The 117,951-nt window shown below is 44.4% G+C and overlaps 4 protein-coding genes and 2 long non-coding RNA genes across 8 annotated transcripts; 4 read left to right on the top strand and 2 right to left on the bottom strand.

The window, feature by feature from the left end:
• The first annotated feature begins 15,900 nt into the window (after positions 1-15,900).
• Positions 15,901-25,848, top strand: LOC144994494 (uncharacterized). Its single transcript, XR_013658051.1, has 3 exons — positions 15,901-16,097; positions 24,397-24,624; positions 25,642-25,848. It is a non-coding gene; the product is annotated as an uncharacterized LOC144994494 (long non-coding RNA).
• A 2,653-nt stretch (positions 25,849-28,501) lies between these two features.
• Positions 28,502-38,612, top strand: si:dkey-3h3.3 (uncharacterized). Its single transcript, XM_011479700.4, has 5 exons — positions 28,502-28,641; positions 31,169-32,239; positions 32,800-33,017; positions 33,167-33,247; positions 38,314-38,612. Exons 1-4 carry the CDS (start codon positions 28,585-28,587, stop codon positions 33,234-33,236), a joined length of 1,416 nt encoding a protein of 471 aa, XP_011478002.1. The 5' UTR covers positions 28,502-28,584; the 3' UTR covers positions 33,237-33,247; positions 38,314-38,612.
• Positions 34,653-40,586, bottom strand: golph3a (golgi phosphoprotein 3a). Its single transcript, XM_023958823.2, has 4 exons — positions 40,166-40,586; positions 39,136-39,267; positions 38,764-38,878; positions 34,653-36,222 (listed from the first exon to the last, which is right to left on the bottom strand). The coding sequence occupies exons 1-4, from the start codon at positions 40,370-40,372 to the stop codon at positions 35,798-35,800; spliced, it is 879 nt and encodes a 292-aa protein (XP_023814591.1). The 5' UTR covers positions 40,373-40,586; the 3' UTR covers positions 34,653-35,797.
• Positions 40,587-40,616: 30 nt separating this feature from the next.
• On the top strand, positions 40,617-85,771 carry pdzd2 (PDZ domain containing 2). Of its 2 annotated transcripts, none has more exons than XR_002290919.3 (26): positions 40,617-41,637; positions 58,311-58,538; positions 58,779-59,212; positions 61,127-61,955; positions 63,356-63,501; positions 65,585-65,717; positions 67,975-68,127; positions 68,335-68,431; positions 68,801-68,943; positions 70,141-70,260; positions 72,136-72,250; positions 73,414-73,487; positions 73,603-73,849; positions 73,922-74,039; positions 74,114-74,246; positions 74,346-74,427; positions 74,554-74,657; positions 76,758-76,905; positions 76,975-77,393; positions 77,472-77,613; positions 78,545-79,672; positions 80,595-80,706; positions 81,086-81,187; positions 82,360-82,573; positions 82,904-83,026; positions 85,417-85,771. XR_002290919.3 is itself a non-coding variant. In XM_011479699.4 (26 exons), the coding sequence occupies exons 2-26, from the start codon at positions 58,419-58,421 to the stop codon at positions 85,677-85,679; spliced, it is 6,363 nt and encodes a 2,120-aa protein (XP_011478001.1). In that variant the 5' UTR covers positions 40,617-41,637; positions 58,311-58,418; the 3' UTR covers positions 85,680-85,771. The 2 variants fall into 2 exon arrangements, 1 of the variants encoding a protein (XP_011478001.1); XM_011479699.4 differs by having other exon boundaries at positions 78,545-80,336.
• Positions 85,772-90,070: 4,299 nt separating this feature from the next.
• npr3 (natriuretic peptide receptor 3) lies at positions 90,071-117,693 on the top strand. The gene is given in 8 exon segments (NM_001104713.1): positions 90,071-90,818; positions 108,827-108,949; positions 111,111-111,286; positions 111,437-111,572; positions 114,525-114,619; positions 114,689-114,806; positions 114,901-114,985; positions 117,040-117,693. Coding segments are annotated over 8 exon segments (1,443 nt in total). The 5' UTR covers positions 90,071-90,160; the 3' UTR covers positions 117,092-117,693.
• On the bottom strand, positions 91,697-94,772 carry LOC110015667 (uncharacterized). Of its 2 annotated transcripts, XR_002290920.3 has the most exons (3): positions 94,414-94,772; positions 92,113-92,396; positions 91,697-92,040 (listed from the first exon to the last, which is right to left on the bottom strand). It is a non-coding gene; the product is annotated as an uncharacterized LOC110015667 (long non-coding RNA). The 2 variants fall into 2 exon arrangements; XR_013658050.1 differs by having other exon boundaries at positions 91,697-92,396.
• Positions 117,694-117,951: the final 258 nt, after the last annotated feature.

The raw sequence follows: 117,951 nt of genomic DNA, 5'->3' as shown, positions 1-117,951 counted from the left end.
CGGGGAGGAGCAGAAAAGGTGCAGACTGCAGACTTTCAGGACGGAAACATCTTGAAGCAGCAGCAGCAGAAAAAGAAGAAGTAGCTTCACTAGATGAAGATAAAGTTTCCATTGCAAAGGAGTAGTTTGGGGGTGTGTGGGGGTTCTCTTTGGGCGGTTCTCTGTTCAGGTTCACTGCAAAAGCAGGCCCTTCAGGAATAAGTCAAACATTTTTAGCCCTTTGGCAGATTCTAATTAAATATTTATAGAAATCTGCCTATTCAGACAAAATAAAATGGTCTCACCAAGAACTCTTATTTTTAAGGTCCCATATCACGGTATTCTTAAGCAGAGTAAACTATATCCATATATATGGTAATATATTACCGTTGGGACACTAAAGAACAATTTTTTAATGACATATGAGTTATTTTCGCCGTTCATTTTCCCACCCAGAAATAAAAAACTTGATTTTTGAGGCTCCGCCTTTGTTCCGTGTGGGTGCCGCCCATGTCATGCAAAATTGCTTTCCTTAGAGCCGGCATCGGCAGCGTGTCTGCATTTCTCCCACAACAAACAACATTAACTATCTATGAACGTATTTTTCATGAAAAATGAAAGCATTTAGCTGATCACCGCTGGCTCCACGGAGAAAGTGGGTGTGTGTCTCAGCCAGGGGGCGGGGCTGGCAGCTCAGACTCTTCCTGGAAGGGGCGGTTCATCACTTTGTGACATCAAAATGTGTGGACTCACACGTTTTTGTGGATTGGGAGGGGCTGGTGCTCAGAGAGCAGGTTTTTGGAGGAATACTCAGAAATGCACAATTGGGTTAAAAATACCACTTTGGGGGTGTTCATGGAGAGGAATTCTAAAACACTTAAAAGCTCAAAAGTTGATTTTACATGCCCTTTTAGCTACGTTCATCCCGCTTTTGGCAGCGTGTGTTCAAGTGACCAAAACTCTCACTTTCACACACATTTCTACGACAGTTTCTGGGTTCCATGTCTGTTCTTCCAGCAGGCACACTAGCGGCAGCTGCTTCACTTTAGTATCTTCCAGCATGGGGAGTGCTACCCGACCCGTCTGAGTCCTCCTGCGAGTCTTCACCACGCTCCATCGCTCCCCGCATCCAGGAGCTCCTTCTGCTCTGCCTCCCTCTGACGCTGGAGGAGGAGGGTTTGTTAAACTGTCACTGACCTTCAGTCTGCAGGGTCTGGAGCAGGTCTTCATGACAAAGTCAGGTTGAGATGACAAAACAACCTGTTGTGACCCGTCAGGCAGAAGCAGCGGCTAGTTTCCTCGGGACCTGCAGGCAGCCGGCTGTGAAAGCAGCACGATTATTGATTTTTTATCAGCTCAGACGAGTTCACCAGGTCAGCAGCTCCAAGGGAAAGTGTCACTTATCTGCTGTGACTAAATACAAGACCAAAGAGTCCTGCTGCTCCTCTTCACAAACAGCTGACCTCAGAGTTTTCACGGTCTGTTGATCGAGCCGCCATCCTCTCCACATTGACAGAACTCACACGTCTCCTCCTGCAGTTCATTCTGACGATGCTTTAACTGAAAGAGCTGACCACATGGCAGCAGCTCCTATGTGAGAGGATGACATAACGGAGAATGTGGATGTTCGGTGTCTCCATGGTCAGGTCCAGCCTGGTGAGACATGATGAGACCAGAATGACTCGCATGCTCAGACATGTGTGACTCTGTCCACATGATGCTCAGATCGACCTTCAGCTTTACCTGAACAGGTGGATCTCACAGGGGGAGGGCCTCAAGTCAAACCTCAGGTCACTGTAAAAACACAAATCTCACCAAGGAGTTTTGTCAAGTTTTAACATCTGATTACACTTAGAAGGCAAAACTACCCTCTAAGTGAGACATAACGCCTTTTTTTAGGACGATAAGTGCTGAACATCTATTTTAGTCCTTTGATGTTAAAAACATCTTATTTGAAGCAATATCTGTAATGAAATAAGCTTTTTTTAATTTCAATTTAAGCAGAAGTTTTATTTGTGAATATAAAGTATTTTTGTTTCAGAAAGCAGACTCGATTGCTTAAAACTGGAAAAAAAAATTACTAATAACTTACATCAAATTTTTAAGAAAAATGTATCTGTAAATGTGTAAAGTTAGTTTATTTAAAGAGTGGTAGGCGGTGTAGTGCTTTAAATTTGATATATTGGGGGGTAAAACACGGATGTTGTACAGACTTATAACACTCTTTTTGAGCAATACATGTCTATTTTCACACATAGTATAGAAGATTTTTAAATTTATTAAATATTTTTAAGGATGTTTTTTCCAGAGCATCCTCCGTTCTAGAAGCAAAAAGCTCCAACCCGCCAAAAGTAAAAAAACATTTAAAAAGACAATCTTCATGTTAAGGAACTAATCAGAAGTTAGGAGCCGGTTCATTAACCTTTACTCTTTACATGGACTGAGATGTTTTCCCTCACAGGCGTTCTGCAGAACCCCCAAAAGCCTTTTCTGCTGCAGATCATTAAGCTCATTGATCTGAGGGAAGAAGAGGACAGCGCTCTGTCTTGTGGGTCCAGATGACCCCACTCCCAACGTTAACGTGCCTTGGAGGCACATTAACAGAAATGTTTTTTCATTTTCACAACGTAACTGCATCAAATGACTCAAAAATAGAAATTAAATATCAATCTTTTAAAATGCTTTTTCATTTTCTACTTAAAAATCACTTATTCTGTGTCGTACTTAAAACGAAAATCCAAAGAGGGGATTGCATTTCTCTTTTAATTTTCTAATGAGATAAAGAAGAACTTTTTGAAAATGAAATGTCAAATACCATTTTCTTTATCATTGTAATTAAGTGACAGAATGAGCGGTGTTGAAGTAGAAAAAGAAAAAGCATTTCGGAGGATTACTTTTTCTTTTTAATTTTGAGTCAACAAATGCAGCTTCCTTTTGAAAATGAAAAAGCATTTCTGGTATTGACTTTTATTTTAAAAAATGTTACACAAATGCTTCCATAGACTTATACTGAGCAGAAAATGAAAGTACAAAAGTGTTTGGATTTGTCATCAAGATGGGTCAGGAGAGATATACTCCGGGTGGTAAAGAGGAAGAATATCTTTAAAGTAACAGCGAGGATTAGAGCTAAACACTGATGCTAGTTATTAAACGTATATGGATTTCTGAGGATGTAGATAAATTAGTAATATTTGTGTTAATAAGAATAAAACTGTCTGAGTTGATCACATTTCTAACCCCACTGACCGGCTGTTGACATCATGCCTTGATCACAACTGTCCATACGGGTGGACACGGGCATGCAGGAACTTTTAAAATCCGTTTAGTGAACCTGTAGGCTAAAAATATTCACATACATTTTTCCTTGTGGCCGTGGTGCCAGGGCGTGTCACCTGCACACCCCGTGCGTGCAGCATTTGTACGCGGTCAGTAAGGAACCAGTACACGCTCCTCACTAATGACTAGAGTGTGGCGTGAGATCCCCCACATGTCATAAAGGCATCCATCCATTTTGTTAACCCCTTATTTCCCTTTCGAGGTCACAGGGTTGCTGGAGCCTGTCCCACCTACTGTTGGGCGAAGGCGGGAAACACCCTGGACAGGTTGCCAGCCTGTCGCTGGGCACACAATCACTCCCACACACGTACACCAACGGACACTTACCAATGAACCAATGAAGCATGTTTTTGAGCCGTGGGAGAAAACAGGGAGAACATGCATTCTAGTTGATCTAGTTGGTATTCAAAAGATGCAGCGTCATCAGTGCATAACTTACATTATCCTACAAATACTTCACACGTTCCATTTTCATGATGTCCCTTGAGGTGACCGCATGAGAAGTCATGTCTGGGGGCTGCTTTGAGTTGCACTGGTGCCTTCAGATGACATCACTTGGTAAATGGTGCATCACAAATGAATCAGACTGAACACGTCTCTGCAGACCCCCCCCCCCCCCCCCCCCCCATGTTACTGCATCTCTTCACCGATGAGTGAAACCTGTTTGCAGTGATCTTCCCTCTCAGTCCTAAAACACCCGGGTGAGTGAAATTATGCATGCCTTCCGCGATAAAATCTACAATTACAGCTGCTGCTCATGTTGGGGGGGGGGGCGGGTTTGCTGCGTTCGCTTGTCATAATTAATGTTACCTAAAACACGGGAGGGACAAACCACTGCCAAGGGAAATGGAAAGAAAAATAACGTGAGGGCACAGAAAATTTCTGCAGGGTAACATTTGTCTGTCACAAGTTAGGTCACCATGGACTGTCCCATTGCCGGTGCGGGGGGGTACAGAGGCAGACTCAACCTGAGCGTTTGCTAACTACACTTGTACAATACCATAGCTATCATCCACACTTGTGTTTGTTGCTTTTGGGATTCTGCTTGATAAAACTGCATCGACTTGTCAGAGGAGTCAATGAGTCCGAATAATTACAGAAGACTGCTGCTTCAGAGCAGTTTATCACACAAAGACACATAGAGGATCATCAGACATGAGCACCTTACACTGTTCAAAGTAAAACTCGATCTTCCCCCATCGAAAAAAGGAAATAGACTGTCTACTGGCTCAAATTCTCTCCAGTGTTTAAACATTTGGTGGCAGTTCAGACATCACAACCAGTTTTCAAAGTGGAAAAAAAAGCGTATTTTCTTAATATCTACTTTGACACTTATGTCTCTTTGAGCTCAGTTAACAGACGCAGTCAATCAAAAGAGACCCCTACTAGAAAACTATGTAGTGCCTTGGATTTCATGGACACCATCCTCACTACTGTTTTTCTTTTTTTTTTTACGGTGAATATGACGTCATAGATTTCACAAAGTTAAGATCTAATTGATAGGAGCATTTTGTGAAGACCTACTGGATGGATGGATGGATGGATGATGGATGGATGGATGGACTGATGGATGGATGGATGATGGATGGATGGATGGATGCATGGATGGATGGATGGATGGATGGATGATGGTTGGATGGATGGATGCATGGATGGATGGATGGATGGATGGATGGATGGATGGATGCATGGATGGATGGATGGATGGATGGATGGATGGATGGATGGATGGATGGATGGATGCATGGATGGATGGATGGATGGATGCATGGATGGATGGATGGATGGATGGATGGATGCATGGATGGATGGATGGATGGATGGATGGATGGATGGATGGATGGATGGATGGATGGATGGATGGATGGATGGATGGATGGATGGATGCATGGATGGATGGATGGATGGATGGATGGATGGATGGATGGATGGATGGATGGATGGATGGATGGATGGATGCATGGATGAATGGATGGATGGATGGATGGATGGATGGATGGATGGATGGATGGATGGATGGATGGATGCATGGATGGATGGATGGATGGATGGATGGATGGATGGATGGATGGAGTCACATTAATCTGTAGTTGACTGTATGTTGTCATTATTCTCTAAATATGATGCCCATCCATCATGTTTTCATTCTCTGCTAATTCTGTTTATCAAACTAACAAACTGTGATGAATCCAGAATTTCTCAGAGCTCCAACTCAAAGTTCTTCTGGTTTCAACAATCACACACAGAAGCTCATCTTGAAAATAATCCTAACTGATACTTTTCCACTGAACGTTGTCCCAGTCGGTTGTGCTTCTGCTTTTAAAACCCAAACTAAAAGCTAAAACTGTTCCTGTTTAGTGGAGAGCTGATAACTGTTCCTTTTATAACTGACACTTACACATTTTCATGGGGGGTGGGGGGCAAAATCCTGATTCCACGCTGACCAGAGGCCACTTTAACCTATGATGCCACAAGAGGAGTGGGGGGGGGGGGCAGACAGTGTGCAGCCCAGCCTGGATCCTGAACCATGGATGGAGTTAGACTCTGAAACTGAGGGGGGCTGGGGGTGCAGCATTCAGTGACCTGTATTGATTGTGCTGGCGGGGGCTCAGCCTACCCCTCCCCTCCCGCCAAAGGATCCTAATTTCTGCCAAGTATCGACTGTGAGGGGGCCGAGTCGCCTTTGTGCTCGCTTCAGTGTTGGGTGTGGGGGGGTGGAAAACAGGATTACTAGAGGTCAGGCAGACCCTGAAAGGAGTTACAAGGGGGCGGAGCCTGGGAGACATGATTAAGTTGTAGTGGAACAAGGGGGGGGCAGCAGCACCTACGTAGATCTGAAGGTGCTTCATCTGCACGTCTGACTGATTTTCACAACTATAGAAAACATGAATGTTGATGTTTTGCTTAAATAAAAACTGTAGATGAACTTGTTTTAGACCTACTCTGATGAAATAAGTTTTTTAAGTTGTTTTTTTACTTTGTAGCATTTTTTTCATGATGGAGGACAAAACTAAATAAGGGTTAAGGGCTGACACCTCAGCGTGCATTACAGTAATTTCTGATAATCCATACTTTGAAGGCTATTAACCCGCATGGTCATTTACAAAAGAAATAAATATTTAGCCAGTTTTTAGTCCTTAATTCTTCTTATTTTTCACCTTTTACTGCTTGTTTTTATCCAGATGATGAAGCTAAAGTTTGTTTCAAAGAAGTTGGCGCAGTAATACAAAACATTTAAGGTATGTGACCGGAACTTATTTTTTAGGTGTACATTATCACTTTTTAATGCACACCCAGCAGCCAATCAGGATCAAGTATTTACCCGTTACATGGAATAACAGAATTTACAGTTTTTCTCACATCTGAGAAAAACTGTAAATTCTGTTCTGATCTGAGAATTAGTACAATTCTCAGATCAGAATTGAAGTTTGCAAATACGTGTTTGCATTTCTCAAAACAATTTCTACAAACAGCAAAACACTATGGATTTCTTGCAAAAGCCTGTAACTTGCTCAAAATCATTAGGTTATCTCTCAAAACTAAGTCTTTATGTCATTGAACATGTCAGTGCCATCAGAATCTCAAGTCTTTGTGTCATTGTCTACGAACAGTGAAATGACTTAGTCATGTTGTCAATATAACTGTGTACTTTAGAGGGAGGTTTTGATGTAAACTATGGCTAAAGTTTTGATGACAATTATTGTAAAATGTAAGTTACACCTTTTTTGTTTGATTGCAAGAGACTGGACAAGATTCACATTTACACTTTTATTGTTCATATTGTAATTTGTTGACAGACCATGTCATACCAACATAGAAAAAACCCACTGCAAACAGTAACACAAAGGGGAAAAAAAATAGGACAATATTCTGTCCAACAGTACAGGCAGTGCAGTAGGAATTGGTGTGGTCTTCCTACACCTCTTGTCGTTCCTGTATGTTAGGCCACAAATTCTCATCCACATCATCGAATATCCTTTCTTGCAATCCAGCGAAATATGTTTGTCACATTATGACAACTTGGTCAAACATTTTGCAGTTAATGACTTATACGATGAACTAATGACTAGGTGTTTTGAGGAGTAAGACTATTGCACAGTGAACTATATAATGCATTTTGATCAACATGACATAAACAATTGATAATGTAGCAAAGAGCAGAGAATTGTACATAATCATTTGCATGGATGTACCAAAGCAATTGCAACTTGTTCAAAGAAGTGAGAAACTGCTTATATGATGTGCACAAGGGACATCATGATGTGAAGATTGAACAAATAGTTTTGGGAATTTCATTCTGATCTGAGTATTGTACTAAAGCGACTGAGAAAAACTTTAATCATTGTGAATTAGGAGCAGTGTCACAGTGTGGTGTGACTGGAGGGACTTGGTCAACGCAGGAGGCAGACGACCTTGAAGTTCAGGAACAGTTTTTTATTCACTGCTCACACCCGCTCAATCTCCCTTCACACGGCGCTCCTTCCCTTTTATGGGCTCCAGTTAATTGGCTAGATAGATATATAAATAGATAGATAGATAGATAGATAGATAGATAGATAGATAGATAGATAGATAGATAGATAGATAGATAGATAGATAGATAGATAGATAGATAGATAGATAGATAGATAGATAGATAGATAGATAGATAGATAGATAGATAGATAGATAGATAGATAGATAGATAGATAGATAGATAGATAGATAGATAGATAGATAGATAGATAGATAGATAGATAGATAGATAGATAGATAGATAGATAGATAGATAGATAGATAGATAGATAGATAGATAGATAGATTGGGTCTTTGATAATCCCTGAGGAAATTTTAAAATGGCCATCTGCTGATATCATACAAACACACACACATTACAACAATAAAGGTCAATGGTTTAAAAATCAATGGATAAAAAAAATCAATGGACGAGATTAAAATTAATAATAATAAATTGAATAATTAAAAAGAAAATCAGTGGGTAAAATGAATCAAAAGCTATTTCTTCTTTGATGCCCTCCCAGAGAGTTGTATTGCCTGATGGCACGAGGAACAAAAGATGTCTTCATTCTGTCTGTGGAGCAGCGCTGGGACAGCAGTCTATTGCTGACTGTACCCCTCCTGTTGGTGAAGGCCTCCTGTAGAGCATGTGGATATCCCGCCAAATAACTTTCAGTTGGAAAGGTCAACAAACGTCTCCATCCAATCCCTGACGTCCCATAGTACCTACCTCTTCCAGTTTGTCGTTGTGTTTTCATTTTTAAACATTTCCCTTTGATGCCTGGAAAATAACTTTTCATTTTTATTTCTTTTCATTTCATGTTTTGATTTAAAAAATGTAATGTTGTTTTATTATTTGTTCAGCTCTTTTAAGTGTTGTTGTGATCTATTATTATGAACTTCAAGGCCACCGTATCAAAGAGACCCAAAAGGGTTTGTGTCATTGCTTCAAATCTAAACTGCTGGAGTGAGCTGTAACATTCAGACATTACGTCGGCTGCTTCTCTGATTTGTACAAATCGCAAATGTTGTTTACTGTGTTTCTGTGGATGAAGTCAAAAAAGGCCTGATTTCAAAAGGTGGATGTTTCCAAGCAGGTTTGGTCCCTTCCTCCTGGAACAGATCATTTAACTCAGTTTTTATGGAGCTGTGAGGGAACTGAAGTGTGAAGAACAGAGGTACAAACGGTGAAAGACTTTCATTTTTACATGCATCTTGTTTTCGCAGATGTTTCACCTCTGGATCGCTTTCAAACAGATGAACACCCACAAACCCTCAGGATGCACTTCATCCCAAAGGGAACAGAGCAAAAACTAAAGCTTAACATTGATTTATTTGTAAAAATATTTGTTAAAAATTAATTTTTTCTAAATAATCATAGTGTGGTGTCAGTATAGCTTTTCTCATATTTATTACAAAACAAGAAATCTGAGATTTAACTGATTTATTTTTCTTTGTTGAAATGTGTTTTATTTTGAAATTACTTGAACTATTTCCATTGAGGTTCATTTAATGCAAAGATGAGTTTTCCTTTAAATGCAAAATTATTTAAATGTTATAAATGTTTCTATGTAATTATTTTTGAATAAACATCAACACATGTTTTGTTTTTTCATTTTGTTTTTGTGAACCAGACGATAATCAGGATTGGTAAAGATTAGGATTAATCCGAATTAAAGCTATTTCCTTTTCAGTCACATGAGTGGAGGCAACATATTAAAACAGTAACGGGTGTCAAAATAATGTTTAGGATGTGAAGAACATCAGTTATGAAAATGGTCGTTTCTTTCCAGAGGGGGGTTACAGCATTGATCACGATACAGAAAAATGAAAAGCTGTTATTGCGGAGTGGTGCTGTCCGGGTTCTGTGCGTGAGCCGGTGTCCCTGGAACCAGCAGATCCACCTGCCTGCCTCACATCTCTGCTGCTGTGGATGTTTCGGTCCTTTTGTCCTTCTGTCATAAAGACAGGCTGGAATAATAACCCTGGAGTTGGCCTTCAGCAACCCCCCCCTCCCTGTGCATGCAGCGGCCCGGGTGTAGGGGTTAGCGTGCTCCTGTCCTGCAACAGTTCCTCTGGTCCATTGTGATCCGGCTCGGAGCCCAGATTAGCTCAAACCACATGAAACCAAAGCCCGGGAGCAGACCGCAGGTTTGTTTCTTTGTGGAAACAAGCCTTTCTCTCCATTGAGCAAAGAGCCAATTAGCTATTATGGAGATTGACTGTGAGCACGTGCGTGTGGCTGCTTTTTTGTGCACGAGGCTGCAGCCTCTTACCTCTATAGGTGGGACATCTGCTGAGGGTTTGTGTCCCCGGATAAGTGCGGGCCGAGCACCAGCCCGGGCCCTTTCAGCCTGATCACATAGGTATTTAGCAGCGAGTGTGTTTGTTTTCTGCACAGAGCAGGTGTTTTATAATCATTAGCCCGTCCATTACGGCCGCTCTGAGGAGAAGACAAACAGCAGCTCTGCTTCTATTTTCAATGCAACCATCTGGTGGCAAGGAGGCAAAATGGCTGTGTTTGGCACCAGTGTTTGTCCACGCTCACATAATTGTGTATCAGAGGAGAGGAGGCCCATATCAGACACAGGCGCTCAAGTGCTCGCGTTTAGACCATCCTTCCAGAGGCTTTATCTGTGCCTCAAAATAAACGCCCTTTGTGTTTCCCAGACAGTCCGTGCGTGTCCGTTTACAGGCTGGACCGGGCAAACCGGGCTCTCCGCCCCAGCAGCCCCGGCTGCTTCATCCCTCACACTGCAGAGGATGAGGAGCACGAGGAAGATGTAGCTGCAGAGCTCCTGTAGTGTGCAGGAGGCATTTTTACAACACGTAGTTTAACAACAGCCACAGAATGCATTTGAGAGATCAGGTAATGAAGGATTTATTCTCGAAAGCAGGCTGCACCCCCCCCCCACCCCATCACCCGTGTTGTTGTTTATCAGCTGAAGTGAGCTGTTTGTGCGTCCCGCAGCAGTTTGTACACTCCAGCTCCGCTTGTTTGTGGAAAATCTGCAAATGGTGATAATTATTGCAAACAAAATGCTGCAGCCACTACACATAATTATGCCACTGATGCTAATTACCATGTTACTTATTAACAACTCATTAAGCAATTACGGTCAGCAGCAATGATATGCTAATGAATTTCACATGGAGCATGTGGAAATAAGCTTGCGGTGAGGGGATGGAGCAGCGTGCTTCATCGCTGCTCCTCCTCCTCTTCACATGAAGGCGAAGCAGCTGACGGAGGAGCCTCACCAATAAACCACCTTCTTTGACATTTAAGTCTCCGTTTAATTATTTTGGGTTTCTGTTTTTGCAGTCCACATGACTGCGCAGTGATGGAGCAGCGATGAAGACAGCGTGAAGCAAAAGTTCAGCATCTGGGAGAAGAGGTGCTGCAAGGGTGGAGCTGCGCTCACATGGCTGCTGAGACTGGGACGTCACCACGGTAACGAAGTATAACCCTCAGACGTGTTTCAACGTGGACTGGTTCTGCACTTCACCTCTCGTTTACTACTATTCAGACTTCCACAGTAACATTTTTCAGAAAAGCAACAACATTTTTGTGACATACTGCATCCACAGAACCTGCTGTTTCTCACTGCATGATCACCATCAAGCCCAAAAGGCCCGCGCTACAATATTTCCATCACCTCCATCTAAGATCTACAGTTAAGCGATCAGGTTTAAATGATAAAATGATAAATCTGTCAATAATTAAATAAAATAACAAGATTTAAAGACTCACTCAGTGTGTAAACAGATGGGTGACGTGAATTGGGGGCGGACTTACTCCACGTCAGTGGAAATTTTGATGAACCATTTGCCGCTCTGCAGAAACTATGTCCTAGAAAACAACACAGACCACTGGAAACACTTTGAAAGTAGATTAAAAGATGATCGAGTGGGACTTTAAGAACTGGGCTAAAAGAGGTGCTTGGTCATTTGATCGATATGTGTTTTAACCACCAACGGGGGGGGGGTACTACAGAGTTTCATATCCAGTTCAGGTGACTTTGAATTGGAAAAATTGGCTCCAAATGTGTCCAAAACAAGCCAGCACGTTGGTCCATTCCTCTTAAAAGCCCAAACTCGAATAATGCATTTCTACCTTTAGTAAGACTAGAGATGCAGCGATTTCCCCACGATTTGTTTCAAACCTCAATTTTTGGATGACAGTTTTGCTTTAGCTCAATACATACTTATATAATAAAACGACAACAAAAAAGTTCAGAAAAATATTTTTTTTTTTTCATTTACTAATTAGAAATTAACAATGATTAAAAAAAAAACTTGTATTATATTAAGCCTGGTGTCATGCATTTAAATAAAGTCAGTGTGCCCATTTGACACTTTGAACGTAAACATATGCAGATGAACAAATGAATGCTGAAGGGACGTAACGGTTCACTTTCACCACGATTTGGTTCAACGATGGAACAAACGGTTGGATTTTAGACCAAGAATTGGTCCTAGTCCCAGTCCCATTCACCTATGCACACTCGCATTCACGCACTGATGGGGGCGGAGCTGCCAGGGCCGTGGTTCCGCCCTGCCGCCGTTTTTCAGCTTCTTTCTGTGGCGAGGTGTTAGTGACGCCGCTCATCTCTGTGAAGTTGCTGATGTGCAATGATTCAAATGATTTTCATTTTTTTGGATTGCTTACTAATTCGTCTCTTCACTTGAAACTTGTTGTGAGGATTTTCTAAATAAAAGACCAACCTTTGTCAGGTTGGTCTTTGATGATGTGACACCCTTTATTTTGAAAGGACAGTATTTTGCCTCCATCCTCGTCTTCCATTGAGCATTTTCAGCTGCTGTGTCGTTTTCATTCGGGACCGTCAGACTCTTTGTACCTGAACTCTGTGTGATCTTCCACTCTTTTGTCCTCTTGAGCCAGTTTTTCCTGTCTGGTACCTGCTTACCTGGAGTCTCTGAGGAGGAGGAGGGGGGGGGGGGGGGGGTGTTTCCTGTTTGGGTTTCTAGTTGTTTGGACTTCCTGTCTTTTTTCTGTCAAGTTCAGATGAAGTTCCTTTTTATAGGCTCACCTGCCTGTCCTCACCTGTCGTCTTCATTTCAAAAAACCCTGAAAGGAGCCTGAAGGTCTGTTTTGATTGTGAAAATGTTCAATATGAATATAGAAAAAAAAAACTCTGTTCTAATAAATGCCGTCCTGTTTGTTTTTATCCATTTAAAGCTTCAAATGTCAGGAAAACAATTGATGGTTCAGCCGACGCTCTGTGTGTGTCTTTGGGTCCACTCAGCTCCCCAGTTCCAGCAGTGCAGGGGAGGGACGATGGTTTCTGTCCGGTCTTGGTCTTCCACTCGGAGCACCGTTCTCCTGTCCTCAGGTGGAGGGGCCGGTGATGTGGCACACCTGTGCTAGGCGGGCCAGCAGCCCGGGGATGCTGCCATCACAGCAGCTCCAAAAGCCGTACTTTGGGGCCCGGATGACCCTGAGTCAGCCCTAATCCTGACTTTTTTTGGTGGAAACTTCTGGTTCTCTGAGAAGATGATCCTGAAGAAAGTGACTAATGCAGTTTGGTTTCAACAACTCACTTTGTCTTTTTCATTTTGATGCAACGATTTGAATGAAAAAAATTTGAATTCAATTTATTTCATTAATTTCCCCTAAATCTTTTTTTTAATTCCTTTTACATTTATATTAACTGGTACATTGTCTTGTACGAGTCATTGTTTCATGTATTGCCTCTGCAGTAGCCAATCCTGTTATCGTGGTACTGAGAAATCAATTAACAACTTTGTCATTTTGCCAAATGTATTTACACAGCGTAGGGGTCGTTGTTTTTTTAATCAAATTCATTTGGAAAGTGACATTTAAAATCCGAAAATGTAGTCCTCGGTTTACTTCGATGGTCTTTCTGTTGAAGCTGAAAACTGGTACCTGTTTGGTTGAGCGTGTAAATACAAGCGAAGAAGTTCCACCTTCAATCATTTTAATAACTATTTATGAGGCTAGGGTTAATGTCCGAGGAAGTGTGCATTATTACTTTTTAACGCACGCCGTGGAAGCCTGAACCGTCCAACTCGAAGCAGAGGCTGCCTCCGCGAAGTGCGTTAAAAAGTGATAATGCACATTTCGTCGGCCATTAACCCGCTTATACCATGGTCACTTACAAAAGAAATAAAAATTAACTAGTTTTTAGTTTTTGATTGCTTTTTTTTCCCGAAAAGCGGACTATTTGTTACGTGGTGCGGCGCGTTGCCACGGTAACGTGACAAGACGCCGCACCACCGCTGCAGTCAAAATTCGGCGATATAAAGCGATATAATTATGCTGATCGTCCCGATGGGTTAAATAAAGCATCAGTTCAGAGAGAAAGTTCACCTCTTACCGCTTGTTTTTGTCCAAATGATGAAGCAAAAGGTTGTTTTAAAGAACACGGCGCAGTGGTACAGACGATCTAAGTTAGGTGACCGGAACTTCTTTTTGGGGCGTGCGGTTATCACTTTTTAACGCACACCCAGCAGCCAATCAGAATTAAGTCTTTACCCAGACCATGGTATAAGAAAAAAAATTCAATGCTTACGTGAAAAAATAGGTTTTTGGGTTAAAGAAAAAAATACTAGACAACTGGAAAGTAAAGTGTAAATTAGATTAAATCGAGATTTTTGTGATGTAAAACTTGTGTTTTTTTATTCATGAGTTTGAAATGAAAATTTTCAGACGGATTCTGATTTTACTTCACAACATCAAATCCAAAAAAACTCAACAGAAGGAACTGACTAACTGTTGTAAAGCATGCTTTTATAGAATCAGCTACAGAATCCCACAAAATAAACATTCTTAGTGTTCTACTCGAGTGTTGTGTAACCCCTTCCCTAAATCGAAGAGTACTGCAAAATAATAAATGTATTTAGTTACATTTACACAAACATTTTAAAGACGTGTAGAACCAAAAGAGTTAAATAAAAATATCAAAATTCACTTTGGCAAACAGCTTTAGAACAGCTGTAGTTCATTTGGCATTTATTCTCCCGACTTTTTGATTTTTTGTTTTTTTAACCCTTTTTTTAGGGCTGTCTTTTAATTATCTATATGTATCTGAGCTTGAACTGTAAAATAATTAAGTTTAATGAATCCGGACATTTGAGCATCCTTAAGGGAATGAATGAATGAATGAATGAATGAATGAATGAATGAATGAATGAATGAATGAATGAATGAATGAATGAATGAATGAATGAATGAATGAATGAATGAATGAATGTGAGTTTGCAGACCCTCAGAACTCCACCCTAAATGTCAGCTGTACATTGTGATCATTGCAGCAATATTTGGACAACATTTGGTTTCACCTCAGACATTTCTCACTTTAAATTTGTTGCTTTTTGTGGGAAAAAAAAGTATGATTTCCTCTAGAAATGTATTTCTCCAGCCTTTAGATTTCTGTATTATCTACTGTAAGTTTCTCGTCTAATGCGGGAGTTCAAAGTCATATCCTCTTCAAAACAAAAGGATTGCCAACCAGCGTCTTTTAGCTGAAGCTACTGTCTGCATTTACGTCTGATTGTTTTTGTTCTGGAACGTTTTCTGCAGAGCTTCAAACCTCTCAAGAAGACTCCTCTGCTCTTGGTTTTTGTGGCGAAGACCTTCGGGTAAATTGATGGATGTCTCTTTGCCCTCCCTTCTTTTTTTCCAGCAGCATTATGGGATGGTTTTAAAATATTAATATGAGAGTGCATTTAGCAGAGAGCGGCTCATGTGGGAATTCTCCTGAGACTCCACATTCAGGCCACAGGGGAGCCTCTGCCCGCTCCTCTGCCTGCCTGATTTACTCTAAATGCAACATTAATGATTGTGTTTCCGTCTGCGGGGTGTTATATTTTCCAACGCTCACATGGAGGGCTTGCCACGGAGAAAACACACGCACACACACACACACACACGTTGGGAGAGAATCCACACAAAGCCGCTCAGCAGAAAGATTGTGTTGTTCTGCAGCAGCTGCCAACACTGATTCAAACAGACTGGGTGTCATCTCCTGTTAAAGCTCGGAACAGACGACCCCTCCCTGTGAGACAAACACACACACAATTACACAAACAAGGACGCGCACACACAGAGCCACAGTAAACAGCTCCTGTCAGCATCGCCGCGGTCATGACTCCAACTGACTCCTTTAAAGAAAAGGGACCAAATTGATCCGGAGGACCTCCTTATCTTCACCGCCATGAAGATAACCATGCAGCAGCTCCAGATCAGAGTGGTTCAAGCATCTCTGCACCATTTCAGAGCTCCACACTGACACACCCACCAGGTGAGGACACCCAACAACCCCACACTAAATCAACCTGTCAATCATTCTTTTCTGATTTCTTTAGCAAGTGAAAACTAAGACGTGAGGATCTGCGCTTCCGTTTTCTCATCAAAAAGTTTTTACTTGCTTGGTTCTTTTGGGTTTTTCTCTCTGTTTCTGTGTGGAGATCAAAGTTCCTTCCTTGTTTTGCCTCAATTTGGTCCATTTCTTTTTTTAGGACGTTTTTAAGTTTCCTACTGTTGCTTCCATCAAGCTTTCTGCTTCCCGCTGCACCTGCATTCTTTTAAAATCAGAAAGACCTCAACATTTTTTTGCAGTCTTCAGAAGAAAGAAACTGACACATTTTAAGTCATTTTAAAGGATATTTTGGGTGGCATGAGTCATGCAAGAACACATCAGGAGCTGATCTGTTTGTCTCCAACTGATACGAGACAAAAACAACAGAAGACAACCCCAGTTTGTACTTTTCCCGAGGTCACAAGCTTCCCTGTGACCTGAAAACATAAAATGGAGCTTGCTGGCACAGAAAATGTCCACATTTTCTGAATAAGTGGATAAACTATTATTCAATTACAAAAGGTGTGATGCAGTAAAGGTTTTTTAGGATGCCCTATACTGCAAAAAGAAGTCATCTAAAAATATCTTAAGCTTTTCAGAGTATATATATATATATATATATATATATATATATATATATATATATATATATATGTTAATATATTACCTTCGCCACACTAAAGAAGGATTTTTTTAAATTATATATGAGTTATTTTCACTGCTCATATCTTACCCGGAAGTAAGACGACTCGATCTCTGAGGCTCCGCCTTTTTTCCCTCCTTGTGGGTGCCGCCCATTTCATGATGTCATCCCAGAGCCGGCCTTGGCAGCGTGTCTGCGTTTCACCCACAAAAAACCAACAACATCTGAACTTTTGCAAACATGGATGTGCATATTGTTCGTGTTTAGCCGATCACCACTAGATCCACGGAGAAAGTGGGCGTGTGACAAGAAGTTAACTTGAAGGTTAACTTCAAACCAGGTAAATTATCACCAATGTCGAAAAACAAGGTTGTAAATCTTTCCAAGTCTCAAACACTTTAAAAGTGTAGCTGTTACTGAGAAATAATCCAACCTTTGTGTTCCAACCTTTTAAGATTTTTCTTTGTACTTTTTTCAATTTGTTGTTATTTTTCAGGTTTTTTTATGTTCTAAGAAAAATAGATCATATTCTGACGCTGTCATCATCGATCACAATGATCGCTGAAATGCAACTTCTGCAGGACACCGATATTAAACTTCATGGTTCCTGTTGAAGATAAAAGCATTTGGATGAATTCTGCATGTTCAGATGTTCATCAACAGCATGAATTTTTCATTGGGTGTCATGATAATTATGAAGTCTTTGAGGAGCGTCCCCCCCCCTCCCATGTCTACCCACATCTGCTGGAGTCACCATGAGATCCACGGTGGTTCTGGTTCCTCTGGTCGGCGCCGCGAGGTGCAGCTCGTGGAGAGGCAGCGTGACATGTGACCTGGTGTAAACAGCGTCCGCCCCCCACCCTCACCGACAGCTCTCTTAAGCAGGCGGGCACATAGCAGCAGGCCGGGGGCCGCGCTGCTCTTCAGGTGCTCAATAATTGAGAGCGCAATGCTGAAGAGTCGCAGGAAGTCATGCAGAAACTCTCACCGAGTGTTTGTGCGTCTGCTATGGGTGTGTGTGAGATGGGGGCTCGGGAACCCCCCCTTCACATGGTGTACTTGTTGCGACATCAGAAAATTAGTCCCTTGTGTTCACCACCGAGTCTGTGATGAAGGTGGGATCCTCCTCCTCCTCACGTGCCACCAAAGGCCTGGATGCTGATGAAAAGTCCCACAGCACATCCGGATGGGAGGGGGGGTCCTCGTTGTTCTGGTGTGGACATTAAAGTTTTAGTTAGCGTGGGCCTGCTGAACGCGGCTGCAGCTGGAAAGCAGCCATGGGCGACAGCATGTCAGACATCGGGCCGCCGGCCACCAGGCGCCGCGGCGCCACAAACAAGTGTTGCAGCAGACCCACGGGGAGCCGGCGCTACATACGCTAACATCGCCCGGCGCTGTTAAAATGGCTGTCGTACACCGGGACTCAGAGGTGCTCCGGCGCGGGGGCAGAGCGTCCACATTCATTAAACTCCAGCTCAAGGACCAGACACGCTGAGGTACTGAACACAGACTCCAAACAGAACAAGAACATTAGCCGGAGAACCAGGAAAAGACCAGAACCACCCGCCTGGAGCTGCTGATCTGAGCTGCAGGCAATGGCACAATGTGGAAACACGGTCATGGAGGGGTCCAGATCTCAGGTGGTTCTGTTCTGTTCAGATCAGGATGGTACGGTCTGGTTTGGAATGGTTCGGAACAATCTGGTCTGTCTCAAATGTAGACTGTACAGTGTGAGTTAGAATGGTTCAAATCGGTTAAAAATAGCAAAATCTGGTTCTGGATAGCAGAACCAGATTTATCGTTATCGCGATATCAAGCTGTGTTGGAAACTGCAACAGATGCTTACCTTAAATGTGGTAAAACAATCTTATGGCAGTATTCAACAAATCAAATAAATCCCTTTATATCATTGACCAATCAGATGGAGCCCTTTCATGTTGATGTTTGCCTCCTATGTAGACGAGGGTCATTTGGAGTATAATTTCAGTTATGTTGAATCTTATTTAAATTAAACTGTTATTTAAATTATTTAAATTTTGGTTGTTTCGCTATTTGTTCATCTATCGCAAGTTAAATTGTCATCGCAATATTGATCACTAATGTCGAGTTTTCCTCATATTGTGCAGCCCTAATTTGGACCAATGGTTCCAGATGTTTTGGTTCGGTTCACATCAGAATGGCACAGTCTGATAGAAGTAGGGCGGGTTTAGAACCACACAAATAGCTAAGTTTATTTTAAAACAATACAGAATGGTCTGGTTTGGTTCACATCAGAATGGCACAGTCTGATATAGCTTATGTTAGTTTAGAACCGGACAGTCTGGTTCAGAACAGTTCAGTTTGGTTTAGATTAATAAAAAATGGGTCAGAATGGTCTGGTTGGATTTGCATCAGAAGGGTACGGTCTGAAATGAATTGGGTAAGTGTAGTTCAGAATTGTACAGTCTGGTTCAGAACAGTTCAGTTTGGTTTAGATCATTACAGATTGGTTTAGGATGGTCTGGTTTGGTTTGCAACAGAATGAAATGGTCGGATATGAATTTGGTTATTGTTTAGAACTATTTGTTATGAATCCCAACAGTCCAAATTGGTTTAGAACAATGGTTCAGAATGGTCTGTTTGGATTTGCATCAGAATGGTTCAGTCTGATATGAATTGGGGTTGTTCAGAACCGGACAGTCTGGTTCAGAACGGTCCAGTTTGGTTTCGTTTAAGGCAAAGATGTCCAGAATTTGGGGCAGAAATGTCATAGTCTGCTCCGCTCAGCTGTACCATGATTCTCCCGTGCATACACAGGTTCTAATGCTGGACAGATGCTCACATTGTTGCTCTGTTGATCATATTTTCTGACCACCAACCCCCCCCCCCCCCCCCCCCCCCCCACACACACACACACACACTCACCCCCCACCACCACACCCACAGTGTGTACATTAACGGATGGGTTTGAGTCTCTTCATCAAAGTTTTCTGAATGGATGATCCTGCTCATCATGAACAGATCTCCCTATGACCAGAACCAAATCAATGCAACAAAAGGGGCAGAAAAAATGAAACCAGCAAATTGCTTCTCGAGCCTCTGAGAGCTTTGAAGTGCTGTTTCCATTCCATTTTGACCAAAATAAATGTGTATTTTTATTCCAGCGAGTGTCGGGAGGTTGCAAATGGGTTCGGAATAAAAGACAACATTTTGATTCAGAGGCCACTGGTGGCACACAAACCCTGTTTTTGATTTTCCGTGTGGGCTCATTGTAAGGCCACACCACTCGTGCCCCCCTATCACTGGTTGATCAAGTCAAAGATGATGACCCGCTCAGCGTTAATGCCTCTCTGCAGGCAGAGCTGTTCACTGTGAACCAAATCAAAGCCCGTCTGCTGCTGAATAGAGTCTGGTCCTGCTGTTGGAAGACTGCAGGCGGAATGGCTGACCTGCGGGTCCAGCTTCCAAACAAAGCCTGGAGAAAGCAGAGTTCACCCTCTGTTCTGCCTGGACTCACTGCAGAAGCGCAGAACGTCGCCTCATCTCTGAAGGAGGCGCAGCTGAACCGCAGAAGGATCTCCAGCAGAGCCTCTGCAGGAGCCTCTGTGATATTATTCAGTCAATCTGAGAGGCAACCTGACATTTCTTTCTCAATTAAAAAGAGAATGCCTCTCTCTGAGATCCCATCCGCCGAGGTGCAAACTGCTGAATACAAGAGTGGGGGCTTTTAGGAAGAAACGTTTTCTTTGCTGTAATCCACGTAAAAATCAGCTCTTTAATCTAATAAAGGCATCATGCCAGCGCTGCTCAGCAGGTGTTAGCAATTCTTGCAAGAAATGACCTGCATGCATGTTGATGCTTGTGCACAAACAACCCTTCTTAAAAATTGTCTGGCTAAGCACAAAAAAAGAATCTTTGTTTACCTGTTATTGCTATTTTGGGAGGACAAATCCAGTTACTACAGGATTACTTTGGTTTTCATACAAAATGCCCAATTTAAACCATTTTATGAGCACATTTTTTGTTATACTTCATCACTGTACAAAACATTGATGTCGGGTAATGCTACGCACACACTGGGGATGTGATGCCCGTGTTCAGCCCGTTAAGCTTTTAGTAGACGTGTTCACACTGGACTTTTGCAACCCGATGCAAACGCACGTATTGCAGTTGGAAGTGGCTTAGTGTAAAATGTCAATGAATTAAAGGGGACACATTCATACGTCAACACCATCTGAGTCTCTGACTGGTCAAAGTTCAACTGGTTTAACCTTTAATGGCTACGGGTTTTGTACATAGAGTCCAAAAACGGACTAAAAAATGTGCCTAGCAACACGTGAAATTGTACGCAGAAGCCTTAAACACTGGTATACTTGTGTTTACATTGACTTTTCGTTGGAATTGGTCGCTTAAATGCGCATTTCCACGCCCTTTGTGAACCAACCATACGAACCTTCACGCTTTGAAATTAAGAAGTCTTTTCTTTGGAGTTGCCAATGAGGTAAAATATTAAAGTTATCGCCAGTTAAAGATCAATTTTGGCAAAAATATTTAAAGAAAGAAATTTTAAGACAATTCTATTTTTAGTTTTGTTTACCATCCATCAAAAATGGGAAAGAAGCAGAGCATCAGGGTGCGTGGAAAAAGCGTCAAACGATATGAAAAGGGAAGTTTATGTCTTCTTTTTAATAGTTCTTTTTAAAAATAATGTTGCTTGCATTTTGCTTGTAGGCTGAGCTTTTAAATGGGGTGTTTCATAACTCACATAACTCAGGTCATAGTATTGAAGAACAGCGCTCCAGCACTGTTAGCCATCAAACAGAGTGTGTGCACAACTTACTTCCTCTGCATAGAGCAGTGAGTCATCTGCAAACAATCTGAACATTTTGCATTAGAGGTCTGAAGCTGGCTGAGCCCTCATACCCGAGGGGACAGGCTTCAGGATATCAAGAGCCAGAGCTCAGACTCACAGCGCCGTCTGCTGGTAGCAGACCCAATACCCACCGTCTTTGTCTCCGTGGATATTCCTGACCTTTATGGTCCTTTTAGGTGAATGTTTTTGACTGACACCAGCATCTTCTTCATCACTTTGACCTGACTGGTTTACTGAGCCATAAAAAACTTTGCTGTCCTCACTCCTGTCCTCCTCTCCATGTACTTTGGAGGGGGGGGGGGTCATCCGTCGGCCGCATTGTGGTCAACACCTACACAGTCAAATGTGTCCATCCTGGAGAGCAAACATTTTTCTCAAACAGAGCTGCTCACAGTTTCATCCACAGAGTCCATCAGGGCCCTGAAGCTCTCAGGGATGAAAAATGGCTTGGAGAGTGTGTGTCGTCTTTAATGTCCCCCCCCCCTTCAAGGTCTCCACGGCTCTTGCCTCACTTCATCTTCTTGGCATCTTTGTACACCGGCCAGGTCCAAAATGTCAAACGTTGCTTTCAAAGTTGCTTCCTCTGTTAGACCCTCATAAATTGTTGCAGCTTTTATGAGGGAAACTGGTAGAGCATAAAGGACACGGGCCCCCTCCTGCTCGTTTAAGGACTTTAATTTATTCCTGTTTCCATGGCAACTATCTCCTTGGTCTTTGCTAAAGCAGTCACCTGACAGAGGTCCATTAGTGAGTGAATGTGCTGCCTGCACGAACTGCATGTGTATTAGTGCAGGGAGACTTGCAGTCTAAATCTGTCAGGCTGTCATTTGGTCACCTTTAAGTGATGCCTTTAGTCTCCGCCTTCAGAGGCTCCGCTTCATTAAGACTGGCTGTGCTCTGACTTACGGCTTGCTGACAGACGGCTGCAGGTTTGTGGCAAGTAACTGTTGCAGGGCCACATCTTTGGTGATCCTGAGTCTGCCTTTGTTAAAACTCACCTCAAGAGTCAAACTTTCACGGCGCTCAAGAAATGCTGCTTCAAGCTAAACACCTACATGGAAAATCAAGAGTTGAGATGAGGGCATGCAGACTTCCTCTTAAAGTGAAAAAGAAAAAGAAATGATGAAGTGAAACGCAACAATCAAGGAGAAAACAAAGACAAAACACTGAAAGAAACCCAAATTCTGACATAAAATAAGGGCATAGATGTGTGTGGAGGCAGAGAGTAAAATGATGTTCAAACTCTTACTTTTTTCTTCCAAAACTCACAACGTGTCTAATCCAAATTACAAACAGGTTTACGAACATATTTAGAATTCAGGAAAATGATTTTGTGGAATTTTTTTGCTTCAACTTGTGGCATCAAAATCGTTCTTCTTTCTTCAGAACTTTGTTCAGAATGTTTTATGAAAAGTTGAGGCTATATTTGTAAAATGAGAACATAACTGAAACTCAGTTACTTACTGAAGAACCTTTTTCCAAAGCTTCTGCTGGGCTCTCCTGTCAGGTCATCGTTGTAAATGAGGAACTGGTCTCAACTGATCATCCAGGTAAAATAAAGGTCTTTGTGTGCAATACTTTTCACTTTGACTTGAGTCGAAAGACGCAACAGTGAGAAGAAAGATTCTTCCTTAATCTCTTAAAGCTACCTTTGTCTCAGTACAGTTTTTGACTTTACTAATTAAAGCTTTTCTTCTCAACAGACAGACTGTATTTAATTGTTGACGTTGGATTCCTGTCAGCTGGATTTGATATAATGATAAACTAATATATATTGATTGACATTGAAATACTGTTTGTATATTAATATAATAATAAATCATACACACAAAAACACACACACACTCCCCTGATGTTCAAGGATTTGAATGTCCTCAAAAGATCAACAGACTCAGAAGTTTACATTCAACCGGAGACGTTACCATGAAAGGAGACATGCTACATCAGTTCCAGCTACAACGCGATGTTTCAGACTGTGCTTCTGTTTGGTGGTGGCATCACAAAGCCATGAACCCAGCTTCCACCGTTAAACTCTGGAATGGAGTGGATTTGAAGGCCCGGAAATTCACGTCCTTCCGATCCGACAGACGTGGAAGCATTTCTTTAATGAAAATTCCCCCCAAATCTCCTGGAATTGTGTTTGCAGGATCTAAAACTGTGATGTCACTTCAGCTGCAGTGACTCTGGAACTCAAGAAGCGCAGGGGGTGGAGGTGTTTGATCCTCAGGATCTGCAGACGGGGAAACATGAAAAACAGAAATGTTAATTTAATTTCTGAGAGACGAAGCAAAGTTTAGTTCCGTTGAGATGCAAAGAAAAAAAAGAGACGTTCCTGATGTTTTTAGAGTAAAGCGAGATCTGATCAAATGTAGATAATGAAAACCTGATCAAAAATACACCCCATGATAAGGCGGAGGTCTTCAAGGTCGCGTCTGTAAATTCCTTCTTCGACTCGAGAGATGAAAAAGCTTTTGAACTTTTTTCCTCCATGTGAAGAGGCCATCGAAGATCTCCACAGAGTCAGCAGATACTGATATCAGACACCCTCCAGCGGGTCATTGGATCTAAAGCCAGATGGGGGGGCGGGGCGGGTGGTGGTGGTGGTGGTGGTGGGGGGGGGGGGGGGGGTTGGTTGTCCGACCACACGAGGAGCCCGGCCTCAGGAGGGTCTTCAAGACAATCTGTGTCAGCCTGTGGTGTTTGTTTGTATGATGAAGATGATGCTGAACTGTGTTTGTCTGAAACAGATCTGCTGCTTCTCCCCGATGAAGAACGCGACATGACGAAGATGTGATGAGGCTCATCAGGAAGTTTGAGACCACAAATCTGAGCAGGAACTTGACGAAGATCAAAGGACGAGATGAAAAATGTCAAACATCATTTAAGGAAAAGAGGAGGATAAAGCTTATAAAAGGAAGAATGTGATCAAACCGATGATAGAAGCCTGGGGTGAAGGATTGAAGATAAACATTTTAGTAAGACTCTTTGTCTTTCTCCTTTGTCCAGTAGTTGGTCTTTACATATTTTTTTAGTTCATTCGTGGAGGTTACAGCGTTCCTTCTAGAGTTTCTGGTGACCATGTAAAGGCCGTGTCCCACAGCCACTACGTACATTTTGCACACGTTGCATGGATGAAAACGGGTCATACGTGGACATATGTGGAAAGGTCGTTAGCAAAAATCATGCACAAGATTTACGTGACAGTTGCGTAGAAACTACATAAAATACGCGTAAACTGTGTAATTCTCAACCAACCAAAGAGTTTTAACAGCTCAAAACCAAACTCATGTATGAGACCCTTCAGCTGAAACCCGGACATCTGTGCACATCAACAAACGCAAGAAACACTCGTGAATTACATATTTATGTATCATGAAAAACCGAAAGAGGCTGTGTGACGTGACCCCGTGGTGATTGTCCTTTAGGTTGATGGGAGGTCCCACTGATTCGCTTCTGTTCAGACATTTCTATCTTACGAGTTTACCATTCGTGGTTTCATAAATTTACACTATTATTTTCCATCCTGCTGTTTGCATGAACACAAATACATTTAGTCGCTTTCTCAGTTTAGTTGTGTGTGTCATTCCGTCCACTCCCACCCCAAAAAGGTGACAAAATACATGCTATAATTATCAGAATTAATTAAAAGTAACAAACATCAACCCAATGTCAGTGACCAGCCAATAAGGCTGCAGACCCCCCCCCCCTCTTCCTCTGGCTGACAGACAAAGAAGACGTAGAATAAATATGCTGTTTGATAAGACAAAAACGTTTCAAATTCTAATGAAGAGTATATGAAATTATTTTCCTTTAAGGTATCCCATTATTAAATGATAAATATTTTGGTTAAAAAAATCAATTCAGCCAAATTGATGATTCTGTAGTGTTTTTGTTCCATTACCATTCAGAGAAATTTTAATTTGATAAAATATTTACAACTTGAAAAACCACATATTTATTTGTTGGCATTTTCATTTGTTGTTATTTCACAGACTGTGAGGATTCTGGAGCAGCGGAGGAAGACTGTGCGTTCATCTTCATCCCTAATTAGGCAGCATGCAGTCGGAGTGATGACAGGAAAACACTGACATCTGCAGCTCAGAGAAACGCTGGAGGAAAGAATCCAGGAGGGAAACTGACGCGTCTGGCTCTAAATTATTATTTTTAAGGTTCGTAATGTTTCACTTGCTTTTTTCAGCGTAAAACAAGAAAGAATGAAGCAAAAACTGAAGCTGTGCGGGAGACTAAAAATAAATGCTATTAGAAATGGTCCAGTTTCATGGCGAAAAATACTTTGAATAAATGTAGGTTAACAAATAAATGTTGGAAATAAAACATTAAAATAGAATCCAATCTTTCGCACGCGGGTTAGTTTTTAGTTATAAAATTACTTTCGAAATAAAATAAACAAAATTTAGTTAAATTCGAAATTAAACAAGTCTAAAAAATAACTGAATATTTAAATAAATAGCTAAATATTTAAATAAATAAAGAAAGAAATATTTAAATAAATAAATAAATTTGATCCAAGACTTAAAAAAACACATTTTCTGATGACAGAAACACCGTTTTTTGTTTGATTTTCCCCCGCCTTGACTTGTTTTTGCTTGCAGTCTTTGGACCGGACCGGCGCGCACGTGCGGCCCCGTGCTTGCTGCGGCTCCGCTGCGGGGGGTGGGGGCGGCAGGGAGTCTGACCCAGTTGTCACGCGACGGCATGTTGAAGTGAGGGGGCGCAGAAACCGGACAGGTCACTGTGCACGCGGGGGCAGCGCCCTGAGATTTGAAGATTTTGTGCGCGTGTGGGGTTCGTGAGCTCAGATTAGGCTTTAATCCTGCGGCGGCCTTTAATATTCCTAATGTGACTTCATCTATTGGCTCAAAATGGGACAGATGTCAAAACCTGCTCAATCTGAGCCCCCCGACAGGCCCGAGCACCGGAGCCCCGTTAAAGTGGGTCACGGACCGGGCTGGCTCCCGGTGCGCGTCCACTCTGAAAATTAAAAGAAATTAAAGAAGAAGTAGAAACGCGCGTGCACAGTCTGAAAACCCCTTTGCCGGTGGTGGCACTACCGAACACGCGCGTGAATAGGCCTGAATAGCGCGTGCTTGGACAAATCAGAGAAGAGGAGGAGAAAGGAGGCCCTGCACGGTGAAGTCTGCGCGGCGCGTGCGCTTTTCCTTCCCTGATCATCACACTCACGCAGCCGCTAGCTCGTGCGTCTTTTCTGTAGCGCCTACCTTCATTGTTTTATTTTAATCTTCCCCATTATGTTTATATCATTGATTTATGTTGGTATCCGTTTATGCCTATTTCATTCTAAATGCGCGCACGTGTCGATATACACGTATATAGACTTCTTGAATATTGCCATTTTAATCAAATTCTAAAAATGTAAGTTTTTTGAGCTTTTATTCCTTTTTTCTGCGACCACTGCCGCTGCTTACGTCATTGGCCGCGCTGACACGTCAGAGCGTGGAGCTCCAGCGGCCTCTGCTGGACAAACGCCGACACTGCAGCAACCGCAGAAACGGACAGTGGATGAAGACACTACTTTGATCTCAACGTAATTTAATCTTCAGTTTGACAGAGTTATGAAACAGCTGTGTCTTTTTCAGACAAAATGCAGATGAGATCGCATCTCTTTAAAGCAGTTTGCGAGGGTTCAATAACTTTCTGTTTGGATGAGTCTGTGCAGCAGAACTTTAGACTCACTGCAAACAAGTGAGTCAGTCAAACATGTTTGACCTGAGCTGGAAGAAGTCAAGTCTACATGCAGGCGCTACATAGAGTCAAATAAACCTACCATGTTTATTTAATTTCAAAATGATTTCATAATGGTATTGGTCGATTCCATTACTAACTTGCCTCAGACAGATCGATCTGGTTGAATTGCAGGACCAATCAATGTATCAATTAATTGTTAATGGTTACACCCCGGTTATTTTCTGATTCTGAATTAAAGTTTTGTCAGTAAAACAAGATCCTGTCCACCACGACAGACCAACGCCAAATTGTTGGCCTCCATAAAGTGTCTTAAATACATCGGAAGCAGCTGCTCTGCATGGCCGCTCAAATAAAAGCCCTTTGCTCAGCTCTGATGATGACAAAAGCTGATGACAAAAGTCTCTGGAAAGTTTCTTTGAGGAGAAAGGAGCCAGTGAAGAAACCGAGGATGAGCCTTTGATTTCAAAGAGAAAGAAAGCTGCTTTTTAGCAGACATTTGCCCTCAAAATATGGATTTAATACAACAGTCGTCTCCACGTACCATCCTTACTTTGCATAATATGCAGCGACTGACTCTAACAAATACACTGCTAACAACGTTGCCTATGGTGAATTCAGGATTATTATATTTACGAAATACCAATTTTAGGACGATTGTAACATTTTATTTTGTTTTATGTATCATTACACCTTGAAACTTGGGTGAGACTGAAGTTGGCCTCTTTATTAGTCTCCACTTTGTCGGTTTTTACCAACTTCAAATATTTTACGGAGAAGGAAGATTCAAATAAAACCAAGTTTACGCAAAATATTTACACAAATCTACGATAACGATCAGATTATTGTATTCATTCTATGACACTGGACTTCTTCTTTAAATGAAGGTTTGAACTTTGAGAGTTTAAAAAGAGAGAAAAGAGTTTTACAGCATTAAATCATTTCTACGGATTTCACCTCTCACGTGTCATGTATGGAATGTATCCCAGACAATAAACGAGGGATCTTTGTACTTATTGTTTTATTTTTGTTATTTTGTTATTGGCTTTCTACATTTAGAGCAGTAAAAACCGCCGAATTTAAAACAATTCTTAATTGCCATTTCATGACATTTGTGGCCTTAGCGGCTTGCCATACATGAGGAATTGCAGGTTAGTGAAAGTGAAAGCAACCGCGGATCTCCGTCAGAGTTTCTGGAGGAACGCTGTTCGATGGCCTACAAAACCAGAACCACCGAACCAGAACCACACGAACCGAGCGGGGTGGAGGTGAGCTTCACAGCTGATACACGCGCGAACAGTCACCGTGACGCGTCGTTTTAGGTCACGTTCTGCCGGTGTTTGCGCGGGAAGCAACTTTGGGAAATCTGCGAAAGCGTGGCTCGAACATGCGGGGAAATCCACATAGCGAGCCGTATGACGTCATCTATTTACCCGCTTGTTCCTGATCAGGGTGACCGAGGGACCCAGAAATACACAAATACACACACACTTTCACACACAGGAATACACAACCACACACTCGCCTTCACACACAGTAATACACAAATACACACACTCACCTTCACACACATTAATACACAAACACACATATGCCTTCACACACAGTAATACACAAACACACACACGTTTTCACACACAGTAATAGACAAACACACACAGTAATACACAACCACACTCTCACCTTCACACACAGGAATACACAACCACACACTCGCCTTTACATACAGTGATACACAAACACACACTCGCCTTTACATACAGTAATACACAAACACACACTCGCCTTCACACCCAGTAATACACAAATACACACACTCACTTTCACACACATTAATACACAAACACACATATGCCTTCACACACAGTAATACACAAACACGCACACGTTTTCACACACAGTAATAGACAAACACACACACAGTAATACACAACCACACTCTCACCTTCACACACAGGAATACACAACCACACACTCGCCTTCACACACAGTAATACACAAATACACACACTCACCTTCACACACATTAATACACAAACACACATATGCCTTCACACACAGTAATACACAAACACACACACGTTTTCACACACAGTAATACACAAACACACACACGCCTTCACACACAGTAATACACAAACACACACGTTTTCACACACAGTAATAGACAACCACACTCTCACCTTCACACACAATAATACACAAACACACACTCGCCTTCACACACATAAATACACACACTCACCTACACACAGTAATACACAAACATGCATCTAGATCGAGTCCAGTTTCCAGTCCAAAAGTCATCTAAAAGCTACCAGACCCTCCAAAAGAACCGCCCAAAAAGTCAATCAATGATAATTAGCATTAATTAGTTGTCCATTAATTAATACCTGATTGAAAGTATTTTTTCAGACATTTCTTATGGTAATTCATCCACCATTTTTCCAGTCAGTCAGAGCAAAACATTAAAAACAGGTTCTTTATCAAACACCAAAGAAGAAACGTGAGCTCATTTGCCGCTCTTTCAATCAAACATCAAGAACAACACACAAATGTGTAAATACCGGTACTAGAGGTTCTGGTATAGCTTCTTATAATGATCGAAGGGTCAAATCCAAATCCAAAAATATGAGCAAATCTCCTTGCAAAAAGCATTAAAGTGTGGTTTAGTGTTTAAAAACCTCTTTTTACAATTGAAAATGTTTCCAAGTGTTAATAAAACTTTTAGAATTAAATTAAATAATTGCGATTACTCCAAAAAGTAGGCTATTTGTTGTTTTTGTAATTGTGTAGAAACAGGAAGTTTTGTGCAACACCAACAGAAAATAATCCCTCCAAAAATGTACTGTATGTGGATTCAGAAAGCAAATGATCTTACACGTATGCCACACACACAGTTGTCTGCCTGCTTGCCTCACGTTGTGTCTTTTCAGTGCAGCTTTATGTCAGATCTGAACACTAAATGAACGACACACTACAGCCACCCACCCAAAGACATTTCTGCCCACAAAATCAGAATTTAATCTGCCCAGTTGGGCAGGAAAATCTGACAACACTGTTAACTCCTAAGGAACTATTTTGAATCTGTAATTAACCTATGAAACATGTTTTTGGGCACGTGGAGAAGGTCCCAGCTGGGATTTGACCAACACCCTGTGACTTGTTGATTCTTCACATTAAACAACAGTTTTATATCTCATGTTTGAAGCCTGAAATGTGGCGAAAGGTTGAAAACTTCAAGAGGGCCAAATACTTTTGCAAGGCAAGCGATATAGTTTACTCTAAGAGGATTAAGAAAAACATGATAGAGACCCTTTAAGGACATTTTGCATAATGCTACTGAGATAGGGGTAAATGGCTAAAATAGGGTTAAAATAGGAAAACCTGCTAAATTTAGCAAAAGCCTTTGTTTGGGTTCGCCTTTATTTCCCATCTTTGTTTTAATTCGGATGTGCGAGCTCGTTAATAACCTCAACATACAATTTTCTCAAAACTATCCTGTTAATTCACAAAGGAAAAAAAGATATGGACAATATCATATACAAATCTGTTAAGAGAAAAATAAACAGCGGTAAAATGGAGATGTTATGGAACAGCGTCCAAGTCTGGTCCCTGGTGGACTTGATTGCTGCATCCTCAAACTTTGCTGATCCAACTTCCTCTGTTGTTCTTTGATTCACTGATGATGATGATGATGATGATGATGATGGGGATTTTGGGATCTGATTTTTCACAAAAGTGTGTCATTTGGTGGCTACAGATGAGTCAGCTTGTTCTGTCTTTGTGTTGCAGATCACAGACATCCACCTCACTGTCCCACAGTCTTTGCTGAAGGACCCCAAGCCGCCAAGGATTCGTATATTGAAGAAAGGAGATGCCTTTTGTGTGGTGACGGGAACTTTTAAAGACTTGGAAAAACTTGTTGAGAAGCATTATCTTCCAGAGAGTCCGCAAAAACTTGTTGAGAAGCATTATCCTCTAAAGAGTCCGCAAAAACTTGTTGAGAAGCATTATCTTGCAGAGAGTCCGCAAAAACTTGTTGAGAAGCATTATCCTCTAAAGAGTCCGCAAAAACTTGTTGAGAAGCATTATCCTCTAAAGAGTCCGCAAAAACTTGTTGAGAAGAATGATCTTCCAGAAACTCCACCTGTGGTTGTGCGTTTGATTGTACTGGAGTACGTGGAATCTAAGTGCAAAGAAAAACTGGAGAGAATCCTGGGTGAGAATTTTGATCTGAAAACTGGGCCGGAGCGTAACGGCACCACCCAGGTGATGTTCAAACATCTCCAAGGCTCAGCTGTGAGCAGCTGGGAACAGAACTTTGTGAGACAGAGATTTATCACCTTTTACCAGAGGACAGCTTCTGATCTTAAGCGGATGAATCTGGATCTGGGCTCAAGGGATTTATCTGAGCTGAAGCAGCGCTTTCCTCTCCTGCTCTTTAAGAAGACCAAGCCGGTGACTGTGATCGGACCTTACAGTCATGTTGCCAAACTAGATAAGTTTCTGCACCCAAGTCCACGCAGCAGGAGGGGCTCAGAACCTGTCCCAGCGAGTGGCAGATTGTCTAATTCTTCCCCCAGACAACGTTCAGAGGAGATGTGTCCCATCTGCATGGAGCCGATGGCAGCCAAAGACACAGAACAGCTGCGATGCAAGCATTCCTTCTGCAAAGACTGTCTCAAACAAGCTTTCAGCTATAAAAAAGTTTGTCCCGTCTGTGGGGAGCTCTATGGTGTCCTAAAGGGGACACAACCTGACGGAGGTTATATGGACATCAGTAAAGATCCAATACCTTTACAGGGATATGAGAAATATAAAACTATAGTCATCAAGTACTACATCCCAGATGGCATTCAGAAGGTAAGATCCCCTCATCCTCTATTGGATGAAACACTATTGAAGGGCTATTCCCCACCGGTTCCCCAAATGTTACTGCTTTCCTTTGCCTCATTCTGCATTCACAATGAACGCAATTTAAACGTCAAGGGCGTCCTGTTTCAATGCTAAGTCAATGTACAGAATCTGAGGTCCTGTGGCGCGTCGGTCCTGCAGCAGCGTGCTTTTAGGATCCCGGTGCAATTTGGATGTCAGACTCAGCGCGTCGAGAGTTCAATTAAGAAATCTGAAGTTTGGCGAGATTGACGCATCGTGTTAACCAATCTGGGACCCAGCTTTGAGGCCTTGACGTCTTCAGTGGGTAGAATCCATATCCAATATGGCTGATCAATGCAAGGGTTGTCTTCCTGAACTTCCATGCATATCTTAACTCGCTGGGTCTGCGGCAGCAGCTCTGTGTGCCGGCTAGCCAGCCGCCCAGACATTTTGAAAAGCAGGGGTTTTGCTAATGTCATATTCTATAAAAACCACAAGAATAAAGGATCTCTAAAACCAACAGTCAATTGAACCTGGTGTTTTTGCAGGAGGAACACCCAAACCCAGGTCAGCCGTATCAAGGTGTGTCACGGACAGCATACCTGCCAGACTCCCCCGAGGGCCAAGCCATCCTGAAGCTGCTGCAGCGGGCCTTTGACCAGAGGCTCATCTTCACCATTGGGCGCTCCACCACCAGCGGCAGGAGCAATGTGGTCACATGGAACGACATCCATCATAAGACGTCCAAGCACGGAGGACCTTCTCAGTGAGCTTTGCAACATTTAATCATGTTTGATCTTTTTGTCTGATCAGTTCAGACTCTGGATATCTTCTTGTCGTCTGAAAAGCTGTTCTTCAAGCTCTTTCTAGACCTTCACCAACGCTCAAAGGAAACTCTGATTTCTGTGTTTATAGCTACGGATACCCCGATCCTGCTTATCTGAGCCGAGTACGAGAAGAGCTGAAGGTCAAAGGAATCAAATGAGAAAGTCTGAGGTGCGTAATCACGTTTGTGTCAATTAAACAGAGATCTGATCAGATGGCAACCGATTAGAAAGCCGTTTACTACATCCAAGGAGTTTACTTCTTTCTCTCTCTGCTGAAAGCCACAAGGTGTCACACTGAAGCTAAATGGAGAAGGTAAAACTTTAGGAAATCTAAAATGCTGCTGAGAAAAACGGGGAAAAAAATGTTCAGATCTACAAAATTGAAATATTTTTCTAATAAATGTAGAAATATTGTCATTAAGCTGAGAAATTGTTTCACAAACACTATTTTTTAGTAATGAGGTTCCTTTTTTTAAAATTCTATGTAAAATATACAGTAATAAAAAAACTTTGCAAACTAATGTAGATAAATAATTGCTGAGTCAGACATTACATTTATTATTTTTATACATAAGAATTTACTGCTAATGACCAAGAAATGAGTATGAATTTCCAGCCCCTCCAGTGCTGCATACAGGTCACCTCCAATGAACCTATTCAGTTTCTATTAAGGGAGTCTGTCAGAGAATCTACTCCAGGATTTAGACAGGATCCAGGATGTATCCTGATCTACCCAGATTAGAAGTCTGCCTCCATCCATGATCACACGGATCCAGGTTCTTCCCTGATCTGTAATCTACCGTGATCCAAGACTAACAGTAGCTGCGGTTCCACGTGCAAAATGTCTTTGAACGGTTTAAAGATCAGACTAGAATTAAACTGTGTCAATGGGCCTAGGAAAACTTTATCCGATTATAACAAACGTCTACATACGCCACACTTTTGGTCGGCATAAATCATTCGGACATGACCAGGACCACCTAAAAGACCGGAAACGGGCCTAGAAAGAGAAGTAGCAAAGTTCTGTTGTAAGCAAACATGGCCGAGGTTAGCATCCACGAGATGATCTTCTGAGCGTGCTTTTGTTCTTATTATATCATTTTTTTAAAGTGACTCTTCGCACATAGCTTTCTAAATGCGTGCGACCAGTGCTGAATTCTTTTGTTGGCGGCACAGACCCAGATGAGGAAATGGATGCAAATAACATCAGCCCTTTTTTTCTGAACACAAATTCATGATTGTTTGCAGTTTTCATGCATTTTGCATCCAAAAACACACACGACATCCCGAAGCCGCTCCTCTGCTCGGAGACCCGGTTCTCTGTAACCGGGCAGTTTGCTCACACAGAGCTGCCGGACTGCGGTCCGATGCCCCCTCTAGAGTTCGCACTCTGGAGTTCGCACGAATGGGTTTTGCAGAAATACTTTCCCATGTATTTCTGCCGATTTCGGCAAATACACCGATCCTGCATTTAGCCTAAGTGTTGGTCAACCTGCATAGTTTTTAGAGACAGCAGAGATCTAGGCGGCACCTTTGCTTCATCAGACGTTGTTAAAAAAGTGTTCATAAAGTGATTTTGTTTTCACTTAATTCTGGTTTATTCAACAAACATTAATGGAGCATTTTGATATTCCATCAAAACATATATTTCATCATGAATTACAAAAATAATGCAGGTAGAACATGAAAGATTCCCTTCATTCCGGCTGAGGAAGTCTGGCTCGGTTCTCCCATCCGTGGACGGGTTCCTGCTCCGACAGCGCCCCCTATGGGTCCGTTCAGAGCAACGAGGAGTCGTCTATGTCTTAAGGAGCGTGCCGCTTCCCTCCCCAGCGTAAGAAAATGGGCTCCGTGGAGAGAAGTGTGAGAAAAGTCTGGACAGGGCTGGCAGGGACCCTCTGGTTGGTTTCTGGCCCTAGCAGAGCCTCCCCGGTCCAGATACTCACTGCCCCCTTCGCCCGCAGGTTACAGGCGCTCACTTCTACTTTTGGAAAGAACATTTTGGTTTAAGTTGTGCTACATTAGAGCCTGACAGGAGCATCGGTGCTCGGGAGCCTGATGGAGGGTCTTATCTCGGTGCGTGAGATGCCGCATGGCTAGCTTTAATGTCGATGGGCCCTTGTAGAAACCGTGCAAAAATGCAACGTCAAGTTTAAAGCACAAGTTCAGAAAATAGAATCAAGCAACGTCGGTTTAGGAATGGAAATCCGAAAAAAGGAATTAATATTGAATGGAATCCAATTCACTTGTGAATCGATCTAACGAAAGCGCGATTTTAGAAAATCAGAACCCGACTCTGCAAACCATTTCTAAACGGTCTGCTGCAGACTTTCATGACTAACAAACATCTCCTTAAACTGGATCTCCTGAAGATTTTTGGGTGATTTTCAAAGGGAAGTGCAGAAACATGCCCCGTCAGCAAACCTTACGCCTCAGCCGGGCCTACCTGATTGGTTAAGCTGCTGTGGGGACAGACGCAGTTGCACGTGCTCAGTGAAGACTGATCTTTTGAAACTAAAAGGCACTGGTATGGGGGCAGCCAGGACACTGATCTGTGCCCCCCCTCTGTGAGTTTAAGTTATGGCAGATCGGAAAGTTAGGCCCAGAAACAGAAGAGGAACGATGCAGAAAGAGAAAACATCCAGGTGGGTGTGAGTGTCGGTCGCATCCTAATATAAGAGGCGGCTGCAGACCGTCAGAACCGCCGTGGCGCCGAGGCTCACTTGGTGAAGGCGGCGATCACGGCCCAGAGCAGCTCGTTGGCGTTGGGCTTGGCGCTCTCGCCTTCGGGCTGCAGCTCCAGCAGCTGCCTCACCCTCTTCATGGCCAGCTCATACTGGTCGTCCAGCAGCGGGGCAAAGGCGTTTTCCAGAACATCCGACGAGTGGGCCAAGAAAATAAGCGCAAGCAGGCGCTTGTCCATGCGGTTGGGGTCATTGACCCACTTGTCTAGAACCGCCTCCTGGACCTTCTTGATGAGGCGCTGCTTGATGTTGCCGTTGGTGAGCGGGTGCGTGGTCATGTCGAAGAGCAGGAAGTTCTGCTTCTCTGTGGTGAGTACGCCTTTCTCCACCAGGTTCTTGGCCAGACGCTCACGGACGTTTCTCAGCTGGTAGTGTAGCTTCAACGGGTTCCACGTCTCTCCTGTACAAAAGAGACAATTTCAGGTCACCCTGACCGAAACCACACGGAGTACGGCTCAGTAACTGATCCATGCCGCCTAACCCAGTTAACACGCAGCGTTTTATCCTCTGTGTACTGTGTGTACAATGTATTTGATCTACTTTGAAAGACCCACTCTGATGAAAATTGTGTTCTTAGTGTTTTTAACATGTTCTCTGATGGAGGGCATGTTTAAGGAAAATTAGGATAGATATTACATTTCTGGGTATTCAAATCAGTGTGAATCAGGAGCAGATGAAAAATTCCGATGGTGCCTACACACTGGCCATTTGTTAACTCTAACGCATTCATGAACACACATTCAGCTCATGGTGTTCACACCAGACGAGCAGGGAGGGGGTACTCTTCTTCTTCAGTGGCGGCCGTGGTGCAGCGGCAGGGCGGTCGACCCATGATCGTAAGATTGCAGGTTTGATTCCCGCTTTGCACGCCCATGTGTCGAAGTGTCCTTGGGAAAGATGCCATTTCTTTGGTTTATTAACTGTTTACTAGCCCATGTTTGCCACCTACAGTGGGATGAGGCTTAATGCCAAATGTTGAAGCGTTGCAAATCTCGCAAATCTTGCTCCAGGCTTTTTCGTTCACAGCTCTGTTCTGATATACAAACTTCTCGTTTCTCCTTCGTGATCATGTCTACAGCGGTTGGACACTACACAACCGTCACTACCAAATCCGAGTCCCTGACTGGACATAATTCAGCGTCGTCAATTTTAAGCGGCCAAGACTTCAAGTTGAACTTTCAGCATACATTCAATGAACAACCGTTCCGTAGAGCCCGCCGTCAGACTAGAAAACTATCGTAGCGACGCATGAACTCCAGCCTTTACATAGACCTCTCATTGAAAGTGGACGCTTAAACGCGAGTCAACACAGCCACCGTGAATCTAGCTTGAGGCATCCACTTGTAGAGGACTCCAGATCCATGTTCATCTTTGTACGTCTCTGAACGGGTATCTGGCTAAAAACGGTACGGCTGGATAGCTCCAACCGGTAGAACCGTTAATGTTAGGCTGGGAGTATGAGGAGCCGTATAAGCTAGCAGAAGAGAGTATAAACAAATGGATGTCAAGTGGGGGCGGGCTTGCTCTGTGCCAACAGTCCCGCCCACAAATTAGCAAAGGATTTCTGAGGGATACCTGTCGCTCTGCAGAAACTATGTCCAATAAAATGAGAGGTTTTGTGATTTTGGCCAAAAACGGCAAAATCCTAATTAAAAGACCACTGGGAACAAATTTATAGATGATCTTGGTGGGACTTTAAGACTTATAAACGGTGGAGCTTTTCAGATTGATTTGAAGTCTCGTTGAATTCGTTTAGCCTCAGGAGAGGTTCAGTTCTGGACTAACCACTGCTACAATCGTGTTCTAAGCACTTACGGGGTTAGGCTTTACTGCAAGGGGCCCTTTGATCTCAACTCCGGGAGAGCGTGGGCTTGGGACCCCATTCAGATCAACTCTGATGGATTTTGTTTCTTGGTATGTAATATTTTCCCTGACATGATGAATAAAGTTTGCAAATGCAGAGCAGGAAGGTGCTGTCCGTGTTTTTTTGCTGCACGTACATGAAGTTAGTGATGTAGCCTAGATAACGCCCTTACAGGACGCTTTTTATTGACATAATTTGAGAAAGAAAGAGTTAGTTGCATGTGGATCATTTGTTTTTCTGTCAGAAAGAAACCAAAGGTCTGGTCTGAGATGAGGTTACTCTTGGTCTTATTAACGTGCACCACTATGTAAAACGTATTTGAACAAAAAATTACTAAAAACCCCGAAAAAGATTGTTGTCGTCTGAAACAGTTTGAGACAGATTTTCTAAAAGGTTTTCTAGCTGCATAACTAAAGACTATATTACACCTGAGGGCAGTTCTGATTACTGACTGAATATCTCTATTGAACACCTGTGTCAAGGTTTACAAACGCCAAGAAGCTGTGCTGGTAGTGGAGTTGTGCAGACGGTTGTGCGATCGGCTTTGCATTCTCCCCTTTGACTTTCAGAACCACCAGTTGTTCTGGTCCGGTAGCTGCTAACCTGACTGTGCTCTTGTGTTCACAGGACGTTGATACAAAAGCGAGAACGCCCGGAATGAAGGACCGTTATAGACGATGACTGCGCTCCAGCTTCATCAACAAGTGTAAAGATTTAACTGAAGTAGAAAATGGACTAATATTGGAAAAACAGAATTTGACTTTAAGTCCATGACACGCTATTCTTATAATAGAAAGCTAGCTTCTCTCACAAACACTACATTAGTTTCTCGAACGTACGCATCCATCAGAGCGCCGTAGGCCTAATTGTTCATATCGTGCTGCACTGATTGGTTTCTTTTATTTCAAATAAAGTGTCTGAAATGACTCCTGACTGTCTGATCATTGACTCGCAGCGAACAGGTGCACACTTCCAGACACAAGACGTCTCTAAGGGTCTTTGAGATTGAAAAGCTGCAGATTTGAATCATGTTCTCTCTGGTGGGGGGGGGGGGGGGGGGGGGGGGGGGGGGCTCACCACTCAGCAGCTCGATCCAGCTCTGCACCGTCTCCGCAGGCTGAGTGTCCTTGATGTGCTTCAAGGCCTCGTCCAGGAGGACGTCGCCTGTCGGAGCGTCGGACTTGCAGATCACCTGAGGAGACGAACAGACCATCACTTCCTGGTCACATCCACTCGTGCTTTGGAATGTTTCGGGATCAAAACATTCCTTCCGACGAGTTTGGATGAAAGAGCGGAAACATGAGCCGGTCGATCAGAAGGGGGGATAAGGGTGCTAAAACCTTCTTAGACTACAGCTCTGCTGCAGAACAGAGATGAGACATGAGATAAGTCATGACGCCCCGGCCCCGACTGCAACACCGGGAGACGCTCGCCAACAGACAGCCCTACCTTCCGGGCCAGGAGGCCTTTCCGTCTCATGCCACAGGCTTCCAACTGGAGGCGTCCCCTCAGAGCCAGCTCGATCAGCATGCAGCCCCGCAGGCCCGACGAGATGCAGTCGTTCCAGAAGGAGGTGTAGCCCTGCAACAAGAAGACACAAGCTGACTTCCTGCTCTGGAGGCGGGCGGGGCCAACCTGAAACTCTACAGTCTGGAGCTGGAAAAACCTCAAGTCAGCAAAAATGAGACATCTAAAGCTCAGATGACATCAGAAGAATGAATCCCAGCTCTCACTGGAGTTCCACAGGGTTCTGGTCTCTTTCCTCTACCTTTCTAAAGGCTGATTTCTGATGGTCCGGTTGTGTTGACACAAAAAATTAGAACGGTCATTAATCAACCAGAATGTTTACATCGCTTAGGGCTGGACGATTAATCGATTAACTCCAATTTTAGACTATTTTGGGGGGAAACAAGAGTTTCTTTTCACAGCTCTCTTGCGCTTCCGTTGTTCTCGGAGAGCTGCAGCTGAAAACAGCAGCGAGCAAAGAGGAGCTACTTCGACGAGGCTGAGAAAAAAAACAAGAGTGCATGAGCCGCTAGAGGCCCCGTCAAAGCATAGCCAAAAATCTGTGCTGTTTTCTCAAACATATTTTCTGCAGAGCGGCAGGAGTTCATCAGAAATGTGCCTCATCGCCTGTTCCACCTCCTGACCTGCTCGCTAAAAATGTTCCTGCGGGGAAATTCCTCATGCTGAACAACAAGTTGCTAAAATTGTGACGCTGACATTACAGTGGGCGTGGCCAAAACATGACACGCCTCTTTAACCACCGCCTGTTGTCCATGTTCCTAACGCAAGGAGTTGGATGTCGTCACATCCGGTCAAAATCACAATAACAACAGAACTTTAAAAAGAAAAAGACACGTGACCACAAGAGTTTTCCCAACTCTTTTGCCACCTCTATGTCTTCTCGTCTCCCGCCTTCGGCGGCTGGTCGCCGTTCAAGGCAGACAGGCTCGTGTGCGGTTCGTAGCCTGTTTACCTCTCGGTCCTTTAGCCCCAGCAACAGCACCTCCTCCATCAAGGTCAGCCGGGCTTCTTTGGAGTCTCCAGTGTCGTCCCGCGCGTCCGCGCACTCGGTCGCGTGTTCATCCTCCTCGGCCAACGAGCGCTCTTTGTCTGCGGCACTGCGCGAAGCTTCGGTCCGCCTCTGCACGAGGCCCGAACCTCTCTGAGTCAACGAAGTCATGGCTCCAACACAGCCGGAACCGCCCGCCGCGGTCCGCTCTGCCCTAGGAGGTCCGCCGGTAACTGCTCAACCATGTGGGGCCGGCAGTGGCGCTCTCGGGTCCCGGTTACAGGCTCCGGACCATCCGGTAATCCGCTTCACTGCTGTCTGAGCTCAGGCCAACATGGCGCCCCGCGGATTCTGCAGTACCCGACGAGACCAGCAGGTGGCGACAGACCGCAGGCGGAAGTCAGGATGGAAACCTCTTTTTTTTTTTTTTTTTTTTTTTTAAATAAAGCCTTACCGTCAATGAAATAAACACGCCTCAGTGTAATATTCAACATAGTTGTAAAGACGCTTTCCTCAAACAAATCAAAGAATGAAACAGTTCCCTGTCCTACTGTTGGGTGAAGGCAGGGCACACATGCCCAGGTCTACTACATTAGTTCAAACAGAATATTTGGTATAAGAGAAAATAATTTAAAATAGAGGTCTGCTAATTGGAAGTAATACATTAAAGAAAAACTTGAAATATTCCCATTGTTTTTAACGACCGAGAAGGCAATTAAGGCCACAAGAAAAGTCAATTTACGACTTTAAATCTCGTAGAATTACAACTTTTCCTCACAATTTAACATGTGACCCTTTTGTTGTAAATTTGGTACTTTCAAGTTTTAATTTTAAATAAATGTGTTTGGTGACCCCTGAAATAGACACTGCTTACTTTCATACAACAAAAATTTTTGGTGGTAATTTACAACAAGATTTTAAAACATTTTGAATTTTAAAAAGAACAACAACACAATTTTAAAATGTTTGTTTCTGAACTTTTTTCCATTCTTACAGTCTTCGATCTGTGTTTGTCCTGCAGATGGCGCTCCAGTGTCATCGAAGAGTTCTTGATGTTTATGAATGGCAAAAGTATTTTTACGTATTTACAGATGGTAACTTTATTAGGAGATTGTGATTTTTATTGATTTAATATTTAAGTTTCTCGTGTGATCATTGAACCCTTTAGGGGCGTGGAGTGTTTTTTTCTCTCGGTCAATCTGCTTACATCTAAATGTCTGCGATCTGCTCTCAACTGTCTGGGATCTGCCGTCTGTGCTGACAGGGGGAGGAGCCTGGCTGGCTACGATCAGGGCTCCACCCCCTCCCGTTGAGGAGAGCCGGGCCGCGCGGGGATGAGTGACCAGGAGCGCGCGGGATGACTTCTTACCTGCAGAGGAAAACGGCGGCGGCGCAGCTCCAATGACCGGCGTTGGAAGATAGTTTCTCCAGCACGTGTGAGTAGGCGGTTTTTCCGAGCCGGACGTTAATGCAGCTTCGTGCTTCTAAAGGGTCGTTAAAGTGAGAAGAGGCGCGTGAGCTGGGGGGGGGGGGCAACAACCACAGTGAGACGGAGCCTGGTTCTAGACGGGGGCGTTCAGGTACTTCTTCTTTACATTTACCGGACCTGTGGCTTTACCGTGATGCGTTCAGGGCACACGTCCGCACTTCTGTGGAGTACTTCTGCAGACTGTCGCGCACGGAAACGCGCACACACTCAGAGCTGTGCGCGCACGGAGCTTTTAGTGCACAATCCCCCCGAGTCAGCAAAAAGACTTGGTCCAGTTTGCAGGATAAGTTCTTGGTTTCCCATTTGTCAGAACCAGTACTGGTCTCAGTACCACACATCCAAAGGAACTGGAAGAACCGAACCGATCGGTCCACTCTGATCGGGTCAGAATCCTGCTGCTGCGTTTGTTGTAAGTTCTGGTCCAAACAGCTGAGGCCCAATGAAGAACCAGAGCTGTAGAGTAGAAGCCCAAACCTTTACCACAGCAGCGTTAGAACCTGACAGAACCCTACTGGAACCACAGTTCTTCAGAGGTTCTTTTATCAAGACAAGGAGGATCCAATATTTACCATTTAAACAGAAAATATAACTTAGTTTAAAACTAAATTAAAACCCAGGAGGGAAAAACAAACGACTAAGCTAAAACACATGGAGTTAGAAAAGGAAACATTTCAGTTCTGGATCAGTGACTGTATATAAGTACTGGACTGAGTGACCCCCACCCCCACTCACGCCACATTCCAAACAGGAAGTACCCGCTGGTTCCAAGAAGCCAGAATCCCATTGACCCTCATAGGGATATAAACAGCTGTTGCTCAGTCATTGTATTGGTCAGAAGAAGCATTCTGGATCTTTTTTCAACCGATTTTAGTGCAAGTCATCCAAGTTATACACTGACCAATCAGATGCCTCGATAAAAGTAGGCGGTCTCACGTCAAACAGTCAAAACATTTGATGGGCAGATTCTGCTGAGCCCGGCTGGCCTTCCGCACCTGATCGATTGAGTGGAAACTGGACGAATGGCGTGTGACGTCACCCATAGAAAATGCCTCGCCTCCGGTTCCGAACCAATTTACGTCAATTCTGTCGCCATTTTTCCGCGACATGTCCGTCGCCACGTTGGAACCAGACGTCCTCAGTAGGTCGGTCCACATTTGTTTGGCAACCACTCTCTCCAATCAGGAGTGAGCATGTCAGAAGGCCACACCCCTTCCACTTAAAGCGGAGAATCTGTCAAACTCGTCGAACGTCCGATGCCAGCCCGTCTACTTTAATTGAGGCATCTGATTGGTCTGTTTATAACTTGGATAACTTGCGCCACGGGAAAAATATGTTAGAACATAGAATGACTGAGCAACAGCTGTTTATTTCTCTATAGAAGTTTTTTTTTTGGAACCAGCGAGTACTTCCTGTTTGGAACGCCAGTAGGACAGCGTTGCTCAGTCTAGTTCTTATTTCACTGTTAATATGCAGAGCAGGAGTCTGAAACCTTTAACACTAAAATAGCCAACTGGGCCAGAGAGAGCCACAGAGTCCCACTTTACTGCTTATATAGGATTTTGAGACCATTCAATTATAAAGTGTAGATTTTAAATATGTACAATAATGAAATTATTATAGTGTCATATTTCTCCAAAACTATTTCAATCTATTTTACTTTTGACAGCAGCAAATACAAGTTCCTTTCAAAATAAAATGCATCCTGTGTGACAACAGATGCTCCAGCTGCAGCAGATTTATTTGCATTAAAAATACGTGGAAGCCAATTAAACATGTTTTTTTTTTATCAAAGTGACATTGGTTATTAAAAAAATCTGTACGTTTAAATGCAATTCTATACATTAAGAACTTGTACAGCTGAATTGAGAATATGTGTTTTAGGTTTATTTAAATAAATAAACCACTCTGATAGTATATTTAGAGTTAAAATCTAAATGACAAACCTGAACCATAAACCAAATTAAACCAAACTACAAGCCGGCGTTTGGTTTTCTGGAGTCTCAGGCTAAAGACTCCTGGTCTAGACACTTCAGTTCTGACTCTTGTACCTGCTTATGGATTCTGAACGCTGGTTCTGGCTTTCAGAACCACGGACCTGTGCACCAGCATGCAGAGTTTCCTGCATTCAGAAGCCGAATGAAAAAGTGAACCGTGGATTCAGACCAGAAATGGGAACATGCTGAATCCAGGTTCTGCTGCAGTTCTGACCTCAGCTGCCAACGATCAGGATTCCTCAGACCTGGTAGAGCTCCTCCTCCAGTGGTCCAGTTGTGAAGAACCTGTTGAAGCTGGAGCAGCACCACATCTGGGGGGAAGATGGGGGCGTCTGTGGAGCTGCTGCCCCCCCCCCAGCACAGTTCTAATAGTTTCAGAATAAAAATGGAGGCGTTCTGTCTGTGGTGTCTGAAGGTTCTGGAGAACCATGGAATGTGCTTGAATATTCTAAGCACTCCAACGTAAAATGGTATCTTCCACATTCTGGCACACCTGATTCAGTTAATAAGGTCATGAGTGGGCGGTGGGGGTTTATGGCATGTTATTGTTGCTTAAATGCCCCCAAACAACCCCAGAACCTCAGTCATGACAGAACCACTCGTTATGGTCATTGTGCTGAGCTTTGTCTTCAGATTAATGTACATGGGGGTGGGGGTGGATCTACTGAAATGGGGCTTTAGTAATCTTTGGCCATATGGCGTTGAGGACAGGGGCTGGTGAGGGGGGGTGGAGGGTGTACATGTAGGTCAGTGTGGAACAAAGACCCAACTAATCCTTCACGTTCCGCGGGAGAGGCAGGAGAAAGATGAATGTGGCGAGCACAGCCCCCCCCCCCCTCCTGACTGAAGTGGGGGCCATGATGCATGCAGACACTGGAGGAGAGATGGATGAAGTCACCCTGGTTTGACACAAGGGGGCGTTTTGCAGTATCAGGTGGTGTTGGGATGAGTGGGGGGCTTTAAAAACCATATTTGGTCAAATGACCAGAGTTGTTCACCATCTTTATGTGGTCAGTATCCAAAAAGCAAAAAAACAGTGGAATGACGGAATGAAAGGGTTAAATGTCCTGATGGAGGGCCATCTGTGATGATGATGATGATGATGATGATGATGATATGACTGTAGCTCACAGTGCAGCTTTTGATCTGCTCGTACATATTTATCCCTCCATGGAAGACACACAAGGGGACAGACGATTAGATAAGTAGAAACGTGGAACTGACATGTTTTTTTTATGGATTAAGTTCACCGCTGCACATCCTCCTGCTGGATATGCAGCAGCATGTGCTTCCTCCTGTGTAACGCCGGCCTCAGCGACACACGTTCAAGCCCCCACTTCCAATAGAAAGGCGCATGTCAGGCTTCCACGTTCACCTGTCGCCGTGCACGTTTTGAAGTGCGTTCATTGACTCTACATTCAAAACGCGGGTCCACTGAACGCTTGCTGAAGGGTGGACAAGCTGAACTTTGACCTCTTGGATCTGGTAGTGACGGTAGGATGACGTCCTTTGTAATTCACGGAAATGCCAACTATTTGAAAATGAATCAATGAATAAGTGCGGTTTGTGTCCGGCCTGGAATTCTGTGACATCACGTCTTTAGCCGTGAAGAAAAAGAAGAGCGGCTGAATGGGGAAGTTGGTTAAGTGTAGGACTGGCACACGGGAATTGCGATAAATGGTTACCTTAAATGTTAACACGCGCACTAAAACATTCTTATGGTAGCTTAAAGCATTCACCAAATTAAACAGAGCCAGTTATGCATTTGACCAACAGGATGGACTCTTGTGTTAAATGCCGCTGTAGGTGCCACAACCGTTCGGCCTGCAACAACCGTTCGGGGTCCTGGGACTAGTGCTGACGTCACATTATGTGACAAACAGAGCTCCGACATAGAGCGAGATTATTTTCTAAAGGTGGTCTTATTATTGTTATGATTATTATTAAGTGCATTTGCAGCCAAGTGGACAGCGTTCCGAACCCTTCTCCGGACCGCACTTTATAACAAAGCAGCTTCTCTGCCTGCAAACACGAAGCTACGAGACTCCAGCTGCTCTGCTCAGAGACTCGGTTCTCTGTGTGGAGCAGCAGCTTCATTCTAACAGCCACAGATGTTTTTACAAAGTGGGTTGTGGCAAAATCTCTATAAACACTACAAAGAATAATGTCAGACACAATTTATGAGGGAAAAGAACTTTAGGCTATAAAAGGAAACAAGAAATGAAAATATGTAGAGCCCGAGCAGATCTCCACGCTACGTAGTTTGTCCAAGTGGGGCCACCGTAGCGTGATGTCATCCTCAGTCGAAAGGACAGTTATTGCAGGCCGCATGTGTATGGTACTTACACCGCCTCCTATGTAGACGTGGGTCAGTTGAAGCTTAATTTACTTTTATTTACATAAAACCTTTGCTGGGAAATAGAAACAATGTTTTAGTTTTTGGGGGGTTTCTTTCTTCCCACCATCATGGCAAAATGGATCACTAGTAATTTTTCGTCCTAGCGTGGGCAGTTCTTAAATTCCCATTCAGGGATTATAGGGAAGATGGGGGGAGGGGTGCTCTGTTTGTTGGTAGTTTTAAGAGATATTGTCATGGGGGGGGTCGGGTCAGGTTGGGCTCCAACCAGAAGCTCATCTGCATTTTTCCTCTGTTCTTTCTGATAAACCGAACACCTGAGAGCAGCAGAGCGAAGCGACGGCTCTGCTCACAACTGTTCAGATGAACCTGATCTTCATGAAAAGGACACCCCCCCCACACACACTCCCCGTGGGGGTCTCACAGTCTCCTGTCCAGCCTCTAATCGGCCACAGGAGTTTTAACGTTCCCCCAAAGTTTCCGTCAGAAGTCTACGGCAAAAAGCCGGGGAGGCCAGTGTGTGTGCATGCATGGTGGGGGGGGTTCAGCGAGAGGTGCCGCTTTTATCACACCTCGTTCTAAGTCGACTGCAGAAAGTATGTTGCAGGGTCAGCTGTTCAGCATTGTTGCAGCCTGTGCTGACAGAGCCCCCCCATTGTACTGTGTTCCTCTGTCAGCTGTGTGTGGACTTCCTCTGTGGGTGACAACCATCAGTGTGCTCACCTGCAGCAGAAAAGAGACGTGTCCATTCATCTGCACAACAGGCCCCCCCACCCCCATCCCCAGACTCCGGTTTGTACGCTGCCTTAAGGTTCCTCTCAGTTTGACAGCAGAGAAAGCTTACCTCTGGTTTGGAACAAACATCTGATCCTCTGAAGAGCTTTTGTTCACTTGCAGACGAACTCTGGTGCGGTTCACTTCAGTGTGAATGCAGATGGACTTTCCCTGGACCAAAGAGAGGAATAGGCTGAGAACAGAGCCACAAAAAAAAATTCCACACCGTGAATCTGATCAAGCATTGCATTGTAAAAATGTCTGCTGGGTAAATGTATGCTAGTAAAAGACTGGTGTTCATACCATTGACTGTATATGAGAACAGGACTGAGTGGCCCCTCCCCCTGGTGTTCCAAACAGGAAGTGCTTGCTGGCTGCAAGAAGCCAAATTCCCGTAGACTATAGAGAAATAAACAGCTGTCATTCTATTGCGCAGAACAACCATTCTTGCTCTGATACTATTTAACATGTGCAGATAATCTTAATTGTTTTGTATTTTTTTTCTGTAGTTCAGGTTATTGAAGTAATAAACTGACCAATCATGCGCCTCAATGAAAGTAGGAGGTTTCATGGGATTGACAGATTCTCCCGAACGCAAGTGATATGTGTGTGGCCTTCCAACAAGCTCACTCCTGATTGGCGAGGGAGGTTGCCATAGAAACGTTAACTCAAATTGTCTCGGACCAGTCACTGCTTTCTGACGTCATCTGGCTCCAACGTGGCGGCGTCCATATGGTTGAAAAATGGTTGGCATCACATCCACTCGGTCCAGTTCTCATATACAGGCAATTGCTCATGCATAAGAGGTCAAGCTGGCTTTTTTCTATGTGCTTTAGTCTTTCTGTGGGGACCATGGGACTTTTCCAGGCACTCTTCTCCTTGGTTCTTTCCTGGATTTGCTGTGAGTGTGATGTCTGTGCGTGAAAGCAGGGGGAGTCTGAGATGACCGAAACTCGGTCCGAAACTCGGATGATTCCTTTCTTCTGAAGGTTCCCTTAAAGATCCACTACAATGAAAAATGTTTTTTTTTTTTGTGTGTGTGTGGTGTTTTTAACATGTTTTTGTAACATTTTTCTCATGATGGAGGACATGTATACAGAAAATTAAGATTAAAACTGCATTTCTGAGTATTTCTCTACTCAAATTATTGTGAATGAGGAACAGCCGAAAAACGCGGTTGGAAAAAAATTGTGGTTGTGGCCTAGCTGCTAGGCTGTAGGACATGAGCTCCCTGCTCTGCTCCCTTCTGATCATCCACCATCAGACACATAGATCCACGACTTCTTTGTTTTCCTCGTCTGAGCTGGAATCTGGATTTAAACTGTACGACTGGATAGCTCTGATATTGCTCGCCATTTTTGTTGCACCGGTAATGTCACGTTGGGATTGTGAGGGTTTGTAAACATGAGGGAGAGAGTATAGACAGATGGATGATGGGAAATAAAGGCAGACTTACTCCTCACCAGATCAAAAGAAGATTGGAGTGGGACTCTAGGGACTCCCACTCCCATCTTATTAAGCAAAATCAAAAAGCCTATGCTGTTTTCTGGGACCTAATTTCTGCAGGGCAGCAGCAGATCATTGTAAATTCACCTCCGAGTTGTGGGCGGGACTGTAAGCGTGGAGCAACTCCGCCCCCTTCCCCTCCTCATTGCTGGGAGCTTGGAGAAGGGAGCTTGTGATCCGCCCAGCGTACTTTCTATGCTCTCAATTCACGGCAATTTGAATAAAGAAATATCATATACTTTGGATTTTAAGACGCTTCTGAGTACAAGCTGCAGCAGCCAAAGACAAAGCATAATAAAGAATAAAAAAGTAATTAAGATGTCGCACTGTTGGAAGAAATTTATTTAACAAAATACAGGAATAAGACAAACCTAAAACTGCAAATCATAAAAACAGAATAGATAACAATAGGCGGAAAATATATTTACACGCTTCACTACCGAAACACATTGATGTAGGGCTGCACAATATGAGGAAAACTCGCGATTTTGGTGATTAATGTTGCGGTAACGATATATTTTGCGGTACATAAACCAATAGCAAAAAAAACAAAAACATCATTCCCATTTCATTGCAACAGTTTAAAAATTATACTCCAAATGTCGATATAGGTGACAAACATCAGACATAATAGGCCTCCAGCCGATTGGTCAACAACGCGAAGGCATCCATCCGATTGGTCAAATGCATAAAGGGATTTATTTCTTTTTGTTAAATGCCTCAAGCTTGCATAAGACTGTTTTAGCACATTTAAGGTTTACAATTTATTGCATTAATTTTTGCCGTCTTTTGAGATATGCATATTGCAGAGCTGGATATTGAGATAACGATAAATTTGCGGTATATTGTGCAGGCCTACATTAATGCTGAATGAATAAAACATCAGAGGATTATTGTTTATTACCACAACAATAAACAATTATTCTGATAACCACAGCAAGCTAGCAAGTCACCATAACTCTTGTATTAATTAAAATCACTAAATCCGTGGAATTTTTCATCCTCTGTGTCGCTTTGGAACAACTTCATCAAGTACGGCGTTTGAATGAGCGCCGCTTCTTCTTCTATGGTAACAAATACAGATGCACACATCTACAGTGCCCTCTAGTGGTTGTTGCTATTTATTTTTTCAGTAATTACATACAAGTCAAACCTGAGTATAGGTCGCACCACCAGCCAAATTGTGAAAAAATTCAAAACTTACACTCCAAAAGTACAGTTCTGAAAAATGGCATTATGTCCTCTGTCATCAGGAAAATGCAACGAGAACATGTTAAAAACTCAATTTTCATCAGAGTGAGTCTTTAAACATGTCTTCATCGTGCAGAAGCATGCGTATTTGATGACGAGGGGTGGCTGCAGCTTCGGGAACTTGGTTGAACTGCCAGATTGCAGATGAGTTTTTCTTTGGTTTTTCTTCTTGGGGCTTCCAATAAAACAGTTTCCCTGTGGATGATTGTAGAACTGAAGGAGGTCATTTTCTGATGCTCCCATAAACAATTTTGGGTTTTTGGTCCAAGCAGATGTTGATCTTAAATTGTTACCAGGGAGTAAATCTGTGTTTCATGATGGCAAATGATCTGAAATCCTGCTTTCGTGAGTTTTATGAGCTGGAACCCCCATTTATGTAAGAATGAACAAATCCATTAAACAGTGGACCCTGGATCTATATTCTACGAAAGTTATTTTTTCAATGGAATTATGGAAATGAATACAAATTCCAAGATATTATCTAGAGTATTAGTCTTTGGAAAGTGTCGGTACTTTTCAAACAAACCCATCCAGGAGAATATTAATAGTATAAAACAGGAGGGGGGGCTCTCCAGCATGCAAATGAAAGAAGAGGCAGCAGAAGTCCTCTGTTTCTTAGTGAGGATGTGTTTGCCTCTCCAGAGAACAGGATGTGTGTGTGTGGGGGGGAGGGGGGGGGCGCTCTAACCTCCCTAAAATAGTTCTAAGGATGTTGACGATGACGTTTGTATTTTTTAACTTGTCCTGTCAGACGGCTGTGCGAGCAGATCAGAGTTGAAGGCCTCTTGTGGTGGACAGATTTTACTGTGACAATAGAGGTTTAAGGGTCTTCAGACACACAGAGAGTATATTTGTATAAACCTCTTTTGTATTTGAGGCTAAGGTTTATTTATAATAATTATGTTTGTATGCTTTCCTTGTTTGACCGGACAGAAGAAAATAGGAGAAAGGGAGAGAGTGGGATGGTAGAGATGGGGGATAAGGGGTTAAAATGGGGGAGATGCTCGCCAGCTCTGCCGAGGACAAACTGTGGGGAGTGGAAGAAACCGACCACCCTACTGGGACGGTGGACGCCGGCCACCAGCAGAGGCTCCAGACAGTGCCTGGGTCTCCTCTCAAAGTTCAACAGAGCGCCATCACATGTTCCCAGAACGCAACAGCCTCAGTTCTGGGTGTCGCTGGATTGTAATGATAGAGTAAAGATCAGGCTCCTTTGACTTGTTTCCTGCCCTCCCCGTCTGTGTTTTGGGGGGGCAGATTATTCCCTCCTGGGTTTTCTAAAAATGCCCTCAGCAGCTGCTCAGAACTTGGACAGGGATGCAGCTCTGAGGAACTTCCATTGTCTTGTGGGAGAGTCTTCTTACGTCCATCAGTCCAGGTTCAGTGTCCATACAAGGAGTTCAAGCTGCTTCAGAACCATGTTCTGACTGGACGGTCAGAATGATTTGATCAAATGTGAACCTTCTCTTTGCTTCCTTTGGGGTTTGGGTTTGAAGCAGCGACCCAGACTTTTACATTCGGCTTTCCCAGAAAACCCAAGAATTTTCTCGTTAGGCTGCAGCCTTTTTCCTCGTGGTTCGGTTCTGGTCAGAACTGGGCTGAGCCCGCAGCTGAGGGTGGGCGAGCAGCAGAGCAGCTCGGAACCACGAAGTTTATTTGAAGCAGAGCTGCACGCTGATTACAGTGCGGTCTCCTGGCAGCTCCCAGGTCCGGCTCAACCAGATTCTTCTGCAGGCCTTTTCCTGGGAGGGGCTCTGAAGGCATCTGCTGCCTCAGCGTGTTTCCAGGCTGTTTTTGGAGCGGAGCTCAGAGCTGCACGTTTACAGGCTCAAAGATTAAATCTGTTTTCCTGGAGCAAAAAAGGTCGCTTTCACCTCACGAGCAGGTGTGTTTTGTTTGTCCATCGGCCTTTTTCCATAGAGCAGATGCTTTTACTTAAAGCTTCTCAGAAGAAACAAGATCACATCTGCTGTAAGGAGAGTTGTAGAGTTGGAATTACTCAGACCTTCTCTGCCAAACACAAACAGCAGTGTTTGCTGCTGATGCTGGATGTTGTCGCCCCCCACCCACCCAAGCAGAGCCCTGCTGCTGTGCACAGGTCTCTTTTGCGCCAGCATCCAGGTGTGGCCAGTCTGGGTTGTTATTTGGTGTGAGTCTTGGTACCATCAGCAAACTGAAGACCAGATTTAAAAGGGAGGGCGGGGCGGGGCGGTATATGTGGAGAGCAACTCATAAAAACACATTGTTGGAGGCAGTATAATTGTGTTGGCCAACGCTCCCTTCACTGAAAAGACGAGGCGTGTCCTCACCTGAGGCAGAGAGACATGGAGATGAGACTGTCCCATTGGTTCAAAAACACTGGATAGATGGTGGATAAATAAAGAAATATTTTGGTGTTAAAATGGTGACTTTTCCACCACCCACCCTCTTTTCACCTTATAGTTGGGTGAGGCCCCAATGAGTACCCCATTCTTGACCTGTCTTAGTCACATGCACCCATACGGGGGTCGACCCGCATGGGTGCTGTGGCTTTTTAAATTGTCCAGTGCTGTGGAGGGTCATAGAGGAGCGGCTGCCCCTTAAGGGGAACACAGGTAGAGCTGTGACGGTGTGGGATTTTTGATCACAGAGGTGATGAACCAGCAGGGGGCGCGGTGTCACGGTTAATCCCCCCCGCCAAACAAAAAATTTTGGGATTCTTTATTATTAAATAACTGTAACAACTAACTATCTAACTAATGAACCAACTATAGAGGTGTTGTAGAATGACCATGTGTGTCAGCGCACTGCATGTGTTGGACTAGGAGGAAGGAGCGCACACGTGTGTTGGGGTGCGTGTTGATTCTTCTGCAGTGGACCGCTCTCTAGCTGCATGCGAGTTTCACCTGTGCTCTCCGGTACAGACATCATCTCAGAATATTATATTGCCCAGTAATAAACAGACTGCAGACACTTTGTCACCTTTCCGGTAGCCATGAAGCCTGACACCCATGAAGAAAGCGGGGGAAAGGAGGCTCCGCCTTTGTTTATGCAGACACGAAACGTTGCGCTGCACAAAATAGTTCCCAAACAAAACATGTAGTGATATTCATCGAAATCTAACAGTGCGCGTTCATGTTTGGTGTTACAGAGTTAAGGAGAACAGTAATAACCCCCCCCACCACCACCACCATCCCACACACACACACACACACACAAAATCCTCTGGCGGGCGGCCGTGTCGTGCACTCAGGAACGCACACAGCTTGTAATGGAAATGAATACAATGGAAATTAATGATTAGAATGCAGTAAATTTGTCGTATTTCCTCGCAAGACGGAAATTTCTGTTGTAGAATGAGGATGTGTGCTGCTGAAACCGTGCGTGTGTGAGTAGAGGGAGTGTGTGTAGCGTAGAGGGAGTGAAGGAGAACAGGATTAAAAGGTTTCCCCCAGAAACCCTTGAAGTCTGAACACAGGACTAGCAGAAAAAGTAAATTATCAGCAAAGATGAATGTGTTTAATGTGTTTATTATAGTTCCATTCACACACCACATGCAGAACTTTCCAAAAGAGAAATTCAAAAAAAAAAAAAAGAAATCGTGCCGTAATGCGGTGATGACCTCATCACCGCGGTGATGACCTCATCACCGCGGTGATGCGGTTATCGTAACACCCCCTAAGCACAGGTGTGTCATATAGTTTCCTTGTGGCTCATACAAACACATCAAGGGATGTCATAAAAATGGAAAGTACCATTGTCATGTGTGTGGTAAATGTACTGTAAAGAATAATTCAAGTTATATGCACCTGTAAGGTACAGGCGATGCTTTGGTACAGGGCCCTTACGCCACAGTTTAGTTAGTAAAGTGTCACGGTGCCTCCGGCTGCTACCTCCCCCTCCCTGCTCTCTCATTGGAACCAGCTGGCCTTCATCTCCTCATCACCTGGCAGATCTTCTTAAGGAGATCCATCCCAGCATACTACGCCAGTCCGTTGTACTCACTCCGGTCATCTCCTCTCTGGTCACGCTGGTTCCTTGCTCCGTTCCTGTTACGCCGTCCTAGGCGTTTCCCCTCGCCTCAAGCTGGTTACACCGTCCTCGGTGCTCCATCTCGCCTCCAGCAGTTCCATCATCCACGACGTCCGCTCCGTCTCAAGTTGGTTTCGCCGTCCTCGGCTCAGACTACGTTGGATTGCTCACGGACCCTGACTCTGGCCCTTCGATCCTGGACCGGCTCTAACATTAAACTTCTTGATTCTACCTCGCCTCCTGAGTTTCTTCCGGGTTCCAGCATCTGGGTCTACCTAGTAGTCCGATCATGACATAAAGGGCGCGTCACACAGCCTCTGCGTTGTTTGGCGGATGAAAATTTGTCAGACGAGAATGTACGTGGAAAAAGTGACAACATTTTCAACGATGTAAGTACGAATAAACCACACAAAGAACACGTAAACCAACGTAGAACATGAACTGTGTTTGATTCTTTTTTTAATTATTATTTTTTTAAATAAATGCCATTCATTAATGATTCGTTCGTCTATCATGTAATTTTAACCTGACTTTAGTTAATAAGCACTATGTTTCATTAAGCACGTGTGGTTTAAGTTACTTTTTTTTCTTTTTAATCTATGCATTTCAACATTTCTGTAATGAGTTTGATAAATAGGTGTGAATTCTTAATTGCTTTGACTATAATGCTTGAAATAAATCAAATCAAATCTAACATGATGTGTGCACCGTGTACGCGATATAAAAGTTATCCATGGGTGGTACATGCTTTTTTTTTTTTTTTTTTTTTTTTAACTTGTCCTGTCCAACAGCTAGGCAAACAGATGAGAGCTGAGGGCCTCTTGTGTTGGACATATTTTATTTTAACAAGAGGGGTTATTCATCTTCAGACAAACCAAAGGTATGTCTGAATAAACCCCTTTTGTAATTGAGGCCAAACTTTATTAATTTCAATCATGTTTGAAAATCTTTGGTGTTGGACCGGACGGAAAAGGAAAGAGGGGAAGAAGAGAGAGGGACGTTAGAGAGAGGGGGGGGGGGGGGGGTGATAATCGGAGGGGAAAGGGGGTAAGACCATGAAGCAGCATAGAGCAGACAGGCTTCCTGGTTGTTTATCGTTACGGTACGGTTCAAATGTAGTACAAAAAGGGCGGGGCCTGTTCACACACACTCAAATATTATCAACACACCTGCTAGCCGCAAAAATGTCCACATGTCAACATGCACACAAAACAGATAGTGTTCACGAACGCATACCTATGCCTTTAAACCAACTAGTGTGAAATCTTTCATTCATTCAATCATGCAAACTATTAGTGCAAAGGTGAGCTAACACCTGTGCTCAGGTGAGTGTTTATGTTCTGTAAATGGATGGTGGAATGTGAAAAGAAGGAGGAGGAGCGCCCAGCCACCCCCACACCCATACCCCCGCCGCAGCAGCAGCCGGAATTCCCCCAACGCCACACGGGAACAGGCAGGGAACAACCGCCCCCCGGGCGACCAAGACATCCACCCAGGCCAGGGCCAGCAGGACCGCCGCGAGGCCCCCAGAGAGCAGGGAGGCGCAGAGGGAAAGAGAGCGCCGCCCCAGCCCAGCCAGGAAAGCAGCCCCCCGCCGCGCCGGAAGAGCCCAACGCAGGGCCCCACCGGAGAGGGACGCCCACAGCCCCAGACGAGCACCCCACGACCACCCAGGAGTTCCGGGCATCCCCCCGCCCCGACCCCAGGTACGAGCCAGGACCCCCCAAGGGAGACCCGCTCCGCACTCCAGGCAGCCACCCACCCGGCCCACGGTTGGTCCAGGTAGGAGCAAGGCAGGGGCCCGCCGCCTCCGCCCAGGAGGGGGGAACCCCGGGGAAAAAAGGGCGGCCCACAAGGGGTGTTATAAATATGGCCCGACCAGGCTCGGCCATGTTGGAAGTTTGGCGGGGCCCAGCGCCCAGGGGCAAGGACCAGGACCCACCCCCCAGGGACACGAACACCCCCGGCTCAGGTGTAATATGAACCCCCCCACCGCGCGGAGAGAGCACCGCCGGGCCCAGGGAGCCGGCACCCAAGGGACACGGCCGCCATCGCCAAGGGGCCCACACCCCCCACCAGGGAAGGGGTAGGGGACAGATGGACCCAGGTCCCACCTTCCTTGTAAAATGTGTGTGCGTGTATGGGTGCTTGAGAGGGTGTTTGTGTGCATGTGTGTGTGTTTATGTTTGAATGTATATATTGAAGGGGGAGGGGTGTGTGTACTAAGGGGGGTGCAGTTAAAATTGGCGAGTAGGGCACTAAGGGGACATCTCCTGATTACTCACAGTGATGCCCCCCCACCCTCCACACCAAGGGGCCCTAAATGTCTAAGGTGCGGTTAAAATTGGCGGGTAGGGTGCCAGGAGGACATCTGCTACTTGCTTGCAGTGATGTCCAAGCACCCCCCCTACCAAGGACCCTACATGTCTAAGGTGCAAATAAAACCGAAAGAGGGGGGGCCCACTCCATACGGCAACCATAGGAGGGGGGCCACTCCCAAGTAGCCCCCCCCCAAGGCGCATCGCAGGCTAGACCCCCCACCCCCTCACCCTAATATGAGGTTATATAAGGAAGGGGGTAAGTTGGGGACAGCTGGTAGACTGTCCCCCGGTGGTCAAACAGCCGTCCCCCAGCCCACCCCCAGCAAAGGGGCCAGGGCCACCCAGCCCAGGGGCCCACCCCCGGAGGCGCCGACACCCCAGGCCCGGCACCACCCACCCCACACAGAGAGAGAGGAGCCAGAAAGCGTCGCCCCCCCCCCGGAGCAAGCCCAGGCCCCCACCCCCAGACGCCGGCCCTAGAAGAGCTCTGGTCAGGCCTCGACGGGACCGAGGAGGCCAACCGGCCGAGGCAACCACTGATTGCCTCAGCGGAGACCCCGACCCGTTAGCCCCCCCGACCCGTACTAATAATGCCCCCCCCCCCCCCCCCCCCCCCAGACCCCGCAGCCGAAGCGGGTGACACCCAGAGCGACCGGGGGCCCCGAGAGGGTTGTCCCGTCCCGTCCCAGAGCCAGGGAAGGGCCGATCCCAGCCCCAGGTGCAGATGGGCAGCCCATCCGGCGCCGCTGGGCCCCCCCCAGTGGGTGGTACATGCTTGAAAATCCCAATAGAAATGCTCAGAACGGTCGTGGATAGACACAACACGTCATACGTGGAAAATGCGCAAAATGTATGTATTGGCTGTTTGACAGTGTGTCTTGCAGTTCCCTTGACGCGAACACCTCAAGGGACATCATAAAAATGAAACGTACCATTGTCATGTGTGTGTTAACCCTTGTTATATCTTGTGGATGACCAGATGACCCCACTCCCAGGAGTGGGGTCATCAACAAGGATCATGTAAGTTATACGCTCCTATGACATACAGGTGATGCTATGGCACAATGCCCTCGCACCACTCTTTTGGTGTTGGTACAGTGCAAGTACTGGTTCCTTATTGCTCCTGCACGAAAGCTAATACCTAAGTGTCCGTAGGATGCTCACACAACCTACACTCTGTTTGTCTAGTTTCCGTATTTCCATCACAAGGATCGAAGGGATCGAAAAAATAAAAAATCCATACAACATGTCTGGGTCCCACTTACTCCAACCTTACCTACCCTTGTATGGCGTATAAGTGTTCACTAAAACCTCCTGACTCGCAGCATGCTCAAAGAAAAAAATGTACAAAGAAAGAAATGAAAATATTATAAAGATAAACTCTAATTTGCATCAGTAATAAATAGGCAGTTCAACAATCAAGTGGCTCAGGGAAGACAGGATTTGATTGATTCCTTTTGTAGATAAACTCTACAATAACTATCATTCATCTTCAAAGCCTTTTGTTCACTTTTGGGGTCACGGGCCTGTCCCAGTCATTCTGGACAGGTCGCCAGTCTGTCACAGGGCCACAATCACACACACTCACAGTCATCCAGAGTAACCTATGAAGCATGTTTTTGGACGATGGGGAAGCTGGAGTCCTGGAGAATTCGTGAGAAAGCTCCCCCATTAATGTTTTCAGATCCTTGGTCTGTTTGACTTGAATTGGGGGTTCTCACTGTGAGACAAGAGCGCTAACCACTGTGCCACCGTAACTACCTTCCACTGAGATGGGGGGAAAAGTAGTTGGAATAGGTGGCTGCTTTTTGTTGAATATATTTATCGTCCCAGAAACTCAAACTAGAAAACAACCAGTAAGATTCTGGGACTCAAAGATATTGATAAACTATCAGAACAGAGAGCAGAACAGCAGAAAGTGTAATGATGAATGAGACAACTGGTGTGAAGAAAAGTCATGATGTGGGATATTAGTGATCAAGTTTGCGATGACGATATGATTTGCAATACATGAACAAATAGCAAAACAAATCATTTCCATTTCACTGCAACCTTTTTTTTTATTGTTTAAATAAAGGTCAACATAACTTACGATCCTCATCTAACATAACCCTTGTTATGTTAGGTGCAAGGTGACCTCCAGGTTAACGTGGAGAGTGGGGTCATATGGACCCCACAAGATAGCACAAGGGTTTAAAATGGTTCCATCCGATTGGTCAAATGCCTAAAGGGCTCTATTTGACACATTAAATACTTCAAACTGCCATAAGATTTTTTTAGCATTTAAAGTAACTATTTTTGGAATTTTTACGCAGTCTTTTGTGATAAGCGCATCACACATGCTGATGTATCGTGCAGAACTAATTTAATTCTTTTAAATTTAAGTGTTTTCCTCTTCTTTCTATAGGCGATGGCCCACATCTTCAAATGGACTGGTGGACGTCTACCCAGTCCAGTTCCTATGCCTGTTCCGGTGGCTCTAAGTGAGGGTTTTTGAAAGGTTCAAAATGCCAGGATGCCCATCACTCAAGACAACGCCCGCAGCATCCTCCTGCTGCTGGGGGACTGGCACCGGGCCCACATCGAGAGATCGCAGCAAACGGATGGCCTGAAGGAAAACGGTTCGGGGTCTAAGGTACGTCTCCCTGCTCCCCAACCTCCATCTGTCTCCTGAGCCTCACAACAAAGTGCTCTCCTGTTTCGTCAGGAGGGATGCTCACCATCACTGCATCATCTTTCTTCTACTCTAATCCAGTTTTTCTAGCCATACCACCTAATCTAAACTCAACTTCTTACAGCAGTTATTCTGTTATATCAACCAAAACACAACAAGAGATTCACCGACTGGAATTATTCTTCCTCTTCCTCCTCCCAGACTGGAGAAGAGGATGGGGCCTGCTGCAGTCCGGACGAGGGCCTGTCCCTGTGCCTGGCTGCCTGTCAGAAGCTGGGGGAGTACATCAACTTTAACTTCGTGGAGGGTGAAGCGAATCCACCCAGCAGCCTGTGGGGCACGGAGGCCGTGGACATGGAGCTGCATGCGGTCTTCCTCAGAAAAGGCGAGGCGGACGGCGAAGAGCTTGGCCTCAGCTTTGGGAACATCCCCATTTTCGGGGACCCTGAAGCTAGGAAGAAGGGGGTTCAACGGAGGAGGAGGGACCAGGGCCCAGTCATAGATGTGGGCTGCATTTGGGTGACGGAGGTGAGGAAGAGGAGCCCGGCGTGCTCCTGTGGCCGCATCAAACTGAGAGACGAAGTGCTGTCAGTGAACGGGCAGCTGATGGTGGGCGTGGACGTCAGTGGCGCCAGGTACGAAGAAGAACGGTTCACATCTTTCACTAAAGAAAATAAAGTTATGTCCAAATAAAAGTTCATCTTGTTTGAAGCAAGAACACGCTGGTGAAGGTCTGCTGAAGTGTCGCTGAGCAAAGCAAGTCCAGCAACAGCTTCAAACCTCTGGCTAAATGTGGTTTGGAGTTTTCACAGTCAGCTGGAGGTTTTTAATGGACGAAGAAAGAAACGCCATCAAATTACAGATGTTCTGTCCTTCTTTAAAATGAATCGAGTGCATGGATCTGATCTGATCTATGTTGATCAGATCAGATCACAGGAAATGATTGTTTCAGGAAATCTTGAAGCTGTGGATCTGTACAGCTGAAGTTTTCTTCTTCAGCTGAATGATTCAAAATTTATTTGTTTTATATTCATCAGTTTTATGATCCTTTGGGATCCAAACATAGTAAAGACAGACTAATATGTGAATTAAAACTAAACTAATCAAAGATTAAAGAATCTGCATTAAAAACCGATTTATGGAATTTATGAATTAAGTCTAACTTTAAAACTTAGGATAAATTCCAATTAATAAAACATTTTTTCCATCCTTAAGCCTGATTGTGTATTCAGACGGGACACATTTGGTCCCTTTTAAGTGAACCAGCAGACAATCCGGAAAAGTCTGAATTCACCCAAGCGGACCCTGGTCCAGGACCAGGAACCGCTCTCTGACCCATCTTTGGAGGTCGTCTTGGTTTGTTTCCAACCGGAATGAGCTTCAGTTTGCTCTGATATTCCTCAGTCTTGATAAAACCCGCCCTTGGAGAAACTGGACCAAAAAGGCCACCGTAGTGACGTAAACAGAGTAGGAATGAAGCAACCATTGATCCGTGGACAAATGTGAAGCAACGATTGTCGCGTTATCCAACAAAAAACTGTTTATTTGTTAGAACGTTTATTCGAAAACCGCTGAAAACGCTTTTGTGTCTCGATACACAGCACCTACCGGCGCTGCTGTGACGTCACTCTAAAAACTACCTTGTAGTTGCTTATGAAACTTTTTCTAAAATAATGCCATAACATCACAACAATGAGACAGCAACTCATTGAAATGTGTTTGAATGAATTTGGACTCATTTAAACAACTTTGAACATGATACACATTCCTTTTAACTGGTTTCCCCACAATCTATATGTCCTAAACACTTATCAGCGTAGCTTCATACACGTAGTCTGCTCATCTTTGCAGTTCCTAGCGTTCTCTGACGTAAAGCACACACTGCACGTCTCCTTGGTTAGTGACTCCTTGCCACTAACCGCCTTGCAGCACGCCTCCGCCGTACCAAAGTCATTGGTAAAAAGTGTTGTTCCCCACGTTCAAAACTGGCCATCGAAAAGTTAATGGTCTTGATAAAGTTTGTAAAGCAGGACGAACGTCCTTCTATTGTTGTTTTGACCCGCCCTCGTAGTTCCTGGCCAATAACTGAAGGCATCTTAAGTCATGTGGTTTTGTTGACAAGCTTTGGCTCATAATAGGATGGTCCGCCTGATGCCAGTCTGTATACAGACCAAACGGGAGGTTCGGGACTCGATCCAGACCAAAGCGATTTTTCTAGTCTCAATACACCCTTAGTTACCGCTGCCCTTAGGGGTGGATACAGGCTGTCCGCTGGCGACAAATGGTCGAAGCTGTACGAGGAACATGGGAAGTTTTAAGGTCGTTGACCACCAGGTTGTAGTGAACACTAAAAAAACACGTAAGGGTAAAGTAGGTGAGACACAGGCACGTGGCACAGATTATGCAAGGTCAACCCTTGAACGAGTGCATGAGACTAAGGCATAATGTTGGAAATGCCTTCTGTCAAAAAATGCTAAATAGTGGACATGTGTAATGTCCACTATTTGCACTATTTACTGCAATGATGTCAGCATGTTGCTTTTCTGCAGTTACCTTGCTGACCAGTGCTGGAACAGAGGCTGCATTTACCTGATCCTGCTGCGCCGGGTCAAGAAGAAAGCTCCGCCCCCTCCCTCTGATGTCAGCATTCCTTTGAACAGCATCTCATGTGAAGATCTAAATCAGGACCCCAATCAGAATCCACATCAAAACCAGCATCAGGATCTGCATCTGGACCCCAATCAGGATCTGCATCAAAACCAGCATCAGGATCTGCATCTGGACCCCAATCAGGATCTGCATGTAAACCAGCATCAGGATCTGCATCTGGACCCCAATCAGGATCTGCATCAAAACCAGCATCAGGATCCCCATCAAAACCAGCATCAGGATCTGCATCAAAACCAGCATCAGGATCTGCATCTGGACCCCAATCAGGATCTGCATCAAAACCAGCATGAGTATCTGCATCAGGACCCTTGTCAGGATATACATCAAGACCAGCATCAGGACCCCCATCCGAGCCTCATAGAGGATCTGCATTGGGACTTGCAGAGGGGCAAGCAGCAAGACCCAAATCAGAACCAGCAGGCCCTGCATCATGGCAGCGATGCCTCTGAAGTCTCCAACACGTCAGCAAACTGCAAACGCACGAGAAAGTTTGGCGTTATTTCACGCTCTTCATTTCACCGAGACCAGCAGGATGGTTCTGACCCAGAGCTCTTGGACTGTGTTGCATCCACAGAGAAATCCAACTTCCCAACTCAGTTGTCAGCAGCTCGTTCCCACAACGGCGTTGCTGCAACGCTGCCAGCAAAGTCTTGCCGACAACTGTCAGAATGCAGAATGAGTTCATTCGTCAGTGAGCCGTCAGGACAGGTAAACCTTTTTCTCTGTGGAGACAAGAACAAAACGATCTGTACTAACCTCAACTTGATGCTGCCTTCTGCCGTTCATTGGTTGTGTCGGTTGAATGTTTTGGGTCATTATCCTGTTGGAAGAACCATCCACCACCTGTTTTAAGCCTCCTGGTGGAGGAAAGGAGGTTCTCACTCATGATTTGATGGAACATGGCTCTGTCCATCCTCCCATCAACAGGGTGACGTCGCCCTGTGCAGGAAAACACCCCCAAACCATAATGTTTCCACCTCCATGCTTGACAGTGTGGATGGTGTTCTTGGGGTTTGGGCAGCATTTCTCTTCCTCAAACACAAGTTGAGTTGAGTCCAAAAATCAGTTTTGGTCTCATCTGCACCTTCAACCAATCACTCTCTAAATCATGATGGTGTCCACTGACAAACATCAGGTGGGTCTGCACATGTCTCTTCTTAATCAGGGGGACTTTGTGAGCTCTGCAGGATGTTAAACCGTTGCTGTGTAAAGTATCACCGATGGTTTTCTTGGTGACTGTGCTTCCAGCTGCTTTGAGATCATCAGCTAACTCCTGCCGTGTTGTTTTAGGCCCATTGCTCAATGTTCTCATGATCACAGAAACCCCACCAGGTCAGATCTGGTTTGGAGCCCCAGACCTGCAGGTGGACTGATGGTCATGTTGCACCAACTGTTGCCATGGTAACCCCCAGCTACTGGCTGATGGTTTTGTAGTCCATTCCAGTCTGGTCTTGTGCAGGTCTACAATCTTCTCCCTGTTGGAGAGTCTGGAGTCTGATGGACTGATTCTGTGGACAGGTGTCGTTTCTCCAGGTGATCAGTTCAAACAGGTGTCTTCAGTTCAGGTGACAGGTTGGTTAGGAGAGTCTAACTGGTCTGTGTGAGGCAGAACTCTCAGTGGTTACTTGGGGATCAAATACTTATTTCCCCTCAATGAAGTGCAAATGAATGTATATCAATTCTTTAAAGTAAATTTCTTGATTTTCTGTATCCCACTTTTCAAATGCACCTACCTTTACCATTTTTTTAAGAGGACAAACTTAAAAAATCAGCAAGGGATCAAAAACGTATTTCTTTCACTGTCTCCAATATGGTCTTTTTCAGTTCGCCGCCTCAGAAAAATGTTGCTTTCAAAAAAAAAGCCAGAATTATTTGTTCCGTTTTGTATAACAGATAAAACAATGCTTCCAGGTTATTGTTAATTTAACAGAGAGCCAGCCGTCTGACGACAGCATCTGAGTGATGAAGGAGGTCAGGGACACGTAAACTGTTGCTTTGGTTCACAGGATCAGAAATACAATTTTCATTTTCAGTATTGTCATGGACCATTGCACATGGATCTTTGCGATGTTTCCTTTCATTGTCACTGTGTTTGTTCTGTTTCTTAGCACAGAGAAGGCAGCCACATCTGGAAGATGCACATGGTGAAGGGTCAGGAAGGACTGGGCATACATATCACAGGGGGGCGTGGCTCCAAGAGGTGTCCTCACGGCATCATCATTGCTCGCATAGAGGAGGGCGGCGCCATTCACAGGTACAGAGAGCCCACTAAAAGTCCACCATCCAGAGAAACATTATTCCTAAATAAAAACCTTTAGGAAAAATGAACCTCCAGCAATGAAAGCCCTACCGAGGCTGATGAAGACCAGAGAAACTGAACTCTATCTCTGCAGGTCTGAGTGTGTTTAAGTCCATGAGGGTTTAGTTAAGGTCGTGTCACACAGCCACTACGTACATTTTCCACAGATGAATTTCAATTTCGGTCCTTTATGACAGTGGTCCCCAACCCCCGGACCGCTGACCGGTACCGGTCCGTGGGTCATTTGGTACCGGGCCGCACAGCAAAAATAAAATAACGTACATGACTTCCGTTTTATTTATTTTGGAATCTGAAAGATGTTTTATTTTTGAAAAATTGCCCATTTCTCTGTTCCATCCGTCTATGTAACTCTTGAAGCAGGCCAATTCGCTTATCTTGGTCACGTTATAGGATACCGCTAAAATAAAACCCAGGAACTAGCAAAATGAATAAAGAACAAACGTCTTTGGAAAGTTTCTTTGCCATGTGGAAAAGGCCCAGACAGGAGACAGAAGAGGAGCCTTCCACTTCCAGAAAAAGAAAGCTACATTTAATAGTCAGAATCAGGAGTCCTACTTAAAATACGGATTTATCCCAACGGGAGATTCCCACGAACCATTCAGCATTGTGGTGAGTTGGATTTTCCATGCACTTATTTTAAAGGCATGTTTAGATGTTATAATAATAGCGACCAGGAAGCGTTGCAGGCAGAGAAGACGTTGCTCATATCATAATTCGTGTTTATTGTTATGTTTAGAAAATACCACAGTTTTCATGCAAGACATTATTTTGTTGTACTGTAGTGTCTGTTACGTGCACGTTTGGTCTGCTGTCGGAGTTCCGCAGGCTGCAGCCAGGGGATACTCTCTGGGCTGGCAGCATAGGGAATTATGGTGATCAATCCCCTTTGCCTGCTTTGGTCAAAATAGGGTTGAGCACGGGTGTTTCTTTTTGCCTGCAGGTCCTTTCATCTGGCTTATGTTGTTTCACCTTTAGTTATTTCCTCCTGTTGTGTTTACTTCTTTGTAGCACCATGAGTGTGGGAAGGGGAGAGGATGATGACACCTGTGCGATGTACAATGTTTAGCGTGTCAAAATAAAAGGGCAGAGTACGCCATATCACGTGTCTTTACCTTTATTGCAGCGTTGCTGCAGCGTGTGTCCACCACATGTAACATACCGGCCCGTGAGAATTTAGTCAGACATGAAACCGGTCTGTGGCGCAATAACGCTGCTTTATGATACATGCGTGATCTACATCATTCTTAAGTGTTTCTTGCGTTCTTCGTCCGTCGATGTGCACAGGTGTCCGTCGAGGGTTTCGGCCGACGGGTCTTTACGTGAATTCGGTTGGAGCTGTTCCAAATTTTTCATCAGTTGAGATTTATGCAGTTTACGTGTATTTTACATAGTTTATGCGCAATGTTTATGTAAATCTCACACAATTGTGCGTGATTTTTGTGAGGTGTATACGGAAATATGTGGCTTTTTATGTCTAACAGATTATATCGTGCGTAGGGTGCACATAGTACGTTAAAATGACGTCATTGACGCACAAATCACTAACGAATTGCATATAAACAGCACAATAATCACACACGGTTCCTGTTTTATGTTGGTTTTTATGTTCTTTGAGTGGTTTATTCGCATGTCTTCCTTGTTTTTACTGTCGTGATACATCTATGAAAACTTTACGTACAGACCACAACTTTTCTCACTTCTAACATTTCTGGAACCAAGAAGATGATTGACCAAAGTGTAACCAACTGTAAGGCGTGGTGAAGAAACTCAAAATAGGTCTTGAATAGAACCAGCATCCAAGGACAGCAGTAGATCTACAACTACATGAAGACAAAGAGAAGTGTAATCATCCAGTCAACATCCACTCATCAACTGGATTTAGACGCAGATCTGGACCTTCAGAGGGATTGTGTGGACTTTTAGCACATGTGGATTTGAATGGCTTTTGTGTGTTTGGAGAATCTAGAGCAGGTTGTTGCCACAGAGCTTCAACTGTTTTTGCTTGAACCTGTTTCAGAGACGGGCGTCTTCATGCTGGCGATGAGCTGCTGATGGTCAATTGTCAGTCTCTGGTGGGTCTCACTCATCAGGAGGCCGTTGCAATCCTCCGCTCCACCTCAGGCTTAGTCCAGTTGGTGGTGTCCAGCAGTGTAAGTCAACCAGTGTTTTTCAACCAGTGTAGCGCGACACACTACTGTGCCGTGAGAAATTATCAATTTTCACTGATCACTGAACAGTTAACATCTCCAGGATTTCAGCTCTGTGTTCATCCAAAAAGGTCCTGATAAAACACTGAGTAGTTAGGAACATGAAAGATCATAAAATACTGTTTTCTCAGAGTTTATTTGATTCTTTTAAAGACACTTTGATAAGAATGACGGTATCGCGACTCAGCCATAGCTTCAGCTCTGTTTTCGGAAAAGTCCCGCCCCTTCAACTGTCTCTGCCAATCATTCTTGGAGGCTTAATTATGCATCATCAGTCTGACCAATCAGAAGTGGTTAAAGTCTTCACTTCCTTGTTGTGATTCTGCTCATAAATCTCTCAGTTCCAACTAAAATACCAGCTAAAGCTCGTCTTTAGCGGTGTAGCTTTCCGCGGGATCCGGGAACAAGTGAGCAAAATAATTAAGCTCAGAGAGGGAAGTCTTTCTGGCATCACTACATCTCCCATGATGCATTGGGTTAAAATGACAGTGTCTCAGCGTACAACGAGTCTTCCCTGTTAAACGTCTTGAAATCACAACGAACACGTCAAACGGTTTTTCCATCTTTTTGATGAAATCAGAGGTCAGAGGTCAACAGTTTACCGTAGTTCTTCTTCCAGGTTTGTGTTTCTTAACAGCCAAACATCCCAGAGTTTGGTCCAAGTCATCTTTCTAACTGAAACACTTTTCTAAGAACGTCTGGATTATTTTATATGTTAAACTTAAGAAGAAGTAATAACAACATTTAAGAAACAGGATGAAGGTGAAGTGGCCAACAGACAAAATTAAACTAAATTCAAACAATTTAATCATCTAAAAGGAAATAAAACGTTTTTGTTAAAGTTTTCAAAGACTTCATCTTTGATTAAGACAAAAGAAAAACTAATAAAACTTCAATATGTTCACTTTTTGTGGAGCTACAGAAAACAAACATATAATGTTAGTCTTTTTGTGTAAAATTTATCAAACATATTTTGATCATATAATTGTTCAAAAATTACAGTTGCCTTTGCACTAACATTAAAAATAATATTTAAAAAATAAATCACTGTTTAGAAAGAATATATTTATTGTTTTGTGAGGTTAAATAAAATTATATGTTAATAAACTGGAGAGAAATACAGCTACCAGGGTAAAATGTCAAATAATTTAGTTAAATATTGTTACTAAAAATAACTCAACTTTTATTACAACTTTTAGAAAAAACAGCTGCAACTTCCAGCTTTTTCTGCCACAATTATCACAAAAATGCACGTGAGATCATGGAGGGACTGAACGTCAATACAAACTATGAAGTTCTCCTTTTTTAATTTTCGGATGCTGGTGTGCCGCGGCATTTCTGTCTAGGATAAAGTGTGAAGTGGCTCAAAAAAGGTTGAAAAACACTGACGTAAATGCATATCTCAGTACAGAGTTGTGGTGGGGAATACAGTTTCTGATCAGGGTTTGATAGCTGTCAATCCGAACTAGACTCCATAAACTGAAGATAGTAAACATCTGAAATTCAGTACTATTCCGGTCGGATTTGACCCGAAAATGAAAATTTCCTGATGGGAACTTTTTACAGGCCGTATAATTTTAGGATCTATAGAAAACTTTAGTAGGATATCTCAGATAATAGGTGTGTACTTCTTCTCTATTAACATTTAGACTGTCAAAATGTGTTAACTTTTTAAAATATCACTCAATTTTTTTTTTTTACAGAAACTGATTCAAAACACATTAAGAAATATAGTTTTTTAAGTCATCAAAATCTAAAGCAGATGATTTAAAGACATTACATTTAATATTTGTAAGAAATCTGTTTTCATGTTTCTAGAATACAGTCACTGAACTTAAAGACCAGCAGGTTTCTGTCTTTGTGGAGTCTGTAATAATTGAAAGATACAGTCATTTTTTTATCGCCTTTAGGTCGTCCTTCCTGCATATTATTGCATGTAAACATATGTTTGACAGCCTCAAGATTTCTTCAAACAACAGTTACGTAGTAGGCGGATTATAAACGCTTTTGACATGAGACGTGTGCACTTTTGGAGAATCTTTGGACTCAAATGGAGTGCAGAGAACAACAACATTTGGCTTTTAGAGCAGCTTCTGAGGCCGTCTTTCATCACACTCCTCTATTTCAGACCCTAAGAGAGGGTGGGGAGTAACTCCCAGCCCCCTGGCGACACAAACATGAGCCTCTGTTGTTCCTGCAGGAGGAGTCAGACGTAGATTTCAAACACTTCCCATCCACCAGTCTTCCGGACATCTCCAGCACCTGCAGATCCTCCTCCTCCTTGTCCTTAGCGTCTCCAGCGAGCTTCTTCCAGCCCCCCAGCAGCTGCTCCGCTCTGGAGAACCAGAGAACGGTACACAGGCTTAATCTGTGCGTTGAGGTGTTGACGGTTCAGTTCAAGTTGTTGCTGTGTTTTGTTTTTTTAAATCAGCAGCATTTTTGTTGCATGTTTCCGTCATTTTTCTAAAACTGTGATTTGCGATGTGGAAACGTGACTCAATTCAGAATGGCAGCTGTCTCTGGATGGATGAGTAATAAAGATTAAAAAATGTCATTTCAGGCTGAGAGTTTGGAGAAACTTGACAAACACAGTGAGGAGGACTTAAAAACATGGAAATGTAGCCCCCCGCCCATGAAGCTGTGCAGCCAATCTCAAGGTTGGTGTAGAAGATGGTAAAAAAAAAAAGCATCCAAAGACTCAGGTTCACAGATGTTCTGCTGCAAAAGACCCAGGACCAGAACAAAACCCAGGAATCCGACCACACTTCGATGCAAACTCTATTTCAGAGGAGCTGGTAGATGTTGGTGTTAAACTCTACACGCTTCAAACTGTCAAATACTCTTTTTGGAAAAGTTTTAGATTTTATAAAAGAATGACACCATTTTTAAGTTCCAACTGTTTGAATGCTCCTGCTGAGTCTTCTTCCTGAATGCTGCTGCAGTTTAGAGTAAATCCTGTTAATAATTTGAGTTGAACGAGTCAAAGGTGAACTTCACGTCTGCAGTAACTGTGTGTTGTGGCTCAGGGGGCGGCACCCGCCTGGAGTCAGTGGGCGAGGATGACGAGCTGTTTATGGACGGCGGGGGGGTTGAAGTGGCAGCAAAGCCCCTGGCCGGTCGCCGTAAACACTCACTACCTCAACAGCTGTACGCCGCTGGAGTCAGGCAGGTCAGTGAACGTCTCACCGCCAAATATCTGTGAAGACTCTTTCTGATAAAAGTCAGGTCTTTGTGATGGAGGACAGATATAAAGAAAATCCATTCACTCATCTTCTAAACTCGTTTTATCCCTTTCGGGGTCACGAGGGTGCCGGAGCCTATCCCGGCTACGACGGGGCTGCCCAGTGGCACAGTGGTTAGCACTCTTGCCTCACAGCAAGAAGGTTCAAGTCCCGGCAGGGGGAACTGAATCAGAGCATCAATGGGGGACCTTTCTGTGTGGAGTTTGCATGTTCTCCCCCTGCATGCGTGGGTTTTCTCCAGCGTCCACCCACTGTCCAAAACCATGCTTCACAGGTGAATTGGTTACTCTAAATTGTCCCGTATGAATGTGAGTGTGCATGGGTCTGTGATTTGTAGCCCTGCGAAAAACTGGCGACCTGTCCAGGATGTGTTCTGCCTTCACTCACGATAAAGAAAATCATTCTGAGGATTTATGTATTCATATTGTTGTGAATCAGGTACAATATTGTATTTGTTAAGTAGAAAATACACTGGGGGGGGGCCATGGGCTCCCTGCTGCGCTCCATTCTGATGCATCCACGTTAGGCAAATTGATCTACGGACGTCTTTGTTTTCCTCGTCTGATGATTTTCAGCCTCCACGGTTCTCCTTCATGAGGGATTAAAAAGCCTCCCATCTTAGTCATTAATCTGGAATAGAGTTCAGATTCCGATGTCCGGAAAAGTCCAAAGATGCTCCTGGATGTCTTCATCTCCTCTGAAGAAACTGAAGTCAGAGAAGCAGCTTGAGGGTTTTTCTCATTTGTATCGGTGCTGGCAGACATTCTCTGTTTCTGTCTGAAGTGATCCAAACCATGAAGCTGTAAAACGTCTTTGATCTGCAGCAGAACATAAACCTGCTGCAGAAGGATGGACTCTCAGGTGATTCAGTTTAAACTCAGCTTGATTCTCTAGAGCTGGCCTTCATCATGGGTCTGAAAGTTGCGCAGACGCTCGCTTGAGGACGAGGCAGGTGAACGTGGGCTTCCTTAAAGCCCTCAGCTCTCCTTTATGCTCCTCTCTCCAGCGGAGGAGCACAGATGTGTTCCTGAAAGCACAAGTGTCTCTTCAGAACAAAGAAAGCTGTGTAAGCGCTGTAAATATGAATCAGAAAGTTCTGGTCTTTCTTCTTCATCCCCTCTCAGGATTATCCGCTCATTAAGAAAGCAGCACGCTCCCTGAGCACCGTTCAAGTGGAGTCTCCATGGCGACTAGCTCAGCCGTCCATTATTTCCACCATCGTGCTGATGAAAGGCCGAGGAAAGGTGGGCGCTCTCCCGACTCACGTGCACCAACAAAGCTCGGACAGGGAGGTTTGATCCTCGTACGGTTTCCGTCTCCATCCTGTACTCTGGAGGGTTCAGAGCAAAAAACAAAACGGTTATTTCTGTCAAAGATGCACTTTGTCATGATCTCAATCACTTTATCTTTGTCACAGGACCTCAATCGGCTCAAGATTTATTTATTTACTCAATACTTTAAAAAAAAAATCACTGTTTTTTGTTTTGTCAACATGATATTTAAAAATAAAAAGGTACATTATATTTGACCTCAGGTTAAAACTAAAAACACCAGCAGAACTAAATTTACATTTTTTCGTCATTTCTTAATACATGCAAGTTAGACCTGGAAAACGGCGTCAAATCCTGAAAGATTGGAATTTAAAAAGTAAAAAAACGTGTTGTTAGCAACCTCATCTAACATGGATATAACATAAACAGAGGAAATGTATACACTATATTCCCAAAAGTATTGGCTCATCTGCCTTGACTCACATATAAACTGAAGTGTCGTCCCATTCCAAACCCATAGACTTCAATATGATGGAGTTGTGCAGCTGTTACAGCTTCAACTCTTCTGGGAAGGCTGTCCACAAGGTTCAGGAGTGTTTTTAGGAATTTTGGACCATTCTTCCAAAAGTGCATCAATGATGTCTCACACTGATGTTGGTGGAGAAGGCCTGGGTCTCAGTCTGCGCTCTAATTCATCCCAAAGGTGTTCTATGGGGTTCAGGTCAGGACTCTGAGCAGGCCAGTCCAGTCCATCCACACCAGACTCTGTCATTCATGTCTTCATGGACTTTGACTTTGTGCTCTGGTGCTCAGTCACGTTGGAAGAGGAAGGGGCCGCTTGGGAGCATGGATTTTCCAAAATGTTTTGGTGCCCTGAAGCATTCAGAGTTCCTTTCACTGGAAATAAGGGGCCAAGTCCTGAAAAACAGACCCACACCATGATTCCTCCTCTACCAATTTTCACACTCTGCACAATGCCGTCCCAAATGTACTGTTCTCTTGCAACCTCCAAACATAGACTCATCCATCAGATTTCCTGATGGAAAAGTGTGATTCATCACTTCAGAGAAGGCGTCTCCACTGCTCTAGAGTCCAGTGGCGGTCCAGTGCTTTACACGGCTGCATCCGACGCTTTGCATTGCACTTGGTGATGTGTGTCTTGGATGCAGCTGCTCGGCCATGGAAAGCCATTCCATGAAGCTCTATGTTCTGTACTTGGACTAATCTGAAGGTCACATGACATTTGGAGCTCTGCAGCAATTGACTGTACAGAAAGTCGGCGACCTCTTAGAGCTGACAGTTGACTGGAATATTCAGGACTGGATTTGTTGCACAGGTGGCGTCCTGTGACTGTTCCACGCTGGAATTCACTGAGCTCCTGAAAACCCATTCTTTCCCATTCATTCCCATTCTTTCACAAATGTTTGTGGCGGAGAGCTGGATTTTATACACCTGTAGCCAGGTGAAGTGATTAGGACACCTGATTCTGATCGTTTGGATGTGTGACTGAATACTTTTGGGAACAGAGTGTATAAATATTTTCAGCTCACATTCTCAAAAAAACCAAACAAACAAACATTTTTTTCTTTTTGGATTTTAAATGAAAAGGTTTTCTTCTTTTTCTGTCTGAAAAAAGCTGAACATAATGAGCTTTCGTTCTAATTTTCTGTAAAACAAACTTTCTGTTTAAAATGGTTCTGACAGGAAAACAGTAAAAAGATCTGCAGACCGGAGAAGTTCTTAGCTAGTAGATAACAGACCTGGGGGGCTGGATGTATAGATGTGTGTGTGTGTGTGGGGGGGGGGGGTTTATGAAGTTTAAATCTATACTGACTGTGGCGTCTGCAGGGTCTCGGATTCAGCATTGTGGGGGGGCAGGACTCCGCTCGAGGACAAATGGGAATATTTGTAAAAACCATCTTCTCTAACGGTGCAGCAGCAGCGGACGGCCGGCTGCAGGAGGGTGAGTCCCCCCCCCCGTCCAAAAGAAGTCCAAAATGTTTACCACCTTGGTCGCAGATTGGTGGCAGAAGAGTAAAATTATTATTTTTAGAAAAAAATTCTAGTCACACTTATCAAGCTAAGATTATTTTGCAAATTTGGATCTGATGATACTAAATAAATAGTTTCCTGGGCTGATGAAATTAAGGCCGCCGTGTACAGTTTTTAATTCAGGAAACGATTTTTGTTATTCCTGTTTTCATGCTAATGCTGGACTTATTTTTCTATTCACTTTCAGAGTTTAAACAAGAAAGAAAAGTGTGACGATGTTCAAATCTGTCTGAGAAATGTGTAGAAATCGTGTAGTGGGGCGGAGTCTCCTCTGTCACCAGATAGGAAATCATGTCCTGGTAGCCAATCAGCTCAAAGCTCCGCCCCCACGTAAATAACAGGATCATTGCTGCAGCGAAAACGGAATTAAAACTGAGAACTGAAAACAAAGAGGGAGAAATGCGAGAAAAAGTTGAAAATACATAAACATTTTTTGTTTGATCTAAGGTTTAATTACTTTTTTAAATATTTCTATCAAGTGTAACTTTATTTCTAATCTACAATTTTATTTCCCTTCAAGTTAACTTTTGAAGTTTTCAAATGTTTCAGTTTTTCCTTCACTTTATCCTAATTTGATCCAATACTAATCTTTCTAGATAAGAATTGTGACAGAAAATAAAACACTATTTCCTAAATACCAGGGTCTTTTTACTTCCTTAACATTCAGTTTTTGCAGTTTTCATAGTCCTGAACTGCAGAAAATTGAGATCATACAAAGTCAATTTGTCCAATTTCTAGTTCAAATGACTTATTAGAAACACAAAGACCATTTATGGGAACATGTCAATAATATCAAAATACTTGTTTTAAAATAGAAATTAAGTTTGGTGAATATTTTTCTTGTAAGACGATAATAATACTTCCTAACAGAACAACTGGAAATCGTTTGTACCGAGTGTCTTTTCTAACAAGTCCTCTCATCTCAGTGAAATGATCCCAGCATGCTCAGCGTGTGTCTGAGTCAGACAGTCTTTCACCTTAGCCAGGTGTGGGGTTTCTGTGTCTCGGGGGGGGGGGGCTGGACGCCAAAGAGCCTGTAAACGGGGAGGACCAACAATGGTTTTGTCTTTGTAGGGGATGAGATCCTGGAGGTGAACGGAGAGTCTCTGCAGGGACTGACCCACCAGCAGGCCATCCACACCTTCAAGGTGGACCCCGTCCCTCAGTCAGACATTAAAGATGTCAAAACGCGTCAGTGTTGACCACATTTTCTAACAAGCCTGACTCCGTATTCGTCATTTTCATTTCTTCTTCCTCCGTCAGCAACTCAAAAAAGGGGTGGTGACCCTCACCATCAGGACTCGCTTGCGCAGTCCCAGCCTCACGCCATGTCCCACCCCCACCCTCCCGAGCCGCTCTGGCTCCCCCAACTCTAATGCCAACGCAGGCGTGCCCCCTCCCTCAAGCCCAGCAGATTGTGACGTCTTTAGGAGTCGTGGTCTGGGCCAGGTTCCTGGACCGGGTCTGGGTCCAAAGGACTGCATCATCATGGAGGTGACCCTGGATAAAGGTGAGCTGGCTCAGGGCGGCCTCCTCACCAGAGGAGAACACGCCATGCTGACTGAGGGATCTGCTGCTTCAGAGCCCGGCGTCGGCCTGGGGGTCGGGGTCTGCTGTCTGAGCCCGGAGAACGCCCCCTCTGGGATCTACATCCACAGTCTGGCTCTGGGATCAGTGGCTCGGATGGACGGCAGGCTCAGGTAAAGAACCGTATCAGCTGGATCCGTTCACAGGTGATCTTTGATCTGACCCCACCCCCACCCTGTCTGCGCAGCCGTGGTGACCAGATCCTGGAAGTGGACTCTGTCAGCCTCCGTCATGCTGCTCTCAGCGAGGCCTACGCCATCCTCAGCGAGTGCGGCCCGGGACCCGTCAGTCTCATCATCAGCAGACACCCTGACCCCAAGGTGAGAGCAGCGCCCCCCGCTGACGGGAAAGATGAAGCATTCTGTCGCAGGGCGGGTCTTTGCTCTAGTGCTCTACTCATGACTGCGTCAACATTTTAGATATCCGAACAAGAGATGGATCAGACCATCTCCAGATCCACATCCAAGGACAAACTGAATCGAGGCCGACTGTCCTCCCCAGGTCTGATGGTTTCTTTCCTTTTCTTTTTTTCGTAGAGGTCATTAATGCATTTAATTAATTACAATTACCGCCATGGAGTAGGAGTATTTGATCTTGCTTAAACGTTAACTGCCTTGCTATCTCAAGGTGCATCCCGGACAAGCCCCCACCCGACTGGAAGGGACCAGCAAGGAGAAACATCCCCGCTTCTCAGCTGGACCATGAAGAGGTTCCTGGAGCCTGCCAGCAGGGTGCGTACTTGTTCATCTGTAATGATGCTCTCATAGTCAAGATTTAGAAACAAAGATGGGATTTTTAGGCATTTTGTTTTTACTGTGCAATCGTGTGCAATTAAAAACATCTGAAGGATTTGAAATTAGCCTTAAGATAACACCATCTTTTAATTTGTTTTTTCATTTATGAAAGAATAAAATGCCAAAAAGACGTGTCTGTCTGAGGCACCTTGTTTCAGTGTGAAATACCAGAAGCTGTATCTCAGACTTCACAGACCCCGACCACTGTTCCTCCTGCATGAAGGGTCTCTCCTAAAACTCTTTTACCTATAACTTTGTTTCCGATGCTGGTTTGGAACCGGAGCGTCAATTAGCAACAGTTCTCTGGCTTTCCGCTGTCTAATGCTGTGCCCGTCCTAACCACTAACAACTGAAAAACTATGTAGTGCCCTGAATTTTAAAAGCAAATCAGACGCCATGCTCACTACTTTTCTTTTTTTTTAAATGGCGGATATAACGTCATGGATTTCACAGAGTTAAAACCTGATAATATGAGCGTTTTGCCTCTGTCTTCTGAAGATAAAATTGTTGACAATTTATGCCAAAAATACATTTAAATACAGTTTTTTGGCATAAATTGTTCAGACGCAGATGGGTGTCCCTGAGGGAAAAACGCAAACTTAGAGAAATGCTGCGTTCATGTGGTGTTGAATGAATGATATGAAAAATGACTGTCCAACTCAGAAAACATACCGTAATTTCCGGATTATAAGCTGCTACTTTTGTCACACGCCTTCAACCCTGCGGCATTTTCAATGATGCGGCTAATTCATGCATTTTTTTCTTTTTTGATTTCATTTTTTCTAACAACCGCTAGGGGCGCTCGAGCAGAAAGGGTAAGAGTGAGACAGGGGGAATACGGTAAATGTGTCGAGGAAGATGCAAGTTTAATGTAAATTCCTGCTTTGTGAATGAATAGCAGGAACAGACCCTCATCATGGGAAATGCAGGAAGAAATGCAGATGACAGCTTTCAGGTTAAAAGCAGTGTGAAAAAATCCACCATCACCAACGGGTTTGGAAAAGCCGGTCTGCTGCGTGACGGAGAGGACAGCGCAAGCTCAGGAGAGAATTTACCTCAGGGTGACTCTGACAGCGATAACGAAGGAGAAACTGAGAGAAAATGTTGAAGAATATCTGACGCTAGTCCAATCCAACACTGAGGAGGAAGACTTCCATGGTTTCAGTGCACATGAGGAAGATGAAGAAAGCTCTCATTGACCTTTACGTTCATGTTTTTTTAACCAGCCCTGTTACTACCATATTACTGCCGCGTCACATGCACTGTTTGGAATAGAGCTGTGACGGTGTGGGATTTTTGATCACCGCTGTGATGAAGCAGCACGAGTTGTGGTGTCACGGTTTAACCCCACACACACACACACACACACACACACACAAAATCCCGCAAATGAATACCGGTACAAGTAATAATTACAACGCAGTATTCTTTATTAACAAATAACAGTAATAACTAACTACTACCTATCTAACTAATGAACTAACTATAAGTGTTGTAGAATAACTATGTGTGTGTGTGTCGGCGAGCTGTGTATGTAGGAGGAAGGGGCCGGAGCAGAGCAACAGTGAGTGAGAGCCTCCCTTTGCGCTGCACCCGCTCTCCCCTCCCTCCGCTGCACCCGCTCCCTCCTCTTTCTTACACACGCAGCGCAAGGTTTCAGCACATCCTCATTCTACAACACATGTTTCAATGTGGGCACATGCGGCTTATAGACAAGTGTGGCTTTTATATGTACTAAATGTTTTATCCTTTTATCAATGGTGACACACCAGAATTTCAGGGACAATAAACCATTTGTAAGGATTATCACTACAATATATTTCAGTTTGGTGGGTCAGATTCAAAAGTTCAATTGGCTGCCTATGCCACCCGGGCCATAGATTGCCTACTCGGGTTTAAAGCACTGATTCAAACCAGGTAAAACTTGAGCCAGAACCACTGGATTGGTTCGGCAGGGTTTGGTTCTTCTTGCTGGCAGTAGTGGACTTGTCCAGAGTTCATCCGTCTGAACTGGCCCCTCACTCGTGTCGTTTGTAGGGATCGCTCAGTTCGGAGGTGGAGCTGTCCCAGTTTCTGTCCCAGGACTCCTCCTTCCACTCTGAGTTCATCCTGAGGAGCTCCAACAGTGAGGAGGTGTTGCACCGGCGGAGCGCCTCCCCCTGTGCCGATGGGGACTCCCCTCATGGTAACATTAGGACGTTGATGCAGGAAAGTGTCCGTGACCTGCTGGTGACCTCTGCGTGTCTGCCTGCAGCAATCAGCCGCTCCCTGTCAGCAGCAGAGGACCCCCCTCCCTGCCCCAACCATCACAGAGAGCCCCTGATCCGAACTCTGCCCTCCTCCAGCCCCGCCTCGGCGAGAAGCCCACTCCTGCGCCAGCTCCGGGTTCTGTGCTTGGACGAAGAGCTAAGTGAGGATGAGGAGAAGGCAGCGGGTGCTGCCTCCCCAGGGCCGTTCATGCCTGCATGTGATCAGCCGGCTGTAGGCCCCTTCCAGGTGCTCCTCAGGTCCGTACCGGGAGCTGCAGACGGGAGAGCCGAGGAGGAGCAGCCGTCGGAACGTGTGACTCTGAGGAGAAGTGAGGAAGAGTCCTTCGGCTTAGACCTGGAGATCACATCGTCCCCCCTGATCGTCACGGTGGCAGGAATAAAGCCTGGCAGTGCAGCAGCATGGGTGCGCTTTAAGACCTTTGCCCCGCGTTGTGTGGGGGGGCACATCCACATGCTGAGCCCCGCCTTTGTGTTTTTCCAGGAGTCTGCAGGGAGGCTCCGTGCCGGAGATCAGGTGCTGAGGGTGGGGGACACCTGGGTCCACTCCTGCAGCTACCAGGAGGTCTGTGAGCTCATGCACACCCTTCCTCTGACTCTGGAGCTGGAGGTCAGGCGAGCCGCAGGTGAGACCCGCGCCCCCCCATGATAGAAGATGTTTCAGTCAGAATGTCTCTGAGGTTTCTGTTCTGACCCAAGGTTCTGGTTCTGGAGAAACTTTGACTCTGAACGGTTTTGCTTCAGCAAACTTTGTGTAGTTGTGATGTCAGCTGTGTTTGATTTCATGCTTCATCGTGAGACATAAACCACCAGCTGTTTAACCCCCCCCCGTCTGCTCCCTTCATGCTGGGCTCAGATGCAGGCTCAGCCCGCCCCCGCCCGCCCCCCCACAGTAACCTGCAGGCGGCTGGCTTCCTCTCCATGGTGATTATTCGTCAGTCTCTCCTGGTAGTCGTAGCGTTCTCCCTGTCGCTCAGACTGAACACCTTCAGATTCCCCAACATGTCTGAATGTCTCCGACGACCCTGACGTCCTCAGATGACCCCTGACACAAACGAGGGGCCCGCTGGGATTGGTTGACCTCTCTCAGTGGTTTTAGTTCCCCAGAAAGGCATAGTCATGTTTAGATTGTAGAATTTCTCCTGCGTGTTTTGTTTAGGTACCTTCAGTTAAAGACCCATTCCGCTAAAAAAAAGGTGTTTTGAACAGTTTTATATTCTTTATTCAAGAAGAGAGTGTAAACAGAGATCTCTCAGTTATGGGTGACAGGAAAGAAGGGGCGGGGTTGCTCCGCCCCAACAGTTCCCGCCCACAACTCAGAGGTGAATTTCTGAAGAACTCCTGCCGCTCTGCAGAAACTATGTCCTAAAAAACGACACAGGCTTTTAGATTTGAGCTAAAAACGACATCATCATGGTCATTAAAGACCCCTGGGAATGCTTTGGAGTGGGACTTTAAAGCCCAGGCTGAGCAGCAGTATGATCTTAGGGGTAGCTTTAGTGCCGTCCTTCACTCGCCTTCATCAACCTCCTTGGCCTCTTCTCTTTTCTCCCACAGCTGTAGAGGAACAGTCCGCTCCAAAGATGGACCCTCAAGACCGGTCATCCCCGAGGACAGTCTCGGGCAGCAGGGGTGGACCAAACCTGGAGGGGGCTGTCCTGAAGTCAATCCCTGAAGGACGAAGTTCAGATTTGGAGGATCTCCATGACAACCAACCATCAAACTTTGACTGTGAAACCGTCCACCCGCAAACAGATGACGATGTTGGTTTGAATGTGGAGTCACCTTTACCGGCGTGCCCCCCTGACCCTGCGTCCTGCCGTCTGGACCCGTCAACTGTGGCTCTCTCTGAGGCTGCAGGCCAGATCCAGAGTCAGTCCACGAGTTCTGGTGCTGGACTACCTGATGAGGACTTGAGCACTGACCTCAGCCGGGCGATGGGAGAAACGAGCGTCTTTCAGAATTCTGCCTCTAGTCGGGAGGATGAGGAGTTCGGTTCCTGTGCTCTTCATCCGTCTGTGAGGGGAGGGCCGTCTTCACTTCCCCACACCCCCCAGGTTTCTTCTGCTGCTTCTCAGATGAGCACAGACAATTCTGTAACGAACTTCTGTCAGCAGCCCCCCGCAGCCCCACCCCGCCCAGCCTCCAGCATGACGGTCCCAGACCAGGAGAGTCCCAGGAACGGAACCAGAACTGAGGAGAGTCCAGAGCCCATCCATGGAAACATCTGCCGCCCCCCGACGGACAGCGTCAGTCAGGGGGTTTCTGCAGACGTGCACGCTGTTGTGCACAATGACTGTCACGCTGATGCCCATAATGACGTGCACAATGGGGGCCATGCTGACATGCATGCAGGATTCAGAAATGACGCTGGAGCCTTTTCACACTCCACGGCTCGGATGAAGCGTTGGTTTCAGCCGGTGACGCTGGAGTCCAGTTTCCTGAACTCCTGTCAGGATTCCAACATGAACGAGAACATGAACGGCTCTGAACAAGGGCCTCCGGGGCCCTCCCCACGGGCCTCACATTTTGAGAAGGAAAATGCCTCTCGGTCTGCAACACCTCCTCCATCGGCCTCCCAGAAATCGGAACCTGGACATTTGTCAGGAACCAGAACCGGAGCGGCTCCGCCTGAAGACACCAGAGTGTCCGAGCTGATCTCCCCCGGCTCCTCTGCAGCAGAAGGTAAGGCGGGGGGCGTTTCTTCTGCAGCCGAGCAAACGGGAGCAAAGAGCGGCTCCGTGATAAGTGCTGCTGTAGGGACAGGGGGGGGCTTGAAGTCCACGAGGAGCTGGGAGTGTCACGGCCCCCCCACAAATGTCCTCTCAGACTGCCGCCCCTTCTCGGTCCGCCACCGAATCAAGTCGTTTGAAAGCCTGGCTAGTCTGGACAGACCTGTGAGCAGAAGCTTCGCCCTGACGTTCCCCTCGCTTCACCACAAGGAATCTGCCTGCGGGGGTCCCAACAGCACCAGATCTCAAGAGGGGGGTGTGCTCGCTCCCCAGACCTGCTCCCCCCTCCCTAACCACGCTCACATTGCTAATAACGGCTCTCCGGATGGACCCACAGCGCACACCCAAGCATTTCTGCGGCGCAGACACGGCAGACCCCCCCCTGGCAGGCTGCGGCAGCTCCAAGCCCTGAGCATGCCTGAGCTGGACCAGCTGTGCACAGTGACCTCCAGGGGGGGTGACGCTGCTGTGATTCCCGCCAAAGCCGGAGGGACTGAGCGCCCCCCTCCATCTGTGAGTCTGACCAAGGTGATCCGGATCATCCATGCAGACCCTGGATCCCCCGTGCACGCCCCCCCAGAGACCACAAACAGCAAAGACCCTGGATGGTCCATCAGGTGGGGGCCACTGCATCCTAATCTGCAGCTTTTCAACTGTAATCAGATTAGGCTTAGATGTAAAATTAGAGAAGTTCTCTGTCATCGGGGTTCAGTCAGAACCAGAGAATGCATGAGAAGCATAACCCCCGACGGCCACTAGGAGGCGCTGTGCTGAACTCCCCCTCAATCGGAGGTTTATCCAGTGAAGCTTCAGAGCGAGGATCAAAAAGATCACGTTTCTTGACTCACCTGTGCAGGTCTGTCTGTCACCTGCAGGCTGGACGAGCTGGCAGCCTCCTCTGTGAAGCAGCAGAAGCTGCGGGCGCTGCTGTCCTCGCCCTCCAGCGGATCCTCGGTGGCGAGCCCGCTGCACCAGAGCCTAGCCCAGGTAAAGGTCTGAGGTTCTGCCCGGTTCATGATCATCTGAAGTGACATTTAAAACACAGAAATCGGGTCAAAATGGATTTTTCATCTTTGTTAGTGGCGCCACCATCGGGTGACATTTGGCAGTGATGATGGAATCAGAGACGTGTCTTTCCATTTTATTTTGTCTTTTTCTTCAAATTATTATTCAGAGTTTTTTCTGTAATAAACTTCATCTGAATTGTTCAGAAGTACAACAATCGTTTTTAAATGTGCTGAAACATTTACAGGATTATTTTTGGCTGCAAGCAGAGAATTGGATGTTACAAAGCATTTCCATGGACACATGGTCTCCGTCACGCTGCCTTGACTTTTCTTCCCACTGTGGTCGCTAAACTCTGCAGGCTGACCGCGGCTCGCTGCTTGTCGTCCTCAACAAAGGCGAAGGCTCCGGACTCGGGTTCAGTATTGCCGGTGGCGCCGACCTGGAGCAAAAGAAAGTCATTGTGAGTAAAAACTGTGGTTGATGTTCCAGAACATTCAAACCGAAAGCTGAGAAATGCACCTTAACATTTCTGGCTTTAAAAAGAGACAAGAAAAAGCTGAAAATGTGGAGATGATGCTTCTACAGAATGTAAAGGCCGTGTCACACAGGCTTTATGTACAATCTGTGCATTGTCCACGTGTGTAATTTCGGTCTTTCATCATACGTCTGTGATATACATAATTCTCAAGTGTTTCTTGCGATCATTGGTCGATGTGTGCAGATGTCCGTCGAGGGTTTCAGCCGATCACGTGACTTTAGTTTTGAGCTGTTCAAAATTTGTGGTCGGATGACAATTACGCCGATTATCCCTGTTTTACGTAGTTTATGCACAATTATTATGTAAATCTCACACAATTGTGCTTGATTTTGCGAGATGCTAATTTGTGTCTTTGCATGACCGATCCACGGAAATGTAACGGACTTTTCAGTCATGTACCATTGATGGGTAACCTTTACATCATGCATACGGTGGTGCACATATCACGGTTAAAATGCGTAATTGACATTCAAAACACTAACAAATTGCATAGAAACAGAGCAATAATCACACACGGTTCTTGCACGATTGGCATTTTGTGTGACAGGTATATAAATCGTCCGAACTTTCACCCCTCCAGCAGTCTATACCGAGTGGGGGTCTCTCATGGGGTCTCCAACGCCGCAAGGGAGGTGGCCGAGTACAGCGGGCGCCGATGCGACTGTGGACGCTTGCTTGGCCCTTCTCACTGATCTCCCCGGCTGATGCTCCTGCTGGAGGTCCCCGATCTCAGCGGCCGACTTAGAACTGGTGCGGACCAGGAGAATCTGACTGTTGACTTAAAACACAGCATGGCGAGGGCCCACGGCGGGGGCTGACCATGGTGCTGGCGAGATGTGATTTCTGTTCAATGCTCTGAATGTCAAAGTAAAGAAATTCAACAAAGCGCGGATTTATGTGTTCTCTGCATGTTTTATTCAAACTTCTTCCGTGGTTTTGACGCGGTTCATTTATGATAGATCTGTGAACGGTTCATGTAAAGACCTCAACTTTTCTCATTTTATTCCCCGTATGTTCACGTGTTCAATTTTCCTCTGGGCAAAAATGTAGGTAGCGGCAGTGTGACGCGGCCTTTAGATGTGCTGTGTGTCCAGGTTCACAGGGTCTTCTCCAAGGGGGCAGCCAGCCTGGAGGGCTCGATCCAAAGAGGCGACAGCGTATTGTCCATCAATGGAACAAGTCTGGAGGGGAAAACCCATCGGGAGGCGGTGTCGTGCCTTCATCAAGCCAAACCGTCCAGCCAAGCTGTGGTCGTTATTTGGAGGAACAACGTGGAGCCGGCTCGCCACACCGTGATCTGGCCGGACCGTAAGTGTGCTGCTGCTTAAGTCTAACCCGGGTTGTGCATAAAAATTTAGAAAATTACAACCAGTCTCATTTGGGAGATCTTCTTCCAATTGACAGTAGAATGAGACTATAATATCAGTAGAGTTACACTAGAATGACAGAATGACAATCACAGATGGGCAAATGAAGGCCTGTCGGTGTACACCTACACCAAAAAGTTATGACTTAATCATAACCACAGCTTTTTGCCATTTTTCCACTTAGATGATATCTTATTTTGTGTTTTTTATTCCTGCGTCTCGTTAGTCCTGTTCAGTCCAGCGAGCTGACATTAAGCCTTTTGTCTCACAGGAGCCGACGGTGCGTTTACCGTGGAGCTTCAGAAGAGCAGTGCCGGCCTGGGCTTCAGTCTGGAGGGGGGCAAGTCTTCCTGCCAGGGGGACAGGCCCCTCACCATCAAACGCATCTTTCCAGGTGACCGCCGGTCTGTTGAGTTCAGGCTGAACTTTAAACACTCTCAAACATTTACACATCAGAACCTCACACATACCGTCTTTTTCAGACTATAAGTCCAAATGCATAAATAAGAAAAATCACACTGTACTTTTGGGAGAAATTTCAGGGGGAAAAAAGATATTAATGAAATAAATAGCATTAATAGACTGAGTATATGCAGTAAACCATTGACGCTTGGAAACAGGAATCTAGTGTATAAGTGCAACATATGAACAGTTATTCAGATAAAACTAGATTAACTCTTTACCCACTGGGCATGGACACATCTATTAGATATCTAAACCATGACTAATTCAAAGCTTACAGCTGTAGATATGCATTATGCATCTGATAGACATTTATTCATAGAGGTCTATTGCATATTGGGGTTTAGATCTCTAGCAAACAACTTTCCTACAGTTAATTGCGTTGTTGTGCCATCAAGCCTTGCGCGTTGTAAACAAGCCATTTGGGTAGTTTCTGCCCACCGGACACTGGATGTCTATGAGTTTTCTAACAGGCATTTATTGTAGATGTCTACTGGACGTCTTAGGCAACTCTATTTTGTTACTCTATTAGATTAGAGTAACAAAATAGAGTTACAAAATATATGAAATCCCTAAATTTGACAGATTTAGGGATTTCAAGTGATATACCCACCAGGCACAGGATCTCTATTAGAGACCTGATATACATCTACTGTAGATGTCTACAGAACATCTCTATTTTGTTACTCTAGTTGTGTACCAATAGTGTTTAGTGTTCTACATGAAATCTGCATATAGAGGTCTCCTAAACATCTATCTGTAGACATCTAATCATTTGATATCTTTAGACTAGACGTCTATTAGATAACTAATAGACATCTATTGTAGAGGTCTACTGGACATCTTAGACAACTCTATTTTGTTACTCTATTAGATGTCTACCGAAAGTTTTCTGAAACTAACTGCCATCCCAAGATTAGAGGTCTTCAGATAGATGTGTAGGAGACCTCTATATGCAGAACGCCATTGGTAGACAACTAATATAGTAACAAAATAGGGATGTCAGAGAAGTCCTGTAGACATCTACAGTAGATGTATACCAGGCATCTAATTGAGATCCTGTGCCTCGTCGGTATATCACTTCTTCCTCTTTCGGCTTCTCCCATCAGGGGTCGCCACAGCGAACAAGTCGCATGGTAAATTTGGCAATGTTTTACGCCGGATGCCCTTCCTGACGCAACCTTCTCAAGCCGGGCTTGGAACTGGCACAGGGGTAGAGAAAGGAACAGGGAGCAGCCCGGAGTCAAACCCTGGTTTCACGGACGGAAGGCGCCGCAAACCAGCACGAGCTAAACCGGCTCCCTTGGTCGGTATATCACTTGAAATCCCTTAATCTCTGTGTTGCCCTCTAGTGGTTGTGGCAATTTATTTTTAAAAATCACATATAAGTCGCACCTGAGTATAAGTTGCACCCCCAGCCAAACTATGTATGACTTATACACCAAGCAATACGTTACACAATAACATTCACACTCAAACAGTGACACAGTTACACAAATGTTTACAGAGATGTTAACACGTGCACACTCAGGTCACCTTTGTTAGGCGTGTCATGTGTCATGTGGAGTTGTTGGATCCACAGCTCCTCTGGAAAATCACCGACCACCATTTCCCAACATGGCTTCATCTGTAGGCCCTCCTACGTGTGAGGAGCTCACCGCTCCACGGCCTGAATAAGACGCCGACATCTACTTTGGGCGCTAGTGCCGTGGCAGAAATGTGAATGTATCTGCTGTCAATCAAAGTGACTTATCGTGTGTGTTGGTTTGGGTTTATTTGCATAATCAGGATTTAACGGAAACAGTGTCATTGCAAAATTGTGTTTTTTGACATTTCTAGAATGTCGATAACGTTTTGGGCATACGTGTCATGGAAACACAGCTAGTGACACATTCATTCCCTCACTTCCCATACAATTCCACTCGCACACATCTACACACACAAGCATTCACATGGTCTAAATCTTGAATGCTTAAACGAGGAAACGCTGTCAAACATTCTCACAACATTCTCCCACCTTGGCTTTCCTTTCCATATGGTTTTTGGGATTATTTTGACCTCGTAAACAAGGCTGACCTCAGCGTCTCTGTCATCACACACAGACGGCATTACAAACCCAAAGCTACAGAACGCTGACGCTTCAACATGCTAAACATGACTGGTTGTTTCAGCTGTTTGGTGTGGAAAACTCTCCCACACGGCCGTGTTAGTAGGAGGAGCTTCGTCCATTCAGCTGTTGACCGGGACGTTACAACACGTGTGTGATTTACTCCCCAACAAAATTCCTTTGTGACTCTGAACCGTTGCATTCCTCCACCTCAGGGGGCGCTGCAGAGCAGTCTGGGCTCATTTCCGTGGGGGATGAGGTTCTGTCCATCAACGGCTGCTCTCTGGAGGGGCTCATGCACCACGACGCCTGGAAGATCATCAAAAACGCAGACGAAGGTCTCAGCCAGCTTCTCCTCCGCAGACCCATGAAAGACGCCCCTGCTCAGAGGATCCTCTGTAAAGCCCCCCCCACAACACGACATGAGCCAGCAGCAGAGGGGGGGGCTCTGCACCTTCTGATAAAGGACTTATGTTGAACTGTGCTGTGTGGATCCTGCCTGACAGGTCTGTGTGACAAGCATGTACACACAAAGGACTTTTTTTTTTAAATAAACGACTTCTGAGAAAACATGCAGCAGCTGACTGAAGTAATCCAGACTGTCACTGAAGAATCAGAATCACTTTATTTGCCAAGCGAGCGCATGTACAGGGAATTTGTCTTCGGTTACTTGTGCTTTCGTGCAAACTAGCAAGGTGAAAGGATAAATAATAAAAAGATAAATGATAAAAAGAAGGTAGATGTAAGGTAGCTGTATGAATAAATAAACATAACTAAATAAAGGAATGGATTAAATTAAAAAAGTCCAAAAAATGCAGCAGCAGTAGTTCCAGTTTGTGGTTGTACAGTGTCCCTGAGCAGTCCGGAGTCAGGAGTTCATCAGAGTGACAGCTCGGGGGAAGAAGCTGTCTTTGTGGTGAGTGGTTTTGGTTCGCAGTGTCCTAAAGCGCCGTCCTGATGGGAGGAGGCTGAAAAGGCAGTGTCCAGGATGAGAGGGGTCTTTTACGATCCAGAGCCCGCTTCCAGGCTCTGGATCGGTACAGGTCCTGAATGGAGGGAAGGCTGGAACCAATAATCCTCTCAGCGGATCTGATGATTCTCTGTAGTCTGTTCCTGTCGTGTCTGGAAGCTGAACCAAACCAGACCGTGATGGATGCGGTCACGACAGACTGGATTATTGCCGTGTAGAAGATGGTCAGCAGCTCCTGAGGCAGGTTGAACTTCTTGTCGCAGGAAGTACAACCTCTGCTCAAGTAATCCAGGCTTTAGCTACAATAATCAAGTTTTCAGATTAATATAAACTTTGAAACAATCCAGACTTTCACTGATATAATTCAGGCTTCAATTGCATTAGTCCAGATTTAAGAGTAATCTAGACTTTGAAATGATCAGAATCAGAATCTTTTATTGTCATCATGCAGTGCACAATGACATTTTCCCAGCAGCTCTTTTCTAATTAATATTAAACATAAATAATACAGAAGACTGTACAGTAAGAAAAAGATGAACATTGTACACATGGAATGAGTATTGCATACATGATTAAAAGTGCAACCAGAGCATAGTCAACTGTCAACTGTGTGGTGACAGGGGATCAGATGCCTATGTTAAGACTGTGTGTGGCGGGGGGGGGGGGGGGGGGGGGATCTCACAGCTCTAGGGAAGAAGCTGTTTCTCAGTTTACTCGGTTGGGTTCTGATGCTCCTGTATCTCTTTCCAGAGGGAAGCGGTACAAACAGTTGATGTCCCGGGTGGGCGGGGTCTGCAGCTATACGACCAGCCGTCCGTCGGACCCGTGTAAATCCAGATTTACACTAAAATAATCCAGACTTTTACTTTAAAAAATCTGAACTTTCACTGATATTTATAATCTAGGTTTTAGAAAACTCTTGACTGAATCAATCCAGACCTTGATTGGAGTAATTCTGAGCTTTACTAAAATAATCCAGACTTCAGATCTAGATTTTAGAATAATATAGACTGAATCAATCCAGACCTTCATTGATATAATCCAGGTTTTAGCTGCAATGGTCCAGATTTAAGAATAATATAGACTGAAACGATCCAGACCTTTATTGGAATAATCCAGACCTTTACTAAAATAATCCAGACTTTCACTGAGATTATCCAGATTTTGGGAGTAAATTGTGTAGACTTTCGCTAAAAGGATCCAGACGATACAATAATTCTGACTGTGTAGTGATTCAGAGCTTGACTGAAGTGATCTAGACAAAACGATTCGGCTTTGGTCGTTCTTATTTTTGCACAATCCCTTTTAAAGGGTTCATTCTTCCCCTTTTGCTTTTGATCCGTTTTTATGAATCATTCAGGGCGCTGAAGTGTTTTGCTGGTTTACCTAAGGAAAGGCTGAACATCTGATTGGTTGCACTGATGAAAGCCTCTGAGCTTGGGGGGGTTTGCGTCTTGCTCAGGGGCACATCAGCAGGTGTGGAGTTAAAACAGAACTCTGCAGCCATGAATGACAGATTGCCTCACACAGAAGCTCATTAGATCCACCTTCAAAACATCACTGAGATGGCGTTGTTGACGCCGGAACTGAGAGTGACCAGCAGGAGGCAGCAAAGCCAAAGGTTTCTGCTCTGAGCGCTTCTATTAGGGGTCCTTAATCCTGACTAAACCATAGAGAAGAAACAAAATGATGTTTTCTGCAGTCATTTGCTCTGATACGTGCCTTGGAATGGGGGGGGGGGGGGTCTGGGCACCCTCTCATCAAACTGTAAGCTGATTAAAAAGAAAGGGTCTGAGAATCAGCAGGGCCCAGACCCCCCCCCCACTGTGGGGGCTGCAGTCTGGCAGAGCTCATGCGTGTCCGATGAAGATAGCACAAAACCACGGTTCACTTTGAGTCTAAGGCTCTGCTGGAACGATGGAGCGATTACAGGAACAGGGGCTCCAGTGTGAGCAGGAGCCACAGAACAGATTTCCTTTACAGGAGAATCATCAGAGACGTGAAAATCCTCCATTTCTGAGCGAGGACGCTTGTTTGTGTTTTATTTCTGGATGTGGACAGGAGTCTGGATGTCTGTTTGACCTCACCTCTCTGCAGGATGAGTGACGAGGAACAGCTGTGGATCATCTCCATCACAGCAGGTCTCCGAACTCCTCGGTCAGCATGAGGGCTTGGCCTGACCATCAACAGGTGGGGAGAATGTTTTTGTGCAGCATCTGCTGGAAAAAGCTGTTCTGCTGCACAGAGGAGAGCAGCTGAGGTTTGGCCCTGAGGAACAGCAGAGGACCTCCATGCAGGTTCTGTCCTGCAGAAGCTGAGGCTGCAGCTGCTGATGTCCTGTTGTCAAAGCTCCTGTCTCCTGCTGGAGAGGCGCCGTCTGCTGTCAGCGCCGCTGCCGTAGGTTCAAATGCTTTGGCCTTTCTGGAAACAGGAAGCTGATGGGCTTGGACAGACTGGGATCGCTGTGCACAGAAAAGAAGCGGTTGCAGAAGTAAAGCCTTTGTGGCATAATAACGAAATGAAATGCCTTGAAATATAGAGGTTTAGGTTAAAACGTTTCCAACTGAGGGTTAAACCATGAATGAGGTGATTTTTTTCTAACATCTATATTTCTGTAATATTACTTCTCTTTGTTTTACATTCACAGAAATGACCTCTTGTTTTTTAACAGTATTGTGCAGAGAAAGCACAGTGGAATGACCCGCTCTACTGAAAATTGTGTTTTAAATGTGTTTTTGTTGCCTATTTCTGATGAAAGAGGATAGAATTACACCTAAAATTGCATCTCTGCGTATTTCTTTATTGAAATAATTTTGAATGCAGAGCTTATTTGTCACATAGAAAATACGCTGGGCGGGGCCACAAGCTTCCTGCTCCATTCTGATGCATCAACCGACCGACAAATTGGTTTTGCTCGTCTGTACGGCTGAACAGCTCCATTATTGCTCGCCATTTCTGTAATGTTGGCTCTGTGAGGGGCTGTAAGCTGGTGGGAGAGCATGAACACAGAAAGCTGAGTGAGATCTGTGGTTTGTCAAAAGAAAAAGATGCCAACAGCTCGCAGATATTGAAAACATGAATGGTATTTCTGATGGGTTGACTCTATAGTCAGAGTTGGAGTGTTTGGATGACACACGTGTCCATGGTGTTTGGCTGTTTGTGTGTGTTCCAATAAATGGACGTTGATGCTGATAAGGAGACGTTGCCTCTCTGCTCACCTCTGCTTTTCCTGCTTTTCTGAGACTGGGGTCGTGCTGTGTGTGGGTCACGGTTAGGCTGGGTGTTAGTTTTAAACAATGTTAATAACAAGTAAATAGTTTTTAATTAAATATAAGCAAATATTTTATGATTTCTCTGCAACCCTTTATGTCTTCTACGTTTATGTTATGAGCTCCATTTTGCTCTCATTTATAATTTCTGGAGGTTTTAACTTGCGACGCTCTATCAATCATGTTCATGGTTCCAGGGGCCCCCGCTATGCCCCCGCTAGGTTCCTGTCAGAGCAGCCTGTGCAGGTAAAGGTCTGTGCGTCTTCACGCACGTTTGACATATTTGACATGAACTTGTGAACAATTTCTGTCTGGGGAGCCTCCAGAAAAAAAAAAACCCAAAGTCCAACTCACCATCTATCACCTCTCATCGTGCAACAGCGCACGTGCATGCGCGCCAAGCGCACGTTTGGAAGTTACCCAGGAAAGTTGGGTAAGCGGCTCGCGCCTGAGCCACGCGCCGCGCTGAAGTAACTCATTGTGCGCTCGCGGCGGTGTAGCTTTAAGACTGGGGGTGTGTGGGTGGGTGGGGGTCTTCGATGACGCAGGAGCGAGCCTGAAAGATGCTTCAAACTCCAGGCTGAGCGCGCGTGCGGGCTGCGCACTCTGCAGCCTGGATCCGCTCGTGCAGCAGGTCTGTGCGCAGAATCAAACTCGCGGAGCCTTTTTCCACTTCCAGAGCTGCGCTCCAACTTGAGGAGAAGAGACTCCCCCGACACCATGCCGATCTGCACGCGGCTGTGCGCGCTCCTGCTGACACTCTTGGACCCGGTTCTGTCCGGCAGAACGGAGGACATCGATGTTCTGGTGTTCCTGCCACAGAACAACTCCTTTCTCTTCTCCTCCGCCAGAGTGGCTCCAGCCCTCCGTTACGCGCAGCGGAGGCTGCAGGCGGGGGAGGGCAACTTCTCGGGCTTTCACTTCAACCTTCACTTCCAGAGCTCCGACTCTCCGAACGAAGCCCTGTTCGCGCTGGTGGACCGGTCCTGCGCGCGGAAGCCGGACTTGATTCTCGGTCCCGTGCGCGAGTACGAGGCGGCGGGGGTGGCGCGGCTGGCGTCCCACTGGGACATCCCGATGATTTCGGCAGGTGCGCTGGCGGCCGGCTTCGGGAACAAGAACTCCGAGTTCTCGCAGCTGACCCGCATCGCCCCGCACTACGTGAAGATGGCAGAGACCTTCAGCGCGCTGTTCGAGCGCTTCGGCTGGAGGAGCGCGCTGCTGCTGTACGAGGAGGACAAGCAGGAGCGGAACTGCTACTTCACTCTGGAGGGGGTCTACCACCTGATGTCCGACTACCCCGTCAGTCAGTACCCCGTCCTGGAGGGGGATCCCCTTCACGTGGACGAGATCATCCACAGCATGAACGACTCTGAAGGTACCGTGCCCCCTACTCACCCCCATCCTCACTCCCTGACGCGTCCCACCTCCACCCATTTGAGCAGCTTCAGTGGCACAGGTGTTGGTGTTTAAAAAAGAAAGGTTTTTACAAAGTTCACCATCAGATGCTGAGGGAGAAACCGTGTCCTGTGGAGGGACCACACACACACACACACACTCCATCATTTCATGCTCAGTCTGTCAGTCAGACAGGAACCTGAGCTGGAATCCAACCAGAATCCACAGATGAGACATTTCTGTTCTCGGTGGTCTCAGTTTTCTTCTCTCCTCCAGACTCCTATCTTCCTCGGCAGAGCTCCACACCTCCACTTCTCCAAACTCTCTGAAGGACTTTCATCAGTCCTCTGCATGAAGCAGATTCTTTTCAGCCTCCTCGCTGATCTGAGTGTAACCGGTTGTGCTGGTTAATATATGGTATGACAGTGTTACCTCTTGGAGAGAAGCCTCCCTTTATTCTGGTAATAAAACAAACAGAAAACAATACACTGTGTGATCCTGCCCACTCCAGTTCCTATACAAACAAAACAAACTGACATTTAAGCTTTAACAGTGAATCCCCAAAATATCTCTCCTAAACCATCAATCCCTTTTAATCATCACATCGCAAGTTAGAAACAAATATTGCTGTAGTTATACAAATAAAAATTAAACCCAAAAGGGCAATAAACAATAGGATGTATTGGGATAATAGTAAGTAAATTATAAGTAAATTTATACATTAAATTTATAAATAAATTAAATTTATAAATGAATTAAAAAATCCAAATCACTGAGAAGGGGCAGTTCATAAAGATCTAGATGGAGGGGGGTATATAAGAGGAAAAGATGAAGAGCAAAGAAACAAAGAAGTCAGGATGATTGGAGTCACATTTTAATGATCAGAATGAGCATTACATGCAAATAGAGATGTCTTTACTCCATCTGGCCTGCAGTGGGCGCTGTGGGTCAGTGATTAGCGGCTGCTGTCATCACAAAGTAGGCTGAATTAATGTTATGGTTCTGATGTTTTTGAGCTTTGAAGTACAGGTCCATCTGAGCTGATGGAGGGCAACAGAGGATGGACTCGTGGGGAACGAGTCTCCTCAGGTGACTCTAACATTTACCTTGCGAGAGCCCGCCGACACGCGTGTTTGCAGCAGCTTCAGCTTCTGCTCTCACACCAGAAACACTCAGGGAGCTTGGGGGGCCTCATGTCTGTCCTGAGATAGAAATCAGTCAGTGAGGACTTCAAAACGACGAAGAACACTCTGATCTGCACATTCAGCACTGACCAAAGGAGGAAAACAGGAGTGTGAAGTGGTCAGAGGAAGAGCTCTAGAAGTATCTCCATTCCCATCAGGAGCTTAGCTTCAGCATCAACCTCAGATCCTCGATCCTTTCAAAGTCTGTCCTTCCCTGACTCCCCGAGCCTGGGATCTTGATTTGGAGGTCTCCCAGAAGAGGACGTGGTCACATGTTGTCTTTGTTTCCAGCTACTGTCGCTTCCTTTGTCCTCTGCTGTGTCGGCCCCCCTCACCTGTCGGACAGGTGCAGTCCAGGTGACTGAACGCAGCAGCTGGAATGAGAGGATCTGTCTTTTAGGTGTCTTTTAGGACTGAAGGCGCATTTAGGTCCAATCAGACATTATTTGATGCAGTCCTGAACACCCCCCCCCCCCCCCCCCCCCCGGACTGTTTCTAGTCTTGTCGGCTCAAACAGACCAGATTAGTCCATCCAGAGTCCCCTCACAAGACACAGATATCAGTCAGATCTGGTTAATGTGTGGAAACCAGACTCTGCAGCCTCCAAACGCACCGATGAAAATGTTAGATGGTGTCCGACTGAAGACGGAGTTTCTTTTCATATTTTTCTCTTTCCTTGTTCTTTTCTTAATACTTTATTTACTTTATTTATTATTTTTCTGGGGGTCTTTTGTACATTATTAATGTACTACTTTTACACCTTTTTATTTTTTTCATCGTATTTTTAGTATCACATATATTTTCAATTATTCTAATACGTTTTTATTTCTTAGTTTTCATGTTGAATTTTTGTTTTCTGCGTCATTCTTTTTAATCTCTTTATCCAATTTATATTCGATTTCTTTGAAATAATTAGAAAAAATTAACCTCTCGTTTGTTCTTATGTATTCTTTTAGTATACAAATTTATTTTTTATTATTTCTTCACTTTATTTCTTTTGCTTTTTTTCATTCTTGGTTTTTCAAATATTTTGTCTTTTCTGTTGTTTGTTCTATTTGTTTATTTTTCACCTCTTTTACTTATTTTTCTGTTTTCTTGATCTAAGTTGTTTGGTTTTTCTTTATTCTTTTATTCTGTTTTATTTTGAATTGTTGATCTTTGCTCTTCACGTGCTTTAATCATTATTTTACCCTCCCACCTCACCTCCCCCTCCATCCTCACTAAAGTGGATCAGCCAGCCTTCAAATATCTCTTTCTAAGAAATCTGTTTCTTGTTTTGTTCTTTTGATGAGAATTTTCCGCTGTTTCCAGAAAGATTTTTCAATTTCACTCAGCCAACCATCAGCTGATCTGTTCTTGATGGAGCTGCAAGTGTGTTTCAGTCGTTCTGCCTTTCTGATCTTTTTCATGTTTTGCATCAAACTCTCCTTTTTTGTAGACCTCCTCCTCCTCCTCCTCCTCCTCCTCCTCCTCCTCTTCCTCTTCCTCCTCAGAACGTTTCAAACCTGAACCTTTCAGATTCAGTTTGAGTACTAATGAAGCGCCAACTTACTGCACACATGCATAGACACACACCAATGCACACCCACGTACAAATGTGTTCAAACACACATTTTTTGTCCCCGTACTGTTTGAGGTCCCCGTGCTGTGACTGTGTATACAAAACTATGTTCTCACAGCTGTCAGACACCAGTTCACACACACACAAACACACACACACCCACACACACATAGGCGCACACCCCAATGCACACCCACATGCAAACGCGATTGTTTTGTCCCTGTATTGTTTGAGGTCCCTGTGCTGTGACCGTCTATACAAAATGATGTTCTTACAGCTGAAGAACACCAGTACACATATAGACACACACAAGCACACACGCATACATGCAAACACAGACACACAGACTCACACACAAACATGTACGCACACCAGCCTCTGTTTGAGACCTCTGATAAATGTGGAATTTTCTAGTCAGAAGCCAAAATCAGAAGAACCAGCATCTCAGTGAAGCTGAAAGTCCTAATAATTCATCAAAGCTGCTCTGGAGCTTCTATCTCAAGACCGAAGCATGAAACGTCAGTTTTATTCTCAGTTGACACCCGCAGAAGGGACGGTTTGCAGTCTGAGCGTCAGGCTGCTGCTCCTCTGGCTGAGGGAAAACCTCTGAGAAATCTCAGTTCTAGAGGAGAGTTTTGGAACTTTCCATCTTGTTTCTCACGTCACTGATGCTGCTTTTTCAATTCACAGAAATTCTGCTGTTGGAAAACAAATCTCTAGTTTTTCAGTGTTTCCACCTGTGTCGGTCCATCTGCTGCTTTCTGCTCCCCCCCTGTCCAAAGTGGGAGATTCATATCATCATCATGAAAGCAGAAACAATAACCACACACCTCAGCCCCGTCCAGAGCTTTCAGGCTGTCAGGCTTCACTCCTCACCGGTGCCCAGGCTGCATCAGCGCCTCGGTGCAGATAAGACATCCTGCAGGAGTCTCCCGCTCTGAAGGAAAGCTGTTTCCTGAGGAAGAGCAGTCTCCTCCCTTCGTTTCCTCTCAGCTTGGTGCTGCCGTTCCCTGGCTTAATGCAGGTTGAAAGAGTTCGATTGAGATGCTTCTGCAATAGAAGACATCTACTTTAAAAGCCCATTTCCACCTCCTTCAAGCTTGAAACCCTTTACAGCAATGGCTGTACATGAATGTAATGAAGGGATCAGGGTCCTGCCAAAGGACACTTTGAAACTCGGGCAAAGGGAGAATCAAACCTTAGATTCTGCACCAGAAACCACACAATAAGAGCAGGCATCTGCTACTGTTAACCACGTCTGTTTTCATGTGAGGTTCCTCTGGGTGTAATCTTTAGAACATGGTGTTTTAAACCTGTTTCAGTGATATAAGAACATACTGGACAAGGGATAACACAAATAATGTCTCCTTGATTGTTTAAGAAAACGATCCAATATAATTTGAATAAAATCTGAAGTAGTTTTAGGAACAGCTTGAGTAGAAAGTCCAACCTTCCCATCCACAAAAACCTGATCCACTTGATAAAACCACGATGATCAAGGACTTTGTTGCTAAACTAACAGAACGTTACGCTCATTCCATTCAGTTTGTCTTCAATGCAAAATGCAATTAAATCAGGATGAGTGCAAGCAAGTTAAACAACATAACTCACTCAGTGTTAATTATCACACATGAGGTAGGGAACTGTTAAAGGGGTTAACAAACACACAAAGGACTAGAGGCTTTGTGTTCACGAGGAAACGTTACAATAGAGAGAGTGCGCCCTTTCTGCTCCTGTAGATGTGATTGGATCACCAGAGATTATTTAGACCCTTATCCAGACTGGCGTACCCTTGGGAGGGATATGGAGCCTGTCATGGTAGTTAAAGCTGACTAGAACTGACTTTCTATTTTCTTAAGTCTCTTTAATTTTTTGTAGGTTCTCTTCTGTGCTACACACCAGCACCCGCTCCAGCTAACGCATTTCCATAATGCCGTTTGGTGCAGTGTTCAAACAATGGGCAATGAATGGTTTGGAAAAAATTCAAGATCTGTATCCAGTAAGAGCCTCAGACATGATGTCTTTCTAAATGCTACAATCAAGATAATACATTAACAGAAAACAATTTTACAAATACCTACAATTAAGAAACTTTATTAAAAACACAACAAAAAATCTCTTTTAAAACCACAAAAGTCTTGAAGAACTGGTTACCAAAGACAGTAGGAGAGGAGCTATTTCCGAATTCTATAATTTGTTACTTACAAACTCAAAAGAAAATGCAAATATAAAACTTGATGCATGGAGAAAAGACCTAGGAACAGACATATCAGTAGAAGAATGGCGAGTAGCCTGCACAAAGGCACAAAAACAAACAATTAACTCAAGATTGAGGCTTTTACAGTCTAAGTGGTTGATGTGAGTTTACATTACGCCTATTAAATTAAATAAATTCAATGTCAACATTCCAGATACTTGCTCAAAATGCAATGAGGAAAAGGGAACACTTTTTCACTTTATATGGGACTGTAGAATAATAAGACAGTTCTGGTCTGTAATCAGAGAAACTATCAAACAAATTATCTCAACAGAAATAACACTGGAACCAGTCTTTTTTATTTTGGCAATCTATGCCAAAAATAATAGATATACTAGAACAGAAAAATCACTTATAGACATGTGTTTATTGCAGGCTAAAAGGTCAATAGCAATTACCTGGAAAAACTGCACAGGACCAACACTAAAACAATGGACTTAACTGATGTTAACTTCCGGTTCCGGGGTTAAGGCAGGACGCGTGGTCGCGGCTCTCTGCGGATACTATCTTCAAATTACTTAAGAAGTTGATTTTCTCCAAAAAGAGAGCTGACCATGCCCCCGAAGAAACCCCAGGAATATGAAGAGCTCAAAAAATCTCTTGACATTATTCAAGAAACGCTGAAAAGTTTTATGGATCAAGTGTCGGCTAAACTAACGCCACTCTGGGAGATGATGGAAGAGTTCCGAAGATTTCGGGCTCAAAACGAGCAGGGAGAAAACCGGGTCGAGATTCTGGAGAAAAGACTGGACGATGTGGAACAGCAAGTAAGGATGAATAATGTCATTCTCACTGGAGTACCAATCAAGCCTCGAGCGAAGCTGAATTCAGCAGGAGCTAGCACTGCTAATGCTAGCGCTAGCGTAGCTAGCAGTGCTAATACGGAGATCGACGCGTCGCTGGAGCAGCAAATACATTCATTTCTCACATCTAAAGGGATTTCCCTGGATCTCAATACCATCGAGACCTGCCACCTGCTCCCCAGGAGAAAGGAGACGGATAAACCAGCGATCCTCATCAGGTTTGTGAATCACAAACACAAGCTAGCTCTGATGAATCAACGCAAAAACCTGAAAGGTTCGGCTGCTTATCTGAACGACCATCTGACAAGAAGGAATGCTGAAATCTCAAAACATGCACGGCTTCTCAGGAAGCGTAAGCAGATTGAGAACACTTGGGTTAAAGGCTGCAGGATTTATGTCAAACCGCTCGGTCCAGAGGACCGAGCCAAGGTTATGGTTGTGAACACCATGAAGGACTTTGAGAAGTGTTTGATCACGGTCGTCTGAATCAACGTGGAGTAATAAATCAAAGAGCCAAATAATTTCAAGAAATATGACACCTGGAATCTTCACTTTCTCCATAAGTCTGACGTCACCTGAATAACAGCAGAGAGTTCTGACCTGCAGACAATTTGACCTCAACTTTCACCGCAGCTGATATCAGCTGAAGAAGGATATGGACCTGAATCTAATGTCTGCAGACATAATATCGAAGAGAACTATTAACTGTTTTGAACCCAGAAGATCAGCTGTTATCAGTAAAAGAAGAAATACCAACCTTGGACAATCGACAGATTGTGGACCCTTTTAAATTTTTTTCCTTAAAGCATTACCTTATTATAAAAAAAAAAAGAAAAAAAAAATTAAAAAAGTAAAACAAATGATTAATCACTTATTGAAAATTGTTAAATTGATTGACTTTTGATGATAGTACTTCACTAGCTCCTAAAATTGATAAATTGATTCAAAAATCTTTCCTAATGTAGCATAATTTTGCACATGTTTTTAACTTTTGATACTTGATGAAATTTTGCTATGAAAATTCCTGAAACAGTGTTGTGTCTATTTTACTGATATAGTATTATGTTTTAAAGCATATGAATGACTTTTAAAAGTAACATAATTTGCATATATTTCAGATGCTGCATTTGCCATGTTGATTTCTAAAGTTATTTTTGACGTAGTACTTAAGTAATTTCATCTTTGGCATCTGCTTTATTGATACCTTATGATTATTAATTCTGTCTGATAAAACCTAGGAACCGGATATTGATAAATCATGTAATAAAATGGTTATAGTATAACGGGGTGGGATTATATAAGTTCGCTTCTTTCCACTCCCTTTCAAGCAATTTTTATTAATTATGTCTAATTATCCTAAGTTTGATTAGTTACTGTATGAATGTATAACTGATGATTATATTGCTTTTGTGTGTATTACTCCTATTTGATTGCTTGAAATAAACCATTTCAAATCAAATCAAAAAATGTTAACTGTACTACCGATGGAACGTAGAACATTTTTGGTAAAAAGAAAAAAAGAACTACTTTGAAGCTGTTTGGAGACTCTTTATAGAACTGTTGCAGGCATGGATCTGTCTGACAGTGATGTTTGAAACTTCAGCCTGAACTGAACTATATGTTGTATCTCTACTCATTTGTGTTCAAGTGTTCAAACTCATTTTGAATATTTTATAAGACAAACAACTTACTGTGTCTGCAAAACATAACCAAAAGATGCAATCCATGAGAAAAATTCTAAGACTTTAAGGACTTAACTAAAAGAACCTGCAAGAAGTGTAAAAAAAAAATTAGACAGAAGCTGGTCTTCAACCATGCAGGGAGGCAATGCTAAGCCTTAGTCACAGTCGCCCGTGTGGCTGCTGTGAGTTTTGAGGTTGTCCGAGGAGAGAATGCAGGTGTAGGTCCCCTTTGGGTGGCGCGGCCACCTTAAGGGACGTTGAGAAAATTGGAACCATTGTCATGTGTGGTAAGGGGATCAGTATTTGTAAGGACAATGAAAACGCACTTATGACGGATGGGTGATGCTGTCATATGGTTCCCATATCCTACCCTTTAGTCATTAGTTAGGTGCAAATACTGGCTCCTTACTCCACAAGTGCTTTTCACAAGATGAAAGTGCCAATAGGATGCCCACAGAAACTACACTATGTCTAATATCTGCTTTTCTAACAGTCAGGCATGTCACACCTGTCACTTGAACAGCACTAACGAGACCCGTGCTCAGTGAGCAGATTTAACTACAACCTGTCACCCGCAGAATGACCGTGAAGAGAACCAACAGAAGAAAAAAACTGTTGAAAATGAACATTTCCATCTTTAGGAGTCACTGGGTTGTTTAAGATCTTAAAAGTTCCTGCCCCGCACAGATTTACCCATTTTCCGCCCGCAGACAGCTCATATCCACCCCATAGTTCAGTGGTGACCAACGGTTTAAAAAGATAATCCAAACATTAATTCTAAATAGTTTAGGTCTTACAGAGATACACATAAAAGCATGTCAGAACACTCAGAGCTTGAGATGAATACTTTTCCGGTGCTCGGACTTCCCTTGGAATGTGTTCTGGGACAGAAACCGGATCAGTGATGTGAACAGATGGTAGAAGACAGAAACATAATTGATATAACATGTAGTGAATTTTAACGGGCAGGTAAAGACCAACGAATTGGCCCTGGAAAGGATTAACCTAAGGAGGTAAATGAAAGCCTCGGTCACAGGCACCTGAGTGGGGTTTGACTCATTCAGGTGCCATGGGTTTTTGGGTTGCTTGGGTCTGTGGAGGGCCGTAGAGGGGAGAGACTGCATCTTAAAGGTGTGTCTTGCAGTTCCCTCAAGGCTCGTAAGGCCACCTTAACCCTTGTACTAGGCACTTTAACATTGGGAGTGGGGTCATCTAGACCCACTAGACAGTGCTCTGAACCTTTTTTCTTCAATGATTTGTGATCTTCACTGGTGTCCGTGGATTAAATGAAATCTTTCCACCTTTATCCACCTTTGTCATGGTAGGGAGAACATGTCAGTGGTCATATTGACCCCATAGGATAGCACAAGGGATATCTAAGCATTACAAAACAAACAATGTGTTTTTGTTGTCAGTCTTGAATACTTAATCCCCACAAGTCATTAGAGTAGTGTGATTGACTGTTGATCTGCTCTCTGTGTTTGATGTTTTCTTTGCTTTAGATCAGGGGTGTCAAACTCATTTTCACCGAGGGCCACATCAGCATAGTGTCTGTCCTCAAAGGGCTAGATATAACTTATACATGTAACTAAATTTAATGAAAAATAAATGCAACTACTTCTTAATGTTTCATAACTCGTTATTTATTTATTATAACTTTTTTGAAGTGACAGTTGCATGGAAAACATTTGTTTACTCTAGCATAAATCCTTTAAAATTCTATTCTGTCAGGTTAGGTTATATGGACAGTGTTTAAGTCCTAATGTATAGTTGCCCAATCGGATATTTCAAGTTTGATTTCCCCTATATATAAATAAATACACACCAATTTTTAATTTTTAGAAATTAAAAACCTTTATGTTCTCGCGGGCCACATTTGGCCCCCGGGCCTTAAGTTTGACACATGTGCTTTAGAGGATCCCCAGGTTTAGACTCACAGGATCTAAATGGTAAATGGCGTATACTTATATAGCCCTTTTTACCTTCTTATGGAGGCCCAAAGCGCTTTATAGTCACAGTCCCATTCACACACTGGTGGCGGCTCTGCTGCCGAACACTGGTGCCAACCCCCCACCAGAGGCAAGGTGGGGTTCAGTGTCTTGCCCAAGGGCACTTTGACACATGGGCATGCAAGGCGGGAATCGAACCTGCAATATTATGATCATGGGTCGACCGCCCTACCGCTGCACCACGGCCGCCCAGAGCTTGACCTGGGCACCACTATACCAGTGGAATAGTTTGAGTGTGAATTTTGCCACCTTGAATAAGAAATTTAGCCCCTCATCAGACCTTTTCTTAATTTTTATTTTTTTTAAAAGGAACAACCAAAAACTGGAACACAGAACAGAAGAGTCAAAGTGGCCACAAAAACACCTAGAAGGAGTCTGAAAGCAGACCAAGATGAGGTAACCCCAAAACAAATGTGGATGCCATCAACATCCTGAAGACAGAAGAAAGTGTTCCAGCACGCAGAGGAAAAGACAAAAGAAAGATGTTACCAGTGGAAAAGAATGTGGTGCTGGATTTGGAAATGGATGTTAGCACGCATGAGAGGATCCTCCGGCCAAGAGGAGGAATGCAGAAGGTGTCAGGTTGAGGGGCGTCGAGGCATGCGAGCTGTTCTCAGGGCCTCCATGTCAATTTGAGAAGCTCTCCAAGGATGGAGATGGACACACATGGGCTCCACTGAGCACGCTCACAGCCAACAGCAGGCACCGCCGAGGACGCTCTGACCCAACACACGCCCGAGGCTCTGCAGGTATAATCGTGTTACACATGAAAGGCCTGTTGAATAAACACCATAATACAAAACAGCAGCATTTAGTGGCAGAGCAGCCGCTCTGCAAACCTAATTTGATGCACAGCAGCCTCTGAAGTTCAGGAGCAATGCTTTCTGCGTTCATCACAGCTGTCAATCACTCAGAGACGGAGATCAAACTCCAGCACGAGGCACGCTACGCTCATATGGGGCTGCTGCAGTGTCCGATGAAGACTACCCCTCCTTCTCTGGACTTTCTGCTAACCTGGAGGTGTGAGTCTGTGAGACCCGCCCACCATGACATCAAATCTCCCCCACAGTATGATGCTGCCACCAACGTGCTTCAGAGTCAAGAGGATGTTTGGAAGTTTGGTTTTAAGGAAGATGACTGTTCATGAGTAAGCAGAAAGATAGACGCCCAAAACTGGATCTTCACTCAAAACTGTGATATTTTCCCAATATTATCCTTCTTTGAAAGGGTCCGCTATGTGACAGAAGTATTTGTTAGTTCCTTTACGGGGTTGTCTGTGTGTCAGCTCATCTAAGCTGCAGATGTACACAGATTCACTTTACAAAACTCTGACTGCAAAGGAGATTATTCTTTCAGTTCAGGGTTAAATACTGGCCTTTTAAAGTCAAAAGAAAAATTGTGTTTTGGTGTCTTTTACTATGTTCTAGTGACATTTGTCTAATGATAGAGGACACACATAAAAATTACGCTTCAAACTGCACTTCTGAATATTTCTTTATTTAAATTGTTGCGCGGGCTGCACGGTGGTGCATTGGTTGCCTCACAGCAAGAAGGCCCCCCGGTTCAAGTCCCAGCTTGGGGACCTGAAACAGAACATCAATGGGGGGCCTTTCTGTGTGGGGTTTGCATGTTCTCCCCGTGCATTTGTGGGTTTTCTCTGGGGCTTCCTCCCACTGTCCAAAAACATGCTTCATAGCGAGACTATATAGTAGAGACTATGTCCTACAAAAAGTTTTTTTGATTTTGGCTAGAAACAGTAAAATTATGAATAAAAGACAACTGGGAACACTTTGAAAACAGATGAAGCTATAGTTAAGTCTTTAAAATAATAGAAACTTTAGAGAATTTTATTCTCTTGTTCATCTATATCAAAGCAACGCTGTGTTTTCCTTCAACCTCTACTACAATCAGACCGTTTTTTATCCTTTTTTTTGAGACAACACTAACAATAGAACAGACGTTAAAATTTGCCCTAATAAGAAGCGGATCAGTCCAGGAGCTAAACATGCAAACAAACGTGGGAGAAGGTTTCAGTGTTTGCACGGGAGCACATGCAGAACAAAAACACAAACCACGGAAGGAAGGAGCAGGAGGCTTCAGCGAGCCGATCCTGAAGCAGAGCCCCCCTCCCTCACAGCAGGAGACTCAGCAGGGACTTATTTCAAAGTTTTGGTGAAAGTCTGCAGAGTTAATTCTCTTGGTCAGTCCGTGAACCCGTTTGCAGCAGCTCCCACTCTGAACTGGTCACCAAGGGTGCCTCCCCCCATTACTTTGGACCCCCCCCCCCACCACCACCACCACCACCACCACCACCACCACCAGCAGCAGAAAGGAAAACCCAGACTTTCTGAAAGCCACTGGCTGCGAGTTCTGCCCCGCCGAGCGGCTCCCCCAGCACACAGCCAGCAGTGTGTGCAGATCGCTGCAATTAAAGGCGGCTACAGTGCTGCAGGACTGAGCCCAAGTTTGTCCCTCTGACCCGGGGGAGTTCTCTGGGGGGCGTAGAGGTGACAGAGCTGTGAGGAATGTTCCAGGGAGACCTGCAAACAGAAGCCCCCACTTTAAATGCTGCCTTGTTTGGTTTTGTTACATCACAGGGATGCCGGGCAAACGCTGCAGCCAACATTCCCGACCTCTGCTTCCTCATTATTATTGATACTATAGTATCAATGAATTATAATATATTATAATTCATTGATACTATAGTATCAATGAATTATAATATATTATAATTCATTATTTTTAGTAGTAGTTCTAGAAAGGATTGCAGTCACCGCTTAAGCACAGGTTGTCATTTCTTCTTCCCTTGTGAGGTAAAATGAAAGAAAATCAGCATTTAAAAAAATGTATACTTTCATTAGTTTCATCTTTGATGTCTTTGTCATTCAGGATTTTGGTATTTAGAAATGATTTCTGTGCTGACTCAGCAGTACACCTGTGATGAGTCATCACATCAGACATGCTTGCGGCTGTGGAGGAAGCTGAAACCAAAAGACACCAAAGAGGAGAAACCGTGAGGCCCAGCGGGATCTAAGACACGTGTTTAAGGAGCAGCAGTTCTCAGAAGCCTCAGGCCTCCTCATCAGCTCATGGAACTGCAGGTCCAAAATGGTTCTGAACTTCCCTGCTCTCCTGCCTTCGGAGCATGTTTGAAGCAGCTATAGCGACCCCAGTCCCAAGCAGAACCAGTGAGAGGAGTGTTCCTCCAGGCTGACAGCATGAAGCTGGAAGATCCTTCTGTCCTGTGATCTCAGATGTTCATTTGTCAGAATTCTCCTGGCGTTTCCATTCCGCTCCTTTTGGGATGTTTTCCAGTCCCTGAACAAACGCGTGTCTCTAAAGATTAGACTCAAACCAGTCTCCGCCGGAGGCGCTCTTCGGTCTGGATGCTGCTAAGAGTCAGACTACAGACAGCGAATGAAAGTCAGATGTTTGATTTGTGAACAGAACCCTGCATGAAGTGTCCTTATCTCCTGCATTAGAACAGAATGAGTACTTTCTGTGGCAGTGTGTGTGTGTGTGGGGGGGGGGGTGCGTCTCAACTACCCTGGTCACGGGTGGATACAGGAGGAAAAATGGGCAAACCTATACGGGGGCACACAGATAGTGTCAGAAGTCAGAGCTCTGTCTTCGGCCTCTGGTCATCGACGGGAGCCATCTCCAGAGTTTTAACCCTTGTTCTATCCTAGGCACGTTAACGTTGGGAGTTGGGTCATCTAGACCCACTAGACAGTGCTCTGAACCTTTTTTCTTCAATGATTTGTGATCTTCACTGGTGTCCATGGATTACATGAAATCTTTCCACCTTTATCCACCTTTGTCATGGTAGGGAGAACACGTCAATGGAAGGGGGGGGGGGGGGGTCAACTAAGATAGCACAAGGGATAAACACACTACATCTTCCAGCAACCCCGGCGCACAGTTCCTGGATGCCGTACTCTTATGTGCATTCACTCAATGTACACTTAAGCACTGCACTGAGCCTCACTCATAGTTAAGGATTGTTTTTGCCATTCTATTACCGAGCGTTAATTTAGGACCTGATCTGGTGTTTCCTGACCCCGTTTTGTCTCTGACTCCGTTTGCCTGCCGCTTGCCCTGAATCTGGCCTGGATCCTGACTACCCTGTTTCCCCTCTAATGTTCTCTTGTTCGCTATTGACCCCTGCCTGCCTGACCCTGATTTAGCCTTGTGGACTTTTAGCTGGGTTAATAAACCTGCTGCCATTGGAACCTGTTCTTGTGACATATAGCCGCTCAAGCCTCAAGCAAGACACACCTCTCTACAACCCTCCATGGGCCTGGACAACCCAAAAATCTGCAGGATCCGTACAGGTCAACCCCCGTAGAGGTGCATGTATATTCTGTGGTTTTCTGGAAATGCCACATTTCAAAGATGCCAGAGCTCTTCGGGCTCTTCCGATCCCCTGATTTTAAAGTTTAAAGTGCAAAAGACGTGAAGAGGCAGGTTTCAAAAAGGATTCAGTTTCACACAGACTCCCATGTTGAACTGTTATCTAACGTAAAAAAAGCTCATTTACAGCCTACTGTCAAAAATAACATCTATGGCAATGTGTATGTGTGTGTGGGAGGGGGATGAAAGCAGCTGATTGGTTGTTTTTTAACTTAGAGTGAAAATTTGTAGATGCATCATTTTAATTGACAGGCAGCTGGACCAATGAGTGGGCGGTAGGTCAGCCAAAAAAGAGATGTTCACGCCCAATCGCCCTTTTTTGGGACAATGTTGAGGTGGGCTGAAAGGTTCCGCTCTAGATTTCATTTTCACTGTGGGTGATCTCTGGCCTCACTTCTTGAGAGTGAGCCCAGAGAGCATCGGTCCAGTATGCATGTGTGTGGCTTTGACTGAAGAACGTTGTGTGCTGCAATGACAGTTCTCACCTCAGCTTTCTCTCAGGAATGCTGAGTGTCTCACTGCGGCTTCTGTTCAAGAAATATATAATTCAGGGAGATATTTGACAGCTTAAAGCCCAGCATCTGTCCATAGACCACAATCCTGTCTTTTTCTTTTCTGTGCAAAGATGTGTTTGTGTGTCTACAGGAATGGTAAATCCTATTTTCCTGCCTTCACAAAACCTTCTCCCACCCTCCCAAAAATGTGTACAGCGTGCTCACAAAACCACCAAGGCCCAACATCAGGTTCGGTGAGAAGTCCAGATAGCCAGGTGGAGCAGGAATCGAACCTCCCTCTGGAGGTCGGTCTTCTAAAACCTTACCGCTTGAGGTGATTCCATGTATCACCTCCATCACACGCTGCCCCAATCCTTAAGAACATCTGCCCTGATGTGTGGTTGGTGGGTTTTACCAAGAGTCAGGGCCAAAAATGCAGGAGATCAGGCTCGGGACGGGAAATTTAAATAAAGTCACTCAAGTGGAAACAACCGAGAAACAAAGCAGCAGATGACCTGATCAGACTGAAGTGAACATCTGACACGAAAGCGTTGTAAGAATTCCTGTGAAAGACTGTCCAGAGCCCTGGATTTAAATGCATTTCACCACTTTTAGTTTATTTTTATCCCTTGTGCTATCTTAGATGACCCCCCCCCCCCTTCCATTGACGTGTTCTCCCTGCCATGACAAAGGTGGATAAAGGTGGAAAGATTTCATGTAATCCATGGACACCAGTGAAGATCACAAATCATTGAAGAAAAAAGGTTCAGAGCACTGTCTAGTGGGTCTAGATGACCCAACTCCCAATGTTAAAGTGCCTTTAGGATAGCACAAGGGATAAACACTAAATATGACGTCACCCGTTTAGAGTAAAAACCTAAAAATATGAACTTCTGTGGTCTGATGAGGAAAACTTCAATGATTCATAAAAATAAATGTACACACGTTTTTTTCACATGAAAATTGTTCAGACCAAGTGCATTGTGGTCTATATTTGGCAATCTAGTGATCCTTGATGCATACTTGTTTTTTTGGCAGAAAGTTATTGGAAATTTTCAGGGTTCTGGATTTTGGAATTGTGGATTCAGACACCCCAAAAAGATGGCGAACGCCCTATATAGTGCACTAAGTAGTGAGGGAATTCCAACGTTAAATATACTGCTGAGGATTGACTTTAATGAAGACAGCTGTGGATACTTAGTAAATAAATGAGGTTGTTACAGGAGGAAAAACTCAAAACCTGAGAACAGAGGATGACAAAACACAACTGAGATCCAACAAACAGCCCAGTGCTGGCAATTTTTTTATTGCAAGTGTGTTGAAATTCCTACCGAGTTCCTCCAATATGACTTAGTTCAGTTTAGGAGGCACTAATTCACCAGTTCCCTTAAGTCAAGAGCTACAACAAACCAAACAGGTTGTGGATCCTTACCTCAGGCTCGTCTCGCGCCCCCAGCCGTCCCCCCACTCCATCTGGATGAAGCCCATCTGCTGGACTATTCAAACATGCAGTTGTAGCGTTAGATAAGCGAATTACTCTCTATGAGTTCTGGTACATCGCCTGTCCATCCTTGGGGAGGATCCCTCCTTCATGTGGACACCCCTGAGGTTTATTATGGTTTTTTTTTAAGAGTTTTCCCTTAACAAGAAGGAGGGTCTAAAGACAGGAATGCACAGTTTAGATTAGTCTGTTTAGTTTAGTTTAGCCAAAATCTATTGAATTCTATGACTTTATGTTCTTTATGATTCATGTTTATCATACAATTACCTGTATGAAGCCCACTGAGACGACTATTGTTATAATATTGGGCTATATAAACAAAACTGAATTGAATTGAAGCAAAAATCATTTGTGTTTGTCCATGTCAGTCTGGATTTTGTTTTGTCTTGCATGCGATTATGGGATTGTGGAAAAGGATGGGGAGAGAATCTGCAAAGCCAGAGTCGGTAAGAGCGACAGGGACCGGAAACTGAAACCCAGAAACAATGAAAGTCTGGTTCATTCTTCCTCGTTTGGTGTGACGCGGGTCCTGCTTTTCATGAGGACCTTTCAATCTCCCAGAGATTCTGCATTTGTCACACGCTCTGAGTACGATGGACACCATAGAAATCCCAAATGAGACATTTTCCTCCATTAGGACAGTTTTACCCTCAAACTCTTGGACTTCTGGCTGTCTTTAAAACCCCACTTCGATCATCTTTTGATGTATTGTCAAAGCGTTCCCAGTTTTCTTTTAATTGCGACTATGCCGATTTTAGACAAAATCAAAAATTCAGAGTCGTTTTCTTGGACATAGTTTCTGCAGAGCAGCGGGAGTTTATCAGAAAATCACTTCTGAGTTAAGAGTGGGACTGTTGGTGCAGAGCAACCCCGCCCCTCTTTATTGTCACCCGTAGCTGACAGCTCTCTGTTTAGCCTACAACTCCTCACAATCCCAAGCTAACATCACCGGTGCAACAAAATTATTGAAGCTATCAGCCGTACAGTTTGGACCCAGATTACAGGTCAGACGAGGAAAACAAAGATGTTCATGGATCTATGGGTCTGCAGGTGGGTGCATGAGAATGGAGCGGAGCGGGGAGCTTGTGGTCTGCCGATTGTAGCTCCTACTTAACAAAACGCTTCTGTTCGTCTGTTCCTGATACACCATGATTAGAATAAAGAAATGATTAGAAATTTTGGAACACACTATAAAGATAGATAGTTTTTTGTGTCGATTGCTTCCCCATCACTGCGTGACTCGAGGTCAGAATAGCCAAATGAAACAAGAGGCCAGCCGAGGCTGAACTTATTACAGGAACTAGAAAACACCTTTGTTCAAAGTCAAGAACTTTCAAACTTTTCTCGTTTTGTTTTGTTTGTTCGATTTAAAGTTGCTCGATAACTGATTCAACAAGAAGTTTCTGCAGGTTTTTAAATCACTGTGAGACCAAACCCCTCCATGAAGGACAGCTAACCTCCTAATGTCATCTCAGTCCTGAATCCTATCCATCCATCCATCCATCCATCCATGCATCCATCCATCCATCCATGCATCCATCCATCCATCCATCCATCCATGCATCCATTCATCCATCCATCCATCCATCCATCCCAATTTTCAAACACGGAGAGGGTCAGGGCTGCAAATGCACTTTGCCCTAATGGGCTTGCGGAGACAAAGAGGAATTCTGGAGACTAAATCTATCCAGAACAAAGTGCTGATGTTGACGGTAAAGCTGAACGTTTGATTTTGGTGGAATTCAGTCGATGTTGATCAGTTTTAGGCAGTTTAAGTCAAACCTAACCCTAACCCTCAAAATGCCTCACATACAAGAATACAAGAACATGCACGGTTCTTCCACCTCAGTGTTCTAAAGGTTTCCTCTTGACATTCGTAGCCGTTTCAGCTGTGCTTTAAATCTCCTTTCCAACATTTGTTTTTTATTTTTTCTTGAACAGCTATGTTTCTTGTGAGGTGCAACGTAACCCTTGAAATCTCCGGTTGTGTTTTCCTGTAGTCTCGGCTGTGAGTGTTTCGGCGTTGTTTGCTCACGTGTCTGCGAGTGTGGCCTCCAGCTGATGACTGATGCTCTCCTCCGCAGTGGTGATCATGTGCATGGGAGCAGAGCGAATCCGAGGCATCATGCTGGCCGCACACAGACACCAGCTGACCAGGGGCAGGAAGATCTTTTTTAGCATTGAACTTTTCAACGCTTCCAGTTATGGTAAGTATTCTCCAGAAATGTACGGACAAGAACAAAAGGATTTGGTTTTCTTTCTGTTGATGAAAAATGATGATGAATGAAAGTTTACTGACAATCAGACGTTTTTGAAATGTTCAACAAAATTATTTTAAAAAGTGAACTATCCAGACCAAAATACCGTAACCCTTAGCTTGTGTTTATGTTGGAAAACCTTTGAGAAGACCGTGTCACACAGTCACTGTGTCGAATGAAAATTGGTTGTATGTGTAAATTGGTTGTATGTGAATATACGAGGTAAAGGAGAGAAAATTTGTGCTTTTCACGTGAATTTTCACAGGTGTATCATGAATGAACCAAAACCATAGAAGAATTAAGAATATACAGCGTAAAGAACATGTGAATCACTGTGAAACCTAAATCTGACCCAAAATGTGTGCATTCATTTGGTGACATACAAGATTGCTGGTTCATGTGTTAAAAGTCTGTTAGAAATACGTGGAATGGTCATGGAAAACCAACAATTTTTATCTTGCAAAAATTACGCACAGTTGCGTAAGGTTTACATAATATTTGTGTATAAACTACGTAAAATACGCATAAACTACATAATCCTGAACCAATTAAAATTTTTGAACAGCACAAAACCCAATCCAACAACAGACCCAATCCAACGAAACCCTCGACGACAAATGACGAACGCAAGAAACACTTATGAATTACGTCTGTCATGCATGGACCACGAAAGACCAAAATGTCATACATAGAAAAAGTGTCAAGTGTACATAGTGACTGTGTGACACGACGTAATGTGTATTACTGCAGTAGTTTCTGTAGGTGTAGGGAGGCTTCTGCAGACGTCAGCAGGTATGAATGCTCAGTCCTTAAGAACAATCTTCATCCTCTGCCTGACATTTGAAGCTCGTCTTTTCCGGACGACGTGTTTCCTCCACAGACGGTTTTCAGACAGACAGAGTATTTCAGGACACTTTGCCATTCCCTGTTGTTTCTATTTTTTGTATTTTGTGTCATTATTTTGTGGAGAGACCTGCTCCTCAGACAGGATTTTGAAATTATGGAGCACATCCTCTTCTTCAAGCCACATCCAAGAGCTCATCTGCAGATTGACTTTTAGTTGTAAGCCCTCTGATCTTTCTGGATTTTTCTTTAACTGGGGGGTAACAACACTTTTTCTTCTATATTTGACTTTGTTTAGCAGAGTTACGTTTGGAGGCAGAAGACTCTGCGTGTTAGTTTAGAAGTGTTTGCATCGCCAGCAGTACAACGGTTCTTGTTCTGTTCCAGCTGGACCATGCATAGAACCTTTACACAGCTGACTTCAGCATCTTATCCTGGGAATTTATGGTTCAGCTCTGTCTAAAGTTTGGGGCTTTACATGACGTTCTTTCTTCAGGATGGGTCACGAACAGATTCCATAGTCCCTTTAAAGTGTTTCCATCCCCATTTCCAGCCACACTGAAGGAAAAGTCTATGTAAACATGCGTAGATGCGCGTTTAAGGCTTCTTCATTCAAAACTCTTGCATTCACCCTAACCCTTCTAAGACTGTTTTCGGGCTCTACATACAAAATAAGCAGACACTGAACGCACCTTGAAAGTCAAACCAGGTCAAGCTTTGACTAATCGCAGACTCAGTTTTGGTTGTGATGTATGAGCGGTGTCCCTTTCAGTTCTTTACTATAGCGGAATAGAGCTGTGAAAGCCAAAGCCTGAAGCAAGAGTCCTGACATTTACACCACTTTGACACTTCAACTGTGGCGGACATGCGGAGTTAACAGTTGCAAAAGAACAAGAGGAAGCTGGAGGTTCCAGATAGCTGTTGTTTACCTGGAAGGACAGGACGTCTGCTTCTGGTGCTGATGCTGGGGTTCTTCCGTCAGACAGCTGGCTGTCTCTCGGCTCTTTCAGGCTTTGGTCATTAGGAGCTGTCAGAACTCATTCATTGATTCTGCATCCCTACTGGGTGACGAGAGCAAAAATATCGATGGTCTGAAAATGACTGACAGAAAACCTAGAACTCACATCCACTGAGAACTAATAAACAAAAACGTATTGTAAACTTTAAGCTTTGTACTCTTCCTCTATGTGGACCTTTGAATTTCTGACACATTGAATCAAAATAATTTGGATGGACTCACATTTTCGTTGCAAAATCATGGTTCCAGGCGATGGTTCGTGGAGAAGAGATGATGAGCATGACAGTGAGGCAAAGCAAGCCTACGCTTCTCTGAACACCATCACGCTGCTGAGGACGGTCAAACCGGAGTTTGAAAACTTCTCCTTGGAGATGAAGAGTTCTGCAGAGAAGGAGGGCATCTACGACTGCAAAGACTGTGGAAGTGTACGTAGCTCCGCCCACATAACAGATCTATAGATCTATTTATGCATCCATCACTTTTGAAGTATGGTTCCATGTACTGGATGTTTGTATGCATGTTACTCTTTAACCTAAAACTTTGAAGAAGGTGACAGCCGAGTCTGTCTGTTGCAGGTCAACATGTTTGTGGAGGGGTTCCACGATGCCATGCTGCTGTACGCCATTGCCTTACACGAGGCCATGAAACACGGCTACAGCAAGAAGAACGGGACAGAGGTGACGTCACGCATGTGGAACAGAACCATTGAAGGTAAGACCAGAACCCAGCAGGCTCCAACTTTGCAGCCGGTATGCGCTGAGCTAAGCAGTTGGCATGGTACAAGTGTCTCAACAAACATTTGACCCACTCCAAGTGTTTTTGGTGTTTTGACCTTGTTCTTGAGCCATTTTTCTAATGATGGAAGAAAACAGTTTTACAAAGTCCTTTACAACTTTTACATTGATTTCATCAACCTTGATGTGAAGAGCTGCTTGTCTTATTTAAAGTGCGTTACGATGTCAGCAGATCACATTCAGCTTAAAGGCACTAAACAAACATCAACTTCCATGGGTGGAGTGAATAAGCTATCTTTATTTTTGGGGGGGGAGCACTCTTCTGTTTTCTTTTTCCCACCCCAATGTTCACACACTCAGACATCGGTCCACTAGTTTCAACAAAATGCCAGTGAGCTGCTTCTCATTCAGTTATTCCCCCTGTGGTATTATCTGCCCCCCACAGTGACATTGTATAGTGTAGGAACGGTTGACCAACTAATTCCAGCAATCGGCACAAGCTGAAAGAGTCTCCATCTCTCTTCTTTGACTATAAAGCGCTTGTATCATGCTTTTTTTTTCTAAGCCTTTCAGATATGCATGTATATGACAAGATATTACCTCTGGCACACTGAAGAATGATTTTTAATTAATGAAATATTACTGACTTTCTCAGCTCTTATTCCTACTCAGAAGTAAGACGACTTCATCTCTGAGGCCCCGCCTTTTGCTTTGTGTGGGTGCCGCCTATATTATGACGTCAACCTAGAGTCGACCTCTGCAGCTTGTCTGCTTTTCGCCCACAAAAACAAACATCTGAACTTTTGCACAGATGGATGTGCACATTCATATAAAATAAAATGCTAGCTCCACTGAGAAAGTGGGTGTGTCTGTTAGCCTGGGGGCGGAGCTGGCAGCACAGACTCTTCCTACAAGGGGCTGGTTCTCACTTGGTGATGTCACAATGTGACACGCCGCTATGGGACTTGTTGTTTTTTTGTAAGGAACTAACATACTAATACACTTAAAAAAGGATTTTGCATGATATAGGCCCTTTAACCCAAATTTTCATGGCTTTGATGACAGTTGTAAAATCATTACAAAGCTCATATTTAACCACTGATGTTTCCTCTGACTGTAATTAAATTTCTTTGCTTTGGTCCAGTCAAATTTCACGCTGTCATTGACATGTAGGTGATGACAGTCATCCAGTGCCATTCAGTGCAAACAGGAAGTGTCATAAAGTGATGTTCCAAAACAGCTCTGAGGAGTTCAGTAATTAGTAAAGTCTGGCTCTGATCATCTTTTGATCTATTTTCAAAGTAGACAGTGGTCTTTTAACTATGGTTATGCTGTTTTCAGACAAACTCAAAATACCTGTGTCGTTTTCTAGATCATAGTTTCTGCAAGAATTCATAATAAAATCACCTCTGTGGGCGGGACTGTTTGCTGGCGGTAAGCCTGCACTCATTTCCCGTCATTCCTTTGTTTACACTGGTTCCTGCTACCTTACAACCCCTCACAACCCCAAACCAACATTAGCAGTGCAGAAAAATGGCGATCAAATTTGGAGCTATCCAGTCGTGCAGTTTAGATCCAGATTCCAGCTCAGAATAGGAAAACAAAGACGTTCATGGATCCGTTTGTCTGCAGGTGGATGCATCAGAAAGGTGCAGAGCAGGGAGCTTGTGGCGCGCTGACTGAAGTTTTTCCATAACAACCACAACCTTTGTAAAATTGCATTTGTTCCCTTTACTCCTGATTTATCACAATTGAATAAAGAAATACTTGAAAGCACAGTTTAGATGTTAATTTTCTGTGTATATTTATCAATGCCAACGAAACTAAGGAGATGGTGGTGGACTGTCGAAAAAAGGCCTCTTATTCTCCACCAGTGGTCGTCCAGGGACTGGACACTGAGAGGGTGGATGTGTACAGGTACCTGCATGGGTGTTCACATGAATAAGAAACTGGACTAGTCAGTCAACACAAGGGTCCTACACAAAAAGGGTCAGAGGCGCCTCCCTCTCCTGAGGAGACACAGGTCCTTTGGTGTGTGTAGGTCACTGCTCAGGACCTTTTATAAAACTGTGGTTGCATCAGCAACTTTCTATGCAGTGGTCTGCTGGACTGGTGGGATAATAGACAGGGACAAGAAGAAACTGGACAAGCTGGTCAAGAGGGTTAGCTCTGTCCTGGGCTGTCCCCTGGACTCAGTGGACTCTGAGGGTGAGAGGAGGATGCTGACCATGCTGTCAGCCATCCGGAACAACCCCTCTAACCCTCTGTGTGAGACGGTGAGGCAGACTGCTGCACCCTCAGCGGAAAAAGGAATGCTACAGGAGGTCCTTTGTCCCAAAGGCAGTTAGACTGTACAATAACAAGGTATAGGAATGCTAAAACTGCTGCTGTATTTACTTATTTAGTTATGACGTGTACTTTCCTACTAGTTTTACTGCTATTTTTATTCTTACTCTTGCAATTTGTTTCTGTAACTGTCATAGTTCCTGTTTGGCTGCTGTAACAACTCAATGTCTATCTATCTATCTATCTATCTATCTATCTATCTATCTATCTATCTATCTATCTATCTATCTATCTATCTATCTATCTATCTATCTATCTATCTATCTATCTGTCTGTCTGTCTGTCTGTCTGTCTGTCTGTCCGTCCGTCCGTCCGTCCGTCCGTCCGTCCGTCCGTCCGTCCGTCTGTCTGTCTGTCTATCTGTCTATCTGTCTGTCTGTCTCTCTGTCCTCCATCATCAGAAAAATGACAGGAAACATGTCAAAAACACCATTTTCATTGCATTACATTATCAGATCTACTTTTTTATATTTAAAAAGTCAATGCACAACACAAAAATGTCTATGTGTTCTGCTGAAAATGCTGCAGCAGAGCATACAAAGCATGTGACCGATAACGCAGGAAGCTGTTGTGTTTGATGCAGGAATTGCGGGTCAGATATCCATTGACACCAATGGTGACAGAAACGGCGATTTCTCTGTGATGGCCATGACCGACGTGGAAACAGGAACCTTTGAGGTAAACCAGCTTTGGCGTCAGCATCCTTCCTAACCAAAACATGTGCTGAGGAGCTGCTCTGATTTTCAGGTGGTCGCCAACTACTTTGGCGTGAACAGAACTCTGGAGCTGCTGCCGTCCTTCAGAGCTGAGCACTTCACCCTGAAAGAACGACATGAAGCGAGCCCTCTGCCGCCGGAAAAGTCATGTAAATGGTTCTAACTGTCAGATTAAAGCAGAGACTGGAACCTGGACTAAAAATAACAGAGCACATGCTGTCCTGGTTCCTCTGTCCCTCACAGGTGGACTTGGAGTGTCGGCTTTGACCGGAGTCATAGTTGGTGCTGTTCTGGGGGCGGGGATGCTCGTTGCCTTCAACTTTTTCAGGTGAAATCATGATGAATCCAGCAGTTCCATCGTTCAAACTAAACACAACCGCCAAGTCAGTCCCAAATATGTAAAGCAAGTAATTTAGACAGAAACATCCTGAATGTACAATCAGGTCATTTTATTATTTCTTCATAACATTGTCTGGGTGAATTCTCAATTCTGATTGGCTGCGGGGTGTTCATTAAACATTCATAATGGACACCTAGAGAGAAGTTCCGGTCACATAGCCTGACTGTTCCACGTTACTTCTCTGACCAAAACAGCAGTTGGTAAATGGAACATCGAAAACACATCTGGAACTACGATGTTCCAAAGTTAATCGTAGCAGCAAAACAGTGGAAAAGATCTTCATTCATTCATCTTGGAACTCCGATTTGTCCCTTTTGGGGTCACTGGGCTGCCGGAGCCAATCCTGGCCACTCGTTGGCAAAGCTGGGGGACATCCTGGACGGGTCGCCCTCTCTCCTTCAAATGTCTCTATGACGGACTTACCGGGATGTCAATCAAATTCTACCATCAACAGCAATGTTGGCTTTCGTTTTAACCCTTGTGCTATCTTAGATGACCCCCCCCCCCCCCGCCCTTACATTGACGTGTTCTCCCTACCATGACAAAGGTGGATAAAGGTGGAAAGATTTCATGTAATCCATGGACACCAGTGAAGATCACAAATCATTGAAGAAAAAAAGCTTCAGAGCACTGTCTAGTGGGTCTAGATGACCCAACTCCCAATGTTAACGTGCCTAGGATAGCACAAGGGTTAAACAAGTTGCTGTCTTTATTTCTGTCTCGCTTCACTTATTGCTTATTGAATTACCAGAATTAATGGAGGATGTTTCTTCAGTCAAAGCGATGTAGGAAACTACTTTGGAAATTTTTTTGCTTCACCGTTTGGATAAGAAAAAAGCAGCATGAGGTAAACTTTCCCTCTAAAATGATAGTCTACATGACTGAACACGGCCCTTATACCACTTTCCGCCGCTGGCTAGTACCCCAACATACAACAGCTGCAGTAGAACGAGCTGCAGGTCCTGCAGTTGTTACCATGACAACGCATCACAGAGCCTTAAAAAATTGTTTGCTTCTTGTGAGTTAAATACTAAAAATGAGCAAGATTAAAGTTCTATTAATGGATTTTATATTCATATCCTTTGTAAGTGAGCATGGCATAAGCAGTGATAATGTCCATTATCGTAATCACGCCTCCAAGGTGTGCAAAAATACATAGGGAAAAAATGAATAACTAAAGGATTAAAAGGAATCAATAAAAACATGTTTAATTGGATGCTAACGTAAGGACTAAAATGATTGAACTAAGCCTTGAGTTCTGTGGTTCAGCACAATCCACTCTGGTGTGAGAAAGACTCATCATTTACTTAAACTAACTGGAAACAGTCAGATTAATTCATTTAACTGAAATTGAATGTAATTTCATTCAATATCACAGGGACAATAAAGGCATATCTTATCCTATCTCATCTTAAACCAGCTTAGGACAGGTTTTCCCAGAATTACTTCAAAGATAGACGGTTGTATTTCTGTGAAACTGGGAAAATGTGTGAAAAAAATATAACATGGAACTTTTGTCAACATCCAATGTGCCAACAGATTTAACAACCACTGCCTTTTGTTTTATACCTGAAATTTAAAACCAAATCTTTCCTTTTTTAAAGGTTATGACGAATACGATTGTTTGTCCCTTTCCGATCCTCTTTTGCTCTACTGTAAAAACTTTCCCGGTGGTCTTTTAACTGAGATTATGCTGTTTTTTTGTTTGATTTTTAAAGGGGTAAAAAACCTGGGTTGTTTTCTAGGACATAATTTCTGCAGAGCGGCAAAAGATCACTAGAAATTCACCTCCAAATTGTGGTCAGGTGAAACCCCGCGTTGTCTGTTTATGAAATCCAGCGTTGTCTGTTACAAAGTGAGAAGCCAGCTTGAGTCAGGTTCATTAAACAAGGAAAATCAAGGCTGTTGCTCCTCCGTCTGCCTGCGAATGGTGTCAGAGTGTGCAAAGACAAAAACATTTGACATGCCCTTCTCTGTTGCAGGAAAAAGCTGCAGGACTATCATTTAGCGGCGCACGCTTGGCAAAGAGCTTGAGCGTTCTTGATGCCTCAGTGACAGACTCCAGCCTGTAAGGTTTCGCTGCGACCAAAGACTGCAGCAGCCCCATGGGTCTTTGTCGTGTACAGTCGGCCCACTGAGTCTGGAGCTCCAGCACGGCTGGCTGTGAAGGACATGAACGATCTGACGTCTCACTTGCCTGGGATGTTTTCACTTTCCTGCTTTTCTGGGTTAAACTGAAGTTCCTGAAACCACCCACGTTTCCAAACCAACATGAGCTTCAACTTCAGCCTCTCAGCACAGACACTGAAAGTCAGAGAGACTGATGAAGAAGACAGCCAAGAAGACCACGCCTCCATCAGGATGACGGAGATCCATCCATCCTCAGGCCTCATTGTGAGCTGTCTGGACTCTCCTGCAGGATTGTACGTGTTTGTTCCAGCTGTATCACCTCGCTGACCCAGTAAACTGCCCCCCCTCCCATCTGAAGTGGATTGGATGGATAGCAATAAATGACAGGAAAAAAGGGAAATAAAAAGGAGACAGAAGAAGCAATAAATCCAATTCTAAATGTACAAAATGTATTTATTGGAGCATATGTTTGTGTACTTTTAATAATAACTCTGGTGTTAATGACTCAGCTCTTCTCTGTCCATCTCAAACTCAAACTCAAACTTTATTTATTTATATAGCGCCTTTCATTTCAATTAAAAACACAAAGCGCTTCACATAAAAGCAGATAAAACAGTCATAAAAACCGAAGATAGTTAAAAACAGCAGCCAAAGGACAATCACACAAAGATGGTACCCCTCCCTCACCCCCCAACCCCCCAACCCACCCACCCACACCCCACCTACCCAGTTCCCCCTGTAGAACCCTGAATAGAACCAAAGAA

This window comes from Oryzias latipes, chromosome 9 (genome assembly GCF_053564925.1).
Source record: "Oryzias latipes strain Hd-rR chromosome 9, Olatipes_Hd-rR_3.1".
Taxonomy (NCBI): Eukaryota; Metazoa; Chordata; class Actinopteri; order Beloniformes; family Adrianichthyidae; genus Oryzias; species Oryzias latipes.
The sequence above is the reverse complement of the archived record's forward strand: the minus strand, read 5'-3'. Positions and strand labels throughout refer to the sequence as shown.

Bases quoted from the DNA above. Each gene is read 5' to 3' on its own strand.
- si:dkey-3h3.3 (XM_011479700.4), top strand. From the start codon at position 28,585: ATGGCCTACAAAACCAGAACCACCGAACCAGAACCACACGAACCGAGC. The intron at 32,240-32,799 runs GTAAGATCCCCT...GTGTTTTTGCAG, and splicing joins TCCCAGATGGCATTCAGAAG to GAGGAACACCCAAACCCAGG. The intron at 33,018-33,166 runs GTGAGCTTTGCA...CTGTGTTTATAG, and splicing joins AAGCACGGAGGACCTTCTCA to CTACGGATACCCCGATCCTG.
- golph3a (XM_023958823.2), bottom strand. From the start codon at position 40,372: ATGACTTCGTTGACTCAGAGAGGTTCGGGCCTCGTGCAGAGGCGGACC. The intron at 39,268-40,165 runs GTAAACAGGCTA...TTCTTGTTGCAG, and splicing joins TGGGGCTAAAGGACCGAGAG to GGCTACACCTCCTTCTGGAA. The intron at 36,223-38,763 runs GTGAGCCCCCCC...TCTTTTGTACAG, and splicing joins CTGGATCGAGCTGCTGAGTG to GAGAGACGTGGAACCCGTTG.
- pdzd2 (XM_011479699.4), top strand. From the start codon at position 58,419: ATGCCCATCACTCAAGACAACGCCCGCAGCATCCTCCTGCTGCTGGGG. The intron at 61,956-63,355 runs GTAAACCTTTTT...TCTGTTTCTTAG, and splicing joins TCAGTGAGCCGTCAGGACAG to CACAGAGAAGGCAGCCACAT. The intron at 82,574-82,903 runs GTAAGTGTGCTG...TTTGTCTCACAG, and splicing joins CACCGTGATCTGGCCGGACC to GAGCCGACGGTGCGTTTACC.